This window comes from Nymphaea colorata, chromosome 1, assembly GCF_008831285.2.
Source record: "Nymphaea colorata isolate Beijing-Zhang1983 chromosome 1, ASM883128v2, whole genome shotgun sequence".
In the NCBI taxonomy this organism is placed as follows: domain Eukaryota; kingdom Viridiplantae; phylum Streptophyta; class Magnoliopsida; order Nymphaeales; family Nymphaeaceae; genus Nymphaea; species Nymphaea colorata.
Genome location: NC_045138.2, coordinates 19628209 through 19749041, shown reverse-complemented (window position 1 = coordinate 19749041; position 120833 = coordinate 19628209). Strand labels below are relative to the sequence as shown.

Genomic DNA, 120833 nt, shown 5'->3' with positions numbered 1-120833 from the left:
CTTCCTAGCAAAACAACTATTGCAGATTCACAGCTTGTATGTTGATGAAGAGAAACAATTCTGCCATAACCAGGCTTGCCATAACCAGGCGTAGGAGACGTTCTCTATACCGGCCTTGTTTATTCTTGTGTTGTGCATAGGGAACGACAAGGAGCACCATAGCTTCTGAATGAAGCGCGGATGATCTGATACTGGTATTCTATACAACAAGCTCATCTTCAAGATAACTGTACTCAAAGGTAAACTCTGTTTTGATTCTTTGGCACCTGCAATGGAGGAACAAACAAACGTTCAAGATCAAATTTTTAAGTTTGCAAGCAGCATGTCAATTCATCAACCAATGACAGAAGCTGCATAACAAGAGACTCAAAATAAAAATTTTGGCCGTAACATATCCAGTTCTTCAAATATGAGAAGCCAAACAAACTGTAGAGTGCCATTTCATAATGTTATTTGAAGATCTGTCCAAATAGTAAAAACAACACAACCTAAAATGTTCTTTATTAAGTAAAGTCAAACAAAATTTGCAATATTCCAATCTATGAAACCCCAGCTGGCTAGCTGCACAATGAGAATATCAGTGTCTACACATACCACACGTAACACATTAGAATGTGCATGCTATATCAATCCGATAACTTCCACCTAGTTGTGGAATCCGACCATTTAGTTCGGTTAACATTAACTATATTCATATGGCAACCTTCTCAGGTGACCTCTCCATCCATCTAAAGATCTTGGGCTAATCACACAACGCAGTTAGTCCAATTTATCCGATTTTCTGAATAAGTAGATGCAAAGAAAGATATGTTTCTTTGGGTAAGAAAATAACAGAAACAGAAAAAGGCTCAGGTGAAGAACGAGATGATCTTTGATTCTATTAGCCATAGGCATGTTTATATGACCAACCCCCACACTACAGTTTTAAAGCCATGTCCAAAGCTGGTTAGACACAATTAACACAGATTAACAGAAAGCAGTAGTATAGGCACAGGGTATGCATAGATGCGTCATACAGTCTTGTATTCTGATGACCATGGAGTTGTAAATACCAAGCATTGAGTAAGGTACTTTCTTCTGAATATCTTAACTTCAATAGGTGAAAAATGGAGTCAAAATGACAGAACAGAAGTAAATAGTGATGCTAAGAAAAATGAGAAAAAATGCAACACCAATGTAAAGAGAACTAGAAAACCCACCAGCCCTGCTGCTGCTGATTCCCATAGTCATCATTTGTTATGTGAAAATCAAAGTACACATAGGTTCCTTGCTCGTAGTCATCTGTAGTAACTTTTGGTTCTTCATGCCGCTGAAACCATGTATTGTACTTCTTATGATATCTCCAAGATTGCTTTTTCAGTTCCCTTGCGGCCAAGTATTGCTGGTACGTGTTCTGCAAAAGATTAAATCATTCTTCAGAATAACAGACATGAAGGATCTGAAAACCAAAGTACAAGGTCAAACTCCAATTGACCTGCTGGAAATAAAATGCAAAGAACAAGGTGTCAGTGCCAAAATTGTCAGCAGCCACCCTTTCCCAGAAGGCAGGGTTGTCAATGATAGGGGCCTGAACTTGAGGATAGCTAGCTGGAGTTACTGCAGGATGCCTCTGTCGATCATAGAAAGTTAAGTCAACCATATGATTGCATTAGTAACTCAGAGGTCCTGAAATACATGCATATCCCTGATGAAGAACAAAACATGAACACAAATGCCTTTATACCGGAACATAGTTTTTAGGACGTTCTGAATCTTTAGCCTGAGGAAGTTTGAAATAAGCAGAGTCCAACATCAGCAGATTATGTGAGTGATCATGCCCCGGTGTCGCACTTGATCCACCAAGGTTGTCACCAATAGCACCTAGGTCAGAGGCACTTCTTCTACCAATCACACCAAGGGCAGACGAAGATTGTGGGGATGGTAAAGGCTGCCCAGGGGAAAAATCACTATCTCTTTGTAGTTGGTTGGCTTCAGATAAGGAACCAGAACCACCAACCTGCAACAGAAAATAAATGCAGCCATCAAATGCTTATTCATATCTTGAAAGAACCAAAATACAAGCATCCACCAGCAAAGACTATACGTACTCACAGCTATGTACTTCTTAAAGAATATGCTTAGCTGAGTACAGGTTTCGGATATACCAACCTTGCTATGATATTAGTTTTGGCTTCAAACATTGCATGTACTCATAAGCAATATAATGGCCGTAGGAAGAGAAGTTTAAATAAATTGCAACAGAAATGGGGAGGCTAGATTGTGAACTAGCTTACCAAGTAGTCTATTATCATTGTGGAATACAGTTAATTTAGACTTTATGTTTGGACGTTATTATGAAATTCCAAACCACATCTTATGTGGTTCATCTTTTCAGAAAGATGTAACCAGAGGCAAATGCAAAATTTAAATGGATAGAACATTTAGAACTTAAACACAAAGAAATAATAACATCAAGAAAATTTTGCCTATAGAAGCAACTAACAAATAACAACTTGACCTCTAAAGCATGTCCGCTTTCCTATTCCTGAAATCCTGTGACTATGAATAGCCTTTCATACAACTATTCTTCCCACAAGCTTGGGCTATCTACATGGGTGCTGCAAAAAACTGCTTCACCCATTGTTAAAGAAAAACGAAAGACAGTCATACCCAAAATTAGAGGTGTGTTGACATTTACCTGCACTAATTTTAAATTGATCATACTTATTGTATCTATGTGCATGTAATGTGTGTATACACACAGACACACACACACATCTATATATATATATATATAGACACCCTTGTCGCACCAGTATCCATGTTTTTTCTGAAAATAGTGCACTGGAGAATTCCTCATTTCTGCACTAATCTCATAGCATTTAAAGTGAACGCAATTGACAGATAGATGCAGCACAAACAGCTTGACAACGGTAAATTTTCATTGAAAATCTTGAAACGTACAGGTGAATCATTAGGGTACGGAGATTTCAGATCCTCCTCGCCTGTGAGGCTTTTGTTTTGTACTGCATTGGTCACAGGCTCCATACTAGAATCATCAGTGAGCTTTTGCTGCTGCTGAATTTCGTCAACCTTACCAGATGTAGACTCTACAGAGAAGTAAGAAGCATACATTATTATCTAAGAACCTATCCAAGCCAGAAAAACATATTATATACAAAAGATTTGAAGGTCAGAACCAGCAGGCAAAAAGGGAAAATAGAAAGTTACAAGGACAACAACCATGCACAACTACCTGCATCTTTTGCGATGGGTGACAGCAAAACATGCTGAGGAGATGCCTGCTGAATAGTAGCTTGTGTCTGTTGTGATACAGGAGCCATAGCAGACAGACCCTGGCCTTGAAGACCAAGTCCAAGTCCAGGTTGAGATGAGAGAGAAGAGCTCTGTGCATTCAGCTGGAGTAAAATACAAAACCTTCCACTTAGCCAAAAAATATATATATGCATATAATCTGTAAATGTCAATTCTATTATATGGTAAACACTGCATATGAAAATCAAAAGATCTAAAGCTATTACTAAATGGTATATGCTGTAGCCTGTAGCTCTTGCAAATCACAGCAATGCCATAGCAAACAACTTACCAGAAAGAAAAAAAATGCATGAACAACAGATAAGAGGGCTGATCATTCAAAGACCAAACACGCAGACAACATCCAGTCTATAAGTATCCTTGAAGAACAAGCTATTTTCTGAATGGAGAAACAGAAGTAAAATACAAATATTTGTGGACATAACAAATAAATATCACATCAATAATAATATGGTGTACAACAACAATGAACATAGAAATAACGATGACACTTTTCTCTTTAGGGGTGCCTGTATTTGGTGGATGCAGAAGGAATGAGATGGTGGAAGGTTGATTGTGGAAAACAAAAATAAAATGATTTGCACTAAAATGTTAAATTGCTAACGGAATGAAAGATACTACAAGCAACATTTGTGCAAGATAAGTTCTAAGGGATTACCTGCTGCAGCAGAGAACTCTGCTGTTGCGTGGAAAACTGCTTAGGACTTACACCAGAAAGATGAGACACCCCCAGAAGGTTGTTATGCCCTTGTTGTACTTGTTGAAGACGCAATAAAAATTTCTCCCTCTGATCAGGTGCAATTTCTGTTCTTCCTCGAAACTGCTAGGAGATGGAGTTGATCTTAACAAGGGGATGGTTTAGGCTTTAAATGAAATAAAAGATTACTACTTGTTATGCTTTATGGAGCCAGAATCACTTAAGATAAATGTGCATGAAAGCATTATAAAATGAAAAGGAAACATAGGAGCAATTTTAAATTTAAATAGTTCACATAAGCAAAACACAGGATACAAAAAAAAAAAGGAAAAAGGAAATTAGAACAGCAAAGAACAAGCTGCTTCCAGTGTCAGGAGCCACTAGTTTGTTACTAGCAAACGTTGGATTCTATGGCTGAGTTTATACTTGCTCATGGCTAGTGCGATTACTGTGCTAATCTATTTAAACAATCAGTTTCATCAAAAGCAGAACAGGAATTATATTTAACATTTTTTGATAATGTTGTAAAGGTGTGTCCTAACGCGTATAGGTCAGACCAACCTATACGATGTATCATAAATGTAGCATAGCATATTGTAAAATTAATTTTTTAATTCAACAAATTAGAAAAAAAAGTGAAATAAACAGAAAAAACAGGAAAAATGAATTCCATATAAAGAAACAAATCTCACATAAAGAATGTTCATGACTCATCGTTCATAACCTACAATATACCAACAACAAATTCAGAAACGAGAAATGATGGATTCAAAATAACATAATAAGCACCAATCACAAGTTTAAAATGTTTTAGATTATATGACAAGTCCACACCATATAATTCATTATTGCCAAGTACCAAATATCATGATTATCATCAATCAATGATAATCATCATCATCTTCTTATTCATCCTCATTTTCTTTTTTAATTGTTTTAAATTTTAATTTTCAATGCCTTCAAATGGAATGTCTCACCAACATATGATTGATTTTTCTAGAAAACTAGTAAAACTCCCCCTTCCCACAGCTCTTAGAGATGTTAAGAAAATGGAAGGGCCGAGCTATTTCAAAAAGAAACACAAAAATGAGGTTTTTTTTGTTTTGCCCTCGTATCGCAACATAGGGGGGCGTATCGACTGTATCGTGTATCGTAGGTGTATCATATAGGTTTTTCGAACCTATATGATACGTATCGCACGATACGGGCCTGTATCGTGAGATATAGATAACACAAAATTTCTGGAATGCAAGGGAAAAAGTTTTATTTTGGAAAAAAATATTAAATTACAAAAATTGGTTTCCCTATCCAAGAAAGTGCCAACAGAAGTCTGGCCAATTAAATTTCAGGTTCAGACTCCATCTCGTTCAGAATACTTGACGATTTGCATTTAATGATAAAAGTAGAAAGTATTTATTATGCAATAATTAAGTTGAATGACCATATCATACAACACCTATCCCTGAACACTTGAAATACAGCCATACACCCAAGACCTCAACTTTGAAAGTGTCTAACATTTATCGATGATAGATAACTAGATATCAAACAAAAAAACCAAAAAAAAAGAGGAAAAAATAAAATCCTTGACAAAGTCTAGCTGCGACATGATCAAGTTTTGTGTGTGAACACGGTGAAGATCACTCAATTGCATGAAAAACCTGTTTAGTCAGAAGATGTTTCCATTTAGCGTCTATCAAGCAATGGAGACAACGAACACTAGTAGATGGCATTACCGTCTCATTTTGACTTTGAAATGAAGTTGCACTATGAGGCCTCCATTGCACCCCTGCAACTGCTGCAGGATTGAAAACCCTTCCACCAACTGTGCCACTTTCCGAACTGCTCAATTCTGTGGAAGCTGATCCATCACCAGTCTTAGATGTCTGTTGCAGAAGAACTCGAGTAGCTAGAGGAGAAACCATAGGTGGTGTTACACCACCTCCAATTCTTTCATCAGTAACCAAAAGGTTTCTCTTTGTTAAATCAGAAACTGCAGGAACCGCACCAAGTGTTCCACTACCAGGCATTACGCTGCCAGAAGTTAAGGGAACACTAACTGATGTTTGGCCAGTGGTGACGCCTGCAACTGGCCCTCTACTAACACCCCTACCTAGTCCTACATCTGTTAGCGATGGAGATGGCCTACGACCAGGGAAACTACCAACATCATCTTCTTTTGCAGGCGTAGAGAGACTTGCAGGTGAAGGAGGAGCTGTGGCAGTTGAGGCCTCCAGCACGCTTCGCATGGATCCAGCAGTAGAAAGTATCCCTGAAGTGGATGGACCACCCATCGGACGAGGAAGAATGTTACCTCCTCCATTTGCAGCTGTATTCACCCCAGAAGCCACATTAGAACTGGAAGCAGTTGCTGATGCTGAAGTTGCCATGGCACTACTTTTGTTAGAGGGTGGAGTCCTTGGTGCAGTATCAGAACTACTATCTTGAGAAGCCGTCTCCTCTGTTTGGTCCGGAACAACAATGCCTTGTTGATTGCTAGAAGCTACTGATGCCTAAAAGGAAGACAAAAGTAAACAACAACCATCATTCCCTCAAACAGATACTCTTAACACAAAAAGAATAGTAACTGGGAACTTTCATATTAGTATGCACCATAAAAATGCTGAACCCAATACTATGCATCTCCAAACTGATTCAATGTATTTTTTGGTGTAAGTGATGGAACATAGACCATTTCAAATAATTTCCAGATCAGTGCTTCCCACTGAATGCTTGACCATACATAAAAAAGAAGGGAAGAAAATGTATTGTTACATCATTAAGTATTGTGTGCACTATTGTTAGAGCAAATACTTACAACCAATTGAGTTCCTGAAGGTGCTGGAGTTTTTAATCCCAATGCACCAGTGGTGACAGAAGTAGAAACGACAGCCTGACAATAAAGACAACAAAAATAATATAGTAAAAGCCTGCCTATACGTCAAGCTGTTTCAAGAGTAATCAAGCATTACACTGAATAAAAGTTGAAGAAGAAGCTAAGACTGCTTCAATAGTATCTAACGTTTTAAGAGTGATAAAATGCCTTCTTTGAAAGTGAAAATAGATACTGAGGTTCACATGGAATTTTGTTTGGTTATGGCAGTTACGTAAGTAACATGGAATATTCAAAAAGGTGTTGACTCGAGAGTCGGTGTGGGTATGGATGCTGCAATTGACAATTTGTTTCCTTTTTAAATCATTAATAGAGTCGTAGCTTGTTAATTGTTCATTTTGTTGTTTATGGATGATCTTATATAATATGTGTGTGCGCATACATACATACATACATATATATATACACACACACACACACACACACACACACACACACACACATATATATATATATATACATCATTGTTGCACCAGCACCCACACCCCATACCTGTGTAACAAAGGCAGTCACATGGTTGATTGGTTAGAACTAATTGTTAATCAGCTTGACTCATCAAACCCTGTTGTTGATTCAGCATTCCACTTTTTCACTCTATGTTTATACATCAGTATTATTAGTAATACAGCTTTACTAAATGGTTATGACATGATTACACATGCACATTTAGTTGTGATGAATAAGTTGAAACTTTTGTCTGTTCTAAACTAGGCAGCGTGCTTCTTAAGCTTTTTAAGAGGTGCCAGCCACCCAATGTTTGAAAAGTTGCAGGGTTGCCTTGCAAACTCAGACATTTCTTCCGTAAGGTCAACACCATTCTACAATCATAAACTTTGAAAAAAACTGTCCTCTACTCATTGGACTCAGCTGAATCACGAAGACAGGCGATTCAGGTGAGTTTGGTTTTGTTGGGCAAAAGATCAGTACGGCTTATGTTGCGCTGCAGCTAACTTGAGACTTGAGAGAAATAAAGTGTGATGGGCAAGCCATATGGTGGCAGTTTGTAAAAACATGAAACAGGTATGGTTCTTTTAATGAAAACATTGTTTAAGAGGGAAGAAAAGCCTGATATGTTCTCCATTTTGTCCCTTTCCCGTTTGACGATAAGGTAACCCTAGTTCATGTTGCAGTTCCAATTAGTTCAAGGGCTTCCAGCATGAATAGTTCTTCGTGCAACCAGCAAAACTTCCAGTAATGTTCTGCATGTCATTTTAGCCTTATTTTAGTCCCTTACCATTTCCTTTTTATGTTGTTTTCTGGCAGCCGGCCCGTGGCTCCAGCATGTTTCTCACAGGAAACATCTCTCTCTCTCTCTCTCTCTCTGTGTGTGTGTGTGTTCACAACAAGTTTAAGTCATCTGAGAAAGGACCACCAATTTGCCTTTGCTTTTTGTTGGGGTCCCAAAAGTTTAGTGGTGCTATATCTTACAGATTTTTAATATTAAAATGACAGGTTACATACTTTTTTACTTCAAAATAATTGCCAATGAAACCAGGCCAAGTCACTGAATTGACTCATAGAGTTATGAATTGACAGTGAATAAGTCACATCACTAATCTGGATTTCAAATCACCGGTGCCACCACGTTAGCTAACATGACATGGCACACTTCGTAATACATACGAATGGCTCCATTATCCATAAAAACTTGGTCTACATAGTTTCATCAGGCCTTCTCAATGAGCCACATTTTGCGTGACTATTAAGGGTTAAATCAAGAGCAACGAATGTGCACAAAAACCATGATAGTAGTAATAAGAAGTGGATGCATTAGAGAAGCAATTATTTACCTGTTCATGTGAATGATAAATTGTACTTTTGAAAATTATCTCTGATGTAATAAAAAAGAGGTTCACAATCTCAAGGCCAGGATTCACTAGTTTGATCTTAAGCCGAACAGGATTAGAATGATAAAAGAAAAAGGACTTACCTACTATCAGGATCATGCAAAAATAACATGTACCACATACATATGAGAATAGGCTTTCTCGTCAATCAGTACTTTGTATTTAAAAGGAAAGAAACAACACCAACAAAGAGACCAATTGGGCTACAGGTGCAGAGAATTTTAAATGAACCTTTTGAATTAAAACATTTAAAAATTACCTTGGCAATACCAGGACTAATTGCAACTAGATCTTCAAGAGCCTCCACCTTTTCCAGTGGCAAAGAGATATATAGCTCATCCACATCATCAAATTCATCAAAGTCCTCCTTGATAGGGCAAAACAAACAAATAAGAACTTAAAATAACCACATAAACTAAGGACAACTATGTCATTCTTCTCTAACTGAAGTGCTTCCAGCTATCTCACCTAACATACCCTAGGGGCCAGTCTACTAGAAAAAGACAATCACCTGATTACGTTCAACATAGTCCTCAAGAAAGTCTTTGACATCATTGACTTGATCTGGACTCAGTTCATCATTATCCAGCAGCCGCAAAATCAACTCTAGCTTCATTATGTGAGCCTTATGGCGGGTAATGGAAGCCTCCAGATGGGCCTATATCAGTGCCAATCAGACAGTTTGTCAAGGGACTTGAACAAAAATATCATAAGATCTATTCTATAGATTGTGCGTGGCAACTAAAACTGAGAAATTCAAAATGCAAAAAACAATGTCCCATGACTCATCCATCCAACTATTCATAAACTATGGTAAGTGAAAAGTGTGGGGATTACTTAGTAGTCATAAGTGCTTGGCAGGCAAAGGTGGTGGTCATCCCAAAAGGCCTGGGCAACACCTAGGTGGGCCAAAAACAGTATAAGAAAGGAAAAGAAGCAAAGGTGAAGGAGAGGAAGAGAACAAGAGAAGAATGAGAATAAAAATAAGGGGAAGAAAAGAAAAATTAAGAGAAGAAATAAAATCATTTTTTGACTTGCATAACAAGGGGAAAATATTAAGAAAACTAACTACCAGAATGGCGTTCATGGCATCCAAGGGAGATGAAATCCCGAGAAAAAAAAAGATAAGACAATACAATAAGCATGGAGATTTGAAGACATAAACCACCATTCTCACATTTTAAAAAAAAAGCAAAATAAAAGAAAATAAAAAAAACATTAAAATCATGATAGAAAACCAAAAATGAAAATATCACGTTTTTTTTTGTTTTCTTGTTTTTTCAGAAAAAGTTGTTTAATATTATATTCAATTTTGTTCTAGGTTGACTATAATATTTCAATAAATATTTTGAATTAATTTCAATGTTTTTGTAAGAGATATAGTACGAAACTCAAATTTCCCCAGTTTTCCTGTTACCTTTTTAATTTCCAATAATTTCCCGAGAAAACCAAACTTTTGGATTAATAATTAAGAAAACTTTGTCAATAGAAGCCCGAGAACAATATCTGGGACAATGTAAGATGCATAACTAAGAATGATTGAACTTCAAAACGTTGAAAAAAATTGTGTGATGCAAAATTTATTTCCCAACGAAGTCATCTAATCAGCAATGTGGTTTTCCTCCGTACCAGTCTAGGTGGTCTTGACTTCCCTTTCTTCACAGAGAGTCCCTCAATATCAGCTTCAAAGTAATCAATCTGTGATTCCAATTCGCCCACCTGGTAACCAACCAAAGAGCAATGGATATCAAACCTGTCCATTGAAGTCCATAAACAACATAGAGGAGAACCAAAGGAAGAAAAAAGATGGTGACCTTCCAAAAGTTTAAAGCAATCACTAATAATCTAGTTACGAAGGCCTTTCTAGAAAAAAAAAAAAAAAAGAAGAGAAGATGACAGTCACAAACAAAAGGCAAAAATTAACCAGAAGACCAACGTCTGAAATTGTAGCAACTTCATGTTTGTTTACCCTTTTCACTATCTCAAGTAAGGATTGCAGAAATGTAGTCATGAAAAAAAATTATATACTGCAGGCGAATGACTAAAAGGAATCAAGTCCAACAACTGAAGCCTTCAGGAAAGGGAAGGACAGAGCTTTCCACATACCACATTATTCAACCAATCCCTTGTCTCAGCCTTAGCTTTTTCTTTTGGATCCTACAACAACAAAAAAATCATGAGACAAAGATATCCCTTACCCCACAATGTTTTTCTCAGAAATAGTGTCTCATAAAGTTCAAGGAAAAATGCAAGCTGCCACACTTACGGTTTTGGGCTGCTGACCTAATCCTTCCTTAGAGAAGGCCTTTGTCTTTGTCTCCTTTTCACAGACCTTAAACCTTTCCATCTCCCGCTCAATAAGCTTCCGTGCATCCAGCAGAGCCTGCTCATAAGACGCACTAACCTATGTCAACATATATCACAAAATATATTGTCAACTCCAGGACCAAGTAGCACAATTACACAAATCATATATTCACCAACATTTAAAATAATTCAAACTAGAAAGATAGATAGAAAACAGATCTATAATCATGAAAAGTAGCTTTTATATTCCACGGCAGATGTAAAACCCTACAGCAAACAGCTGTAATTTCAGCTAAGGTATCAGATAATATGACCAGGCATAAAATAATGAAAACACAAGCATGTATCCATATGCACATGCTAAAACTAAGCATAACGTCTTCAACTGTGGTCTATTTCTCCAACAAGTTGTGCTGAACTCAAGTCCATAACAAAAATTGATCAAAATGAGGCAACCCCAAGCTGGCATGCTTTCATAACAATGTATTGCTTAAAGTAACAAAAAATCCTTAAGTGTATTCAGCAGGACTAAACCAACTGTTCAAAGACACAAAGCCATTTTAACTTCAAACCTATCTTTTGGCAAGAGAAACACTTTAACAACTTGTTTCACAGTCCATATCTACAAATATTGTTTTTGGGTTTTACATGGCGAGGTTTTTCTTGAGCATAAAACGGCAAAGTTTTTTTTTTTCTTTGGGGAAAAATTCGGGAAAATTTCGGCAAATTTTAAAACAATTAAGCTTGTAGCAAGAAAGAGAAAGGTGCCTAAAATCTTAAAAAATGTGAAAATAAGAATCTGGTAATTAAATACTGTAAAAAGCTAAAAAGCTAAAAAAAAACATTTTTTTTGGGATTTTTTTTTGTTTATGGCTTTTTTTTAGAAAAAACATGTTTTTTCCCCTTTTTTCGGGTTGTCCTGTTTCTCATGTTTTTAACACAGTTTTTTTAAGAAAAAAACACACATTTTTTATGTCTATGTTTACACTAACTATGTGATACAACATATATGTAGAGGATATTGATCACTCCCTGAAGAACTATTATATTGAGATGAACCAGCACTTACATGATTGGACTCAGATTTGCCAAACTCATTGGCAGTTTGATATGCAAAGTGCAAACAACAAAATGAAAACAAACAGAATTGTTCCCACTAAGCATGATCAGAATTGATTTAACAAGTGTGGGACAAGGGGAAACAGACAAAACAAGTTGTTTTCCCGCATCGCTCAATGCTCAATCAATGTGCTGCACAAAGTCACAGCCAAAAGTGTCCAAAGCGCTAACTGCATTTGTGCTTCAAAATGTAGAATCCATGTTCTATCGGATCTGTGCATAAGGTAAAAGGAGAAACTTTCCCAGGACTTTGTTTTTTCATTGACGCTGCACCTATCCACCACAAGTTGCAACCAAAATGGTTTTATTGTTTTTTTTTCCACCACATCTGGTGCCCTTTATTCTTCTTTTTCTTTTCATGCTGAAAGTTCTGTCATTCTCCTCTTGCAATGATCCCATGTGAATCAATATTTCTATTTCTTTTTCTCTTGATCCATTCCATTTTTTGTTGCAGGTACCTTCCACCTCCTGCCAGCTTAGTAGTCAAAACTCAGAAGAGCTAGGTGGGCCATGGCATGGCCCTTCCAAAACGCCTAGGCAGGCCACAAACAGTATATAAGGAAAAAAGATGACAATGGGAAAGCGGGAGAATGAGAGAAAGAGAATAAAAACAAGAACAAAAAAGGAAAAAAAGTGGAAGACAAAGAATGTGAAAAGGTAAAAGTTGAAGAGGAAAAGAGGAGGAAAAACATTACTTGCTTGGGTGCCTAGCTGCCCGGGCCTAGAAAAAAAAGGTGGGTGCACTTAGGGCCTAGCTGCTCTTTTGACAATTAACCATGCCACTATTGCAAAAATTTCACTAACGAACTTCTTCTTTTGCCTGATCTTTTATTCTTGGCAGATTCTTGTTCATTTTCCTCCTTTTCCTTCAATTGTTCTTGCTCTTCTCATCCTCAAGACTTACTCTTTGCTTTTCCTTCTTTTATTGGTCTCGTAATTGCAGGTTCTTCTTCTTCATCTTCTTACTTTTACTTTTTTTTTTCTTTCTTTTTTTCGCCTAATATGTCTTTTTTTGGAGGTCCTTTGTCTTATACATTTTTCTTGTTCCTGGTCCTTGTTTTCCAGTTTTTTGTTTTGGCACCTATGATACATAACCTCAACCGTCATATACACTAGTAGAGATCTGAGTTATTTTGTGGATCATTTGTGTGGATCATCGTCACAAATATCATTCTCAAGTTTTTAACGGCAAGGTTTTTCTCGTGTATTTTTCAACAAAGTTCTTTTTCTCGCTAAAATCTTGAGAAAATCCTGCAAAATAAAAAAATCTAAAAATTTGGTAAAATAGAATAAATGAGAAACTAACACAAAGACATAAGGAAAACTAGATAAAAAGATAAAAATAATGTTTTGATGGTGATAAAAATGATTGATAAGTAACGTTAAGTTTAAACTTGAAGTCATGATGATATTGATATAAAAAACAAGAAAAACAAAAAAGGGGGAAAAAAGCAGTATCAAAACAGGATAAAATGCAATAAACATATTTTCACGCGATAAAAACAATTTTTTTTTCTTGGGTTTTTTAGTTTTGCTCGTTTCTCATCAACATTGCAATATTTTCAAAAGATTACAAATATTGTGACATGTGTGGTGGATATCATGTTTCCTTCATCTACTGAGTTTATTGAAAAGTTTCATGCCAAGCCACCTGGACGCGCGTCGACGTGACACGGGTGCACCTGCGCATGAGGGTCTGCTGTCGATTCGGCACCAATGTGGCAGGATTGCTTGAACACGCACCCGATCCAGGTCAAAGGTGAGTCAGGTGCAGTCAAATTGCACGGACGTCATATTCATCAACACATTTAATTTTTAACTTTTCTCTTTAAATTTCATTTCATAAGCACCAACGGACCAGCGACAGGGTTTCAACTAGGAAACCATGTTTGAACTTTGAACTGCTGCTGCTGCTCTGGGCTGTGCATCTATCACCCGACGATACCACTAGCAACAGCTCCAGCTCCTGCGACAGACTCTCGTTCAGTTGGTGCTCCTCCTACAACTGCTACTATGCTTTGGTGACTATGAGAGCCAGCCTCTTGTCCAGCTACAACTCCGGCAACAGCTTCCATCCAGCGACCGCTTCTCACAACATTTATTTCTCCAGAAAAATAAAATGGAATCAAGTTTTGGGTTTTTTTTATTTCTGGTTTATTCCCTAAAATTGAGGGCTTTATTGTAAATCGTGGATGCCTAAACTAATTTCTTAGTTACTCTTCTTCATAATCTGCAGTCGCTGTTGTACCTATGATCTCATCAATTTCTTCTCTGTTGAATCAGTGATGTACCCTTCATTTCACCGCCTTGTTTCTGCTCTATTCTCCATGCTTCTGTTTATCTTTTTACCGAGCCTATTGTTCCTCTTTTCACTATTTTTTTCTGTGATGCATGTAGTGCTCCTATAACCTCTATGGGTTTACATACTACCGAATGACTGAATGGGGCTGAAAGTTTAATAACTATGCAATTTCTGATGCTCCATCTTAGTTATATATTAGTTATTACTTATTAGTTATATATTAGTTATAACTTTTTTGTTTGTGCTTGTAGGAGTTTTAAATCTAACAATCCTTATGAGTCTAATGACTAATGATTAATCTTTGATTTCTACCAACTATTTTTGTTCATTGTAATTTAGTTTTGTATATATATACATACATATATATATATATATATATATATATCTGCACCTGCAACCGTGCCCCACACTCAGGTGACTTAGGTTTCATGAAACTTGTCTTTGACTGGTACTGACTAAAGCATTGCCTGCTTTCCCACTATAACAAGGACACAGGTTCCTATATAGTATACACAACTCTGCCAATGAAGGATCAAAATCCAAATGAAAGATTGATATGGTGTTTGATCTACCTGGGAGATTGCCAAGTTATGCATGACTGTGCACGGCTTTGAAGTTTAAACATTGAGAATTTTAATAGGATTTAATTTATTTTAATGTAAATCAAACACAGGACAAGTGAACGGGAAGAAAAACAAGGTCCGTCTGCTCTTAAAAAGAACATTCTGAATAGAATTTTCTAGCACATTCTGTTTGTGAATCAAACAGATCGTCAACAAATGAGTTTGAACAAGCTCCTCACTAGTCAAGCCAATTAGATGCATAGCTTATTAATATATTTATTCATTTGTTACAGTTAATAGTATCAAGCATCATTTTCTAAAGCATTGGAGCTTAAAAACCAATATTTATTAGAAGTAACCTAAGCCTTTTTTGTTTCTTTCTTTTTTTTTCTCAGTTTGTAGATGGGCTCACGAGGTCAAACATAAATTCATATGCTAGGTAAACAAAAAAAGGGCTCGCAACTTATTCCATAAAAGTCCAAATCATGTCAGAACAACCCTACTAGCAGTTTAGGAAATGGAACACATCCCTTAACCCCACAGGCCACAACTAACTTTTTCCCCCTATAGCAGTCCATGCACCGTAGTTCATTAGGTACTTCCACATCCTCCATATTCATCTAAACTAGTTTAGCTTATCCACATAGACTATGCCTGTGGCCTTCATACTCATCTAACACTTCAGCTTATGCCATTCTCCTTGTTCATCTTTTCCAACCTGCAATATCTTCTGAATTACAAAATAATGAATCTGAATTTCAAACTTGTTCATCTTTTCCAACCTCCTTGGACTGCCTTTTTTTTCGGCAGATTTTGTTCCTCGAAAATCCAATACATGCTTACATCCTTCACTCTCTATTCATTCAACACGTCTAAACTACATCATCATTATAATGCATTACCCACTTGTAAACGTTTTATTCCAAAACCATTTTCCACAACCTTCAGCAGAACGCAAAAAGACTATTCACCAAGGAAACTTGTAGTGCTCAACAACCAAATAGCAAGCCATACGAACAATGATCTGCATAAATATCAAAAAAAAAAAAACAACCTAACAGAAATGCGTGAAACTACTAACGAAGAAGCCAGCAAAAGAAAGAAATGAAAACCTTTTTGTCCTTGATTTCACTAGATTGTATCCACGTCTTGATCTGATCCCTGTACCTCTGAAGCTTCTTGATCTCCTTCTTCAGATCAGCCTCGAATTTCTCCTTCTGGTTCGCATTATCGGTGTCGTACACCTGCGAACCAAACGGACGTCGAGCTCACAGCATGGGCATCGCAAAGCCCGATAACAAAGAGAAAAAGGCAAAAAAAAAAAAAAGAAAACGAGGAAGATAGTGCGGATGGAACTTCTTAGCTCGAAGGAGGCAGAGATCCGACCTTGTTCCATATGCTATCGAAGACCTCGACGCCTTCCTGAACCTTTTTCAGGACTCTGTCGATCTCTCCCTGAAGCTTTCTGCTGGCTCCCATGGGGGCTTACCCAGAAGGGGTCAAGCATCCACGCACTTGGAGAACGAAGAAGAAATCGAGGTTCTAAAGTTCCGATTCCGATTTCAGAGGATTCAACGGGGGTTTTCTAGGGTTTCGAGGAGAACACGGCAGTTTCTCGCAGAGAAAGCAACAGAGGGATGGCATGTTGGGACGATGGAGGAGGAGAGGAAATGAAAGGAGCGATGAATAATGATAAGCAAGGGGCTCCGAGACCACCGAATTGCACGAATAGGTGAAGGGGAGATCCTGATGACCGTTCATCCGAATTGAGATAGAAACGGGTCGGATCCGAGGCGGATCTACTAGTCCCAATATCCAAATATCCGATTTTTTGTTATATTGTGAATTTTTAGGGGATATTTTCACGACATATGAAATTTGGTGGCTTTTTAAAAACATGTGATATCAAAATCCTGGGATTTAGCAATGTTACCAATGAAAAATTATTAAAATACTAAAAATAACAATGTTTTTCTCTAGTGTTATGGACATTATTTGCACTGCTTGCAATTTACCTATGTTATTTACAGTAGTGTTTTGTAAGACCTGTTTTAAAAATAAATATAGCTGTGATAATTAACGATATTTTAGCTTACCATATAATATGAATTTATCTTGTTGCATTAGCATAGAAATGGAAAATTAAATCACTTCCAATTTTAAAATAATGGTGTTGCTTTATTTGATAGCTTCAGATTTAACATCATTAAAAATTGAGAATCATGGATTTAAGATCAGATCCTCTCCCCTCCAATCATAAATTTGTTCTTTTCTCAATGCAAATAAGTAAATCAGAATCTTAAGTGTGGATCTTAGTTTGATGAACCATAAATTTTAACAAAGCATGTCATGTCATTTCTACATCATATCGGTAGATTTCAAATCTAGAATAATCAAATACTCTCTTAGTGTGTAGATTTTGGAATACTTCTTCTTGTGATATGATACATCAAGTTATATAAATTTTATATGCTATATTGGCCAATATAATGATGCCACATGTATACATACTGTTCGTTTGAATTATGCTTTGAACGTTTTTTATCTTTAATATTTCACAAAAATAATAATATTTTACAAATTGATTCAACTAAATCATTAAATGCGTTAAAATCCATAGCTTAGTTGAATCGATACAAATTTTTATACAGTTGATGAACTTTTGTCTTTAAAATTAATAGACATGAAGGGACACCAAACCAAGCCTGAATTATTTGATTCATCATAATCACGGACGATTGAGAGAAAAACAAAAAAAAAAAATTGTGGTCTAGTTTTCACTATTTTCTTCATATTTTTCTTTAGATCGGATCGGATGGTCCTCATAAGTGACTTGGGCAACTCTAACTATATATATATATATATATATATATATATCGTAAGTGAATCAAATAAATACAAAAACTATATGGAATGATTGAACACTCGATCAATCAAATTTCGTTTATGGTTTACATTTTACAAGATATCATCATGTAAAAATTATTTCAGTTAATTTTTTCGAAAAAAGCAACTTTACATGTGCCAAAAAAATTGATTGGTTGACCCATAATCTATCTACATGGTCCTTATATCTATTTAACTAAAATGTTTTACAATAACTCATAAAATAATTGGATGATATGGACGAAATGCAATGAATCCGGAGGACCTTCAGCATCCATTAAGTCTCAAATGAAGCTTCTCAAAGGTGAGGTTTCTTGAAAGAGAGGGATGGCAGAAATGAAGGCAGAGGTGCATGGCATGTAGTCCAAGCTTATTGGGAGTGTCTTTATTGAAAAAAAATAATAATAAAAAAGCTTAACTAAATATTATGAATATGATAGCTTAACCTGAGATGAATGGTGATCTTCGACAACATCCTTAAGATTGTGTTTGTTTTACTGCGGATCTGAGATCAGCAGTGGATTTAAGGTTGGACCCATCCCTCATCTGACCTTAAATCTATGGTTTTTAATATGTAGCGTGAATCTGAAATCCATCCCAAAACACACTTTTTTATGTTATTTGCTCTCGAAGATAGCAATCAAATAATAATTTCATTTCAAAATAAGAGCTTTCGGAGTCCTTTCAATGGTGTTCAAGAATCACACTAATTAGAGAGAGGAGGATGTGATAGATGGAAATTCATAGCCAAGATAGTATGGTTGGATTGAGGTTCTATTCCTTGGAGAAAGGATTATTTCAAGATGAGTCACCACTGATAAGGATTTGGCATTATTTTGAGGGAACATGCTTGCAGGATTGAACTAATAAGCGGCTGCGAATCAAGGATTGATGGTGTTATTGAAGATTCAATATAGTATAGTTGCTTCTTTAAAGCTCGGAAGTCTTCAAGATTATTGTTCAATGTCTTGGATGCTTCTACCTTGGCATTCGTAATTTCACCAACAGCGCATCAAGATACGACTATGCCCGCATATGTGTGAATCGTTAAAGCAGGCTTGGTACCAGATGGGGGGAAGGGTGGAGGCTTCTTAAAATACTCCTACTCGCCTAACGTTAGAGCTTAGTTATATGCCTCAACTAACAATTAATTCCGAGAATGCTAAATCTCTTATTTAAGAAGAGGAAGGTGGAAACTATGTGTGATATTGTTCTTGCTATGGGTCCAGAACTCACTTCTGAACATAATGCAAATAAATTTTGTTCGATAAAACAAAGAAGAATTTTTTCAAGAAAGATGAATGAAAATCAATCTGCATCGCAAAGAAGTTCGATCATCAAGGTGGTTCGATTTTTTCTGATATTTCTGGTAATAAGATGATGGTGGGCCCTTGTACAGTGTAATTAGAATTATGATAATCAACAAATGGAAGACAACGCTTTATCATCACACTAATTAATCTTTCAATTATCTTTCTGATTCAAGAAGGCGCTTCCGCAAGCGACTTAATATTTTCCTTAAAGCATCTTTTAAGGGAGCATTTCACAATTTGCGAGCCTTTGAAGGGACATGTTTCTTACAACTTTATGTGAAGGAGAATGGGATTGAACTTATAAGCTTTATAAACTGCATTAGGGTAGAAAGAGGTCAAGCATTCAACTTGTTCTAAGTAAAACTTTCATCTCCGAGGAGGTTGGGGCAATAGATACGGTGGGGGCTGGTAGGCAGTCAGTTTTTGTTTTAAACCTCTGGAATGTCAACTCTCTTTTATGTAAAAGAGGAGCTGTTGTCGTGGCAACTTATCGAGACACCAAAAGCATATTTCATACCTTAAGAAGACAAAAGGTTGGATGAGGGTTTCAGTTTTCAACCCGACGATAGGTCTTCCCGCTCGCAGCCCAAATAAGGTCTTCAACTTAAATTAAGATCAAATCACCATCCGAGTCTGTCGTGCATCACATATTTGGTCCAACCAAATTGTCAGTGATGGAGAAGTGTATTGGCAACATAGAAGAAGGGCCTAGCAGTTGAGAAACGTAAGAAAAGTTAAATTAATGGCAAACTGACCTATATATATTGCTTCACAGCCTTCTTTTAGTATTGTCCTTTTTCCTTTCTCATGGTTAGTAAGTCGGATCAATATAGCCCAATTAAGTCCCAAATCCAGAGCTGAGATATGTACGTTAGGCCCTTTTGACAAATAATCTCATCCTCCCTTCCTTCCGCCATTACAAATCCAAGAACTACAACCAAAGGGTGCACAAACAAAGATGGAGATAATTTTCTTATGTGTCTTTAATCTTCGAGAAAGTTGCGGTAACCAGAGAGTTTGGTCTTTGATTCATATGAGACCCTCCATAGTCTTCTAAAGAGAACAAGGACCTTGGACCACCTTCCTCAAAATCAAAAGATGAGGTTTGTGTTCAAAACCTGAAGCTACTATACCTGTTAAGAAGTGTTCATCAGGGGAGGTCGTGTAAAGTTCTGCTGCTGCTTCTATGAGAATTTGGGACTGAATTTTCTCCTTTGACTATTAAGAGAAACATATTGCCACGATAAAACAAAAATTTTTTATAAAGTGTTGGGAGAGGCGCCATCACCCCATTCAGTTTAGGGATCAACATGCAAGCAATATGTTGACAGAAGAAAAGGGAGTGCAAGAATTTTACACGGTTCAACAGAACTCTTCCTCATCTATGGTCACACTGAATCACGTTTCTTTTCCTAGACAACAGCTTCAAAAGGAAACAGACGGTTTCCCCCTTACATTTCAAACCCCCAAGTCAACCTGTATAAAAAGAACTAGGCACCTTCAAACCTTCAGGAAAACTACCGCCCATTTCAGCCTTTCAACCTGAAAACTGTCCAAAGAACCTTGCATTGTATTAAAAAGAATAAGAGTTGCTGTCTAGCTATGTGTCTTCAAAAACAAATGTATGGAAACTGCCACCAATATCAATCATGCTACAACCAGGTTCTTTCTTTAGTCCTTTCAATCTCAACAAGTCCTGGACCATCTCAACCCGATTCCAATCTTTCAAACCAGCATACCAATTAGATAAAAGAACATAACATCCAGCATCGCTCAGGTCCAATTCAAAAAACTTTCTAGCAATTTCTGCACCAATGGCGATTTCACCGTAAATTTTACATGCACCCAGAAGAGCACCTAAAACACCCACATCCTGCTCTAAAGATAAGCTTTTTACCAGCTGATATGCAGCATGCAAATGTCCTGCTCTGGCAAGAAGATCAATTAAGCAAGCAAAGTGCTGCATATCAGGAACCAAAGTTGTTTCGTCAGTCATATGTTCAAAAATTTGAAAGCCGTGCTTTACCAACCCTGCATGACTGCAGGCAGACAAGATAGATAGAAAGGTTGAGTTGTTGGGTTGGAAACCTAAGCTGTTCATTTTCCAAAATAAGCCAACTGCTTCATCTCCACAACCATTAGTTCCACAGCCGGTAATCATGGCATTCCAGCAAATAACGTCTTTTATGTTCATCTGGTTGAAGAAACTTCTTGCACTACTCAAGTTCCCACATTTTGCATACATATCTATCAGGGCAGTTCCCACAGGAGTATCCGTTTCTAAACCAATTTTTGTCATCAAGCCGTGAAGACATTTCCCTTGAGACAGAGCACCCAGTCTGCTGCACAAGGAAAGATACTCCATCAGAGAAACTGAATCAAAAGGAAGACCAGCCGCCATCATTTCATCGAAGAGCTCTACAGCTTTATGTCCATTTCCAAGATTAGCAAAAATTGACAGAATTGTTGACCAGGAAACAGCATCTTTACATGGTGATAAATCAAAAACTTGAGATGCATCCTCTACGTTCCCACACTTCCCATACATATCCATCAACAGAGTAGCCACATGAGAACTCTTCTCGAATCCATATTTAATAACATGAGCATGAATAAGAGTTCCTTGAATGAGGCACCCCATCTCTGCACAAATACGCAACAAAATTGACATGGTAAAATGATCAATACTCATACCAGTATGTTTCATTTTCTTAAATAATTTCATCGCTCCATGAAGATCACCAACTTGAACATAGCCATTGATCATTGCATTCCACGAGACGACATTCCTCTCAGACATACTATCGAACACTTTAAGTGCATCAACTAAGCTACCACCTTTCATATACATATCCAAAATAGCAGTATCTACATAGACATTGGCCCTGTAACCACGGACAATCATGTAAGAATGAACCGATCTCCCAGCCTTAGGTAAGCCCAAATCACAACAAGCGGGCAGAACACTCGCAATGGTAACCAAATTCGGCAGCACACCTGCGCTCACCATCTCACGAAAAGCATTTACTGAATTAAATGGGCATCCATGTTTCCAATAGCCATTCACCATTATGGTCCAAGACACCACATTTTTGTATGTCATCCTTCGGAAAATTTCCTCTGCGGTTGTTGAATCATCGCACGAGAAGCATGCATTGAGCAACCTGTTCGACAGGAAGACGTTCTGTTGAAGGCCAGAGGTGATAACATTGGCATGAATCTGGTGAAGGGATTTGAGTTCTTTGACATCATGGAGGATAGAAGCCAATGAGGGCGAATTCGGGCTCCGGAATGAATAGAAGAGACGGGGTTTCGGCTCCCATAGATCGAAAACATGGTGCATGCAAATTTTCTTCTTTATTTGGAAACAACGGAGGAAATCGAGCCGAGACTTCGAGCGAAGAGGTGGCATTGATGGCCATACGTGCTTCGGATTTTTGAATTTGGCGGTCTCCAGCCGCGGAAGCAAGTACAGGACGCCTGCAAACTCCTGGGCTTAACACAAGTACAGAAAAAGCCACCAAAATTTTATATATTCATAAATGTGAAAGGGAGCTTGGGTTGTCATATATTACCTGTTTACTTGCTAAATGTGTCATTAAGGATATTCAATTTCACATTTAACTTTCGGTTTGTAATCAATATTAGTGATTGTGTGCACTAAAATGGATTGCAAACCGAAAGACAAATGTGTATTTTAATATTATTAATGACACATTTAGCAAGTAACGAGTCGAGTTACTCGAGCTCGACTCGTGAATGAGTTCGAGCTGAGTCATTTGCTTAACGAGTTGAGCTCAAGTTCATGAGTCGGCTCGTTCAAATAACAGAGTTGAGTTCGAGTTCAACACATAACTGCTGAATCGAGTTTGAGCCTTAATCAAGTTTGTCGAGCCTTAATCAAATCGACATATTCAAATGAGTTTACGAGTTTGTCGAGCCTTAATCGAGTCGAGTTCGAGCTCAACACGTAAGGATGAATATCAATTATATTTAAACGATTTTGTCGAGCCTTAATCGAGTCGAGCTCCAGCTCAACACATAACGATGGATATCAATTTTATTCAAACGAGTTTATCGAGCCTTAATCGAGTTGAGCTCGAGCTCAACACATAACTGACGAGTCGAGCTCGAGTTACTTCTGTCGAGCTATTATCGAGCTCAAAGTTTTATTAGTCAAACCGAGCTTGAGCTGACTGAACTCGGGTTCGACTCACCTTGTGTTCACCCCTACACACAATAATATAGAATGAAACTAATACTAGTGCACACAATAATCTAAAATCGAATTAATGACCAAATTTTGATCCGCTGCGCAACACCCCTTAGACCAGTAAAAAGGACCATAGAAATAATGAAATTGACAAAAATTGAGGATTAAAATCATGTAGGGTAGATTTCATAGTTTCTTTTACGATTAAACTTTTCTGTTTCTTCCTTCATGTGAACAGTCGCTTGTGAGGTATTTTCTTCAGCAAGCGTAAATTCTCAAATCGTTGGGTCGTTACTTTTTAAATCCCTAAAAGTTAGGTGCCATTTTGTAAGTTGTTCCTGAAATAATTTTGAAATCACCATTGTTCACTGCCGAGGTGATGTTAATCTGTACTCGCTTTGATTCATTTCCAATCCATCATTTACCAAATGTCTTCGATTTTATTTTTTTGTTTCCTTACCAGTTCTTCCGGGAGAGCAGAAGCTTGTACATTTTGAATTAGTCTCCATGTGTTAGGAGGTTGATTATAAGTCTTTTCGATCGGCTGTATATTCTTTGTTGCTCAAACAAGTCGCAAATTAGAAAATTTCAGATAGTATTATCTAAGTAATCAATAAAGAAAAACTGAGTATCTAGTGCGTTTGAAACACAAAGAGTGGCTGAAATGATATTTAAAAGTCAGGAGGCTGGAAATTGGGCTGAGTAGACAGTGACTCAAATTGATTCCGCCACTACACACATTGTCTGGACTCAATCCTACAAGTTAATGAGCTTGATGGTTAGTGCTCTTCCAAGCTCAGCCGGTTTATTAGTCAGATGGGCTACCAACGAGCAGCTGGAGTCCGGAAAGTACATATGTATGTATAGTTACTCCAGTTCGGCATTCTTTTTTTCTCGTAATATGCTGCCCATTTGTTTACTTTTTTATTTATTAAGGGGGCGTTTGATGTCATGTAGAATTGGAATGAAAATTCAGGTTTCAATTTTTCATTTGTGTTTGATAAGTATAGAACTTTCATTCCAGAATAAAAAAAAATGACTTGTTTGATGAAAAGGAAATGAAAATGCTATAATTTATCAATTAAAGCTTTCAAGCCTTGCGCCTCTTCAAAGAAAGATTGAAAAAAATTTCCAGAATTTTGGAATCAGTCCCATACGGTGGAATGATAATGTAGTTCCCATTTTTAAAGAATGTGAATAACCGAGTGAATCAAACACCCCTAAGTATATTTATCCGTTGTCTTGTCCTGCTTGTAATCTTAGTCAATTCATGAGGTAAATGAGACCAGTAACTTGAAGCTCGCATTTTGGTAACGTGATCTTCATGATTGCTAGATCAAACTAGCAAGCTTGCTAGCACAAGCTTTCAGTTTAAATTAACCCAGTAGTTAATGAGCCACATCAGAACAAATTAAGTTTGCCCTTCAAAGGATCTAAGCATGAGCTCCAGAAACTGAGCCTCAACATGCCTTGTTAGTTGTTACTTGTTAGGCTTGCTCATGTCATTTGACAGTCCTGTTCGCATTAAGGAGCTTTTACTCCAAAAATCTTACATTGTTGAGAAAGCACCAGAATACTTGAAGTTGAAGCTATAACAAGTTCCGGGTGAGGACCCTTTCATCCGACCACCTGGCTGAAAGCAGAAGCCCTACCCTTCCTTTCATACCCTCAACTTACCATGCCTGCTTTCAATGTATTAAGAGTGATGACCCCATTACATTTCAACTTCATATCAGTGCGCTCCCTTTTGCAGCACAAGGAGTTTGAAAACCCCAAATCAAAAACTGACAACCTACCAACTCCAAATATATATATATATATATATATATATATATATAACATGCCCTATTTTGTTCCTAGTACGTACAACCATCTGAAATTTAAATTCGTAACATTTGAGGGAACATGGAAGATTGATATTACGGCAGAATATTTTATGTGATTCTCATTGTTTCCATTATTGAGTCAGAAGGATCAATCATCACTCATCAGCATATCACAGTTTCTAATTTTGTTCTTCTATCTACAGGGCCACCAGTTTATAGTTTCCACCTAATGGCGTTCCATGCACTACATTAGAAACTGCAACAGCACGATGCTACAAAGTGTTCCATGCAGATTTGCTTCTCAACTCCGAGGAGAATGATGGTGAAATAAACAACCAGCAGAGATAATTGTCGGTCAGATGGATAATTATCACTTGATATCTCTGTAAAATGGAACCATATCATAAGGAAATCAATGGAGTTTTTGAACACCACTCTGTTTCATACTTGCCCCAACCAAAATTCGACTCTGGTAGACTGACTGAATCATCCTCCTTCTTCACTGGCCTGAAATGAGGCAATCTTTTTGGCTTGCATGATTTAGTAAAAGGTGTCAAAATTTCATATACAATTACCATTGGTAAAAGGAACATCTACTAAGGAAATCTACCACAACATAGGTATGCGCTGCCAGTACAGATGAACAACATTTTAGGCATGCAGTACCGTCAAGGGCATAATTTGCAGGAAGCTGCAAGTTTTTGCCCCTCTTCCAATCAAACGTGGCCTCGCCCTCCACACTGTGAACACATGATATTTCCAGTACCTCCACAACCTATTTTAGGCAGGCAAAATGTCACCTTAGAAAGTAGATTACATAATATCAAAGACTAGCTTCAGATTTTCAAACTCTAATCGGAATAGTGTCCTTTCATGTTAAATATCACGAATCAAGAAAAGTTACAATATTTCTACAGGGAATCATGGATCAAATGAAAGCGCTCACTATATTCTACAAGGAGTCACAGGCTGTTAAGGTAAGGAAGGTAATATTTGAAAAAATAAATAAAAAACCATAAATGTACTTATCTGTCTTCACATTGGGAAAAGAATTAGGAAAAGTAAACTCTGAAGCCATGTTAGGAAATTGCATTGAATCCTAAGAACCAAAATGTTTACAGCAAAAAATTAAAAAAAATAAAAATGAATCCTAGTCGTTCACATCTGTCGTTGTAATGGAATGCTTTCAAGAATTAGCAAAGCTTATTTCTCTATAAGAAAAAGGAAATATTGTCAACCTTGCTACTATCTGCATAAGGTTCTATTGGACAACATCCATTCCCTACGTACTAGAAAATGTAAGAAACGATTAGAAAAATCATCTCACTCAAAACTGCAGGTTCAGAAAGACAAGTGCGCTTTAGAAACAAAAATATCTAGCTGCCTGATGAGAGAACCTCTGATTTAAGAAAAGCTAGTGATACTAGAGCCACGTAAGGGACAAACAGATGAAAGAAACAGAAATTTAAAGGCATAAAGATTCCACAGGACCGTTCATCGACATTAGGTGGATGAAGACTTACCCAAACACCGGACTTTCACAAGGATCCCCTGGCTTTCCAAAACAGAATCGATGTATAGGCCTGAACCAGAGCATGTCCTACAGAGGATGGCGCCTTTTGCTTCGCATGCAAAGCAACGAGGATTGTTACCAATTTCTCTTTCAGCCAAAGCTACGCCGACAGGTTCTCCGATAACTTCTTCAGGAATAGGCTTGTCATAACAAAATGAACGATCCAAAGTGCATCTGGCTAAACTTGGAAAATCCTGCAGCAAATGCAGCCAATATGGAGTTCTGTTTAAGGATTTTATAACGAATCACATCAACAACACACACAGAGGCAGAGAGAGAGAGAGAGAGAGAGAGTTTCATAATTGATTCACATCAAGATTACAGATGAGTTGCCTACAAAATGCAACACTTCGAAGAAAACCGCCGCCACTTTAATCTAATTGCAAATGCACCAAACGTATAAAGAAAAGCTTGATAAGAGTATACGAGTTACAAGGCAAAGATTGTTGAGTGTCTACGTATTACAAGTCAACCGACTCACTCAGCGATTTTTCTACAATATAAGGAAAATGGGACGCCGGAAAAAAAAAAAGACGAAGTTCTTTAGCAGCCCAAAAGGAGCTTCGATTTTCTGAAATTCCTTACATATGATCACTTTTCTTATAATTTCCAAATACAGAATTCAGGTGACACTCCAATCCATCATCCTGAGAGATCATCTTCTCTTCTCAAGTTCTCCCTTCTAACTTTGCTTAAACGAAAAAAAAGCAGTACTGCTGCCATTTACTCGCTATTTAGTCAAGCCCATTCCACGAAATAATTAATTTGAGCCCATGTAACGTTTTTCACAAGCAACCCACTTTAAGTTTATGTGATTCACACTAAAATATCGATGCATCAAGAGCACTAGATCTCATTCCTCATCCAAATTTTCTCCCAGCCAATTGCAGATAAAAAAAGGATTTAATCAATAAAACAAAAGCTTAAATCCCCCATAAAATGATACTCGGATACAGTAAATATAAAAATTTCAGAAGCCTACAGTAATCATCGGGCACATTGCAACATAGACTCCAATCCATGGGTTTCTAGTCGCTAAAAATTCAGAAAGATAATACTAATAATAAAAGGAAGATAAAAGTTAACGGAAAACCCCGTTAACGCATTACCGACCTGATTCAAAGGAATAGATCCGTTCCGGTAGGAAATCCTCATTCCTCTCCAGAATTGCCTCACATTGGCGCTACGGATGCGAGACTTCGGCTGAGTCCGACAAATCGCCCCCGAAAACGGTGACGGCATTGAAGATCCAGGACGGGGTGAACGGATTCCGGCACACATCTCCATAATTAGGGGAAACTCTTCGAGGCAGAAGTTGGCGCCCTAACCACAAACATTTGTCCTCTTTAATTGGGGAAGCTTGGCTTCTCTTCCTTCCTCCGCCACCCCGTGGGGCGATGAGAACGAGGACCGTCGAAATGGTTCGGGTAAGATTTGATTTGGAACCGTATCTGATCCGTGAGGGCTCGAAGCTTTGTTATCACCGACCCGCTTTCACTTTTTGGACTTCATGTCACATACGTTGGAAAAAAGGCCGTCTGATGACGATATAAAAACACTATTTCAACTCAAAGTGGGGAGGAAAAAGTTTTGAAAGAGATTCCATTGATTGATGACCTAAACAATGGGAGGAAGCGTTCTTACTTTAACAAAGGTCATTTTGAAGTACAATAATAATCCATTAAGCTAAAACAAGATTTAAGTTACTGGTTTCATTCTATAGTGCAAATGGTGGCACATATGACACTCAAGTTTAACAGTGTACCATATAAACACCGAGGTCTCGAAACCACTTTGAGCCCTAAAAGCAGGGGGAAAAGAGAGTGACTTTCACCTCTCGCGCATTGCTTTCTATCAAATTGACACATAACATTTAAGATTCCTTTATCCATGAAAACCAACCTGTCTCTTGTCAGAAGTTTATGCTATGATTCATGTATGATACTTTAAGATCCATATTAATATCCATGAATGTAGAAAAGCAAATGATAGTGTGATCCTCCAAAATGGTCGAAGCCTCTCCTCCCTTATGCTAGATCTTGGGGTTCATGTTGCTTTGGGACCTGGGTGAACTTGGAGTTACTCCCTTTAACTTGAGAGTAACGTCTATTACTGTTTTTGGTTCAGAAGAGTAGCAACCATGGAAATCAAATTCAAGACTCGATTTTTACTAGTCCACCAGGCCAACCAAGTATGCTACGCCAATTGGGACAATGATACTGAGAGGATGAAAAAAAAAAAAATTGTGGTCGGGGTCATGGATAGAAAATGCGTTGAGGTGATTCATGGTGTAGGTTAGCATGCAACCCTAACCCAGCTAGGGCTCAACCCTTTGTGCGATATAGGTTAGCGCACAGTTAGGCATCATATCCCGACTTGCGGTTCAACCCTTTGTGATATCTAGGTTAGCAAGCACTTAGGCACCACCGTAACCCGGCTTCCAGTTCAACCCTTTGTGGAATCTGGGTTAGCGCATAGTTAGGCGACCCAGGGTACAGGTTGTTTTCATTTTAACATGAAGGAAAGTTGGTTAGGACTCATCTGTATGAGAAAGATTGGGAAACATTGGATGGGCATTTGATTTTGCTTAATCTGCCCTACTCTAAGATCCCAAAGAACTCGAGATATGTTGCTCTAAGATTAGCATATTCTCCTCTAATCTTAAATCAAAAGGTTTTTCACTAGAAAATGTCAAATGAAGATTTCAAGTGTAGGTTTTCTTCACCATGTGGTTGAACAAGGCCAAGAGTTCAGTACTGGAGGTGCATCTCTTATACTGGTTAGTATATGGAATTCCTATTGTACCATTGGGATGGGATGAGCCTGAGATGTTGTAATAAGTTATTTATTGCATATCAATACGCTGGTTGGGAGTGGGCCTGACGCAGCAAATTATTAAAAGAGAAGGAAGAAAAAAACCGTGAGTCTGTAAAGGTCGGTACGTTATAAAATACAAATGCAACCAAGTGAGTGGATGAGATGTAAGGTAGAGAAGAAAGTCAAAAAAATGGAAAAAAAAAATGCACCAGCCGGGAATCGAACCCGGGTCTGTACCGTGGCAGGGTACTATTCTACCACTAGACCACTGGTGCTTTGTTGTTTGGGGGCTTTTATTTTCTTATTTGTGACAAGTTCCATAGAGTTGATTGAGATACCAGCACCAAAACTATGAGTTTCTGAAAGTTTTTCGCACCAAAGAACTAAGAAGCCTTAGGAAATGACGAAATAAACAATCACGACTTTCTTTATTATGAAATTCATCACTAAAAGTAATAAAACAAAAGATCATAATCATTTATTTTGTTAATGGACATATTTCTTAGATGAGTTAAGACAAACTAGCGAGCACCTGAAAATAAATGTATAGGTAAAATGTTATAGAATTTGAAATTAACGGCTTGAATTTGTGGCAGCTAATAATACTCATCTTCCGTGTCCGAAGGACCTGTTTTGTGCTCATTTTTGTAATATTCACATAAACCCTAAAAATATAAGGTTAACCCGTCTCTCATACATGGATGTGAAAAAATTACCAAAAACAGCTAACAAGTGGGCGTGCCACAAAATTCGTTCAGCCTATGGAATATGGACTTTAACCCCTTGATGTAATTCTCAAAAAATTGTTTCAAGGAGGTTGTTTATTGTGGCTTTTCACCTGCGACAGTGAGAAACTTAACCACTATAATAAAACAGCCTGCAGAGTGTGCGCTCCGCATCAGAAAGTGATTGCGCCCTTTCACTGATGCAAATGAAAGGACATAAAATGCAAGTGTTGATTCTGCACGTAACTGCGGTCAAGGGTTCCTAAATTTGACAAACTTACCTCATTATCTTATAAACTACAAGTATCCAGTTTGTGAGATCGACAAACTTACCTTATTCTCTTACAAGCGAATAAAACCATCATGACATGGTTTTATTCACAAAATAAAAGAATAGAGGCTTCTAACTGAAATTATTTCAGCCCACACTTGGGGAGCCTTTGACAGCCTTGAGTTTTGATTCTAAAATTGAAATTGTAGAAACAAAATTCCGCCTCAAACTCAAACTGGAATGACAATTTCAATTCCAGTTTCCCTTTGCTTTTTCATAGTGTTGAACTTTAATTTCAGAATTAAAAATGGCGTGTTTGATAAAACACGAATTGAAATTCAAATTCTAGAATTGTTGAATTAAAACCATCATGACATGTATCTAAAAAATGAAAACTTTTAAAAGTTTCTAAATCATAAGTCCACCCCTTATGATAGGATCATAATTCTGAAGAATGAACCTATAATTTCAGAATCAAAATTTTTTGTTTGATTAATTTTAGAATTTCGCAATTTCAGGCTCATCAACCACCAGCTTGGAGATGTCGAGCAAACAGGAAAAAGAGTGCAGAATCTTCGTTGCAATAATAGCTGCGCTGCAACCGCTCCCTTGTCCTACCTGCCTTGGCTGCCCTAAGATGGCAATTTGTTGGTCTGAGGCAGCTCCTGATGTGCCGGACTAATGGCTTCCCTCTCCTCACTAACCACCACCACCGGTCCACCACTACCACTTCCTCCGCTCATCCCCTCTCCACCACCACCACCACCACCAATCATCACAAGAGCACCGCTTCGCCGCCCATCTCAATTAAATAGAAACAAGAACACATCAAAGTACTGCACCTTCCCACCTCTTTTATTTTACACAAGTCAGCAAGGCGCAAACCAAAAACAGCCTACTTCCGAAACCACAACCAAACAATAGAGCATCCTTATGATAAGCGTGCAAGCAGATGAATGATCCAGGAGCCAGGAGTCATGACCAGATCAGCGGTGCTTATGCAGGCATGGTCTTTACCCATTCTTCTTCCTTGTGAGGATGTCAGACATTGTCCCTGCTGCATGGCAATATATAATCTTGGATTTTGGTGTGCCTGAAGTTGTAAAGATTGGTGTAATTCATGAAACACTAAAACTAGAGTTCCATGAGTTTCTCTCAATCTATAAGCAGTTTCTTGTGATACTCATAGTATATCCCCGCAGCCAAATAAACTTAGTTCTTCCATAGTACGAACAATTGCAGCTGGTCAAATTTCTTAATTCTATTCTAATAGATACTACTCATCTGAACTATGAACAATAGTTGACAGGTATGACATTATAGTTGACAGGTATATGAATATCACTCTCAACCTAAGTTTTAATGCAACTCTCAACTTAAGTTTTAATTTTTAATGCAAAACCTGGAGGAAATGAGAAGAGGGTTCAGCCTCTTTGGAGTATCTCTCTTAATTTCTTTTCTTTCTTCGTACCAAAGTATTTTTTTACTAATAAAAAACTGGAAGTCCGACTGCCTAACACTTTATGCTTTCCATCTTTATGCATTTATTATGTATGTTCAGCAACTGTTTGTTGAAAATTCTCAAACTCTCACCAAGGTGAAAAACTAACAAATGCATATACGGCCCAAAACGTGCCTAGTTAGTCAACTGGTAATGAACCATGACCCGCCCGACTGGCTTATCCTGGAGTCCGACGGTTGACAACAACGGTGGAACTGTGGAAACACCATGAATTTCCTCATTCAACTTTCTTTTCCCTTAAGATTCATCGCTCCAAACCTTCGTCTTCTCCTTCCGTGGTCTTCGAGAACCTTCTTGGTTTGCTTCGCTTTGCCGACTAACCTCATCTCCTCACAAGTTCCCTGGGAAATCACGTACATAAATAAACGCATCTTAGATTGCAGAGGATGTTGGATTGCGTGATGTTCGTGCTTCGCGATGCAAGCGAGGGAGTCCTACTTGGCATTCCGCCGGATAGATGGAAAGCATAGAAGAGAACACTCCATTCTGTGACAGGTGTACCGATCAGCGGGCTTAAACATCCTTGTATGAATTAAAGAACTCTGTCGACCTCCAAACTTCCCACTGATACCTGGAAGAAAAATAGAGTTCAAGCCTTAAAGGCTTCTTAAAGATTAACGTTTTATACCGAACTTGCATGAAACTCATTTCTTGAGTTTTGGCAAAATGTTATGCATAACTACGTAGAAAGTTTCAATGGCTTCCGGTGATAACCTCTAATGTTGGAATTTGTTTGACAAGGCACTTGATCTTGTAAAAATTTGCTAAACCTTCTTCCAAATCATGAACTTTAAACTTTGGCCTGCCGCCATATGGAGCGACAATATAAAGTGACTCAAACACATAGAGAAACAAGCTCAATGTGTTTATCCTCTGATCCTCTGAAAAACATGCCAACAGAGAAATGAAAATATCGATCACTTTCTTTGTAAAAGTACAAAGCAACTAAGGATACAGATGCTGTGGCAAGAGAATGGGTCACAATGAACAACTTAACCTAGCGCAGAAAGAGGCCCCGACAAAACACAGTGGTCTTACCTGTAGAACCTAATTAATTGGAATGTACAAAAAAGGATACCATCTTGGGTGATTAAATGGCATGGGGAATTTACAGATCAGCTTCCATATGATACAAATAAAAAGCTTTGGCCTTTATTGCTTTCTTCGACGATCAGCAGATTTGATGTGTGCCTTATCAGGTTGATCGCCATCAGATCCTTCACTTCCATAGGTCCTCAAGCGTTCACCTTGAGTATAACCTTGTTCCAGAGAAACACCTGAAAAAAAATATCAAGTTGAGGCTTAGAAGCCAGATAGATACATGAGAAATTGACCAGTTAATTCATACATCATCTGTTAAAATAAGGTCAAATAGGCACGGTTCTGGAAGCTTTCTTTCTCTTTCTTCTCTTCATGATCACCGGCACTCAAGTTTTTGTCCTATTAAATTTTTATCATTTGCATTAAAGGGATGAACTGTTGCCGTTCATTGTCAGCAGTATTTGGGCCATGAGGGATACATCAGTTCAAAACTGCAAGACTAAATAGGTTTGGCCTGTGTGTACATACGAAAGGAAAGAGAAGTTAAGCAGAAATTTGGAAAAAAAAAAAAACAGGCTCTGAGTTGGTTTATTCAAGTTGTACCATGCCTATGTAATCTGGATAGTTAACTTGATATGAGCCGCTGTTAAGTTGGAAGAGCCTTGTATTTACATATGACCTTGTAAACATTTCAAAATTTAGTGATCAGAAATGACAATGAGACATTATCTACAAAACCATGTTGGTATACCAAAAATGTCCCCAAAATTGATGGTCACCAAAACCAACCATGTAAATCACTTCTATATGGCTGGACTGGACAAAAGTAACTTATAATTTTGATCGCTGAAATGTACTATAAAGGATAAGGGATGGATGGTTAATGCCTTACCAAAATCTGACATACTGCCAAGCTTTTCAATAGCATCAAGGAGGGATTGCTCGTGTTCCTGCAATATTCATGAGACTTCTTAACTGGAAATTTTTATCAATTTCACAAAACAAGTTTGTTTTTAGAGAGAAGAATAACAACATAATGAGAGGAGGGTGATCAATGCTTTACTTTGAGAATCGATTTGGCTTTCTCTACCAGAACAGGATCAGGACTTGCTACTCCACATACCCTTTCAACCTGTCCAAGACAATATAGAACACTTAAGAGATAAATTAGACCAAGAGCAGAGGCATAAACTGTCTCCATATGATCAGGAGGACAGATCTAACTTCTGTGCCTGGTCTGAAAAAGATTAGATAACTCATGAACAAAGTGGAGGGGCATTAACTACAACCATTCAATTCAGCTACAAGGACAAGTTGGAAAGAAATGCCAAAAGACAAAAGGAAAGTACAACATTTCTTCTTTGGCATTATGCTGGATCAGTCAAATTGAAGGAAGAGATCCATAGAGAGATAAGTGCACTAGGAAGGGAGGTGACAAACATGAGATGAACAAATAAATACAGTGTCTCCTGTATTCATTGGGAAATAAACAACTAAAGCACACAAGGAGACAAGACAAAAACATGATTAAATTTCAACGAGCAATGTTTGCTGCCATCCCCCCCAAAAAAAAGACAGCAGAGTTGCTACATCATGTGTAGACATGTGCATCATGTCATACCTAAACATACATAATAAATATTGGCCTATACACTGGCTGATCAAGTCAAATCAGCCTCAACTCCTTTTAATAAATAGCAACAAATATTAAAATTTTTAAGTAAAAAAATATAAAATAACCAATCAGGCAATCAGCTGATAAGGTCCTGCTTGCCATTTTCTTCAGAAAAATGAAACAGCTCCGGTGATACTAAGAATATTAAGAAACAGTTTATGTGATTCCTGCAATCCTTTTTATGAAGTTACTACATTCACAAAGTTTCACCCACATCTTGAGGTTAACATGGGAATCCAGTTTAGATTCCATTTTAAAGAAGAGAGGATAATTGATACACATCAGACAACATCATAAGAAAATGACGAAAGTGAAACACTGTAACATAAAATAGGTTTAGCACTTAAAGACATACAAAAATTGCATGATAGCAGGAGTTTCTGAGTTACCAGGATGAGAGATGACTTTTTTAAATATTTGGTGTTTCAATTTGCCATACACGTGAACAATGGAACAGTGAAGCTATGTCAGACTATAATGTTTATAGCAACAAGTATGCACTCATCTACATGCTTAGCATGAAAAGGGCAATTTTACGTATTTGTTGGCCTTACTTTTGCTAGGGACATAGGGTCTTTCAAAAGCAATGCTAGAAATCATACTCTTAGCATATAATGAGGTTGGAGCAATCTAATCATACCAGGAACGATTATGTAACTCACAACCTTATAAAAATCTGTATATAATAATATATACATATCTATAAATACATATAGTTCACAATAAACAAAAACTAATAATTAACAATTAACAAGCTATGATTTTAAAAATGGTTTGACCCAAAAAAGAAAAAGGTGAATTGCCCTTTGCCTCACCCACACCCAAGTTGATCCATGTTACTTAGCTTTTAGCAACTCAGCATCCACTGAAGTTGCTTATCATACAAATATCATGACAAATTTAATTGAAGGACCACAGGTTACAACCAAAACAGAGGCGTTTACATCAAATAATGAAGTTGGAACACATTACTTCATGCATTCACTATACAGATGAGCAGGTTGTTATCATTCATATGCCTTTACAAGTCTGTGTTCTCATGCTCGACAGTCGACAATGGAGATACTTGTTCTACAGTTTTAATAAATTTTCTATGCAGTTGACAGTTGACTTGCAATAGTTTTACATCAGAAACTCACACAATTAAATTTTAATATATACCTCACCTCATTAAGAATTATGCGTGTGTCACGAATTTCAATCTTGTCCGTGCCTTTCTTGACACCACCACCTGGTAAAGGGGCATAATTCTTGCCAAAATGTACTTTAAGAGCTCCCCTTCCTTTGCCTGGCACAGGTTTCACAGCCCCTTCAGTCTTTCCTTGATTTACAGGTTTTTCTTCAATCCATTTGTTGTCTCTCTTATGCACCTACCCATATCAGGGAAGCATCAGACAAGAAATCCATTCCTTTGGCATATAAAAGTCTGAAGACAGGCTACAGGCTAGAAAACCAAGCAAAGTCAAGTTAATAACAAGTGTGCACATGAAAACTTGCAAGAAAAGTATACAACCTACGGGCTACAGATACACCAACAAATTCAATCTAATAACCTCCATTCTTAAGACAGAAGTGGAAAAGGAATCACATATAGAATACAAAAAACAGAATCAGAATAGCAAAACACTGTAAAGAACAAAAGGAGTCGCAAACTATGTTTGCATAAAAAGACAATTTTCAAGTTTAACCTCAAGCAGGCAGATACGCTTTACATTGAAAACTTACAGAAGGAATTGCTGCAGGTGAAGCTTGTGTATGGGCCAGCATATAATTTGACGACGAAACCACAAGATGGCCTGAAGGGAGTGCTGATGTGGATTGCACCCAAGGCAAACAGTTTGGAGATGCTGCCGTGGTGAGATGTGCTGTTTTCAGTTTCTTGCGGGATAGACTTGTTGAACTAGAAACCATACCAGCAGTAACTGGTAAAAGTTCCTGAGGCCTGGCACCTCCTGTCCTCCACTCCCTATTTTGAATGATTTCAGAAACAAAAGAAGCTTTAAATAGAAAACAAGAGGAGAAAAGAGAAGAACACAGACCTTATAAGTCTGAGCAAATCATCTGAATCAACTATAGCTAAGCTTTCTCTGTGCTCAACATCTGAAACCCTAAGCTCCTTCCTTAACTCAGACATGAGTTTTTCTTTGGACTGAAAAGAACTCAGCGGGTCATTTTCATTGAAGAACCTGGTCTACAAGCAAATTGAGAAAAAGAACAGCAATATAGTTCTGCAAATTGAACAACTTCAGAGATGCAAATAAGGGCATAAGCTAAGACACATACCCAAGAAAGATCATCTGATTGAGCAATAAAAGCTTTCAGGACGGCATTATATGCCCCTCTCTCCAAGCCATGTATCTCTTCTTCCATATCAGGCTAGGCACGTCCCTGGGCTACCAATTCTCTAGATGCTCTCACACTTCCAGTACAGCATACAGGTCCTCCAGTAAACACGACGATATGCAGAGGGAAATCATCATATAATCCTGTTCAAAAATGCAAACCTTTCAGTGTTCGCTAGAAATCCTCCATTCCCCTCCCCATCTTTTCATGAAATAAATCATATATAGCAGCATAATCAAATAAGTTACATAAATGATGAAAGAAAAACCAAAAACTTAAGTTCCTAAGTACAGATTACTAAAAGAAGAATCCAACAAGAGAACCACATTTCATACACTGACCTAGGCAGGTTTGCTTATGAGTTTGAAGTTGGAGGTCAAGGCTAAACTTTGCTTGATGTTTCCATTATTTTGTCTCTGTGTCCCCAAAGTTTTCATTTAAATAAGGAAGTTGCCAATCAAACTACTTGTTGGCCCTCCATTTCATATAAATTTGGGATGAAGACATCACATGAACAGAATGTCCACAGGTAGCTCTAGCAAGATACTATTTAACCAGGTCTTAAAGATATGAAAAAGAAGAAATTTTATCATGTCCAACAAATTCCAATGAACACCTTATGGTTAGGGAACTTTGATCCTGAAACACAGGGGATGTTTGATTACCTCTAATTTTTGAACCATGTATCTGATGCAGCACACTTTCACTAAGCCAAGTTCCACATGAAGTTCCATGGTTCATCAAACTAAGGATCCTAGGTCTGACCAAAGATTCACATTTGAGATCCTCATTTTACTCTTTGACACTGGCAAAAGGTCTGATCTAAGATCAGAGGAGGGAGAATCTGATCCACACGAAGTTCCACGGTTCATCAAACTAAGAATCCTAGGTCCGACCAAAGATCCACATTTGAGATCCTCATTTTACTCTTTAACACTGGCCAAAAGGTCTGATCTAAGAACAGAGGAGGGAGAATCTGATGTTAACTCCATTAATCTCAGATCCTAAGGATCAGAGTAGATCAGAGGTAATCAAATGCCCATTAGTCCAGATTGTGAAGGCCAGGGTCTCATATCATAGCTTTGTCTATTCTATTCTTTAAGGGCCTCAATGCAATCAAATGCACCTTCCTTTATTAGCTTATTTTAAACATGGTATAACCAAGAATATAAATCTGTTATCACCAAAAGAAGTCAGTAACGAACAAGCAACATGCACATTCAAAGTTAAGAACCAAAGAACACGAGAGGTTTCTCCTCAAGAAGTCAGTAATGAACAAGCAACATGCATATTCAAAGTTAAGAACCAAAGAACACGATCGACTTTTGATCAACAAATGCAGCAATGTGCAGATTCTGAATACCAACTTAGTGAAAATAACCAATAAATGAATACAAATTCAAAACAGGTACCAAGATAGATCTAGTTTATTCCAAACATTAAGTTTTCCTGCACCTGAAAGTCAAGCGTATTACCCTCAGTCCCCTACGTAAGCCTCAATTGTAGCGACAAATGGGACTATGTATCGAGATTGATCATTAGACACCCTGAAAATCAACTAGCATGATCAAAATCATAGTTTTTCTGCATCATAATCCATATAAGAAAATTTACAACACCATAAGAAGTGTTCATTTTCTTTTAGCATAATTTGGACTCCAAAGTCCAATTTTAAGCTCAAAAACCGAACATAAATTCTGCTCCCTGATTTGGAATACTAGATAAAACTCTGATAACATCTTCTCCGTGAAATTACACCCTATCATAACCCAGAACCAAATCCCAAGATCGAAGACCATACAGAAACACCTTAATTCCTCTAAAAACCGTAACCAACCAATTCCCATTCTTCTCAAACTCCTATACAGACCATAAGCAACGAATTTGCAGTTCTTCTCAAATTCTAGAATATACTATTAGACATTACCAGCATAATCATCCCCAATGCTTCCAATAAACAACTAACCATAATTTCAGTTTCAAAACGTACAGTACATGTAGAACTACCAACCCCTTCAATCACGAGCAGACCAAGCAACTCCCTCGAATCCTAAATGCAGAATATTGAAATACAAGATCCTACGAGGAAAGATCAATGTTTCACTCGGGCCCCCGTACCGAACTCCACTTCAAACCCTCAAACGAGTACTACTTCAGCTACCACCCACTCCCCCGTCAAAACTTTCACACGAAAGCATAGAAAAAACCTGGAACGGACATTCAGAGACTGAACTAAAACCTAATCAACACAGGTTACACAGCGGCGGAAACCCTAATCTTGAAGCATGATATGCTAAACCCTATTCGGGACAGAAACAAAAATCTGAAACAGTTGTGTTGAAGAGAAAACCTTCTTAAGAGAATCGTAGATGAAAAAACCTCAACATTTTCAATCGTTGCACAAAATAATACACAAAGAAAAAAGAATCTAAAAATACTCGTGCAGTTAAAGCCCTACCTAAACCCTCAAGAAAATTCCAATGTCAAGGGACGAGAAACAAATAAATAAAACAAAACAACATAAAGCAATGAGGCAGAAACATAATCGATAACTAACAAAGTAACAATAAAGAGAGGGACAGAGACGCCACTACCAAGCTCTTCATATTCCATCAACCAGGTGAAGTTGGGGGATCATCGGCGACGGGACGGCCTAAAAACGGACGGATCTGCCGGAAGAAGGACGAAGAGCGCCGCGGGAGTTCCTCGGCGGCCGCTTGACGGAAGCGCCGGCGGAAGTGGAAAAATTGACGGGAAAAACCAGGTGCTCCGGGCAAGCAGGTCGTTTTACCAAAACTACCCTCGACGAGAAAACCCCCTTCCAGAAAAAAAGAAAAATTAAAGTTCTCCGACTCCTGTGAGGTTCCACGGACATGACATTCATTGGAGTAGCATTTCTAGAAAATGTTCAAATTTGAGGACTTTTCTGTAATTTACAAGGCGGTAAAACCATCTGGCGGGAAAGGGGAACCATCTCCTGGTCATTGCTTTCGTTCACTTCGTTGCGTGTCTTTCAAGCAACTGTTGGACTGAAACACCCTTCTCCATTTATAAAATCTCAAATTCCTCCCTTCATTTTCCGGAAGTTTTGTGCAATATCTGAAACTCTCGACTCCGACAACGCGCCGAAAGAGCCAAAGATCCTTTCGCAGCTGGGCATCGGGAACACTCGAAACCTGGGTTCGAGTTCGACCTGGGTTCGACTCGATTAAATTATAAAAATATATATATATTTTTTAAAAATAATATATAAATATTAAAAATTATAATAAAATATCATAATTATATATATATAATATTAACAAATGTTATCGATCCACTCAAGCTTATCGGGCCCACCCAAACCGGCTCGATAACATTTTGGACCGATCCAATACCCTTTTTTTCGAGCTCGCCCGAGCCTAAGTCGCGCCAGGCGCCGAGTACCACCGGCGGTCCAAACCCCGGTGCGTAGCCTTAAGTGGGGCCACACCAGTTTGTTCTTCTTCTTGTCATCAGGGGCATTGAAATTAAGAGAGAAAGAGAGTGGTCCGCAAAGAATATATTGTATCTTTATAAACATGCTTTCCGGTGACGAAAGGTTATATCGATACATTCTTCAGCTTCTAACTCCCCTCCACCACTTTACAAATTGATGTTTCAAGAGCATATGTATATGTTTTCTAATTTAGATAATTACATATACAAAATTTGTAATTATATCATGTGTTTGAGGCAAGATTATGATCTTCTTATCATACTTTATATTATGTAAAACCCAATAAAATGATAATGTGAACTTTAAATTGTTTCATAAGGCTACTCCAAATACGTTGGTTGGGTGGGTATGTTCATTAAACACTCCATGAGACACTCCATCGATATCTTTATTGTCGAACCACCTTTAACAACTTTTATAAAGAAACTCCATAATTGATCACCATGTTCCTCTTGAGAGAGAATGCATTAATTGGATTAGTGGGCAATGACTGGGCTAGGATTTTTTTCAAAGCTGAGTAAGGCGAGGGCCTTTTGTCGGCTTCTTGGCTATGTCCCTGATTAGGGGACATTCGATATCTTTTGATTTCAGATGTAACCTCACATATATGGGGAGATTCAGGGTGTAACAACCCGACCCACTCCATGGCTCAGGCTTCTCGTCTAGCGAATCCCAACTCGTTTTTTAGCAGTTTCGACTCTAACCCTAAAAAGGCTAGTAACCATAACAATCATCTCATTAATGACTCTTCTTTATAAGCCATTGAAGATATCTCACAATCTTCAATATGAGACTAAACCTTTGAGACATTGCAATCTACCCCCCTTAAGGCACATGCGTTAGCATATGTGGGACCTCAGGTCTGAGTGTTGAACCGGCTTTAATACCACTGTAACAACTTGACGCACTCCTTGGCTCAAGCCCTTGGTTTAGTGGATCCCAACCCGCTCCCTAGTTCCATCAAACGCTTAGATTGATATAAAATATGTCGAATTGAATCTAAGAAAAACCTGAAATTCTCTTAGGTGGATAAAGAAAGGTGGGACTTCTCTAGGTATGTAAGATCTGCATCCGTAGTAGTAGCAGGATAACGGCTGGGATGGGGGATGGTAAAAGGTCAGTGTTCATTTCTATCTCTCATGGTGTCAATATGTAAATAGTGTTTTCTCTTGGAGCCTCACTCGAAAAAAGTGATAGCAAGATAAAGCTTGCCATGTTAATGTTTTTTCTCTCTCTAAAATCAGATCGAAGATTAGAATCATTTCTAGCAAAAGGAAGGGCTATGAAGCCCATTCTCCAAGTACACTACTAGAGAGAGAGAGAGAGTGGAAAGTAAAAGTAGACACCCTCAATTGCCAAGGCCAATAGTTTGAGAAACAAAGAAGGGGCAGATGAGGAATGCTTTCCTATTAAGAGAAACCTATAAGAGAGAGAAAGAGAGAGAGAGAGAGAGACTCATTTGGTCATTGAAGAACACTAATAAAAGCCATTGAATGATCTCTACTAAACTAAGACATAGTTAGAGAAAGACAAAGTTGAGTGGAGAGAGAAGGGAGAGAAAGAGCGCCCACAACAGTTTCTTAGCTCAAACTCAAACCTCCAAGAAAAGCACCACCAATAGGAATCAAAGAGGAGAGAAGCACGGTCTTGTGTGCCCCATGCTCAGTGGCGAAACCAACATATGGACTGGTGTGGGCAGTTGCCCACACTGCCACACCAGTCCCTCAATGTTTCCTTGTTTTCATGGTAACATCTTCAAACATTTACTCTATTGTATATATGAATGTCCCTTTAGATATGAAAATTTGTAAATATCTATAAAATTTTGTTGACTCTCCCACTACCCTCACCTGCCCAGTTATTCTACGCTCTTTCAGGCAATAGAAAACTAAAGATAAATCTGACCTAGAGAGAGAGAGCTGACAATTATAACAGCGTGGACATATATATAAAACACAAAATTTCACAGTTGAGATTCAACTCTATCAAACGTGACCCAACAAAAACGAACTATTCTGAAATTAATGCTTAGAACAAGAATCCGATCGATCAATTGGAAATTCCTTGTCATGCACGAGATTGCTTCTTTGCAACTCTACTTAATGGTTTCACATCTTAACAGTTTTGACCTACAGATGCAGCTCGGATAGGGCGCGGCATCCAAGCTGAATGGTGCACCGCTGCTATCGCTGACACCGACGCAGCTCAAGACCTCGAAGGTAGGGGGAATGGGGGGGCCTTCGGGCCTTGCTTGGGCGGTGGGGGTTAACACCTCTCGCTCACCTAAACAGTTTTGACCTACAGATGGTTTCCATCTACTTTATTCCTAAAAGGGTTCAATCTTTCCTGAGTTTCTTCTAACTCAATGTGATCAAATATGTCAACAAAAATTGACATCTAACGATTCAAACTTATTGGGTCACGACACGTACCATATTGAATATATATTGGGATTGATTCAATGTCGTATCCTACGCAAGCAAAAAACTTTCAAGCCCACAATTGGTTGACACCTTGGTGTTGACGTATGTTTTGCAAGCGACATTCTAAATTTCAACGTTTTACACTGTGTTTGGATGAGCCCTGTGAAAATGAAAGCCGAGATTTTTAACGAGTTTCAAAAATTTTGTTTGTTTGTTTTGGGCGACAGACTTAACATCTGTTTTTTTTTTTATCAACAATATGAAGGGTCAGGTTTTTTATTTTTTATTTTGTTTAAATGAAGTTTTGTTAAAGCTTGTTTTTTATTAGATAAAAAATAGGCATAATCTTAAAGTACAAAAAATATAAGGATAAGCCGACTTATCGTGACCAAATGTTTCAAATCCCATTAAATACATAGTTAATGCATCATTAAATTATCACGAGCCTTGTGGCTTGGCGTAGATAAAGCTGCAGAAAGCTACATGTCGTGAATTCAAACACTATAGTTAAAGCATGTATGTATATTCCAACACTTTTGTCCAGTACGTTTTATTTATTTGTCCACATTTTTTGCCACTTGTATATCCGATAGACGCTCGACCATTGCTGCGAAGGCATGAATTTTCGGGATAAATTTTCCCGGAAGATCACGGTTTTCCATGGCACTCAAACACAGCTCAGAAGTGGTCGATGAGTAACCTTCAAAGTGTCTAAACTTGAAGCCTTTTGAATATGGACAATTCACGAGCAACTGCACACTCACGTCAAATCTGGGTTGGATCCAGATAATAAATGTAATAAAGTATTGTTGGGCGAACATGAAGAGTATTTCATTCATTCCTTCATCATCCAACACAAGAAATTAAGTTGCTTTCAATGTCTTGGGGTGATGTCCTCCTCCTTTCCACCCAAATATTTTAATTTGTATATTGGTATTCTCTTTTTTGCAGCACAAGAGGGAGATAGAAATGGAAACTGACCGCTTATAACCCCTGCCCTGTGCACCAACCTTCTCGAAGATAATTGCAACGAAACATTGGGATCTCAATTGTATTGAGCTTTAGCTTCGATCAAATCAATTTACGAGAGACTAGTACAACTGCCATGACCTATATATGTAAAATTTTCCTCTCTCCAATTTTTGATAAATTAATAATGTTACAAGTAAAATTTAAAATATTTAGTTTAACCTATATTATTTGTCTTGATTAAAGAATTTAGTTTATTAAAAAATGAGGTTGAATAATATATATATATATATATATATATATATATAATTCAATTTGCAAAAGAAAATGTGGCACCAACTCTTTCTTGCCTCCATGACACATATTATTTGGATCTATGAGTAGGAGTTTGTTGATAATAAATATATTCTAAAAATGAAACAGATTCACGAAACGCTGCTTTTCAAATTATATATATATATAGCATTCGACTTACCATAGTAAAGGGCCTTTAAATTTGACGCCTTGTAGTTGGACTCGTGACTATTAAAAAGGCTTTCGTGTTTGGAAGTTCGAAAAAGCACATTTACAATTCTTTTAGCTTGAAAGTGAGCGTTCTCTGCATAGTTTTGTGTGAAAAGAGAACTTTATTGAACAATGCAAATGTTCACATGGACCGTACATTTTCTTGAAATAAACGCCTAAAAAGAAATTCATAGTTTCAAACTGTGAATCTTAGAGGTGAAGGATACAAAAGAGAAGTAGTATGAACCCAAAAAAAATAAATTTAAAATATTATGAATTGTTTTAAAAACTAAAATGTAAAAATATCTTCCTTTGGCTTCTTAGAATTATTTAATTTTGTCAACAAAAAAAGAAAAAAAAAAGAAAAGATATATATATCTCAGTCATGGGAGAATATCCTCTTGTAATGGCAGACAGGTCCATTACTCCGTCCACACCTTTATGAGAGAACAGCCTGTCCGTGATATGTCAGCTACTACCCGTTGCAACATTCATGGCCATAACCACCGGTTCCTTGAGTTGTGGTGGGGCATATTAAACCCTGTTTGGTGGACAACTTATCCAAGAACATTATGTCGTTTTCACAATTCAAAAAGTTCATTGATAAAGTATTTATATAAGAAAAATCTGTGGACTATTGTGGACAATTGCCCACAACAGCTACAACTATCTCTGCCTCCCACTAGTCCATCCACTATACAACAATTGGATATATAAACCTTATATTTTTTGTTTTAGTAAATATGTTATGCTTTTTGAAAGTTGAAAAATAATGTGTTCTTCTTAACAAACACAAGACAATAATAAAACAATTATTTACGACACAAAACAAGTAAAAGATCTGTCCGGTTCCTTTCATAATGGCAGAACGGCTCGTGGAGCATTCTGGCGGTGGGACCCATCGGGGTTCTTCCACCATGGACAGGGACCCGCTTTGTCTGCTTTCATTCATCTCAAATGGACGAATAATGCGGTTGGAGTTCCATTCGGGTTTGGATTTGGATTGGATATCTGACTCATTGTCATGAAAAAGGACGAAAACAAAATTATTATATTTCCGTGTGGCACTCAATAATTTTGAAATTTGAATTAAGGCTGAAGCCACATGGGCACGATGTCTGTTTGCCTATATTTATATATTCAATTCGGGACCTGCACGGAGTGATGGAGTTTTGGTGCGTCTCTCGTTGGAGCCTTGATTTTGCAAAAAGCATTTTGGATCTCTTTTTTTCCATTCATTTGAGGAAACATTCAATGGCCACTTTTCTTAAGTTGGGTCACAGGTGGGAGATCCCCAGTTTATATCACTATGCTACATGTTAAAAACCATGAATTTAAAGTCATTTTAACATAAATTTAAAGTCATTTTAACATGAATTAAGTTGGGTCACAAGTGGGAGATCCCCAGCTACATGTTAAAAACCATGAATTTAAAGTCATTTTAACATGAATTGCTACATGTTAAAAACCATGAATTTAAAGTCATTTTAACATGAATTTAAAGTCAGATAAAAGGAGTCCACTTAAACCCATAGATTTAAGATCCTAAGAACCTCAACTCGTCGTGAGATCCATGGATATTTACGATTATATGGTTCGTGGTGGGCAGGAGTGAAACCAAAAATTTTTCATGAAAAAGTCGAATTAAAGTTTTTAAATTTTAACTGACAGCAAAAATATTATTTTTCAAAAATTTTATACAAAACAAGTGATTTTTTTTTAAATTTACATTTAAATAAAACAAAAATTGAGGTGGAGCCACGTCCCATAAGAACCCCCTTCTTCCGCCCCCGGTGGTGACAAGAGGGGATTCTAAATTCTAATCTTAAATCTATGGATTTAAGATCTTGTATCACCTCGATCTCAAATCCGCTTTAAATCAAACACAACCTTAGGGTATTCTTTTCATTATTTATTAAATCAAACACAACCTTAGGGTATTCTTTTCATTATTTATTAAATCAAACACAACCTTAGGGTATTCTTTTCATTATTTATAAAACAAAGATTTCTCCCGTGTTTGACTGAGGGTAAAAGTGAGCTGGGTTTTCTCGCCTCATGCCGTCATCTTGGGGACATTCACACGTTATCTCCACCCGAACCAATTGATCGAAGGCCACGAGGGCTTAAGGTAGATTAGATTTAGTTAACCTTCTTTTCAAGATTCTTTGTCGTATATACTATTAAATTAAATATTCAAACTGGAGAAAGGGAAATACGTTTGATAAAAAAAAATATCGCTCAAGACAGTCACATTTGTGTGGATATTATTTTCTTTCTCAACCACTAAGCTTGGTTAGATAGACCACCATTAGATTATGCCAAAAAACGGCTACCTTCTTCAACGCCAAACTTGTTTTAAAACCTGGAAGGTCTCGAGACAAACCTCTTATTCGATTACACACTTATATATATATATATATATATATATATATATATATATATATATATATATAAAGAGAGAGAGAGGGGGGGGCAGAGAGAGAGAAATTATAAAAATGTGAACTAAGTACACATTAATTATGAGACAACCAATTAAGTTGATTAATGATTCATAAGATGGTACATATGAAATCATTTGATCAAAATGAAAGTCCTAAGGGCCACACACTTGCTGAAACAAATAATTTTGTACACAATACCTTATAAAGTAGCAACCAAATTAAATTGACCATTTATAGAGAATATATAGTTTTTATACTTAACTTAGTTGACATGTCGTATGGGTCATATATATAATGGAATTTACATGGTTGAAGAAACCATTTTTTGGAAATGGAATCATCCATGCACATTGAATTGGCCCAATTTGGATACATATGATGTTTTTTTTTTTTCAATTAGGAATGTCAGCATATTCGATTTGGTTCATATATTTAATTGAACCAGTCTAAACAAATCAAGTATATAAAGAAAAAATTAATATCGAATAAGAAATCAGATCAGCATAAGTGCTCTTAAAAAATTGAACGTCTCAAGTTTTTATGCTACAGGAATCTAACCATATAAAGTAATCTATATAATTTGATTTTCACAAGAATCAAAGATGAGTTATAGGCAACATAACCTACACTTAAAAAAAAAAAATTATAAATGAAATAAAAAAAAAATCACTTATTTTATATAAAATTTTTGAAACCGCTTAAGTAACCTTTTTCCTATAATGACTTTACGCTGGAAGAATTTAAAAATTAAAGAAAATAATTTCTTCAGATATTCTATGGACGTCCAGATTCTTTTCACTAAAAAAATATTAAAAAAACCGAGAATGCAAACGCCAGCATTGGTAAAGGGCGGCCCAGTTGCTTCCAAATCATTTTGTCATATTCAACTTCACGGTTCACACGCGTTTCCCTTTTCGTTTAAATTAAACAAAATAGTTGGCTTTCTAACTTGAACTGATGATCTGGAAGCACAAAAAATAATAACACTTATAGTTAAAAAAAATATAAATGATATGAAAGTATGATCTTTTTGACACTTAAGGGATCTAATATATTTATAATTTGAAATCCATGAACTCAAAATCTCCCTCTCTCTGAGACTTTTTATCAATGTAAAAGAGTAAAATGAAAGCTTCAAATGTGAATCTTGGATTTCTGTGTAGATCTTTTACCACAGCTTTTAAATATAAAATTAGGCTAAGTAGCTATTGGGATCTAATACATCAAGGCAAGGTTCTAGCAAGATTTGGATCTTGGTATTATGAATCAGATCTGGACGGAATCCACCAAACGCCCGAGTTTGAGAACCTGCCACGAAATCTGTGTAACCAACCGCCCCCATGTTCTAGCAACGTGAGCTGCTGGATTTGAACAGTGACTTCCACGTCGAAGTTCTGACCATTTGCAGGGAATCCCAAATAAAAGCAAAGGGACAGAGAGAGAGAGATCATCGGGAGTGGGAGAAAATCGGCGCGCCTTTTTGTACCGCACTCTTTCTAGTTGCCACCGGATAATCTCTCTGGTTCTGGGTAGTTCTCAGAAAGAGGTTTTCCGGCGACGTGCCCGGTTTGCCGGCTTTGACGAGAGGGAGCTTAATCTGGGAACTCTTAACATTGGTGGAAGAAGACGCGTGTTTACCGCTAGACAGCTTTTGGGAGGTAGATTTGGCATGACCCACCTGGTGCTTTCGTTGAAAGAAAGGGAGAGTCTTTTCTTCAGTTTTTGGTCGGCTGCAGTCTGTATATATGTATAAGAAATTAGTTTTCTGGAACCTTTCCTCTACGTAACCAGATTCTGCCGACCATACGCCTCGTTCTTCGGCGGCACAGAGAGAGAGAGTGAGATTAAACCGAGTTCCCCATATTGCCTTCTCCAATTCTTAGGAAATTCTTTCCGGCATTGAGTAGTCTTTAGAAGTTTGTTTCCTGACTACCCGTCTGTTTTTCCGGCGATACTCCGATCCGGAAAATGTTGACACGGCTGGTATGCCTATGCTGGGCGGTTTCGTTCGCTATGTGCGTGAACGGCTTGGGAGTCAACTGGGGGACTCAGGCAATCCATCCCCTGCCTCCGACGATTGTATCGCAGCTACTGCAGGACAACGGGATTAAGAAGGTGAAGCTCTTCGACGCCGACCAGGCGACGATGAGTGCGCTGTCGGGGACGGGGATGGAGGTTATGGTTGGCATTCCCAACAATATGCTGGCCACCATCGCCGGCGATTACAGTGCAGCGAAGCAATGGGTGAAGCAGAACGTCACGCGCTATAACTTCAATGGTGGGGTTACCATCAAGTGAGTTGCTACTACTTCTTCCTCGTTACTCTCCTTTTGTAGAACTGCTTGATTTGGGGTGCCTCCTTCTGGAGTTAGTGTTGGCTTAGTACCAACTCGAACTGGTCTACTGCTCAGGCCTTTTATCATTTATGGGTCTGGTAGAGGACTACTGGACCTTAAGTTCCGTCCCATAACGGACTTCGTAAGTCTTCTTCTCTTACGATTACAGGAAGAAAAAAGAAAAGACCGACTTTCCTGTTCTTACTATTATGTAATCTCCTTCCTAGTGACTTTAACTTTTCCTTTTAGGCCAATACCTTTTTGGGGTTTTCTTCTTCTTGGGATTGGTGAAGTTTTTGCTCATCTCTTTTACATTTACACTGGTCTTCATCCTTTACGGGAATATCCTTTTTACGCTGTGTCTGGCTGTTAATTTTTTGTTTACAAATTATACAGTTACGGTTACGGGATTGTTTTAAGATATGGAGTTGCAGTTTCTAAATTTCGTTCAAAATATTATTCCTTTATATTTGTTCACATTTTGTGTGTATGATATTTGTTCCCTGCGTTCTGAGATGTTTTTCTTGTCTGTCATGATATCCGGCTCTTTAGCTGCACGATTTACTGGCCGAGTTCTTCCTCTACTTGAATCTAATGCTGCTGGTCGTGGGCATCACCCTAAAGAGCAAAATCGGTCTTTAGACTCTTTACAATATTTTGTTTGGTGCGTCATCTAAGGTCAACGAATAACAGGTTTCATGCACATATGCTCTAGCACAGAGTTGTAGTCTGCAGCGTGCTGGAGACCTTATATTCGTTGAATTTGCTGTGGCGGCGCATGAATATTTATGCATGAGATTGTCAATTTCCCAATTTAGAAATTGATCAGTTTGCTTTATTCAGTACAAAACTTTGCCTTTATTTGCGGCCAAAAATATTCATTGTTTTTGTTTGTAATGGGGATCAGGTGTACTTGTTTAATTTTCAATCAATTCATGGCAGAAAGCATTAACAATGAAGGGCGTCTAGGCTGCTGAATCATTCTGAACCTAGCAGTGGCTAAGTAAATGAACAAGGCCAAGAAGTAAAACATGAAAAACTGTTATGTTCTTGTTTACATGACAGATTAGCAGTACATTCATAGCTTGTTTACATACTGGAAAACTGTGCTGTTCTGTTCTAGCTGATGCCTTAGTTTGATACACAAAAGAAAACACATAATTGTTGTTTACATACTGGACAATGCTTGCATTTCTTATAGACTATTTCATTTATAGACCTTAATTTAGACTATTTCATTTGAATCATTTCAATTTTCAAACAACAATCATATAAAGTCAGAACATATAATATACATTACAAGTTTACAATAGATTGTACATATAACATTTAATATACATATAACACACAAAACACCCTCACAAATGGGAAAATAAATCTATATTCAGGTTGCAAAAGTGAGGTCTGCACGTATTTCTCTGATTACTAGACATGCACTAAACAACAGAAATTGGAGGTCTTTTTACCATAAACATAGGTTTTAACATGGGTAAGAAGGCTGGCGTAGCTTCCACGAAATATGTTTTAGAACACATAAGATATATACAGAAATTCATTGGTTTTATAGAATATGTACTTCACGTATGGCTGGAACTTCCTTTTGACGAGTTGATATAGAATATGTAATTAACGTACAGCAAACTGTACTTAAAAAACAAAAATTATGTAATATAACTGCATATAATATAAGTAGATATGTTATAACAGTGTATAATAAAATTACAGAACTTAATTTGAAGGGAAGGTGACTTATCACCTTCCCATGGACTAGGCGTCACGCCTAGTCCAGCCTAGATGGACACCTGTTGCCTAAGTGATGGACTTAGGCAATCGGTGTGGGTGATGGACTTAGGCGACGGGTGTGGAACCACACCGAGGTGACGCCGAGGCATGAACTAGTCCATGCTTTAACAACTAAGCTGAAAACAGAATGGCTACTTGATTTGATGTGTGTTTCTTTGATAATTTCCTCAATAAGTAATCCTATGACGTCCTCATAAGAATTCCCTGTTAGAAAAATATTTTTCTTGCCAATATAACATTTCATCTGTAACAAAATGGGGATCATCTTGGCAGGTATGTGGCAGTGGGAAATGAACCTTTTCTTTCTTCTTACAATCACTCATTTGACAATGTTACTTTTCCTGCTCTTCAAAACATCCAAAATGCTCTGAATGATGCTGGTCTAGGAGACAAGATTAAAGCAACTGTGCCTCAAAATGCTGATGTGTATGGCACTACTGCTGGTCCATCTGGAGGAAAATTTCGTTCAGACATTAGCTCTGTTATGGTAATATTCAATAAGTCAATTGTTTAATATTTGTGCAGTCGTTTCCTGTTCCTGCTCAAATTAGTGTAACAATTCTTTTCCTTCGTTTGCTGTGCTGCTTCTTCCTGTTGTGATAAAATATGAATCTTGACAGAAAAGCATCGTTCAGCTTCTAAGCAGCAGTGGTGCGCCTTTCACGGTCAACATCTACCCCTTTATTAGTTTGTACCAAGATGCAAACTTTCCTACTGGCTATGCATTTTTTGATGGCACTGATACAGTCACAGATTCTAATGGGATTGTATATAAAAATGTGTTTGATGCCAACTTTGATACATTAATCGCGGCTCTGAAGGATGTTGGTTTCCCCAACTTGCCAATAATTGTTGGGGAAGTTGGCTGGCCTACTGATGGAGACAAAAATGCCAATATGGTGAATGCTAAAAGGTTCTATGATGGCCTGCTGAAGAAGTTGGCAAGCAATGAAGGGACTCCCCAACGACCTGGATACCTTGAGGTCTATCTGTTTGGTCTAATCGATGAGGATGCTAAGAGCATATCACCTGGAAACTTTGAGCGTCACTGGGGAATTTTTGCTTATGATGGAAGACCAAAGTTTCAAATGGACCTCGCTGGACAGGATCCGACCAAGTCGCTGGTTCCAGCAAAGAATGTGAAGTATCTCCCTAAGCAGTGGTGTGTGATCAGGCCAGATGCTACCAACTTGACCGCACTGGGAGAAAATGTTGGATATGCCTGTACTTTCTCAGATTGCACAGCTCTTGGTTATGGGTCATCCTGTGGTGATATGGATACTCAAGGGAATGCTTCATTTGCATTCAACATGTATTATCAAGTACAATATCAAAAGGAAACTGCATGTGACTTCCAAGGTCTTGCAATGGTGACAACGCAGAATGCTTCGCGAAATAACTGCAACTTCACAATTCAAATAGATGTCTCCCAAGCATGGACGACCATGCAATCTCAATCCATGGCCACCGCAACAGTACTTGTGACATTGTTTCTGCAGTTTGTTCTTTATTTTCTATTTTAACTTGATAGTTATTGTTATTCTCAATTTTTTTTTTAGTCATCACATTCATACTCCTTCGTTTTGTTGTGGGGCTTACTTCACGTTAGATTCTTGCGGTGAACTGGTTGATTGTCTCTGTTCTGTGATCGCTGACGTCTACAGTTCACTTTTGTACTCTGTACATGTATTCTTCTGTTGAGAATGCAGTATTTCCTTTTCTCTTTTCTTCAAAAATTTTCCTCACCCTGGATTTTCTTGGGTAGTTCTCTTCATTTTAAGCATATGCTAACCGACAATTTCCTTACCAACTGTTTGGTCAAGTGAGAGTAATTCAAATCTGGTGGCTTGGCTTTCATGATGTTTTTCAGCTCAGCAAACATGATCATTGATCAGGCTGGTGGCTCCATTCTTCCAAAAGGAAAAACTTAAAAAGTTATTTTGCTTCTTTGCCGGACAACTGTGCGACAAAGAAACTGGCGAATGAGCAGCTCGAGTTATTTTTAACATGCAAGAATATCTTTTATTAAGCTATCATTATGAACATTGGAAACAACATTGAATTTTTTGAAAGATGATTTCCTCATGTCAGTGGGTTGTGAATCTTGCTTGGATCAGAAAATTCATTTCCATCCTGATCCTTTTCTAATTAGCGGAGGGCGGGGTTTGGCAGACCCCTCCCCGTTAAAATTGAAGAGCAGTCCAGCTTGACAGAAAAACAAATACAGCGGAGCATTTACAACTGTAAAAAAAAATGCAAGTTGCTGATTTACATGTTGGTGTGATGAATCGTCTGGGAACGTACTGAACTTTTGCATCTGACATAAACAACTATACAGGATCCTCTCTCCGTCATTTGACTTGCTTGGTACCAACTTCATGAGAGACCTGTTTCCATCTCCATTCACCGTCTTCTAAGTTACGCCAACACCTCAGTGGCGGTCTTATTGAAGAAAGAATTTATCGACGCCCAAAGGCAACCTCGTCAACTTCTCCACCATATCCCACCTGATTCATATTGTTGTCCTCTTTCAATGTTTACCACCTCCCACATATGTAGCTTCTGCCAGCCCAAGTTTCTCTTATTCTGGGTTGATGCTGCCTCTCTTTCCATATTGCGTGTCCTCATCGTCCACATATCCGACGCCGAAACCTGCTGTAACATTCAAGTTCATGCATGCTGCGCTTCCCCATGAACAATTGAATGACAAAGGAGATAGAACGTTATGTCCCACTTGCATCTTTCTCATGATAAGGATGATCAAGTTGCTGGATGTAGTACCGGAAATCCCCTCGGCCAGTTCCGACTCAGATGAAGACACGTTAGCTTTTGGGTTGCTGAGAAGGAACCAGGTCTTTTATTGCTCTAACCAAGATGAATTCATGATGATTCCTTGCGGCTGCATTGGAAAAAGATAAAAAGAGGCATCACTTATTATTTCACATCGAAGCATGTCAACTAAGAGAAGATCTTTTTGTACTTTAAATATTTGGTCGAATTTCAATGATCAGAGATATTCTCTTTCTTTACTCTTTCTGTGTAGTTCAACTCTGCAAGGGTGAACGAATTGTCCTCCCCCGCAAAAACACTCACAAAAAAAAAAAAAAAAAGAAAAGGTTGCTTTTCGATCAAAATCGATTAGGAAAGCCAACTTTTTTTGCGTTAACAGACTTTTTTTTTTTTTTGTTGAAGAGCAATTATTTCGAGTGAGCAAGGCTTCCCGAAAAGGCCCGAAGCCCCTCCATTCCCCCTGCCTTCCGGGTTCTTAGCGAGGAGCAATTATTTGCTTTGCTTAAGGATAAAGGCAATTTTATCTTTCAAGAAAAATAATGTTTTTTAGTTGTCCAATTAAAGAGCCTTTTCATGTTTTAACAAGTACTTGAACCTATGGTACTTAAAAGGTACTTAAAAGATAAGGATGGGCATGCCGCATGTAGTCTTATACCAACTTGGGATTGAGCTTGGCCTGATAAAGTTTTTCGGTTAAATCGGGTTAACCTAATATATTATTTTTAATATTACTTTATTTGTATATATATATATATATATATAATTATATATGTTGTTATATTTAATTATATTTATATAAAAATAATTTTTTTTATTCTAATTCGGCCAGACCCAGATCCCAGATCCAGGTTACAAGTAGTTGGGCTGGGCCGAAGCCCGAGTCATGATCTGTGGTCTGACTTGACCCCAACTCCTTATCAAATCACGCTGGCCCGGTTGGATGCCCAACTTTATTTGCATTGAATAAAAACAACAGTTAAACTTGGGCAGCAGATCTACCAAAATAATTACCCATCGAAGTCGGCTGAAGTGATTGGAATCTGTCTGGATAACTTATTCCCAGACATATTCATCCATTTATGAGCCAGTTGTAGAGCAAAGTGGATAAGATATTCGAAGCATTAAAATCCACAGTTCAGGGCCGTTTTCCATCTCATTTCATCACCGGTAGTTTGGTCTTCTGCAAAAAAGGCTACCTTTTCCTTTTTTCCCGTTTTGTCCTTACATTTAAAAAAAAAAAAAATTCTTAGTAAGTGAAGTACCACGGATGAGCTGATTGAGAAAATAGGGTCCAAATCCAAATCCAAATATGATTTCATAGAATTGATTGTATATATTGAATTTGGTAGGGGCTGGATCCAGCCAGAATCCACATGCAGAAGAGCAATGGACTGCGTATGGTCCAACATTGCATCCTACGTACTAATTTGAAATATGATGTCGTACATATTTTAGATGATCCAAAAACCCGAATTTACATCTAAAATGGTAAGCTTGCCAACATACTGTTGAATGAGCAAGTAACTTAGCTTTGAATAACATGAATCAAACGCCGCCAATGGCTGACAAATGCTGTGGATTATAGTTCGCAGAAGTGAAGCCAGAAAATTCTGGATAAAAGGCATTAGTTATAAAATTTTAAATTTTTAAGTGGCACAAATATTTAAATAAAAAACTTACCCTAAAGTATCAATATGAAAATAAGTAATTTTTTGTAGGTCTGTGCTGGCAATTGCCCACACAGTGCCCGCATCTGCCTCCGCCTCTGGTGGCTCATATCCCATAATCTGTGTTACCCACTTGCATGGTATAGTGAGGCCTTTGCATGGTGGACGCAATTAATCTTTTCCAGATTACAGTAGACTGCATCACGAAGGGTGTTTATTTGCAGCCCATAAGATTGACGGAGATGAATTCAATAAAAGGTTGGCCAGTTTGATGCTTGAGTTGGCTAACCCTCTTGCAGTTGCAGAGGATTTCTTTCAACTCGATGAGAATTGAGAGGTGCTCATGACAAAACTAGTGGCAGCTCAAATGCATCATCGTGTGCAGATTACAATGGATTTGTTAATGGATGCAACTTAAGGACATCATAAGTGATCCTAATTGTAGTGTCACTTAGTCCAACAACAGAGGAATGAAAATGCCTTTTGCTACATTGGTTAGGCACTCAATTATACAAAATGCCTTTTCATGTTTGTTTGTGTATAGAAGTTTCCTCGATTCCCATCCTGATGTACAACAGGCTGAAAAGTAACGATCAGAAGACTTAAAGTTCCACATGTTTAGATGAAACTTTATTCTTGGTATTAAAATTTCAGAACTGTAAAAAAGTCCCGGCACATTTCTTTCATGTTTGCTTCATAAACTTTAATTCGAATTAAACTTTTACTTTTACAGCAGAATACCACTCATTCAAACATGAACTCAGAGTCTTAGGAGCTAGCATGATAACCTATGTTCTTGGAATTTGGCCAAGCTATCAAATTTCCTATCTTGGGACTTCCTCCCTTTTGCATAAATTGAAGCTCCATGTTCAGAACTGTGAAGAACCAACGAGAAAAAGTTCGAAGCAGCACTTGACTAGCTAGAAAACTCAGTTGCTTTCTTTCTTAATTTGGTGAGATTTATCATGTTAAGCATGTTACGTATGAACCAACTGGAAGGCTGCTGAACGATCACATTCAAATTACCACAACTATGATATAAGGAGCCTCTTGCAGTTTCTTATGGAGAGTCATTGAGAATCATCAGAAATGTCATCTGCAGTTAAACCAAAACGCTGAAGAACAAAGCACAGTTTGGTAAAAAAAAATAAAAACTCTCATAATAGGCTGTTAGGAAAAGGTGTATTAAGGCAATCAACTTTTGTTTTAGGTGGATCTCTCTCTGTCATATTCATACACATATTTAAAACTATCAGTGTATACCTTAAGAATTTATTGAGATGTAAAAGTAGAGCGCCCACAGAAGATGTATGTCACAGAATTCCATTATAAAGATTCCAAAAAGGAGAAACTCGAGTCATACTGCATCATTTCTTACTACGGAAAATCACATTTTTCACCAATGTTTTATGCTTAGAACACATGTAGCTGTAATCATTCTTTAAGAAGAAAGGGTAAGCAATCTGAGATCTATAAAGTAGCAGTATCCCTCTGTATGTGTAAATACATACGGGTCATTGATGTGGCTACAAATACAATGGTCAAAAGGGTAACAAGTAGTGGCGGAGTATGTTGTAGCTGTTGAGGTAATTATATATACAAGCCCATAAAATTTACTTCATTTACCTATAGAAACTTCATCAGTTTTTAGTTAAGTGCTCTGCGACCTTAATAATTTCTGAGTCCGCCACTAGAAACTTGAACTGCTCATTCGTAACTGACATGAAGCAAATCTTGTGAAAGTGCATTAGTGTCGGTTTATTTTCTCTATTTTATTTTACTTTTTTTTTTTACAAAATTTAACTATTGTTTTTTCAAAATTTAAGTGGAGTCATGGCCCCCTTGGCTAGCTCCACCTTGGATGGAGCCTCACCACCCATCTGCCTAAAGAATATTTGCCTTTCTTTACAGCTAATTATCTGATATGTATATATCATTGACTTGTTAAATTTTTGGATATCAAAGCCCATTTCAAAAATAATCGGAGAAGCCACCAGACTACAACTTTCTCGATGTCTTTTTGTTGCACTTGTTATCCATATTTGCATCTATATCGACAAATGAAGCTGGTTTTCAAATTAGAACACTATAATTTTCTAGGATACAATTCGTTGCACAAACAATAGTTACCGTTTGATTGTTGTCACAAAAAGGATTTTGATCCCTCGAAATGTTACAATGATGCAATATAGAAAGAAATTGTAAGTTAATAAAAAAAATAAAACTTGAAAGATCAACGATTACCAAGTCGGCCATAAATCTTGTACTTACATGAAACTTGTTGTTGTCAAAGGTAAATTACAAAGCTTGATGTGACGAAAAAGATGGCAGACTCGGGTCTCATTTGTTTTATCATCTGTTCATGCAAGCCTCTCCTTTGTGTGTGACAGAGAGATCAAGGAGAGGGTTTGATTCCGTTGAATTTCATCGAGCATTCTTATTTGCTGTCACGTTCTAAATCAATAAAACCATATTTCTAAAGCGACAGATAGATAAGCTGGCGACGAGAGCGAGATTCCATTCGCCGACTTTCTGAGTCAATACGTAGATTGTTTCCTGATATTGGTCGTTTGTTGTGAGGAAGTTTTCTTCGGCGACAAACGAGAGGAGTGCTCGTAGAAGGCATGCAGCATTCTTACCAATTAAACTAGCAGCCTGTCTGTCGACGGCAGTTTGCCGACCAGCTACCACATGGTTTTCCGGCGACGCTTCTTACCTCCCTTCCCCAAGAGACAAATGGCAATCCTTCGGTTTCCCGCTGTCTATTTCTGGTTAGTTACTTCGACGATGGCGTTCGTGTCCGTCAACGGATTGGGCGTCAATTGGGGAACTCAGGCAACCCATCCCCTCCCTCCGACGACCGTAGCGCAGCTGCTGCAGGACAACGGGATCACGAAGGTGAAGCTCTTCGACTCCGACCATGGAACGTTGAGTGCGATCTCCGGGACGGGCATCGAGGTAATGGTGGCGATCCCCAACGGAATGCTCGCCACCGTCGCCGGAGACTATGACACAGCCAAGCAGTGGGTGGAGCAGCACGTCAAACGCTACCTCTTCAATGGCGGAGTTAACATCAAGTGAGTTGCTCTCTCTCACTTTCTTATGGCATGACTATCGTCACCCTTTTAAAAAGGAGTCTTCCTTTTTATGGTACTTCAGCAAACCCCAGTATAACAAGAGAAAAGGAAAAAGAAAAGACCGTCAAACACAAGCTTGAAGCTTCTAACATGCTGTGGCTCTTCGGGGTTCTTGTGGCAGATACGTGGCAGTGGGCAATGAACCCTTTCTCACAGCTTACAACCACACTTTCGATAATGTTACTTTCCCGGCCCTTAAAAACATCCAAAACTCTCTGATCGAAGCCGGTCTCGGAGGCACGATCAAGGCCACCGTGCCTTTCAATGCTGCTGTCTATGGATCTCAATTCCCATCGGACGGAAAATTTCGCCCAGACATCCACAGTGTCATGGTAATCTTCGCAAACTGGAAAAGCTTTCCTAGTTCATCCTTCTGATTCAAAGGCCTTCTAAGAACTTGAGAAAAATGTTCTCATGCTGGGCCATCTATATGTTTGCCCCAAGTTACTGTAAGCATTTTCAGCTGCCTTGCTTTTTCATTTTCGATCGACTAACTTGGTTTGGAAGTTGGATTGCTGAAGTACCTCTCCTTAATTTTGATTCCAGTCAATGCTCTGATCCAACGAAAATCTTGGAAGTAGTGGGCAAGGATAATCTCATCAGATCGTGTGAAATGTTTTCCACATTAATCTCTATGATTTGATGAGATTATCCTTGCCTTCTTTATAAGACAGACTACAAAGATATGCGTTGGATATTGTTCTTTGTAACGTGTTATTCTCTCCATGCCATGCTGATTCTTCAAGTTCTGATACAAACTGAACTGCAACAGGTAGAAATCGCTCAGTTTCTTAACAGCAGCGGTGCACCATTCACCATTAACATCTACCCCTTCATTAGTTTGTACCAAGATCCATACTTCCCTGCTGACTTTGCATTTTTTGATGGCAATGGTAGCACACTCTTTGATCGCGCGGCCGGGATTAATTACACTAATGTGTTTGATGCCAATTTTGATACTTTGGTTTCGGCTCTCAAGGACGCCGGCGTTCCGGATCTGCCCATAATCGTCGGAGAAATCGGCTGGCCTACTGATGGACACAAGAGTGCCAACGTAGCCAATGCCAAAAGGTTTTATGATGGTCTGCTTATGAAGTTGGCCGGTGGCGTAGGCACTCCTCTACGGCCGGGACAGATTGAGGCCTACCTGTTCAGCCTGCTCGACGAGGACGCAAAGAGCACGGAACCAGGAAACTTTGAGCGGCACTGGGGAATTTTCGCTTATGATGGCCGGCCGAAATTCGCAATGGATCTTTCCGGCAAGGACCCGGCCAAGCAGTTAGTGCCGGCCAAGAATGTGGAGTACCTGCCTCAGAAATGGTGTGTGCTTAATCCAAATGCTAACAACCCCTTTGCTCTGGGCAAGAATGTCGAATATGCTTGTACGAATGCTGATTGCACTCCCCTTGGTTATGGCTCTTCATGTGGTAACCTGGATGTTCAAGGGAACGCTTCATATGCCTTCAACATCTATTATCAAACTCAGTCTCAGAAGGAAGGTGCCTGTAATTTTGAAGGTCTCGCACTGGTGGTAACGCAGAATGCTTCGCGGGACGGTTGTGTGTTTCCGATCCAGATGGATATCTCGAAAATGACAGCCTCCCGGTCATGGATGACGACGCCATCCATGTCCATGGCCGCTGCAATGGTGCTTTTCATGACAATGTTTCTCCAGTTTTGTTTCTGAGGCCTAATATAATTAGTAGTACTGTTCTTTTCATTTTTCCAATTTTACAGCTTCTGTTTCTCTGATTGGGCGTGCATTTTTGTAGTTCCTATCAGGAGGACACAATGAAAGGTTTGAGTTACCACTTGTTTGTGACTGCAGTTCAGACAGGCAAAACACAATTCAATTGAAACTGAAAGGGTTTCGCTTTATTCCTCTTTATTCAAACAACCAAAACACAATTCAATTGAAACTGAAGACACGACTTCGACTCTAAAGCTGCTGGAACATAAAGCTTTCCTTGTGATCAGCCAGTGACCTTGAGGTTTTAAAATCCCACGACATCAAGAACATCTTCACAGCTCTACTTAAGAAATCCAAATTATTTCCATTGGGACATGGCATTACCGCAAAAAACAAATAACTACATCAAGAACATCTTTAAAGTTTAAAGTATGATTTAAGAACATCTAATATAGCATTATTATACTTGCCACAAAATCGAGTAACCAAGACGCACTAGTCCATAACCAGGGCCACGCGATCCGTCAAAGGACATCATCGACAGGACCCATTTAAATAGACAAGACACAAGAGCAGAAGACAAAACCCAAAAGAGTAAGCATTAGCTTAAAGAGTTTTCAACCAATGGATGCACCCAGTCTACAGGCAAAATTACGGGCACGCCGCCATTCCCATCTTAACAAATCTTGTTAAAAAAAAAAAAAGAAAAAATAACTAAAAGGGCTAACAAAAACCCACTGGGTCTGTGAATAGCAAATTGAACTCCACCAGAGGCAGGCAAAAGTGCGTTACGCCACATCAGTCCGCTCGGATTTTATACCTCGATCTGCTCCCTCAACCGACGGATGGTGCTCCTCACTGTCACAGCACTTGCAGTGCTTTTGAGCAAAAACAACGCAGATAAGTCCATTAGCACCAGCAGTAAACCAGATAAGTACCAGTAAACAAAACCCACTGTCCATCATGCTATAAGCAGGCCAAGTACTTGAATACAATTCGAATTACAATTCTAAAAGATAATTGTACGGCCTGAACTCATAGTTAGTAGTCAATATGTTTAACTAAACTAGGGTACATAAAATAAAACTAGAGTGAATTACATTTTCATCAATTGTTTATCAGTAACAAAAGATACACTTACTTCAGGGTATAAGCACCCCCAGCTTTCACCTTGCCACAGTCCTTGCAGCCCCAGATACCCACTGCTTTCCTCTTCACTGCAAACTACATAAGTTCATTTATGTTTATATGCAACACGATAGCACTATAAAATTCTTCACTGATGAAAAGTGAAGGATAGTAAACTGTAAAAGAAAACCATTGACCAAAAATATGACGAGGAAAAATCACATCCAGTTTCATATTACCTTGCCGCAGAAATCACAGAAGTACTTCGCATGCTGACTGACTTCCATTTTCTTAATCTGCTTACGCAGACTGGCACCATATCTTGTGCCTGAAATAGTGACAAGAATTTAAGCTAAATCAGCTTTCATATTGACATCTCATGACAACCCACACGTGTTCCCAATTGACTACTTGAACAGTTGAACCCACAATTGACGATATCGTATCAAGCATTGTTGCACTCCAAGTTGGAGGACAGAGTAAGCTTCCAGTTGAATACTGGGGAGAATAGAAAAAGAAAACGAGGAGAGAAGAAAAGAGATACACAAATTTGTCATTAATCAGGCAGACTCAAAAAACAGTTTCTTACCGTATTTTCCAACAATCCCGACCTTCTTGGTTCGCTTTGTCTGCAAAAGGACAGTGACAAGTCAACCAATAGAAAACAATTATCGATGTTATAATGATAAGACGAGGATAATGCTTATGTTTAGTACAAGTCCAGAGATAAGTCATGAAGACATCCACAAAATATGACTAACTCAAGGCCTGGAGTCAGGATCATCATAGACAAACCTAGATGAAAAACAAGTTGTCAAAATCTTACTTTTTAAGTGCTATATAGTATATTCCAAGTAACAAACACCATTCATAAACAGGCTTAAACTACAGTATCGAAACCATCCACTCATTACCTGAAGGAAAAACTGGGAAGATAATGCAGTTGATCACCAAAAAATAGGCTAGATATAATTTTTTTTGTATATGACTCTATGGTACTACTACCGCAAACGATTGTATGATCTTCCTGCTGATAATCGCAGCGCCATGCCAGAAAGAAGTGAGGCATCAAAACCTCAGCTTTGCAAGATTAAACTAAAACTGCAAATCAAATTACGAAACCACCCAAAACACTGTGACGCGAGTTTCAGCAACTGCTAATGAAATCCCTGCAAATAAAAATCCTCTAAGGAAGCACAATAGAACTCGTATGCTGTGTAAGAAGTCATTGGTGAGTAAACCAATATTAGAACATGGGATTTTCATGTCATAAGAAGACACGCCCAAGTCCAAACCATCTTCACACATCAAAAGCTTCAACCAGGAGGTGGTACCGAAACGGAGCAAAGAACCTTTTATTATTCAGAGCCAATAAGAAGAATAATGAGACCCCTACAAATTGGGAACCACAATGGCTATATACTAGCCAAAAAAACCTCAAACTGAGTCTAAAATCCTAAATGGTGAACGACAACAAGCAACACATATAATCCAAAAGAAGAGAAACATAAGAAAAAAAAATCTCGAGAATTTTCACTGCGTCGAGACAAGAACCCAAAGCCTAGAGGAATCCCCATAGATCAACATATAAGAAGCATCCAATCAGAACAACCTCCTAACGGAGAAACGAGAATTTCAGCTACCTCGGAAGAAGGAAGAAGAACTCACCATTTTTTCGTGGGGTAGGACTCGTCTCCCTCCGTTCCTCTCCCCTTCACCCCGCGAACGACCAAGAATGCAGAACCCGTTCACCCGCTCTCTTGTTGTAGGTCGGGAAACCCTAAACTCGCTAAATGGACGGTGTAGATCTAAGGATATCGAGAAGGGAAACCATGGACCGTGAGAGTGGACTTGGACCCGCACGTTAACGGATCATTTACTTCGGTCCAGTATCAAAATAAGGCGACGCTCTAGATCTAGGGCCGGGAAACAAGGAGCAAGGACCGTGAGGGAGGATTTGGATCCGAATTATCTCGGGTCATTTAATGTGGGAGTATGTCAACCTAATACGCGGTTGGTTTAGGGGGGAAAAAATAAAAAATAAAGAGAGGATATTTCGAGAGTTTGGGATTGTTTTAAGATCTGATACATTCATTAACTAAGTTTAGTGCCTCACATTCACTATTAAGAACAATTTCTACAAGAATCAAACTGACAATCAAACTTTTACATGCCCACCAACCGACTTACTATGCTTGACCCATTAGGGCAATAAGGGAGTCGAATGATCTCCTTATCATATAACACCAATCTGAATCTTACATAGGAATATGAATAGATCGGAGATCTCATTACTTATATGAGTCTGAAATGGTTTATTCATTGGTAAAGAAAAATTGGATCGAGTTATTACTCTTATTCAGGCCCTGTATGCAATTTGGGAATCAAATGATTCAAATCTGGGTTAGATATTGTTACCCAACTCCAACTATAATTCACTTATCCACCCTTATTATTTTGCCTCTTCAAGGTCTTTTATATATATATATATATATACACTCAAATACTCTCATTATTCAAGTGGAGCCATTTTACAATTAGAATGCATATACTTGGGCCACATATCAATTTAGCACCCGTTTTTATATTAAAAACAAAACCAAATCTAAGATGATAAGAAGATTTCCTCAAAATAACGCAGGGCCACGCCTTAAATGCACGACAACAATGAAAAAGACAAAGAAATTTAAGATAATAAAACCTAACCCCTATTACCTTTTCATTTGTCACATTTGCGTTAGAGCTATGAGGAGGCCAGAGCCTGTGTGGGCAATTGCCCACACCATGCTTACACTGGATACGCCCTTGTTTGGAAGTTTTATAACTTGGGGAAGCGAAAAAATCTCTTAAAATTGAATCCACTACCAAATCCAATCAATTTGCCGCAATTTTGGTTCCAATTATCATTTACTTCACACACATTGATCTTAACACCCTTCGTTTGTCCTCTCACTAAAACTAAACTTCCAATATAATATCATCTGGTCATTATTATGAAGATGTTAAGAGTAGTACAAGGAAAAAATAGTCATAATTATTATCTTTTCTTTGTACCCTTGCTGACTCTTGTCACACCTTTTGCTTTAATTAGTCTCATTTGGATGGTACATCAGCCACTGTCATATTCTCAAATACGTCCGATATTCATCACGATCTTGTAAAATTTACAGCACCTAAATTCTCTTGTGAAAGGGTTGACGAGGCCCTGGAATTATTAGTTGACTTAAACTGCTCGTCATTTTTAAATTTCCAGGACAATCTAGTTCTTCGCCAGTACCATAAGTAACTCAGGCTTTCAAGGTAGTTTCACATCAAATTCTATCTGGTTTCCCGTCAAGTTTAGTACCGGAAAGATGACACGTCAATGGCTTCCACTGCTGCTAGCTCTGTCAGTGCTTGTTGGTATTTATGTGGACGCATTGGGAGTGAACTGGGGAAGAACGGCTTCTCATCCCCTACCTCCGGAGACCGTGGTTCAATTATTGAAGGACAATGGCATCACTGAGGTGAAATTGTTTGACGCCGTCGAGGCAGTGATGAGGGCATTGGCCGGAACAGGGATCCAGGTCATCGTCTCGGTTCCTAACAACATTCTTGCAACGGTTGCCGGCGACTATAATCAAGCAAAGAAGTGGGTGGATGATAATCTTGTTGGTTATACTTTCAAGGGCGGCATTGAGATAAAGTGAGTCATGTCCATCCCTTTTGCTTGTGCTTGCAGATCATTGATACTTTTGCTTATGGTTCATAATTTTTTTCATAAGCAAAGATTTCCTGACAAAGTAAAAGTCCCAATTAGCATGAAGTCTTTCTGAACATGATTTCCTAGAAAGTAAGATTCTTTTGCTATTTATATACTTTCATAAAAAGTTGGTATTGTTTATTTCTTAAGTGTCAGTTCAGATGCAAATTCAAGGAGGTGCGTCAAGTTCAGTATCCTCTTCTAGTTTCTCTGTTTATTATGTGGCTTTGTGTAAAGATGCTGTAATTTTCTTGCAGCCAACCGTTTAAAACTTCTTGACTGCATATATGATTCTTCCTCTGAACTTTCTTTGGGTTCATAATTTCGATCTCCCTGTGGCAGATATGTAGCAGTAGGGAACGAGCCTTTCAATCAAGCATACGATGGTTCATTCCTAGACGTCACCTTCCTTGCCCTCAAAAACATTCAAACTGCATTAATGAAGCTCACGTTGGAGACAAGATCAAGGCCACCATTCCATTCAGTTCAGATGTATGCGATGCCACTTTTCCATCTGAAGGAAGATTTCGAGAAGACATTTATGACCACATGGTAATGCTAAGATCCAGAGATCATGGTTCGCTATGATATTGCTTCCTGTATTCTTGATTCTTCAATTTTAAGACTCACCAGCAGGGAAGTTACAGGATCAATAGGTTTTTTCTCTTCAGAGCTATCAAGGCAAAACCGCACACACTATTTCATCAGGTATCTGTAATGGCTCCATGCTGTAGTTGTTAGACTGATTGAGAATTCCTCTTTTTCCAGGTGAAAATTGTTCAGTTTCTCAGTCAGAATGGTGCACCCTTTACTGTAAACATCTATATCTATATGCTGTCCAATTACCCCGTCGACTTCGCCTTCTTTGACAGTGTCGATTCTGTTATCGACAACAATGACTACACCGGATTTGATATGAAGATGGATACACTGGTTTCGGCTTTGAAGGCAGTAGGCTTTCAGAATTTGCCAATTGTAGTGGGAGGGGTGGGTTGGCCTACTGATAGGGATATGTATGACAGCCCTGCTTATGCACAGAGGTTTTACAGAGGCCTTCTCAAGAAGTTGGCAGAGAACCAAGGGACTCCACTAAGACCAGGCCACATTGAGGCCTATTTGTTCAGTCTGATTGATGAAGATGCCAAGAGTATAGCGGCCGGAAACTTCGAGCGGCACTGGGGAATCTTTTCATACGACGGGAAACCAAAGTTTCCGGTGGATTTATCAGGTAAGGGGCAAAGAAGATCACTGGTTGCTGCAAAGAATGTGAAGTACCTTCCCAGGAAATGGTGTGTCCTAAGCCCACATGCTAAGAATCTGAGTCTGCTATCTGATAACATGAACTATGCGTGTGTTCTAATCTCAATGCTGGAGACAAAGCTTCTTATGCCTTCAATATGTAATATCAGACTCAGAACCAGAGAGCTGTCAGCTGTGATTTTCAAGGCCTTTCGATGGTAACAACGAATCTTGTTTCTCATGGAACCTGCAAGTTTCCAGTTCAGATCATGGCCTCTGCAAAATAAATGCTTACCATGTATTAAGCATCTATCGGTTGTACAGTTTCATCTCTGGTACTTTATTAGTTCTTTCCCCGGACAACTAGTTCCAAGGGTTTATGCTTGCTTAGGGTATGTATGTACTTTGATCTAAAATCACAATAAATTATGTCTTATATTGTGTTTGTTATCAATAATATGCCTATTGACTGATAGAACATGAACTTGATGTGGGTGTATGTGTGTGAGAGAGCACGCGTGGCGCGTGCATTGCGCATTTTCACAAAGAAAGAAATATTCTTCCATATAGAGCCTGACTGGAAGAAATGTTCTTATATAAAAAGCTTCATTGTTTTGTTCGAGAGGAAAACATTTGTCAAAAAAAAAAAAGGAATCACATCAGAGCAAGTAAAATATGACATTGCTATCTAAATAAACATAAGACAAAACCGTATCCAATAATAGGTTTCACAGAAAATTGGTATTTTCACATTTATATTATTCAATAAAAATCATTACTTTTTCCACCAAAGATTTTTCTTTTTGCTGGGTGATCGAATGAAGCAAAAGAACTACATAATTGGTCTACCAAGTTTGAAGTGAAAAAAAATTGAGCATGCTGTTTCAATATTCCTAAATTACCTCTGCACTGGGGCCGTTTCCTGCAAATATCTGAACACCTTAGATTTTAAGAGAGAGATAAAGAGAGAGAGAGATAAGGCAGAACCAGTTCACCCACAGCCATCTGCAGCGGGAACACATGGCCGTTGCGAGCACCCATGCCATCAACATCCTCCTCAACTCCCTCTCTCCATTTCCAAAAGCCACCCCAAAATTCGCCTCCCCACCTCCTCCATCTATTCATATTCTGAGCCACCATGCTCTCAGGAGGCCTAATATGGCGGCGGCAGCAGCCGCGTCCTCTCTCTCTCAGCCCTTCTTTCCCCCTCTCAACGTGGAGTACTACGACAGGGAGTTCAGCGGCCATGGCGTGAACTTCCAGGGGATCGGCGACAGTGTGGTGGTCAGGTTAGGGCTCGAGGACGGCAGCACGGCGAACCTCATGCTGCCGAGCGGGCTGATCACGTCCTACAAGCCTCATATGTGGCACGGCGGGTGCGAGGAGGTGCTCCACACGGTGGTGTCGCAGGGGAAGGAAGCGGAGGAGGAAGAGGAAGGCGAGGTTGTGGTGCAGGGAGGGGTTTCTCTGGGTCTGAAGAGTGTGAGTGATGACGGCGATGAGTGGTCGCCTGGTGGGTGGTTCCTCCATGATGTTCAGGGCAATGCTCATAGTTCTATCCAGGTAACTGAATGGTGCTTCTTCTTGTATCTCGTTGCTTCTCTCTGCCAAAGTGTGAGGGTTTTCTTGCAGTTTTTCTTTGAGAGTGCAAGATGGGATTTCACAATATCCTGATTGACCACACCATGTATGATTGTTTCTGGGAACGACTGCTAGGTGTTTGCTTTTGACAGAGAGAGATTGTCTACAAGATTAATTGCTCGGTCTTTGCACAAAGTGGTCAAGGTTTTTTTCTCTCTTGGATTGGCTACTTATGCATATGTGTGCGTGCGTGAGAGAGAGAGAGAGAGAGAGAGAGAGAGGGAGAGAGAGAGGCTGCAGCAGAACATGGTAACTTTCTTCAATTTCTTTCCTCTTTGAATGCTGAGACAGAGCGTTACAGTAGTAGTGGTGGGGGAGCCACATTAGGGCCTGAGTGGGCACTTGTGGCGGCCATTTCAAAGAAAGAAAACTATCTAGTTTCTCTCTCTCTCTCTCGCTCTATACATATGTGTGTGTGTGTGTGTGTTGGGGTGTTGGGGGGCGGCGGGGACGAATCTAGATCCCAATGACTACCAATCTTAACCAGCCTGCTTATGCCTAATGTGCCTATTTCTCTTCTTTCCTCCCCTATTAAATTATAGAGAGATTAAGGTAAAGTTTTTTAGCAGTCGAGGTAATTGTTGCTTCTGTTCATAAAAGAATTCAACATTGAAATGTCTTGTTCTTTCCCTGACTGTTGAACTGGCTGATCGTTGTTAATCTTGGGGAGCAGGTAGAATTGAGATGCAGCAGCACGGACAAATTAGTAAATGTCAGATACCTAATCACTTTAGAGAAGGATATCTTGGGCTCAGAAATCATCGTCGCTAACTCTGGGCCTTCGCCCATTCAGTTGCTGAGTTCTTTCATGAGCCATCTTACTGTTAGCACTCCCGATGCAGTCTATGCTGTTGGGCTCGAGAGAGCAAATTACTTTAATAAACCTCCACTGAGATCAGAGTTCAGCATCATTCCTCCTGATTTTAGAAAGAAAAGCAGAGGTGCTTCAAATCCCCTGAGGGGCCTATTTTTTGGTTGGAATAGAAGGAATGAAGCCGATGGTAATGATGAACCAGTGACAAAAGATGATGATGATAGTGAAAAGGAAGAGGAAGAAGTTGACAATTATCTGCAATTAACAGAAAAAATGAGCCGAACTTATACGTATGCTCCAAGGAGGTTCACAATCATTGACAGGGTAATCGCTTCTTTCTCAGAGATGATTTATATGTTTAGCAATAACGAATGGAAGATGCAATCACTAATTTTCCAGAAAAAAAAATATTTTGACATGTTTTTTGTGATTATTTAACTAAGAGTGTTTTGCAATTGCCTTGGTTTATACTTTATATACACAATGTTTTGTTGGTGAAAGAACTGTTTAAAGTTATAAAAGAATCAAAAGATATCACAAAGGAAGATTTGTCATGAGCATCTGTTTGTTTAAAGTTCAAACGCGCAGGACCAAGGACTTGGTATGTGGCCATAGCACAAACTTTCTAGTAACATAGATTTCTTTCCATCATTTAGTCGAATGAAGTGTTTTTTTAATACCCGAATCTGGATTTACAATATATTCACTGTTAAACGTATACTTAGACACTAAAAGTTATAAACAATGAGAACATTGTCCAATTGGTTTCTTTTATTCAACTCGAAGAGCCCTTGCTTGGTCCCACCTCTATCACCGAGGTCATTGCTTCCTGATTATCTGCAGGTAGAAACTTACGCAGCTTTCACTTTTTCTATTATTTTTTTCTGGATTTATAACAAATGCATAAAAGCGATTTAGGCATAATTCAATATATATATATATATGACACTAACTGTTATTATTATTTATTATCGCTTCTATTAAAGTTTATTAGCTTGTTTATGTGGGGAACAGGGAAGAAGGAATTCGGTAGTGGTTGGAAGAATTGGGTTTGAAGAGTTTCATGTTTACAGCCCTGGATCTCAGCATGAGTGGTATGGAAAATATGCTTTTGTTTGCGCCGGCCCATCTAATACTCTAAAGCCAGTCACTTTAGCTCCTCAAGATGTTTGGAGAGGAGCACAGGTTCTACATAATCCAAGCTCATGAAAAAGTTGAATGTTATAAACTTTCCTTGTAATTTCTTCAACAAAGGGAAAAAGAAAGAGAAGGGAGTGATGAAAAAATAACTTGCAATTTATTATTCACTTCTTGCATGAAAAAACAGGAGAAATGGATGCACATGGCAACCATAATTGATTGTCACTGATCAAAATTGTACATACTAATATACTTGACTGCCAAAAGCTTTAAACACCTCAAGATCTCTTGTGGTCTTTGAGACTACAGACAGGATTGGTAGTTCGTTCTTATGTTTATATCTGCTTTAATATTTTTAGTTCCTGGTTACAACCCATAAATTTCAAATTCTACTTTCAGGTGGGAATTAACTTTACAACCCATTAATCAGAGAAAATTAACTGATGCAGAGAAGGTATATGTATGTATCTCCCAAACTTGCAGCAGGCATTTCTTCAATGACAGCAGTAACTTTCTGTTAGCCGAAACAGAATGACACTGGTTATAGAATCTTGATCCAGTGAAATCTATCAGAGAAAAGTTTTCAACGTGCCAGTGAATGATATTCAGATAATAATTCTCTAGAACCATGACATGCCAAATCGTCAAACGCATGAAATGCTAAATGTAGAAGTTGTCGAGTCAAGTGAATCACAGATGACATAGATACCAGAATGTCTTCATATTGAATGCTATTACTTGTTCTGTAGCAAAATAAGTCGGGCAAAACAAAGAGAAGCGTTCCCAAGCATAAATGAAGTAAAGATGTTTGTTTTGGAAAAAAAAAGAAACATAAAAAAAAACACGAAAAAGGAGTTTTTTCACTTTTTTCAATTTAGGCATTTTTTCATGTTTTTTAATGTCAGACTATTTGTTTCCATCTTCTAATTTCTATTTGTTATTTATATAGTTATTTTCATTTTCATTTGTTAGTTATCTAGTTATTTTCTTATGTTGTCTTATTAGTTTCTCATCTGTTTTATTTTTCCTTAATTTTTCAGATTTAATAAATTTTGTAAATTTTACTGTATTTTCCTATTTTTTAACCTTTTTTTTCAAGCTTGCCCTATTATACTTGAAAAAGGCATCACCATTTAAAATCCGAAAATGATATTTACTTTAAATGCTTTCTGCTACTATATGTTCCATAAAACCATAGAAATGAGAACCCTTTGCAGGATGAGGTGAGCAATCCTTAGATTAAATGAATATGTTGAACAAGATGGTTCGAACAAAATGGATGTCAGCCGAGTCTAAATTCTAATCAAATCTGAAGTTTTCGACTGTGAGTCTACAATCGGAACAAAATGACATATCTGTGGCAAAATATGGGTGGGGAACGAGCTATTGAATTAAAAATATAGACAAAGTGGCTTGCACCACTGAATATTACCATGTCACTTTAGAATGGATCTATGTGTCGCCGGTTGAGTCCCCATCCAACGTGGGCTGGCATAGAACTGTGCTTGATTTGTTCTTAACAACAGGGCATTTGGTCTAGTGGTATGATTCTCGCTTTGGGTGCGAGAGGTCCCGAGTTCGATTCTCGGAATGCCCCTTTTTGGGTCTTGCAAGACCAAGGGAAAAAAAAAAAAAAAAACCGCCGTCCTTACTTTTAACTTTTTCTCTTTTAATTTCCTGAAAACCTCAAATCATTGTGGCCACCTCTTCCTTGCTAGATCCAAAACGTTTGCTTTAGATTTGCAGTTAAGATTCGGGGAGATCAGCTGCGTTTGATGCGATCTGCATTTAGAGATCAGTGTACAATTAAATTTAGGGAAATTAAATCTCAACTTAAACAAGGCTGATCAATGAATAAAGAGTCGTAGATAATTTTATTAAAATCACTTTATAATATGCCATCATTTTTTTTTTATTGAGCTTGAATGAATATTGTGACATGAGAACGAATAGGTCTGCAGTTACGTTGTCCAATTGCTGAAACTATGGAAATAAATTTTTTTTTTCATTTTTAATATTGATCTGTTGCCGAGATGATACTTGGCGATTTATTTTTATTTTTTCTATAAAAGAAGCAAGCTTTTTCATTCCTTAATTGTTTTAGGTTTACTTTCGTATCTTGAAAAGAAAAAAAAAGTAAGGAATAAGCCGATACAGGCCAGTGTATATTGAACCTTGGCCGATATCCTGAGAATTTTGAGATTGCATGAATCTTATCTGCCTTTCTATGGTTAAAGTGAAAAGATTGGTGTTTGTAACCCCGATCCGATTTTATTTGTCTGCTCTAATATGATCCAAATCCAAAGTTTAAATGCCCTTACTTCTTGCAGTTACGAAGATCTGACCCGCTTGTGAATCTTGTCATATTGAAGGTACTTCAACACTGGGTCTACATCAAGATTAATATAACTATATGAAACCCAAGGCAATCTTTAATCCAGATATTGTCTGGAGCATATTCAGAACTGGATCTTGTCTTCCATCGGGTCAAATCCATCTTAGTCGATAGATCTGATCCGGATACAGATACGGGTCAGATATTGAGACCAGTTCGGGTCTATTGCTGGGCGAATCCCGCCAACGTTCGCTTCCACTTTAGTCTTTGTGCAAGAAACCAAGGGCATTTTGATCATTAGACCCACTTCTAGGGTTTCATTTGAAAGGGACTGAACTTTTCCCCTTCTATAAATACAACGCGGGAGAGGGCGAGGGAGAAGGTGGGGGGAGGGAAAGAGAGACATCTCCCGGAGTCTAGGGTTTCGGTTTCATCCTTTTGATGGTTCGGCCACAAATTAATGAAATCTTCTCGGTGAGATTAGTGGTTACGGGTGAGATTAGTGTTGTTTTCTTTATTTTCGTTTTTTTTTTTCTGTCCTGGATTGATTTTGGTTCAGAATCTCAGATCTCTCTTTCTTGTTCTTCTTCTTTGTGGTATCTCGAAGAAAGTTAAGGTTTTGATTTTCCGAGTTTATCGGATGACGCCTAATATTGCAATTCCTCGCATCTGGATCCAATGGGTCGAGGACTCTATCGTTAGGCAAGATTAGGGGTTTCTTTCCGATCTACCTTTAGCTCCGAAAATTCTTCTATTTCATGTTTAGGGTTTTTGGTGACAAGGTAGGTACATTTCGCTTTTTTTTTCCCTTTATTCTTTGATTTATCTCGACTTTTTCCCCCATTTCTGTTTCTTCTGGATATTCACTTGCTATTGATGGCGATGGTGTGAGTGATGATATAAATCAGACGGATTCCCACTGATTCCACATGATGTCTACCAGCTACTTCTGACACACCATCATCCTTATCATCATCTTCATGCGTTGATTTTTATTTTATTTTATTTTTCGTCTATTCTTTTGTGGCTTCTGGTTTAGGCTTGTGTCTTATTTGTTGTTCTCATCGCCTTTCGTCATGATCATCCAGTTATCTAGATAAAACGGAATGGTTGGTTGGTTGGTACTCTCCGTTTATTTGTTTAAGTCATATGCATATGAAGCAATCAACATCTTCAATGGACAAAAGGAAATCAGTTTCATATATTTTAAGTTTTCATATGATCGAACCTTTTATACTATCTAATATGAACCAAATATTTTTTGAATAAAAAAGTTATCAAATTTCAAGATATTGCACTATGAGAATTGAGAGGACTGAACTTGGTTGAGGGCAGGAGCGATCTTTACGTAACTCTACTTGGTTTTAGTTTCTGTGAATCAAGCTTAGGTTCGTTAAGGATGACCTGACCTGTTCTAAATTGATTCTGATGGGGCTTATGTAATTTAGGTTGAGATCAAATAACGCATCAGGCCAACTTGGGCCGAGTCCTGGACCTTTTATGCTGTTTGGTCTTTTATGCTGTTTGGTCTTCGAAATTTATTGATGGTATTGAAATTTTGATTTCAGAATTAAAATTTTAAAAACAAAATTGTACTTTCTGGAGTTAGAATTAAGATCTTAATTCTAATCATTTATATTTTCGTCTTCCGCCAAAATGTGTCTCCGCAGAGGTTTATATTTTTTCGTTATATGTTAAAATTGGATTTGCTTCGTGTTATTAAAATTAAAAATGTAGTGGATGTTATCGATTCAGCGAACAGCCAAATCGGTTATGAACTGGCAAAAACAATCATTGTACGCATTCTTTTAAACCTCAGGTCCTCAAGAATATAATTAAGAAAATGTTTGACATGATCTGGTTGGTGAAATTGTCCCACCTATGTGATTCACATCAACAGATTTTGACAGCATTGGTTTGCAATTAATATTACACTGAATATGAATATGATCATGTCGCTGTGGCTATATATAACGACGCAAGGTACAGGACGAATTCATTTGACTCCGTCAGCAGCTCAAATGCATAAGCCAATATTGGCATATTTTAAATTGTTTAGAAGAAATAAATAAAGTTGATGAAATGTCCAAAATTAAGGAATCTATTGCAAAAAAATTTGTGCGCCTGTGTTTTAGCAAACGGATACCTATAAATTCGTAATATATATATATATATATATTGCCTTCTTAGAGTAATATAAAAATATACTTAATTTTGAAAAATTAGGTTTTCCTCCAATGAATCTCTACCAGCAACAAAGGAAAAAAGGACCTTCATATAATTATTTTTAAATTTTAATAAAAACAACTAATTTAAATTTATCTAATATATATAGTTCAGTATGTTAATATAATCTAATGAGCATATATCTGTTTTCCAACGCATTAATTTAAGGTTAATTGATGCTAATTATTATTATGAACTTGTGTTTTTAATTACGCCAATTTTTGCAGTGTGGCTCAAAGATTTCTGCTTCTATTTTTCTATCAATGTCATCTGAATTCATCTTAACCGAATGAAACATTGCTGAGAGATAGGCTGCTGTCCTCTATTGGCAAAATAATGAATATGTATCGTTGAAAGATATCAAACCGAAAAGCATGGAGACGTGAACACAACCGCCTTTTAACAACGGAAGCGATTAAGAACTAGGTACGATATTTAGCCAACCACATACCCACTAGCAGACTGGCAGTCTCCCTTCTAGCTGCAGCTCATCACCATCTCTCCAACTCTTGCTGGTCGCATTGCTTTATTCTTGCTCTGGATGCAGCCACTCCGGCCGGCAGATGGTTGCCGCCTCTGCGGCCACTTTCCTCTGCCACTTCCACCAAAATTCTCGGTCTCGCCTTCCATCTTGAGTTATTTGAAGTCAAAGCAGAGTTATTGGCAGCAGCAATGCAGCAGAGCAAAGTATTGGCAATGTTTTTGTTGCTGTGACACTCCATGATGGTCGGCATCTTCCTTCTAAATGAACTTGCCAGTGGCGCCGCGGCGACGCTGGCTCCCCAATCTCTCATCCCCGAAGAATTCGCCCTCTTGCTGCTCCTCCTTGGAATCCAAGTGCCTGGGCTGCCTCACTCGTCCCCGTCTTTCTAGGCCATCGGCTTAGGGAGACGACCGTCAGGACTTGCCTCTTCGTCTCCACCATTTCTCTTGCCTCTGTGTTCCTGGCATTAACGACTACTTCCAGAGATCAGAGCAGCGGCAATCTCGCGCCCAGCTCCTTCAACCACTCCTGCGATCCAACTTGCTGTTCAGGGTCATCAGACGGCTGCCTATATCTGTAGGTTGGGGTTCCTTTGATTGACATTAATCTACGAATGGATTCTGCTTGTATGAATTCAGGCGTTGTCCTTGTGTAACTCCATCCCTTCTCTGGTCATCTCCGGCATGCCTTCCCGTCTTTGTATGTGTTAAATTGCCCCGTCCATTTCGTCCTGTGTTTTACTTGACTTCATAGTTATGACGACTTGTTGTATCTATTCTTGTTCTATGATTCACTTTATGCATCGAATTCGTCCGCTTACTGTCTTCAACGCAGACAAGGCCGAAGCTTTGTTGATGCATTTTCGGCCGCCTGCAGTTTTTCTGCTGGCGGTTCTACGCAAGCCGGAAAAACAGGGGAAGGGATCGGAACAGAGATTCACAGGCGGGACCCACAAGCAAGATTCGAAAATTCTAGAATGGAAGTCCTCTTTCTTCAAAATCTATTTGCTTACTTTTAGCAAACTGATATCCTTAAACAAAAAACTTTTATTATTTTACCTTCTTAGAGTAATATAAAAATATACTTAATTTTGTTATAGTTTTTCTTAAACCTCCTGTCCTGCTTGGCCCAAGCTCGAAACCCAAGCTCGAGTTTGATTTGATCCTACTCAGTTAAAATAAAAAAAATGTTTTTTAAATATAAAGTAAAAAAAATTTAAATATAAAATATGTTTTTAATAACAAAATATACATCTTTAGTGCCCTTCCAGCCAAAATTTCCTGCTCTGCCTGGGCGAGAAACGCTCAAAGCAAAGAAACATTAAAAGAAAAAGTTGCTTTATTTGAAAGACTAGCCATAAGAACCCGTTGAGCTTACAAAGCTCTTACGTGCAGCAAACTCTGCAAAATCCTCCGTAGTCCAAATCCTGCTCTAGCTCTGGTTGTTTCTTGTTTAAATTGGAAAGTGGTTTGTGGTTCTATTCACAAAATTTTGGTCGTTACTCAGTCTTAATTCCCATTAAAAAAAAAAAAAAAAATCAAAGTTTACATTGTGGGTGTGATTTCAGGTGTTTGTACATTCTGACATGAAACGTAAAAAAAATTTACTTTCCTGATGTTGTAAAAGGCTAAAAAGTGGTGGAAATAGGAATGTCAAAATATTAGATTTGGATCGAACTGATCCGAAAAATCAAATGTAGACAACAAACTAATATCTGATTAAAAGATCGGATCGAATTTGGATTTAAGAAATGACATTCTATTGAATGTAGATTCGAATATGCATAAATATACAATCGGATTTAGATACAGATTAAGATTGGATTTATTTTTATACGAATATCTTACATCTAATACTCTTACATTTTGAAAATCGGCAAAATTCGATTCAAAATTCGAATTCATATTTGGATATGAGTATAAAAATTGGATTCAGATCGAATTTGGATTTGAATTTAGATATGACTTTTCTATATTCATATTTCAAATCTAAACATGTGAATATCCAAAAAAGCGAATATAATTAAGGGTATATCCGATTCGTGATCCTTCGGAGGAAAAAGGGTCGGCCTTATTTTCCCTCCAAAATTTGTTCTTCTTGTTTTACCTAATAAGTGAAGAAAGGAAAGGAAAAAAAAAAACACAAATTAAGAAAGTTTTCGCTTCAAAGTTCAAAGGCCTCCATAGTGGAGTGCTACGTACCTCTTCAGGGGCATAGCTAAGAATTTTTTATGAAGGGTCAAATTATAATTTCAAAATTTTGAAAGGGGTCGAAATATCATTTATCAAAATTTTTATATGAAATAAATGATTATATATATATATATATATATATATATATATATATATATATATATATATATATATATTTTGAGAGGGGACCATGGCCCTACTGGCCCCCTTCCCCTCTGATCATATCATGATCCATTTTTAGATAATGCTGGGTCTTAGGCATACAGTGAGCAAATAATTGGAGGCCAAAGGATAAGTTGTGTGGACAATTGCCCACACAGACCTACTCAAAATATTTATTTATATATTGATAAGATCGAAAACTTAATATCCAAGTGCCCGCAGGTTCAAACTCCTAGCTCAGCGACAGGAGGTGCCAATGTGGTTTTAGTGGTAGCGTAGTTAAAAGATGTTGGGTGCTGCTTTTTCAGATGATCGCAACAAGGCTTTGAGAAGGAAGGAATTTCAAAATTCAGACTTATATTTTCGAGGATGGCAGGTCACGAACGTTAATGAGATCTTCAAGATGGGGCAGGTTGCTAGAGAGAGTGAGTTTTTGGAAGGATATATATATATATATATATATATATATATATATATATATATATATATATATATATATATATATAATAAAATTTGAGGACAAGAAATCCAAGAGAGAGAGATCCATATGAGATCTTTACGGATTTGGTTCCATTTAGATCTTTTATAGAATGGTGTTGAAAACTATGGATATGAAATCCACTGTATGTTTAAATATCGGATCTCTTCCACTGCAGATCTCAGATCAGTCTCGAATCTATCAAGCCTAGCTTTGAAGGGCACCTCTTCATTAAAACGAAAGAACAGAAGTTATTTTACAACGAAATGATAGCAAGCGATCTAGTTAACAATGGTAGCAGGTAGGGTTAAGATTTCATTTAGACCAAAATTTGAGAAAATTGTATCCTGATTTTGGAGTGAACTGAAACATGGGAGACAATATATCCGCATAAAAAGTCCACCGCAAAGTTCATTGGTTAAGAACAGGAGGAAATTTTACCCCAAGGGCCGTTCGGTAGTAGGAATGCGGTCTTCTTTGGAATGCAGTGTTTCTTGAATACATTTGAAAAAACAGATATATTTAGAGGGCATTTGGTGAGAGAAATATTGCATTATTTGGTATACAATATTCCACAAATTTGCCAAAATTTTAGAACATATTCGCGGAACACTGCATTCAGTGTCCTCTTATGAAACACCATGGTTGCGTTTGATTTTCCATAGATCTCAGATCCAAGTCCACCCCAACCTGGAATTCAAATCCATGCTATAGTGTCAAAAGTGCATATTTGAGCAAGGGTGAACACCAGCTGAGTCGAGTCAGCTCGAACTCGGCTCGACTAATGAAACCTCGAGCTTGAGCTCAATAATAGCTCGACAAAAGCAGCTTGAGCTCAACTCAGCAGTTATATGTTGAGCTCAATTAAGGCTCGACAAACTCATTTGAAAATATGGACTATTACTTTCACATAAATCGAGCTTGACTCGATCAGGGTTTGACAAATTTGAAGGAGCTTTTGTAAAATCTTACATAATTAATTAACGTCAATATTCCAGATGTTTAATTACAAAAACGAGCATGATATTTAAAAATCGCCACACATCATTTTCAAGCCAAGTCGTGCTTTAACAGTTCGAGTTTAGAACTTCAATGAACTCAAACTCGACTGGGTTATTTAAATGAGTCGATTTGTGAACTCGAGCTCGACTCATTAAGCAAATGTTCACGAGCCGAGCTTTAACGAGTCAAGCTCGACTCGTTGTTCACCCCTAGATTTGAGATTTGACTGGGGGGAGAGGTGGGTCAGATCTCAAAACCTTGGATCTCCGATCACCGCAGATATGAAATTTAAGATAAGCACACAGGACCTATGATCAAAAGATCGTGTTTTCTGTTATTAAACGTCCTCAAAGACTCCTTATCTCAGCCCTCAATAATGGGTGGAAAAGGTCACAATATCAAACACAATACAGGCTGCGGGATAAGGATACCAGGGAACATTAATTTAAGAAGGGTCTGATTTCAAAAAAAAAAAAAAAAAGCTACATATGAAATGTAGCTTGGCAGCATACACTAGGGGTATGGCACAAAGCAACATTAATTCTTTTCTGTTAACTGGATCTTCCTGTTCCTAAAGAAACTCTGGAAACCTCACATGGCGGCCATGCTTTCTGCAGAGATGAAGCACCTTCGGTTTCACAGAGTTCGGGCTGAGTGGCACATCGATTACTGCATGGGGAACTGCATCGCCATCGTCTTTCCGCCGAGGTCGATCATTGCATGACCCGAATATCTTGCCCCCATATTCTCTGTCAGGATTGATTCTCATGAAAAAGAAACAAGAAGAAGAGAGCTATCGACAAGTAGGCGAGCTTCTCACTTTTCAGATCAGAAACAACAAAATATGCTCAAGTATCAAAAACGTTTTCACTGTACTGCATGCCTACTTCGTTTAATACTCAAACTACTAATCTTGTAAATGGCAGATCAAATATCCCATCGGAGTTAATATCCTAGAGTTATATGTCCAACCTAGCCAAAGTGATTTTATTATTGTCAAATCAAAGTGGGTTTTGTAAAACTTAAATTAGTGCTTATATATATATATATTGCCGTTGTGAAACCTAGGTATACGGCAGTGGCGGAGCGAGAAAATTTTAGTTGAAGAGCACTGAGTTAGGCCTGGGCATCGGGCCGGGCCGGGCTGGCCCGGCCCGTTTATATCGGGCCCGATATCACTTTATTTTGAATCCAGCCGGCCCGCTGCCCGGCCCGATTATTAACGGGTCGGGCCGGGCCGGGTACCGGGCCTACACAACCTCGCCCGCTACCCGGCCCGGCTCGTTTTTCTGATCGTCACAGGAGGAGAGGGCGTTGGCGTTGCTGCGTTGGCGTCGGAAGCGTCGATGCCGATGGAGGAGAGGTCGACGCAGGTGACGAATGGCCGGCCTAAAGGAGGTCATCACCTTGTACCAGCACCAAGCCCCATGCCCCACCCCGTGCATCAACACTAAGTGATGCCTCTGCCGCCGGCCGACGTCCCCCTCCTCCTGGTGCTTCTGATCATCACCCACATCCACCATATATGATAAACACCACCTTTCCCAAATTCGATAGGTTCCCTGTTCCTTGACAGACAGACGAGAGAGTGGTTGGGGTGCTCCAAATGATAGGACAGATGGTGCCTTGGTGAAAAACAGATTGAGCGAGAGAGAGACAGAGAGGATGACGATGGTGCCTCTGTACTCCCCTCTGTCCTTCCCATGATGGTGTCTTGCAGATGCCTTTTATCTTAGAAATCCAACATTTTTCTCTCACGCAGGTGGATCGCACAGGCTGCGCAGCGCATGTCCCTCTTTTTCAAACGAAAAGGGAAAAACCAGGTTATGCTGTTCCAACCTAACGGGCCCTGCCGGGCCTTGATGATAACTCGGACCCGGCCCGTTTTGATGACGGGCCGGGCCGGGCCCAATGCGCTTTTGCCCGACAATGGCAATGCAAGGCCCGGACCCGGGCCCGTTCCGGGCCGGGTATCGGGTACCCGCCGGCGACCCGGCCCGGTGCCCAGGCCTACACTGAGTACATATAGCGCTATATGGCACTGGCATGGGTCTAGTCGGTCTGGTGTGGGCACCCCCGTATATAGGCCTGAACCCAACAAATGATAAATAAAAATTTTATAGGGGATTAAACAGGCTTGGGTGGGCAGTTGCCCACCCGAGCTCTATGATAGCTCTCCTACTGGTATATGGGGAGACAGAGTGGAAGAGGACAGTTGAGTTCCATTTGGTATAAGATGGGACAGGCTTTCATACCCTCTTCTTATGGTTAATGAACCTACATTGGTAACAGAAGCAACTTTGTTCAGAGTAAAATTGAATTTTTTTTTTTTTGGTGTAAGGCCCAATTTTTTGCTATAATTTGACAGTCACTAAGGTTTCTCTAGTATTTTTCTGGCATTTGTATAAGGTGCGGAACTTAGGTGTTATGCTCTTTCACCTGTTGTTGTGAATGAACTCGATCATGATGCATGACAAAGCGTCGCAGGTGAACAAACAACATTCTGATATAAAAAAAATGTAGTCCAAATTCAATGTAAAAACTCAAATCGAACTGTAATCAAATTATAAATTTGGCACTGAATATGATTACACGGAAAAACTCGATATGGTTTCCATTTTGGATGCTTGAATACAGATCTCGGTCTGATTCTATTAAGTAAAATCCGATCAATCGAATATGACGATGTTTATTCTTTAACTGCATATGCTCATGACATTCCTACTGATAAATGCCAAGAAGTGACCCCAAGTTAGATCACGTCGTCTATGTTTTACAAATTTAAGTTGATCAGAAATATTTTCGCTTTTACACAAAAGATATTGGAACTACTATCAATTTTTTTATGTTAACCTATGCATTTTAGTAGAAGGATAACGGCAAAGCTCTGGTATTGAACCCTTGTTTATAAGGCTCTATATTTAATTAAGGATGTAAATGGAATAGGCATACCAAATTAGTGAATTGCTAGTCTGATTTTAATCCGTTAAATTGGATCTGGTAACCAAATTCACATTCAAAATACTAATGGAGATTCAACATGCAGTTTCATAATATCCAAATCCAACACTCAATTCAAACGCATATCAATGCTCCTGATCATAGTTGGATCAGGGGCTGAATAGAAGGCCCGAGTTGATAACACGAATAAGAATTGCCTTTTTTGCACTACCAGTCCGATCAGTTATGTTATTATGTTATGCTACTGTGAGCGCGCGCTCTTATTAGCATCCGAAGAAAAAGAAAACTCAAGGCCCATTTTGGAATTACAGTTAGAAGGTCGTCCCTTAAAAGATACATTCAACTTGTTCCAAGGAAGAATAGAAAATGATATGGATCATGGAGGATCCAAAGCAACAACAAACAAAGAAAGCAGAGTCGTGAAAGCAACAAGGGAAGATGACGGAATGAATGACGACGTTGAATCTGACTAACGGAGCCATCGATGCATCATTTGCCAGCTGCAGTTTCCTTAGCTTTGGCACATCTCAACTATCAATACAAGGACCAGAATACAATTCAGAAAAAGAAAAGAATAATTATTTTATTGAAAACATTTCACCTGACAAATGTCACCCATTTCGCTGCATAGTTGGTACAATTAAATAAGTAATATAGCAGACTATATGCACTTCTATATATATATATATATATAATATTTATATTTTTTCAAACAGCTTTGAGTTCTCATAATGAGTGAACGACACAAAACGTAAAAATAATATGGTAAGTAATTTGGCTGTTTCAACTATATATTTAATGATATCAAGTGAATATTAGATCATTTAATGCATAGAAATGTGTGAATATTATATTTAATGATCATTTGAAACTTTTAATGTTCTATATTTTAATATTTCGAAAACTCTTGGTGTTGTGCCAAGAGTTATGCATCAAGAGTTTCACAAACTCTCTTTTTTTTTTTTTTACTCAAACCATGAAAACATCTTGGATTTATAACCTATTTAAAATTTACCATGTTCATACATTTATATTTTGGGGAATTAATTAATTAATGTTTTAACTATGTTTTTTGCCTACAATTTCAAAAAGAAATAATATTTTGTTGATCAATATTGCCTCCTATCACTAAATCACAATCTTAAAATTTCAACCAACACCTTTTTTCAGATTAGCGAAAATTTGCTTTAGGCTTTCATGTGGTAGTTTTCTACAAGAAAATATAGTCTTGGTGAAAAAAATGTAAATAGTTGTTTCTTAAATAATATACAAAAAGGAGGCCCGTTGATCAAATTTTGCCCAAATTGTCACTATAAGTTTCTTTTGCATAAAAATAAATATCACCTCTTTCATGGCCTTTTTTGTATCTTCTTAAAAGTTGCACCATTACACAAGTTTGATTTGTCAAGTAAGCCAAACTTGGTATACTGTCAAACCTCTCTCTCTCTCTCTCTCTCTCTCTCATGATGTATTAAGAAATGCTAGTAAATATAAAGTTTAAAAGGTGGAAAAGCACTTCTGTCTGTCTACATCTTGCCATGTTTGCACTCAAGGCGTCATCCTTACTCCCACTTTGCTGGCAAAACAAGCATGGTAACTTGCTATCAATAGTTAAAGTAATAATCAAATTATTTTATATGACACTTGGTCCCCAAATTTGCATCGCCGTGGAGTCCAACAAACACCAAAGTTGTTGTCTCATAAGTCATACAACATCTACAAAGTTTATATATATATATATATATAATGTTGAAGAACTCATACACATACAATCATGAACTTTTTTCAAAATTTTCGATGCAGAACTGTTGTACATGAAGTATCTTTAGAAAAACAATACATGTTTTATGTTGAGTTTAGTTTTTCAATGCAAAAGGATAAACTAATGATTTTAAATGGATCTTAAGTTTGATTCTTAGTTTGAAAAACCATAAATTCTATGGCGGATCTTTTGTTACATTAGCAAAATCATATCATATGGCATCCACATTAAATTTATGGATCTTGAAGTTTAAGTTAATCAAATGCTCCTAAACCTCTCTCGCTGGTGGAGGGAAAAAGGATAAATAAGGTTGCGTTTGCTTGCCGTGGACGTGAGATCACCGCGGATCTCAGGTCTGCAGTTTTGAGGTCCACCCTTCTCCGGTCCGACCTCAAACCAATGGTTTTTACAAACCAATGGTTTTTACAATGTAGCGTAGATTTGAATCCATGTCCAGAGGTTGATACTGAGATCCACAGCTTGTCAGCTATCATTTGATTTTAGATCACCTCGGATCTCAGATCCATGAAAAATCAAACGCAACCTAATAAAATGAGATAAAAGAAGAAACACCAACTTCAAAATTCGAATAGCTGGAAATATAAAGATATTGATGAGGTTGAAAGGGCGCTACCGTGGTGCAAATTGAACACGATCCCCGGTGACACTCCGATGCACCGAAAGCAGACCCTATATCTTGAAGAAACCCCGCTCACAAAAATGAAATTCAAAGGGCAAACTAAAATTTAAAGGTTCCAAAGGCCTTTTCCTCTTTCTTATTTTGGCAACACAAACACGAAGTGGGTCCGCCGTGGGACGGCTAGAATAGACAAAAGAGAAGGTATGAAAGGCACGTAAAGATGAAGAAGACCGTGGGCACTCAATGTCACACTCCAATATCATGCTTTAGTGCACCGAAAACCAGGAATTTAGTGTTCTTCTACGAAGCATCCAAACATGGCATGCTGCTCGACGTGGACTTGTCTGAATGCGACGCTTTTGCAAGCGTCGCCTTCTCGTGAAGTGTGACCACCAAAACTTCCATTTAATTTTTTATCACTCTCACCATCAGCCCTCCCTTTGTCTTCTTTCCCCACATTACCACACTTATCCTTATATTTATATATATATATATACATATATATATATTATAAATGATATTAAGTTTTTGTGCAATTTAAGCTATTTTGCTTTGTGACCTCTTTAAAACAATAAAAAAAGTATAAAATAACTTTTTCAAAACTCTGATATGAGGATAAGCATTATTGACTATGACTTTACTGGGACCTAACTAAATGATTAAAATGTTAGAAGGCTTTGAATATCTTCTTTTTTCTCAATTAATTTTTAAGGCTTATATATATATATATATATATATATATATATATATATATATATATATATAATGGTGACTGGAGCGCTCCATGACCAAAATATCTTGGCCTTCCATGGAAAGAAATTACTGAGAATGGAGAGCTCCCAAAATCCAAACAAGTTTAGTTTTTCTCCTTCCGCAAAGTGCATGCGCAGCTGAAGGTTAAAAAAATGCAGGATCCTTATTTGCCACTTTTTTTTTTCTTTCTTCTAATAACTATAAGATTCCATTCGTTCCCAAGGGGTTGGCGCAACAGAGGGGGTCAGGCTCGGTGGGTGGCCAGTTTTCGTTTCTAATTCTTATGGTATCAACCTTTTGTGCTGTAAAAAAGAAGCCACTAACCTGTAAGTTGAAGCATGGCGAGGGCAACACCTGAGACACCCAAAGCAAACCCTACACCCTACAGGGATAAAGGGTTGCTACCTATAACTAGTAAGATTCCATTCTTCTTCTTCTCATGAGGTGTGGTCCTCTTGTGAAAATGGTCTTTTCAAAGTGAAAAGCCCACAAAATAATTTTATTAAACATTAAAGAAAGGGACACATAAGATATCTGCATCATTCTAAATAATTGAAACTGCGCCCTGAGGCAGAACTACAATTGAACTCTGCCATCTACATAATATATATTAATAAAGGAAAAGAAAGGAATGTTGCCCTTTTAACATTCCACCCTCTTTAATGAAGCTTGTCTTCAACATTCTGGACTTGCTGGAAGTCGACGCATCAACTGTAGTGCCATATAAACAGTTAAATATGTAAATAATGACTGATAGAGGATGAAAGAGTGCTGCCAAAGAACTTTTCTCAAGAGAACCGTAACTGATTTTGGCAGGGAATAGAAGTAAAGCAGGAAAAGAAGATGAATGATAGTGCTGATTTGAACGAAGCAACAAAACGATTTTGAAGTTTTAATTCATTTCAAACATAGGAGAATTCTTCAGGAACTGGCATGCTATGTTACGTAAAATATTCAAAGGAATTCATTCTTGTAAGCAAGTGAATGTAAATCAAAATATGGTCTTATGGTGGGAAATAAACTTGCTTGAGATTTCTGGTTCATATGAATGAAAATTCCTACTTTTATTTCATGGACTCTGCTTTTAGTTATGTTAAAAGGATCAACAATTTCTCTTCTATCTTTAGGTGAATAAGAGAGTAACAACCCACCACAATTGAAACTTGGTTGCGATACACTCTTCAACTTGAATGTTGCAATTATACCTTTTACGGTCCAGTAAAATAACGCCAACAACAATCAAACAAGCCATGTGGATTTTGTATGTTTACCTGCCCGGCGAGTTATGCTACACCCATTGAGGGCAACAGTTCTCTTATTTCTTATCCTAATCCTTTCAAGTAAGAATTTTCAAAAGCATTTCCCACTATAAGATTTGTGTTCTTTGTGAAGGTGTATTCATATAAGTGCTAGTACCTTTTGTTGCTTAAACCATATTAAAGTTGTATAAATGATAATCTCAATTTTTTGTTTACCATTCCCTCACATTTTAAAGATACTTGGCACTTCATTTATCGATGCATTTCTTGATCATACCAGCGGGTTGAGCTTCCCTTGCTAAAATCTATAATGGCAGCAAATTAAATTTTTAAATATTAAGGTCTTGATAAAACCTGAACAACCTCGCTGGTGCTACAGTCTCCCACCGGGAAAAGCCGACTCTTCCCGGTGCATTGAACTGGTGACTGAAATTTGATGCTTCTACAAATACTGAAGATTTCACCTTCCCTAAAATTTTTCACCCGCCGTATAAAGCGCCCCTCGAGTCATTTGATTAAATTATTTAAACCGATTATGAAAACCAAAAAGGGGCCTTGCGATCAAATAAATTCGGAAGAGAAAATGGTTTCATTCTTTTCCATGTACAATATGACCCTATTATCTAATATAGTGTTCTAAACAACGTCGCGCGGAATTGTTTAACAAACACTACACGGTTTTTACAATTCAAAAGCTATTCAATGACACCAAAAAAAAAAAAAAATTAAAAAGGAAAAAAATTAAAAAAAGGAAAAGGAGCCATCCGTCAATTACAGCAATCCTCAAGGGTACAAAGACGAAGAGGAAAACAAGGCGGGGATAAATCCGACTTTTTCGTCATAGGAGGCCGCCGTTAACCCTAATCACCTGGCCGTTGACCCACTGGCCCGAGTCTCCGGCGAGGAATCCGACGACAGCCGCGACGTCCTCCGGAGTCCCGAGACGTCCCATCGGCGTGTCGGACACGACTCGATCGACAGATTCCGGCGACTTCCCTTTGAGGAACATCTCGGTGGTGAGCGGCCCGGGCGCGACGCAGTTGGCCGTGATCCCCGACCCCTTGAGCTCCTTCGCTAGGATCTTCGTCATCGCCTCCACGGCGGCCTTGGACGAGACGTAGGCGCCGTACCCGGGGCGCAGGGCGCCCACGAGCGACGACGATACGTTGACGATCCGGCCGCCCCCGCCCCGCCTCAGCCGGTTCGCGGCCTCCCGGCAGCACAAGAAAGTTCCCTTGGCGTTAGTCTCGAAGACGCGCTCCCACTCCTCCTCCGACATGGCGGAGATCGGGGGGTACGCCGAGTCGAGGATCCTGGCCGAGTTCACGAGCACGTGCGGCGGGCTGCCTCCGGCGAACTCCTCCGCCCCGTCGAACAGGGCCTTGACGTCAGCGGCGTCGGAGACGTTAGCCCTAATGGAGATGGCGCGGGGCTGGGGAAGGTCCGGTGACGGCGAGGAGCAGTTTATGGTAGAAACGACGTCGGCCGCCTCGGCAGCAGAAGAGGCATAGACGACGACGATGCGGGCGCCGAGGCTGGCGAGGTGGAGCGCGATCCCCCGGCCGATGCCGCTGGAGGCGCCGGTGACGATCACCACCCTGTCCTGGAGCGTCAGGTACGGTATCGGAACGTCGCCGGCGGTGGCTTCGCTGGCAGTAATGGTGGTCGGGGCGGCGGTGGCAAGATTCGGCATGGCGGTTGGAGGGAAAGCGCTCAGTGTATGGGCTCCTCTGCAAAGCAGAGCTCACAGGGACGGAGGGGTCCCATTTTATAAGCGGTGGGTCGTGGGCCCCACCGCAGGCTTAGGATAAGAAAACTGCGGTCCTTTTATGGGTCCGAATCCGAATTCACTCCTTCTCCTATTGCGAAATTCCAATTTAGATGCCACCCTTTATCGATAATCCCAAAAACAGGCCTCATATTTTATATGCCAAATATGAGCCTGAATTTTACCGAAAATTGTCGAATGGTAGCCTGGTTGGCTTTTTTTTACCATTGACCTTTTAACTAAAGAGGTAACTAATTAGTCATAATAAATAAAATTGATTTTTTTTCTCTTTATTTTTTTTTTTTATAAAATGTAAATACTATCTTTTAGCTTGAAAGGATGCATGGAGCTCGAGAGAATCACGCAACTGTGGCCAATGTTTGAAATTACCGATAAAATGTGATGCCGGAAATGAAAATATTCTTTTCCTTCTCTTATTCCCTGTGGGATCGGATTCTGTGAAATAACCCGTGGATTCCGGTCGGGTCCCACAGGAAAACAAAAAATCTGGGGGAATTTCTCTCTCTTGTTTTTCTTACCGGGTCAGCATCGATGTGAACATCTATCCAAAGTCGACCCGTATTGCATCAGGAAGGGCGTCAACCTAACTTTAGACGCCAGATGGATTTGGACTTGGGAAAAAGAACGCCGTGGAGCTGACGTGGAGCCAAAATCGACATGGAGAAATTGGACCCGTACCCGGTTCATTTACTTGCCCTCAGACCCGATCCACGGCAGTCTCCGAACCCGTCCACAGTTTGGGACTCAGTCCACGGGTTCGAACACACGCGGCAATTAATGGAGTCTTCAGCATACGGACGAAAAGTTTCGGCTTTTACTGTTCATATGACTCTTCAGCTTTTTCAAAAACAAAGCCTCCAATTACATGCCGCCAAGTCCGCAACCCGCGTCCTTTTTTTCATTTTCTAAAAGTAAATAAAAACTTCCCCCAAACCATTATTGGTGCCTTTAGTTTTGGGTGATTTTTCCATTTCAGCGTGCAGCCCCACCTGAATCTCCATTTAAGGACATCGTAAATGCAATAATGCCTAGATAAGTCTTCATTTTCTTTATTTCTTATGAAGAAGCTATCGCGAGTATGGCGCGTTGTTGATTTGTAGTTTAGTTCATAAATGCTGGTATAAAAGGTAATGATTTGACGCGTTATTAAGAGATGCTGACGCTTTCCTCGCCTGTTTTTTTTTTGGCATTTTCATATGCTTCCAGTTCTCCTAAGCCTAGCTACCGATTTTTAGCATCCCAGTTGATATTCTTTGGGAAATTTTTAATTCATTCATTGAAATGTCATTTCTTTTCTAGAAAGTTTAGTTTCTTTCTTATTAAATAGCTATTTATTGTGGTTTTTAATATTTTTTTAGAAACTGTTAGGAAGCGAGTCAAATCGAATTAATGGAGCAAAATTGCAACTTGGTTAAGAGACTTTAATTATAAATGCGATTTCCCATGGTTCATTTGTCAAAATGGACATAAATTTTATGACTTAAAGAGATGGCGAAATAAATAAACATCAAAGTTATGAAATGTTGTGCTGAGTTCCATGTAGGGAACGAGAAATTAAATTTTACCTTTTAAAGTTTTCGTATACTCAAACTCTCAAATCAAACACGACAGAAATTCCACTCCTACAAAAATTATGTCTCCTCTCATATTTCCTCCATCATAAGTCATTTTGTACACCGTAAATTATTTTTCATGCTATTAAATCGTTTCTATTAGAACAAAGAATTGAAAATCAATGGCACCTTTTTAGAGTGGATGCAAGAAATCGGGTCGGGTTCGGCCTGACTCAACTTGGATAAATTAAACAATATATCTATCAATATAAAACATATAAATATAATTAATCTGAATAAATATATATAATTGTATATAAATTGATAAAAAATAAGTATTAAAAGTATGTTATTGAGCTAAACTGAGTGATGGAGTACGTGGTCCAATGCGCAGTCTTAATAACTCACCCGCTTTGTGTGAACGGTGGGGAAGAACCCTAAGCTGGCGACGAGAAAGCGGGGTCCACAGGCTCGGAGCCTCTTTTTGGAAGTTTATGCGCCAGTGCAACTTTTCATGAGCGCATCATTGAACCCACCCCTTAACTCCATGCTTTTTTTTAATTAGTTAAATGAGATTAATTAAACTTTAATTCTTGTGGGATCAATTTTTTTTCTCTGAGATTAAGCTTAATTGAGCCACCTCAATATTATAAAAAATTCCCTAATCACTGATTAAAAAGGAAAAAACACCGGCAACCCTACCCTAAGGGACGCATGGTGAGCCATGGGCCTTGCACATGACCCCATGTGGGCGAGGGGGACACGTGTCCTAAGGCTGGGGGCGGGTCTAGGGCTGCATTGGCATCTGCAAATGGTTGAATTAATGCTTTCACAGCTTTCTACCCAATCCAAAGGAACATGGATTTGAATTTTTTTTATGCCTGATAAAGCAAAATTTCATGCAGGTTAAAAATTATTGAAGGCAGATTGTAGATCCCTTTTATTTTTTTTTCCAGTTCTTTTCTTTGTGTTTTTTGTACAAATTATTTTTAGTCCCTTTTTATTAAAGGAAGGGAGTCGAACTATAAATTGTCGCTAAAACCATCATAAACTATTGTTAATATCAATATACTAATTGCTTTTATTATAAATAAAATTTTAAAATTTTAATCATCCGACAACATACAGTGTCAGGCTCACGGAAACTTCAGATATTGAAGTGGAAACTGCATTTTTTGACATAATCGATGGGATTGTCTCTTTTAACCCTAACTTGCCTATTAAAAAGAAAGGGAAAAGAGTCCAGCACGTGAGCTCAACTGTAATATATTTGGAATATCCAGATTAGGAAATCAGATGCACGTGCCCTCTTGGCCGCCTAAACGCATTCAAAAGAGGTGGGAAATCGGGAACACGAATGTGTTCGTTTAGCGGCAAATCCAAAGCCTTAATAAAAAAGATTATCCTGATATGTTTAGAAGAAGTAAACTGAAAATAAGCAGACTCGAACCTCTGACATCAGCCATTGGGTAAACCACCGCCTTGGGTGAACAGCCCAAGCCTTGGGACTTTCTTTTTCCTTTCATTTTTTTTTTGAAAATCTCACTTAAGAGTTTCGATGGTATTAAAAGAACTCATAACCATGCTTAGGGTTTCAATATTATTAAAAGCGCAACTAAGTGTTTCTTTTATCTAAATTCCTTTTCTCCCCTCAATTTCTTCAACTTTTTTTCACTCACTCTGGTAGTTAATGATTTGACGGAACTTCCTCCATCACCTCTGCATCTAATCAAAGTGAAAATCAACTAAATCTCTTTTTTTGTTTGTCATTCTCTCTCGTGAAATCCTTTATCATGTTTTAATTTGCTTGGCTTCAAGTGCACACACTCATTTTGTCTGGATGACATCCTGAAATTAGGTTCTAAAAACAAAATCCAGTTTCGCTTTCAAAATCAAGTTTTTGGAGTGTTTGAGTATCATCAAAATTAGATTTAGAAACTTGTAAACCCAGTTTTGACAAAACCTAGTTTCGTAAAAAAAAAGTTATTGAAAACAAGGTTTTGAGTGTGTCACGCAAACCCAAAAAAAAGTTTTGAAAGTTCGTTAAAAAACTTGTTTTTCATAAAACAAGTTTTAGTTAGACGAGGGTGTCATCCAAGCGCCTCCTAGGAGCTTACACTTTTTTTTATTAACCTTCAAAGGGAGTTTCGGGGTAAACTTTGAGAATTACCAAACGTAAAATCTGCTTCTTTAATTATTTTAAAAAGATTCATGTGTTCTATAATTTTCATTTTTGTATGATATATCTTGAAATTTTAGAATTAAAATTCTCGTTTTTTAATAAATTGAAATCATTAAATTTTGTTTCTAAAGTCAGGAAATTGAAACACAAAATTTTGATTTCATTTCGGTTTGAAGAGAAATTATGGTTTTAGAATTTTTATTCTTGAATCAAAATTTCAAACTATCAACTGCCCCCTTATTGAAAAAAAAAAAAAATCTCCCACACAAAGCGAATGTTGCAAATAAAGACTCCTGGTGTCGCATCAATCATCGTCACGTAGTTCTTCCGAACGATAAGTTAGAAAAAGGAAGACAAAAGCTTCTGCATTTATGTAGTGATTAAGTGTACCTAAAATTAATCAGAAGCTGAAATGCTAAGCACATACGTCACAACTGTTATTATCACAGAAAACGAAGCCTATCAAGATACTCATACACATCAGGTAGAAGCCTTTTATATTAAAATATATTTGCAATCTAAAAACGAGCTGCGTTTATCTACAATAAGAAAGAGAAAGTAGGACTTTCTTGCCATTGGTTATTTGAGCCAAAAATTTTTCATGAGGGGCCTCTAATTAAAGTTTTTAAAATTTGAATAAGATCGAAATATATTTTTTCAAAATTTTTATATAAAACAATTGAAATTTTTTAAAATTTAGATGTAAATTAAAAAAAGGAAAATATTAGGTGAGGCCAGGGCCCATGCAAGCCCTACCTTGGCTTCGCCCTTGATGATGATGTGCATGTTTTCGCATTTGAAGTAGTGGCGGAGCTAAAAGTTTTGGTACTAAGGACACTAATTAAAGACCCTAACATTTTAAAGCGCTACATTGTATGTAACCAAGTTAATTTGTTATAGCACCAATATGCAAATGATGACTTTTTGTGAGGCTGGTGTGGACAACTGCCCACACTTGCCTATGTGTTGCTCCGCCATTGATTTGAAGGAAAAGAAGGTGATATTTTTCCCTTTCTGAATCGTTGAAGATATGAATGTCCGCAATTCCAAGGTGGAGGTTTCCCAAGAGTTTCACTAACTGCTAATATAGTTCCTGGACTTAGGGACACAGAGAGAGACAAAAACTAGACCGATTAAAATTAATTATTAAAGTATTTTTTGGAAATACAATCTTATAAATATGATTTTAAGAGTAATTTAGTGAGAAACAGATATTAGGTTAGTCATTTTTTGACTTTAATAACGTTTCTTAATGTTGAAAAAATGAACGGCTCTTGTTACATGAAAATTTTGATAGTAGGGAAATCATTTTTTTTTTACAAAAAATAACTTGAAATGAATCAATATTTATATTAAATTAGACAAACATATTAGGAGGTTCACATTTTATTTAAAATATCTTTTAACACAAATTTAAGAGGTCTGGTTTTTATCCCTCTCTCTTCTCTTCCCCCCCTCCTCTCTCTCTCTCTCTATATATATATATATATAATATCCATTATGATAGATCAGATGGTCCTTATGAGTCTCCTAGCAAGGTAACTCCAGCTATCCAGAGTCATTCAATAGTTATCCAAAATAATTAATGCCTCTTCTCATCATTTCAATAACATTTATCACTTTTGGCACAAAATTGTTTCAAAAAAACGCCACCCATATTGATCTTCACAATGGAAGACTCGATAGGGACATCTCCATTTTTTCAGAGACGAAAGCATGCTAGAAAATACCTGCAAAAGCCTTCTTCATGATAAGAATCAAAATTTTAGAAGCACTTTCTAACTTTGTAGCATTTGAAGCAGCTCCCCGAGATGTGACCTCGCCAAGATAAGCAGAAAGCTTTCGGCAGCGGACACCAAATGAGTCCAAGAGCAAGAATATCATGAACACATCAAGCTCGGCAAGTGGGGGAGTGGGCAGGGTCCCCCTGCAGCTTGTCTTCAACACCATTCAATGTTGCCATGGCACTGCAAACATGTCCTTGTCAAGATTCTTTCGCTTTAGTTGTAGAGAGCAGATTCACTTTTCATTTTCTTGGAAACAAAAAGATTCCAATTGGCAACCAAAAGATGAAAGGGTTGCATCAGGAGCCATTGTCAATGAGGAAACAACCAGGGAAGGAGTGGAGCAAGGGTAATTCTTGATATAGAACCCCATTTAGAGCTAACCGCAACGCAACAAGGGACTAAGAGTTTGCAGTAACTGTAAAGGGCTCTTATGCTGTTCAAAACAGTCTACCATCTCTTTCCTTCCATGGAAACCATGAAAAGCATGAGCAACCAGCATTTAGAGGTGAAGGCCCATTTTTTGCTAAATATGAAAGCTTTTGGATCCCATTAACACTCAAGTGTCTTGCAAAAGTACAGGAAAAATAAAGTAGGTCCAATCTTCACGATAGAAGATAAGAGTGCCACCGAACAAGATGAAAACAAATCAGCTGCTCATTCTTCAATATTTTTTGCATAAAGATCATTTGCTATTTAGATGCACGATGCGTGGTCCTTTCTTGAGTATGACCCACATTCAGCAAACCAACCACTTAAAGACGTGAAAAGGCAGAAGGTCAGTGTCTGACAAGTAACTTGATGGAGGCATGTTTAGCTGAGGAGAAAAGAGTCAGGGAAAGGGAGAGTACTGAAAAAGATGCAACAATTGTATCCGTTTGAAATGGAGATCCAGAAAATGTATAGGTCCCTAGATGAAGGCCAGCACTTCTTAAAGACAGAACAAAACATTGAGCAGTGTCTCCTTCAATCTGTTGGATGCTCAAGTGTGCAGTTCATCTGTTAGACCACAACTCGTGAACACAATCAGGAGTTGGACTAGATCACGTGCATCCATCCAAAATATTGCAAAGACATAATTTTTGTCGGATTTTGTATTCATGTTCAGTGTGCCACAGATTTAGAACCCCATAAGATACAGGATAATCATTCACTTGCACCTGAACTTATTTATACATTTCATTATTATTACATGGAGATAGACTTATACTTTGCTATTACTATTGCATGCGGATACCACAACGAGGATCCATAATCTGGCTATGCTGGCCTTTTACTTGCCGTAGCCACAGTTGCATTTTGTTTTCTCGAAGTATGAAACTTTGTGAGAAGCATCCCCTTGGCCATGAAGAACCTCTCGCTTCATGTTGCAGTAAACTACCTATACAGGGACTTGAAACTTGGGAGTAGCATTCAAATCCTTAAATACAACTGTCGGTTGGGGAAACATGAGCTCTAGTAATTGACAGTTGCCTTGATTGCATCAAGGATCTGCCAAAAATAGGAGACAGAAAACTTCAGGTTTATACTGAAAATTTGCTTGCAACGTAAATGAGGACGGTTGCCTGATTAAAAGTTAAAAAGAGTTTCCTTTACACACCTTGTTTTTTGTTGGCATATAGAACGGTTCAAAAACCAAAGGAAAGGGTGTATCAAGGCCACATACTCTGGTTACTGGGGCTTCCAACTGCAAAACAAATGAAAGCATTAAAATGACTGCATTCTGAAGCTCTGATGTATGACAAATATTGCAGAAAATCGAATGCAGGGATGGGTGATGGTTGAATAACTAGCAGCAAACACGAGCAAAAATACAATGAACTCGACAATGAACTCGAACCACAGTCACCATAAAGCTTCCAGAGTCTCAAAAGCTTGCTTCCTAGAGTAGAAGTGATTAGCTTCTAAATCTATGTAGATTCAACACTTACAGAAAATAGGAAACTTGTTTCTTCCATTATGAAAGCCAATCTGCCAGCATTCAGGTGTTCTCTGAAGACTTACGTGTGTTTGTGCATCACACACACACACACACACAAAGAGAGAGAGATAGAGCATAATATGTGCAATTCTATAGAAGTATGAAGGATAGAAAGAGTAAGAAATAAGACATTGCTTTTACCCTTAAGAAGCAACGTTCAACAATTGAAGCACAAACCTCGGCACCAAACCCTCCAGTCAAGGGTGCTTCATGACTGACCTGGCATGTAGAGGCACCTTCAAAGGATCAAAGAAAGTATAGCACTAAGGGGAAAAAAGGTTTCTAACGAAAAAAAGAAAGCCTCACGAGCAGCCTTCCGGTCTTCCTCACAGATGCTTCTACTGTCTCCTTGTCCCAAGGAATCAAGGTTCTCAAATCTATCAGCTCACAAGAAACTCCATCCTACGAAAACATCAACTTTTTAGTTTCCATAGACCTATGCAACAACTGGTGAAACCACATCCAAGTATGGTAATGTATTTAGAAATGAATTTAGAGGACATGCTTTTCGCAGTCCAATAGTTAGTTCTCCCATTATGCCTGTACTATTTCTGCTTAAGACCATTGCATCTGTGAATTGCAGTTTGATAATTTTTACCAAGAAAATGTTCCTGAGTAATAAATATATGCTCAAAAGTCAAACAGAAACAGCACAGATTAGGTTTAGATCCCCAAATAACAGAATAATAGGGCTTTAGGTCAAACATATGTTTCTATAAGAGAGGAAGAAAAGGAGAAACTTGATGACATCTCTAGCAACTAACTTTTTCAGCATCAAGGCATGCTTGTTCCATAACTGATATTTGTGCTCCCCATCCAACAAGTGTAATGTCATCTCCTTCACGGATTACCTGCACATATCAAAGAACATTCAGTTTTGCATTTCTAAGAACACCAGGGTAAATTAACTTTCTTACCTCTGCTTGTGATAGGGGGAGCATGTAGTCTTCATGGGGTACTTCTTCTACTGCCAGTCTGTAAAGCCACTAATGGCAGGTAAAGGAATGTTAAAGAGAAAGTGGCTGGTGAAACATATTTTACGTGCTAGAAAAAAAAAAGAAAGAAAGAAAAGCACACAAATGTCAACATATCCCAGGCGCGCATCAGAAATCATAAAACAACCTAGACGTTTAGAGCCTGTAGACTTGTGCCATTGACATTAGTATTAGAAACTTTCTAGTGGTGCAAGGCTTTATCTCATAAACATGGGCATAGGTATAGGACAAAGGGAAGACATAAAGGACTCAACACAGAAAAGCTCAGAATGAATGTACAGAAGGTTGTAGGCTTGTAACTATTATATAAGCAGATAAAAAGCCATATAATTATAGAGCAACACGGCCCATTCTTGAAGTTATAGACTGTCAATCATGCCCGAAAGGCCTAACATATGGGAAAGATAAATAATTATTAGCATTTAGTGATCAACAAAATATTATCAAGAACAGACTTTTTTTTTTACCATGTCTGTCGGCCATGGAGAAAGAGTTGACAGGAGCACAAAATGAAAAAGTTAGTTGGTTTAAGTCCAAAGTCTGATTTTGGATACTCATTTTGACATAGTATGACATGACTGTGGAAGCTGAATAGCACATCCCATAACTCTGCGGTACTATTTTCTAGGAAATGTAGTAAATTAATTGATCAAATCGGGAAAGCCCCCAAAACACAGGGGAAGAAAAGGAGAATAGTTCATGGAAAAATGTGAAGAAAATCTTCATAATACTTTTCTCAACAATAGGTACTCTAGTACATCAAGAAGTACATGTAACTGCATTTTATAATATGTATATATAAGTGTGTGCATGTGTGTGTGTGTGTGTGTCTGATTTGGCTGTAGCATCAGTCCAGCCATTTGGCTGGGTGCCTTTGAATTTTCATAAAACTGACCCTATGGGTGTGCTCAATTTATCAAATCTATAATATTTAGAAAAGAAAAAAACTGAAATCTGCTGGTAGATCACACTTTATAAGAGTTGAAAAAACAACTACATTAAAGTTGCCAGATCATAAAACCTGATTTACATATCAGCTTTTCACATTTTTTTTCCTTTCTGAAACATATAGTTTTGGACACTCTGACTACATATATGTGGTTGGATTTCCAAAAAGAAGGGTAAAGCAGCCAGACAGCCACCAAACAACCCAAAACTAGGTAATCAAATCTAATTTCTATATTTTCAGACATTCTGGCCACACCTATGCAGTTGGATTTCCAGAACTCTCTCTCTCTCTCTCTCTCTCTCTATATATATATATATATATATATATATATATAAGAGTCTACTTGATTCATACCAATAATTTGTACCTCCCTTTTTCTTTTTTACTTTTGATGCCTAATTTTGGGTTTCTATTATTTTTTTATTTGTTAATATCTAGGAGACTAAGTTGGACAGATTGGTCTGACTAGTCTCCACTAATTCGTTTAGGGGCTTGATGACTTGTGTTCGACTTCTTATTTGATTGATTACTTAGCTTCCATAGACACTATGATACTCAGAAAATTGTTGGTTTTCCGAAGTCCATTAACTCTTTCAGCAATGAAAACATATGCAAATTTTTAACTTTGAGGATTATTGAGGCTCAAATTCCAGAGTTCAAAGTGAAGGCATGTGTTGAGTCTGTTGATAGATGCCCCATACATCAAATTAGAAGCAGCAGAAGTAACTAGCAAATATTAATCAGCATATGCATATTTGCGGGAGTATGTGTCCATGATGTTGACATTTGCTCACCAAAAGATTAATACCTTGGGCTCAAAGAAGACAATAGGATTAGGATCACGTATGCATGCGAGTAGCAGTCCTTTGGCCTGCTCTGGACCCCGGGGTAGGACCACCTGTACATTATGGTAAAGAAAAAGGTGATGCGTTGAGGCTCAAAAGCTATGATACAAGGAGTATGGGCAACCTGTTCAAAGACATAGAAGATAGGAATTTTGAAGTTAAGAACATCTTTGTGTATGTGTGTTTGTAATTTGTGCATATATATATATTTGAGGGAGATGGGGAGAGAGATTAGGAAATGAATGGAGAAGTCAAGATAACCTTGAGACCTGGAACATGGCAAAAGAATGCCTCGGGAGACTGTGAATGATAATGGCCACCATGCCCAACAGCACCATAAGGACATCGTATGGTCAAACCTGAGAGAATAATATGAAATATTTCAATATTGTAAATGTGCAGCAAATTGAATTAAGAACATCACCAAGTGAAGAAGCCCTACCACCACAATTGAATTGGTTTCCACTCCGATATCTGAACTTGGCTGCTTCATTAACTATCTAAATCATACATAAAAGTTATGCAGTCATCTCAAATACGATATAAGTTTACGATATAAGCTATTAGGCTGGACATAACTGCAAAAGTTTCAGTTGGATAATTTGTGGTGTAATCACCAAGTTTGTTCTTAGCAAGGTTTTTCTTGAATTGTAATGAAGGATACCTCAAATAAAGTAAGGAAGATCTTGGAAGTCCTAAAATTTGAAAAGATAGAAATAAATAATAGAAAATAAACAAAGTAATAGGCATTTAAAATTATTTTGAAAGGTATGAAACAATAATAGTATTTCTAGGTATAAAGGGAAAAAGGAAACACATACTGAAATATGTAGAAAAGGAAATTTTTTCAAAAAAGCATAAAATATATCATGATGTTATCATGGTGACATATCTTTTTATGATATTCTGAGAAAGATGTGATAACTTGCCAATACTATCAGTTGGCTCTTAAATGTGAAAAATACAGTAGCTCTTTTCGGCACATAATATGCTTATTGTTGGATGCTCAGACACAAGATCATGTTCCGTACTTATAGCTACTTGTGGAAATTAACGCCATCCAGGAAAAGTACATGCACTTGAGTAAGCCCTTTGGGCTTCTATAGTGAGACTAGAAACAAATCTTATATCACTTCCCTTAGACCTGGTGCAGTGGATGAACAATCTTATTATTTTAGATTGTTCATACCAGAGCGCACACTGGATAGAGCTTAAAACTGAGAAGAAAATTTTAATGAAAAAAAAAACATGCCTGATCGAAAGCAGGATAAATGTAGTCTGCAAACTGAATTTCAGCAATAGCACGATTTCCCTGATCAAAATGAAAACTTTCAGTTCCTAACTTTACCTGCAGAATGTAAGCAGCAGAGCTCCTACAATTGAAGGATAAAAAAGAATAGGCATAATGGAAATAACCGAAGTACATGAATTCAAAGACATCCTTACCATTGCTGCTAGTCCAATTCCAAATCCCACAATTCCCTGCATGTTTATATATATACTCCTATTAGTTGCAGAGAAAAGGAAAATAGGCCAACATGTGAACCATTCAGACATTATAAATTTATAATCCCATTTTCAGGGGAAAAGAATGGCTCATTAGAAGGACTTTCTTTCATGTTGCTAGTGATAGTGAATGTGCTCACAGCGTCACACAAAATTATTGCAAATTTGACCTAATGTAACAGAGTTACCAAAAGATTACTGGACATGTAAAAGTGTCCATCTTAATTGAAGGATACTGGGTTTCAAGCACAGTAACAGGAAAGCCAGATAAGTGATAACCTGTTCTGAGTCTTCTGACTATCAAAAGCTAAAAGGATCTTTTGCAAGTTTCTGAGATATCTATCATATGGTACTAGCGAGTCACTGCTACGAACATGTTGATGCTCTCAACAACGACATAATTGCTCAACGAAGTGTCAAAATGCTGCAGAAAATGAAATACCTGCTCACAAAGGGGTGTATTGAAGACCCTCTCTTTTCCAAATGTATCTACTAATCCTGATGTGCAACGGAAGACACCACCAAAGCTTACATCTTCTCCAAAAACATATGCACTGTATAGAACATAAGATTCTTCAGAAACAGATCAAGGAGGAATATAGGAGCAGAGATGACTAACATCCATCAAATCACTATTCAGACATTCATCTATAGACAAGTTCCAGTAAGTACAGGATGGTCTGAAGGACACAGACATGAGCTGGATAGTAGCAGTAGTGGTGTCTGCAATATGAGATAAATGGACCAAGCAATCCACTTAATTACAGGTCGACTACACCCAAGAAAAATATTGGAATTTTAAAAGTAATGCCGCACAGCAGCATAAATTCTATTAATTAAGTGGATCCATATCCTTATTTCGCTTCTACTAATTCCATTAATTTTGTTGAAATAGCATTAGACTATAGAGAATCAAGTGACAATGGAAGCCACAACTGCCCTGAAAGTGGATTGCAAAAGAGAAAACCATGCCATGAGCTATTCACTGTTCACTCTTAATGAACTCAACTGAAGTTTTGATAATATCAGTTGAACAGGCAGGATGCGTAGTGTTGTCATACAAAATGCAGTTTTGGATTGTGATACAAAGAGAGGATCATTCCTGTCACTTTCAGAGCAGGTGTTCATACTGATCTCCGATGACAAGGTGATGTAGGGAAACAACAATTTGCATAAATGACCAAAATGCTATACCAATGACTAAGCAAGTCTCCCAATGAAAAAAGCTGAGTAATTTTAGATGGACTTCATGAATTAGCATGCACCCTTGAATTCACGAATCCTTGTCATTCAATCTAATAAGTCAAAACATATGAAAGAGAGTGGAAAGACGTGTGATATTTCTTAAAGGGATGAAACCTTAGTAATGTCCACCTAAGAACAGATACAGAGTAGGCGTAAGTAATGGTTGCACTTCTGGTGAAGTAGACAGCTGGAGCTGTCGTGCACCTATGTGAGTTTTTCCCGAAAAACCTTATAACAAAAAATAAGTTCACTGAATCCTTGAGGGTACATATAAAATCCTAGGCATGCAGTTGTACATAATCTTGTATGCAGAACAAGTTACAGATTCATATAAACTTATTGGTCGTCATAACTACTAAAGTGGTATCTCCTATGGTGCTAAATAATTAAAGAATGAAAATAACACGAGGCTGACATTCGCATCCAAGAAGGCACAAAGGTCATGCATCTGATTCTTCACATCCTACAATTAACGACTTCGTAAAAGTTCAGCAGAAAAATAAGATAATCTGAACGTTGGTTTAAAAAACAATATCTCTGGCTCTGTGGATCCGCACATATTCCTACTTAGGAAAGATTAGTTATCAATTGCCCTATGGGTCCACATATATTTATAAATGTTGCATATACAAAATACAAAAAACCCATGGTCGCTTTACAAAAAACATGAACAGATTGAACCCTCCTAGTCCGTTTAAGTTCTTGTCGAACCAAGCACATAAACCAAAAAGGAAGAATCATCTGGAAGTTGCACAAGAAAAAGAAAAAAACTAAAATGCAGAAGGAACACAAATTCCAATCTTCTAACGAGCACGCTGACATAAAAAGGAAAAGGAGAAAAACAAAACCGGAACATCCCAGAAAACGGTTAACTGTCTTCCCATGTAAAGCTCGGTAGGAAACACCGCAAAATGCAGACGTCCCACAAATCACAAATCACAAAAGCACAAGCATGGTGAATTAGCAAACGCACATTTGTTCGAAAAAGAAGATGGTATTAGATAGAAACCAAAAAGAATCAGGGATGGCAGGAGAGAAAGCGCACCGAGGATCGGTATCGAGTGCTATGTGAAGAGCATTATTGATGGCAGAGAAGAGGTTCATGGGCTTCTTCTCTGACGGAGATAGGTCGCTTCCGGAGGCAGAGGTAGTGAGGAGTCTCAGGAAGTTCAGTCTTCTTCCTGCTCTGCGTAGAGCCATCGCCATTGAAGGCTAACTCAGAATGATCGCAGAGGGCTCTTCGTCGAAGAATGGACGAAGGGGAAAAAAAGCGGTAGATGAAGGAAATGCGCAAGAGTTGGAAAGATTTATCCTCTGCGTGGCACTGGCGTGTGTCCTTAATCAAAAGCCAAAATTTCCACGCAACTAACGAAACTTTGGCTATAATTTTTAAAAATCACCAAAAAGAGCCTAAAGTTTGATCATTTCACAAATAGTGTTGCGTAACAATTCAAAAGTAATATTTAAGAGTAGGCGATTTGGGTGTTATGTCTTTTCAACCACATGATAATATATTGTAAAACGGTCATACCAAATAATTTGCTTTATAAAATTTATGAGTAACTTTTCAAGAAGTATTTTTTCTTTACTCCTGTCTAATTAACTATAGTTAACAATGTAAAAAAAATGTTTTTAAAAAACACTTTTGGTAATAAGTATGCAGAAGACACATTTGTTTAGGAAACTTTGAGAACATATTCATGAAACACTACATTAACAATACTTAGCACACAACTTTTTATTCATTTAACCTTAAAAAACCTACATGCAAATGGTAATCAAAATCACTTTTGACAAAAAATTAAAGAAAAATGCTCATATGCTCCTAGATTAGATTATTAATAAAGTAGATGCGGTGTTAAGTTGAAAGTACATTGTCTCCACTCCATATCCTTATGAATATTCATAAAAGATTCATAAAGGGGAGAGGGTGGGGTGTGGCTTTAGGATGTTCCTTCTAGTCATGCAAAATGTAACACAAAAAAAAGGAACTCGTGGTCCAGTAATTTTTGTCGTCTCCATTGTTGGAGGGGTTTTTTGAGATTTTTAATTTCATTAACTTTAGTTATTAAACGTAAAAATTAAAATGTTGGGAGTGTATTTGTAAAACGAGCAAAGGTTTGACTACTTCGTAGTAGTTTTTTACGTAACGTCTCAAATTCTTCCAAATTTGAGCACGTGATGCTTGGCTTAAAGTATCACTCTCGAAACGCCTTTCTTTTTTTTTTTTGTCTTCTTTAGTATAAACAGAATTATTTGAATAAGACAGATCAAGAAACTATTTCGAAAAAATATTTGATTAACAAACGTGATTAGGAAGTGATGGAATTCAGATTCATATATAATATATATACATGAGAATGATAACTCTCATTAGTCAGAATTAATCAGTTGTCTATCCGAAGTCGTCGATCTAAAGTGGATGAATTGTTGAGATAAAAACAAAAAAAAGTATAAATTAATATAGATAATAAAAATAGTAATATTTTTTTGTTATGTTTCTCTTAACTATCCATAAGAAAAAACAAAATGTCCAAGAAAAGATAAAAAATTACCTCAGTAAGTTTGAATATATATTATTAAATACTCGAATATCAGAATTTCAGGTGGAACAAAAGTTCCACCTTCTATATACCACACACTGTTTGATGACTTGGAACAATTTGTTTCAAGCATTTTAGTTCTATAATCTTTTTGTGCAGGGAACTAAAATTCACCTATTTACAATACCTGTTGAGACTGTATGTACATGCTTTAATGAGTGAAATATAATAGACAAAAAATTTGATTGAACGTTAATAAGGCACAGTTAAATAAAGAAAATGATAAGAGACATCCCGTTCATACAAATGTCCAATGTGTTGAGGACATATAACCACTAATTATTTTTTTTAAAACAAATTTGAACAGGGCCAACCGCTAGTGTTTCAAAAGTTTTATAGGGGCTGAATTAAAACCTCTTGAAAATTTAATAGGTAAAATTTAAATTTACAAAAGTTGAGCCATTTTACCAAACAATCAAGCACAACAATCCAAATTTTGTGAAAATCAAGTTTTTTACTAGATTTTAAAAATTTGGTTTATGTGTTTGGGTGACACCCAAATTTTGTGAATAACCTCTTGGGTGTGGATCAGGTTTTTCACTTCTTTTAGAGACCAGGTTTTGTTAAAATTAGTTTTTTCTCAAGCCCAATTTTGATGTCACCAAGTACTCTGAAAGTGCAGTCTTGGAATCAAAACCAGTAAAAATTAGGTTTTACTTCAAAAACACTGTTCTGGAGTGTCACAAAAAAGAACCCTTAGTATTTTATTTAACTGATCAGTGATACTTGCATGATTATGTAATTTTTTTTTGTCTCATTAAGGGTAAGCTTGATTGGTTAGATTTTTTAAAGTAAATATTGTCTTTATCACATAACCTGCCAAATACATGGTGAAGAAATTCAAGCTGTATTTTTATGCCAAGCAATGTATGTCCATTGAATTGAGGAGAAGAAAAAGAAAGAAGAAGAGAGGTCCTACTTTGTTCACTAGTTTTGGGGGTAGAAGTACACCACAGTGAAATAACATGCCTTATTTGTTAATTAGGTTCTTTTTATGTCAAAATTGTTAATAAGTTTAGGAGAGTTGTGAGATTGAATTTTACAGGGGTTCCTTTATTCATTCCAGAGAAACAGGATATCAATATGTAACTTCTTTCAACTCCGTTTGGATTCATTCAGGCTTGCAGAGAACGCATCCGAGGCATTGTTTCCTTCTGGTAGAAACGAGTTAGGTTTTTGTTTCTTAGCCTTCGCCAAGGAGGGGAATTCTGATTCTTACTGGGGTACCGATCAATGTGAGGCAGAGGAGGTGATGAAGCCGATGGTGTTGGTGAAAAGAAGAAAGGAAAAGGCCTGCTGGAGGATCCTTTCTATGGGACGGGCTCAGATTTCATGGTTGGAAATCTAAAGGCATGAAGAGTCCATGGTAAGCATAGCAAAAAGCTCTCTACAGAACGGCAAAATGGCAGAGGTTCTTCTATATCAAGGGTTTCACAAATGGAGGTTAGGTGCAGCATGGTCACTGGTACGTGATGATGGCAAGAGGTGAAAGCATGAGCCAGACAAAGATCAGTCCGAATTCTGCAAGGAACAGAGCAGGTGAATTTGAGTCCGTGAACATGCGGAGGTGGTAATCTTCCTTAGGAGAAAGGGCGCTTGCTTGGGCCGGCGATGAAGCTGGAGATGCCACTGGATACTGTGAAACGAGAACTGAGATTAGCATTTCGGTTTGCAGCCCGGCCCTGCTGTGCAGAAGAAGGAGCGGAGAGGGCAAAAAGATGGAAGGGGGCCGGTCCCGTTCGCCATGGCTGTCCTGAGGACGGATGCAGGTAAAGAAGGAAAGGTTCGATTTGCTAAAGCTATTCGGACAGCATTCGGGCCCCACTTCCATCCACATGTATTATCTATGTGTCGAGCGTTGCTCATGTTCGGTCCCCATTACGCCTGGTCGTCTTTCTTCAGAATGGGTGGTTCAGAAGAAGCCGGAAGTGATAGATGATGAGGTGCTCTTTTTGCTGCCTCCCAATCGAAGATCACACCGATCTTCAATCGCCAGGTCGAAATCATGTTCTCTCTCTCTCTCTCTCTCTCTCTCTCTGGGGAGTGTTATTGAGAGAATGACTGTGGATCCTTGAGTTTGGGGGCAATGGGGGAGGTCTCAATCGCACGAATCACCTCTCGCGGACACTCTTTCCTCGATTATGGTAGCAGTATGCTCGCTCTTTTTCTCTTTCTCTCCATTTATCTTTTCTATTTTCTTACAATTAAAAGCGCCTTAGTTGAGGCAAGAAGCAGACAGGGATGACGGTGAGGAATTGTGTTGTGGTTTCAAATTCAGGCTCCAAGAAATGCAAGGCAGAGTCGATGTTGGGCATGAGTAGGAGCATTAGCACGAGGTATCGTGGTGGTCGGCATGTGAGAATGCAATTGCAGGACAAGCCTTCCTCTTTCTCTTCCAAGCTTTCTACCGATCTTCCGCTCTACGAATCCCCGCAAGTTTGCCTCCTGCCCTCTCTCTCTCTCTCTCGCTCGCTCGACCGTTCTCTCTCCCTCACGACCGCCATATTCTCATGTAGGCGCCTTTCGATGACTACGTACGTGATCGGCAGCGGGTCTTTGAGGCAATGTTTCCTGACAAAAGGCGAAGCCAGAGGCTTAGTGATGTTAGTGCTCCATATCCCCATTACATTGAGTGCGGACGAGGTCACCTTGTGTTTTAGCGTATCAGTACACTGACAAGCCTGATAAGGGAATGCCTGTGATGTTGTATGAAACACAGGAGACTTGATCTCAATTCCATGCGACCTGATCTCAGTTCAAATTAGGAGGAGGTGTTGGTGGATTGAGACCATGTACATGATGCTTCATAAAAATGCATAGACTCGCGGATATGCCCCTTGCAGGCTTGCCATTGTATAGTGATGGTGTACAATTACTAGAAAATGATGGTTCTTATGGTGTTTCACGTTACTAAGCTACAACACCAGGTGACTTGGCCTTCAATATTTTTTGTTTGCATTATTCTACCGTGTAGACCTTGTATCATGGGCTTTTCATAGTGTTGGTACGCTAACGCTAACCTAAGTTCAGTTCCATCATGAGGCTGGCCTTTAAATTGATTGCTGGTTGAGCTCTTGATTTAAGTATATTTTTCATTAAGCGAAAACTCTGGATGGTTACGTCTTTCCGTTTTGTCTTTCTCTTAATCGTGTGCATTAAGGTGAGGTCAGAATTGCTTGGTGAAGAAAGGTTAAGCGATGAGAAGGGCTAAGTTTTAACTGTGAAAAAATGGAGTTCATGGATAATTATTGTTGGCCCTTAAGCATATAATAGCAATTTTCAAGTTATTTGGTTATCGGTTCTTTATTAATTGCACCCCGAGGATTCTCATGTTATTCTACGACTTGGTAAATTTGTTCGGAAATAGACATGATGATAAGGCATGTGATATACCTGGTGCAGTGTCGGCACAGGGTCCCATCAGTCTTGTTTTGCAGCCCTTGCCCTTTGGTTTTGAAATTTGAAGTTTCCTTTTGGGTTCTGATATTTTAGTTATATATGGTTTGTAAGCCTTTGGCTGATAGAAATAGATGCTTTGAAATCAAGTAGCGGTCTTTGGTACCCATGTCAAGGTCACGTTTGTAGATGCATCATGCAATGAGATTCTGACCTGACAAAGACATCTTTTAGGCCAAGTTATCCAGTTGAAAGCCAGGGTTCTCGAATACTCAAAGTTGCTTTGATCCTCCATCTTGCTCTCAAGTCTCAAATTATAAAGCATAACAACCTTTGAACACCCCACAAGTAATGAACCATTTAAAGAGGGGGTGAGAGGGTTGGGGAAGTAATTCAGTAAGTCCTATCATACCAATGGTGACAATCACCATGTTTTGACATGTAGATGTATTTGGCAGTTGAATTTCCAGAAGGAGAAAAGGAAGAACCCTACAACCAATTGATTTTTGGCTAAAAGATTATGGTAGAGGTATAAGGTGTGGAATTGGAAAAAAAAAGGGGCCTGTAAAGAGTCTCTACTGACTACCTTGTCAACATACGCAGGCAAGCATATTTTTGTACATAGGCTCATATGAAACCTGGTATGTTGCATAACCTGATAATACTCTTTTGAGACTATCATTAATTATATTGCTTATCTGTGGAAAATCATTGGAGCACAAGACGCAACCAGTCATCTCTTTATTATTCTAACCAAATAGGATAAGACATACCAAGATTGTAATTTATAAAGTTGTCCATGGGACATTATTTTTTGATACTTTGACGATTCCTGCTATTTGCAGGTTGGCACGGTCATTCTTGTTAAGTCTGTCATAAATCCTATTTACTTAAAATTTAACATTGACAGATCCTGAATTTTTTGATTCGTTGCATCCAATGTGCTACAACTATCTTTAATTGATGGGTTTTCTTATTGAACAAGATGCTATGGTTGAGTTCATAATAATCTTACTGGATGCAATTTTTGCTTTACTGGATTATATTATGGTATTGATGTGTTGATTATATTAGAGTATTATTGATGTGTTCAGTAGTTTCAGGGGCAGAGTGCTCATCTAACATTTGACTGTTGTTACTAGCTTAGTGCACGACTGCACATAACATTGTTGATTTCAAATACTTAGTTTGCATGACCTTCTTTATGTCTTGTAATTTGTGAACATAATCTTGAGCAAATCTGTGGAAGATGCATATCTTTCATCTGTACATTTCTTAGATGATGAACCTTGGTGTGCCTATTGATGCTCCCTACTGGGGGTGGTATCAAGTCCGGAACTGTATTTCAATCGCAGGTTGTCTAATGAGAATTATTAAACCCAAATAACGAGATTGTGGTGTGCCTGCATGTTACCCAATGAAGAATATCTCCGTATGCAGTTTACTTTTTGCTTGAGGTGGATCATTTTGTACTATTGAAATTCACAGTGGTTCTAATTCAGTAAATTATCTAAGCTGCTTTAGCCACTATAGTTCTGTTTTTTTTTTGTCTCAAGGTCCTAAGGTAAAAAGCAGACAGTTATTCTCTCCTCTCTTTATACCTCTTGATGGTTAGGATTCAGTGTCGATGTCAAGATAAACTCTGTACACTTTTCATTTTGCAGGAGGAATGGAGAATCCAGATGCTTCCCATCGATTTCTTTTTCCTCTCTGTCAACCCCATTGTTGACATGAGATTGACATGTAAATCACAGGGGAAGGGATATCCACCAGGGGTGCCCAAGTCCATTTCCACAGTTCTTGCCCTAGAAGCGGTAAGATTGGTCAAGAAGAAAAAAAAAGAATAGTAGTAGAATTAGTATTTTCTTCTCCTTCTGCCTGTCTAAGTCACCATCTCTTGCATTTGTTTATCTGGTTACTTGTCTCTATGTGGCTAAATGAAGACAAGATGGGAATTGCGAGGTCTGGACTACGTATTGAAGCCTTCTGATTTCACACTGGGGATTCGAGGTGCTCTATATTCCGAAAAGTTGGGGGTCCGCTCCCGCTTGAAGGGGCAGCTAGAGTTGAGCGTTAGCTTTGTTCTCCCACCTGTTCTTGAATTGGTGCCAAGGGACGTGCTCAAAAGTGTTGCAGAATCGGTTGGTTCTCTTCATTTGCTAATATAGGCATAACTTAAATGGTGTTTGGTTGATCGATTAATTTGTTCACCCACATTGATTTTGTTCGGATTATGTATTTGTTTTTGGTTGGACAGGTACTAAATAGACTGTTGGTGAACATGAAGCAGCAGGTGAATCGCAGTTTGGTTTCAGACTTCAGGGAGTACACGAAGGAGAAGATTGCCTTGGCAAGGCAGAAGAAGGAAGAGGAACAACAGGCAGCCAGACCTCTTCCCCTTTCTGCTACTGCTGCTACTATGAACCACGGTGGAGCTCAGGCCTGAGAGAAGATCACCTGTGTTCTTCCATTTGTAACAAACTAAAAACCACATAATTCATTTACCAGTGGATGGATTGTATTTGTTCTCCCATGGTGGTCCTATGAAGAAGGCTAAGTACGGAGGTCTCTTTCGTTTCTTGGAACTGTACATATGCATTAAGATTAGAAATATATTTCAGATGGATGTCATCCAAATGCATTGAAAATAAGATCCAATCTGATTCGGCACCAACAAAAAGATCAACATCCCAAAGCCGTATCCTGACCATTTATGTTCTTATTTAAAATTGAAAAGGAAGAGGGGAGAGGAGGAGATGAACATTTGGAAGACAGGTGAATATTTAAGCACTTGTAAAGGAATGCTGGCAAGAAAGCTTTGTTCAAGCGCTGGTAACTGGTGACTTTGAGGCTTTAATAGGGTGATCTAAACGGTTAGAATGTAATTTTGAAGTTTTCCTTTTGCTATATAAAATTGGCCAAATTCCATTTACATTCTAGCAAGTCACCTAGCCATCTAATTAGGTTGGTCCATCTGAAATAGATTGTTGGTTCAAAAAAAGAGAAGAACAAGGAGAAAAGGGTGAACTAATATTAGATAACTAAAATACCAATCTCACAATTTTTTTTTCTTTATTTTTCTCCTAACTGTTCATCATGCTGGATGACGTTAAAAAACCATAATTCAATTTCCCTGAGTATATATATATGTATATATATAATTCAATGGTAGAGAGATACCCTGAAAAGGCATAAAGAGACAATATGGTGAATTTTTCAGTTCATAATCCAGTTTACCGGGTTGAGGAGGGTAATCCAAACTCATTACAAGCCTTAGTTTTTTTCGCAAACCTGTCCTACGGAAGAATTAGAGGCTTTGAAATGAAAGCAAGGTGTTCGCATGAACTCACTTTTACCCCCAGTGAGGGCTGTATAAAGAATCAGTCCATATCTTCCTTGTCATATTTCGGGGTATTAGTGGATCCGATTCCATTGGGATGTATCTTTTACGATACCCAATTTATTCGGATGTTCACTTATCCAAATCAAATTGTAAATTTAAATTACAAATCCAATCCCAATCTAGCTCTGATTCATAATTGAATTCGAAGCTAAATCTCACTGCTCAATACATAACCTAATTCGAACCACATTACTATGTGCTAAAAACCAACTTTCAAAATATACAGATATCAGACATAGCATATTTATTTGAAACCAAATCTAAATTCAAGTAAGAATCATATCCAAATAGATACTGATATAAAACTGAATGCAATGGGATGTCATTTCTTAAATCCAAATCCAATTCAATTTCTTAATCAGATTTATTTTTTTTTCCATATCAGACTTCTTGAAAGCATTTTGTTTGGATAGCTTATCCTAACCCGATTCACAGTCATATTTGCGTAAATTGCTTTATCTCTTGGTTTCATATTCTAAAATAAAGCTGACTACTTTAAACTGAATATGAAAACAATGATAAAATATCAAAATTCCTATTGGCGAGAGCCGATACCAACCAAACGAAAGTTCGGTGTCGTGTTTTCGTAGGTAGGAAACTCTACTGCCGTGCGAGAATGAGATATAGAAGTCTTGTGAAATGATTGATGAAGTCAAAAAAATAGACTTTTTGCTCCGTTGGATGACGTTCACATAAAGTTGGATCTTACACTTTCAGCATCAAAATTAGTTTAAAAGGGCTCGTTTGGACGCTATAACTATGTTTTTTTAATTCCAAATCATAATGACTATGTTGGCCAAACTAGAAGCATGATGTAACTAGAAAAAGAAACCGTTATTTTGGGACCCATTTTTTGGGTTATAATCTTATTTTTCTTAATAAGGCTCGGTTTGAGTTACCTTTTACGATGTTAGTTCTCAACTTTGCCTTTCCAAAAATTTGCTTAAGATAAATTTTTTTAAAAAGAAAATTACAATATTGATCGTACTACCAAAAGTTGAGTGTGTTTTTGTAAGATTTCTTATATATCCTTTTTATGAGTGCACACTCAAGTAGCAAAAAAAAAACAGTTAAATTTGTATGTCTTTTAATTAACCACCTGTTTTGTCTGTAATTTAAGCAGTTAATCTAAAGAAATTGAAACTTCAACGCTCCCTTGATGTACCACCCAAAGTTGAACGCTTTACTCAAGATTTTCTCTAAGTTTCGCATGCTCCAAAGAAGAGAAATAATTCACCCGAAAATTAACGAAAGGAAGGGAGAACTTTCTTAAGCATGTGCGGAGGACAAAAATTTGGCACCTACGGAAGTAAAAGCAAAAATCGGCACGCAAATCTTTTCTGGAATTTTGACCATAGGACTGGTTATAGTTGGGATATTCCAAGAGCATAAGCCCAGCTTGTGGCAGAGAGCCTTTTGCTTTTTCCCCACACGCTTCAAGTGTCAGTTCAGACGACAGAAAGATCTCCCGATGGCCACCTTCCTTCTTCCTATTAAATTTCGCGAAGATGGTGGAATCCTTTGCTTAGGGACCATAGGATGAAGTGCCCGTCGGTTTCCTCTGCTACCAGCGGCGTCAGACCCACATCATCCCCGCAATTCTCTGTTCAGGGATGCATCAGATTTCTTAGTCACGGAGATAAGCCGCCATTTGCACTAGATTTCAAGGACCCATCTCAGTATAGGGGCTGTTCCTCAAGATTTGGAGAGTACCCACGTAACGTCCTTGGAAGAAAGAGCACGGGTTGTAAGGTATGTTCACAGGCAACCAAGTCTGGCAAGGTCTCCGGGGAAGGGCATCTGCTGAGGGACAGGGTCAGTGGCATTGATGCCATCGATGGTCCTGATCATGATGATGGTGATCCCGTAGGTGGTCTTGATCATGATGATGGTGATCACATAGGTGGTTATGGTGGGTTTGATGAATTGGCCTGTTTCAGGGGGTTGGTGCTGGATGTTTCATACAGGTGAATTATTCTTCCGTTTAATTGAGTGTTCCTCTTGATAGAATTTCTGTTTGGTCACGATGGTTTTCTGCTTTTGCTACTTGTGACTGCTTTTGCCTGTGGCACTTGCTTTTCTGATTAGTCCTATGATGATACTGATCTTTAGATTTTGGGTAGTTAGAAGTTTTTCCTCTGCTCAGAGCTATTTTATGTGCTTTAGTTGGTTCTTGTCGTCCCCTTTTTTTGTTTTTTTTATAGCTTCAGGATTTCTCCTTGCGGGTGTTATTTACTTAGATTTATGTGTTCTTGCTTTGATCACAATGGCAAGAAGCACCATTTTGGTCATAACCTGATTTTCTAGGTCGTCTTCTAATTGCTTGCATGCATGGGTAGGCTTGTACCTCAGAAGCTTGTACGTAGTCAATCACCTAAAATCGTATCACGGGTCACAGTTTGGAAGGAGAAATATATTGGTTAATTATAAACGGGGGCACTTCATAAGAACACTTGCCTCTTAAATCATAAATAATGAAAGAGTTGCCAACCATGTGATGTTATAAACTCAGGAGCTTTTCTCATATTATCTTCCTCCTATTATTTAATGTAGATAGTTCATCTTTACTGTTGGCTAATCTGCATGCATGGCTGGGTATAGCTAGGATTAAAATGAAGAGAGAGTCTAGAAGTCCCAGTTCCAGCTAGTTTCTAATTCTTGCAGGAATTTATTCCGTAGTAACTTGGGCATCTGATTTAGAAACTGAACAGTTCTACTTGTCTTGCTCATTGGGTTCAGGAGGTTCTTTATATCTCGCAGTGAGCAGTATAAGAAATCCTAGAGTCTCTCTTGTTAAGTTATTGGCAGTTACAAGAAATATTCGGTGGAGTTGGCTATAAGCTAAAAGATCTACGTCGTAATTTTTTCTTCCTTGGGAAAAAAATTATAGGCAAGGCTAGGTTGAGTTGGATGTCCAGTAAAGTCATTGCTCCAACATGGCTCGCATTTTATCTAGGTAAGCAGGTCTATGAAAGCAATAATGTGGTCATTATGTATGCATATAGTTGGATGTTTAGGTTCTTAGGTAAGCCATGGAACACAGTCACTGACAGCAGTTCATTACAGGACCATCCTATAAGAATTATGATTACTTCTAGGCACTTTCTGGACTTTTAATCACAAAAATTAGGTTATTTGTCACTAGTGCATGATTAACTCACTGGATGACTGACTCAGTTTGTGTGTGGAATTTACAAAAAAGTTGCATTTTTGGATAAATATAATGAAAAGCTGAGTAACTCAAATGTACTTTATCTTTTCGTGATTTATAAACTCAATCCTTTAAATAGCTATTTATATTCCTCGAGAACAACTTTCATCGTCAAATTTCTCATGTTGCCACATTTGTTGATAATAGATATTCATGTGAAAAATTGAAATCAGCCGGCCATCTCTATGGCGTGGATAGTTTTTATTAATTTTGTTTTTTTTATTTTGAAATTTTGCAATGCTAAAAACCATTGCAGATGGTGCATTCCAAATTTCCATGGCTAAAAACCATGGCTAATCAACTGCCATCGTAGAATGAATCATTTACAATGGTTTTTAGCATCAAAAAATATATAAAAAGCCATCCAGGCATGGAGGGTGGCCGACTGATTTCAATTCCTCTATTCATGTTGGTTGTAGTTTATAGTAGAACCGTGGGAATTTGTCTTTCAGGTGCAATCTTGTGCTTATGCCATTTATGAGTGTCTGTAAGAAGGAAATATGATTATAAGAAAGTGTATTCCTAAATAGGAAGAAATGGGGAAACGAGACTCAAAAAGCAACTGGACCTAGATCTCAACGATAGTGACTCTTCCCTACTCGCCTATTTCTTGGCTCATGGTAGAAAGCAGTCCACATAGAAATTGGATTTTTCTAAAAAAAAAGGCTTAGAAAAAATTAAAATGCATAAAATAAATTCAAACTCTGATGCATGATATGAGTAAAAGCAGCTTTATCAAGTTTTTCTGTTTTTTATGCTTTACTGAAGAAATTATGCGCTCCAATCCTTGGTTCTTATGCTCCAAACACGGTTTGATATCCTGTTTTCCTATAATATTTATAAAATTTACATGCTCGAAACTACCTTCTGTTAGTTCATCCACCCATACTTCTTGTTTTTAAATGCTTAGAGGTGATTTTCTCTGAACATTGTCACAAAGACACATTAAAGTTACTAATTTCTGTTGCATATTTTTTTTTAAAATTCTTCTCATTATTAGGCCCATTAATGTTGTATGCTGGAGACGTGCCATTTGTTTGGAATTCATGGAAAAGGTTAGACAACCTGACCCTTATATTCTAGTTTCTCTTTCAAATTTGTATTATAAAATAAAGAAGAATGTTTATATTTAGAGCATATCATGTTTGCATCTTTCATGTTTTCGTGCTTTATTTTCTTTCTTTTGTCCTATTAGTTTCTTTTTCTCATTCTACATTAATAAAATGTTAGATCTTAATTATGTTTTAAGCAGGCTGATGTGTTGGAGTACTATGATCAAACAATCTCTTCTCCAAGTGGTTCCTTTTACATACCCGCTGTTCTAAGAGTAAGTAATTATCCATTTAGTGTTCATATCTGTGATAAAGTTTTGACCAACTTCTTTATGTGCTTTAAACTTGACTTATCATCGGCCTCTGCTTGCCTTGTTAGGTTCCAAATTTACTTCAGGTTGTCAAGAGGAGAAGGGTCCAAAAACACCTTAGCCGGAAAAATATTTTCTTTCGTGATGGTTTCACTTGTCAGTAAGTATTATAAGAATTGGTTATGTAGTCAGAAAGGAAAATATTTTCTTTTGTGATGGTTTCATTTAATTGGAAAAAATATTTTTTCCTGATATTTGTCTAGATTGTTGAATTCCGACCTACATTGAAGAAGCTCTAGTAATTTGTTTTTATATCTCACTCACAATTTCGATGCCATTTACACTGGTAAAACGATTGTAGAAGCCTGATTTTTAGTGTCAAAACTAGTTTTGGAAAACCAGGATTTAACCATCGGTATAGGATTATCCAAACAGGCTACTGTTGGTTTATAAGGTGCACATGAACGTGGTGGTTGTTTCCATATTAACTGTTGCAGTCTTAGCAGAGTTGCGTCATTTGAAAAATTGTTTAGTGATTTTGCTGTTACAAGTTGTGCATTCCTTACAAACTAAGAGCAATCCATAAGAATGTAAAACATCCTGCTGATGTTCCATTCCCTGGTCTAGTTAGTAAGGTTATTTGGTATTCCCATGATCTTGGAAGGCAGAATTTTGTTTTGGCTTAACAAAAGTCTGTCGGGATATTGATGTTATTTACGTCTGCAAGCATTCAAGTACTCTTGTCTGAATGTGATGAATTTTACATGAACATTCAAGTCTTCCAAGTACCATAATAATTTATATCTGCAGGTATTGTTCTTCCCGTGACAATTTGACAATTGATCATGTTTTGCCAATATCACGTGGTGGGCAGTGGACATGGGAAAACTTGGTGAGAAAATTTATTTTTATTCCCCTAAGCTAGTTGTTTTTTGAACTGACAAGGTTGAACTGTCTAGCCTGTACATTCCCGGCTTCTGCCTTCAGAACTCTATTAAACAAGCCACCCAGTTTCTAGCGATGAGATTTCTCTATACTTGCATAGGATTTATTGGCCCCTAAATTGTGAAAGCTATTGAATTACCATCGGACTTTATTTGCTTAAAGCATCAATTGTCCAGTGGACTGCGGTTGCATGCAGAAAACAGTTATTAAAATGTACGAATGGGTGCCAATTTGTTTGTCCTTGGAACTACAAGGGGGTTGAGCATGCAAAGCAGTTCGTTTTTGGGGCAAGAGGTTTTAATATGCATGTGGATCTCTATGTTCAGAGGATTCTACACTACCAAGTCTGAAGACTCTGAACTGCAATTAGCAGGTCTGACTCCAGGTGTCAATCTCTATATCAAGTTCTCTGTGGGGCTTCCTGATTGCAGGTTACAGCTTGTGCGAAGTGCAACTCTAGGAAAGGGAAGAAAACTGTAGAAGAGGCCGGCATGAAACTGAACAGAATTCCTAAGGTTGGTAATGCAAATCTTCTACTGTGATGTGCAAATCTGGTGAAATTTTAGTATTAGGCTCCCAACAAAGTGTACTTTTATGTCAGTAATCTATCTGAATCAAGAGTTTATACTTGGATTGATTAACTCACGGTTAGTCTGAGCTAGTTGCACTTTATGTCTTGGGAGCTATTACTGAATTAGAAAGCTGTTACTGAATTAGGTTGATGAGACAAAAACAGTAATATACAGCCTCAGCTTAGCTAGGCTCATTGCAGTTGCTGACATGGTTATCAAATTCCCAATTAGTCAGCTGACTAGTCGTCTGAATTAGTCATCGTCAGACCTGTGCTTCAAACCAGTGGTTAGTTGGTGAGACTAGTCAATTAGTGAGGCTAGTCATTGATTTGCTGACTACTGTCTGACTTGCTAAATAGATATTATATGTTTCTATATTTACTTTCATATAAATATATGTATAAATGTGTACATTCAATTATAGTCAATAAACTTGAATGGAGTTGGTCCCACTAGTTCCAATTAGTCTTTTTAGGGTCTTGAGCAACTCGTATCTGACTTGGGGGCCTTCAAACATGTTTACTCCTAACTGGGAAGCCCTCCTGCCTATGTGGTACATAGTGGGACATTGTTTGAAGAAATGGTAAAGAAGAACATGATTTTGATTGCTATCATATGTCTCCACAACATTATGATATTACTGGCTTAACGAAGAGTTGTATTTTGTACTGCACCATCACGTTTGTATTTGTTTTGGCATATTCTAGTGTCCTGCTTTGTTTTTTTCATTATTTTGTTTTTAATTGTTTCTGTTGAAAAGGCTAAATGCAAAATGTTTGAAGTTTCTAATCCGAAACTTATTGGTTGTTGACATTATTTTGCTGTCCTGAGCATTTCTTACTATGGTTGCAGGCACCCAAGAACTTCGATATTCATTCTATACCTCTGACAGCTTCTGCCCTGAAGGTGCTGAAAATGCGAAAAGGATTTCCAGATGAGTGGCGCCAGTATCTGGCTCAGCCATCTGCAGAACCATGAAATGAACATGGCAAACGAATGCTAAGGTGAAATGGCAATCGAATGCTAAGGTGAAATGTTGCAGGCGTGAAAGCATCCTGTACATCTCCAAATTGTTGGCCATTAATATGATGATCAAATTAAGCGTGGGGGACTTTGGCCTTCTACCTTACGCATGGCTATTCACGTTATCCTGTGTATATACATAAACTTGTCATCTCCATTGTACATTCTGTAATTTGTGCATATGATTACTGCAATTAATAATCTCTATTATTGGAACTGTGGGTGCATGTTCATGTGCGCGTAGGGTTGAGCTATATCATATAGGAAAAGGTGTCATCTTCAAAATTAGAATTTTTCTGTAAGCACGATTATTTCCACATTAATCGAAAATATTGTGACAAAGGGTGACTACAACACCAGAATTGAATCGAAATGAGGAACCTGGATCGCCCAAAGTAGGTTGTGGTTCATGTGATTGGATCCTTATTGTTTGCCTCACTACGTGAAATACAATAACATTCTGAAAGGCAATTGGTGTCAATATGATCCACGCTCTGCTCAGTTTCTTTATGCATATCCGACACACAGGATTGCACATTACCAAGCCGCGATGGCATTGTATCGCTCTTCGCGGTTGTGGATTTGGTGAAGGAAAGCTTAATCAATTTAAACATTTGGTCACTTCTCTTCTCGATTGGTTTTGTGTTACAGTAAATCCTGGTTTACGTATTCCCAATCTCTTGGACGCCACTTTAGATTTGTGTTGGTGAAGGGGGCGTCTGATGAGCTTGGTAAAACTGCAGAGGCCTGTTTCTCAAGAAAAAACAGTCCGCCCCCATTAATATTTTTGGCCTTCCCTGCAACATGAAAAAAGTTACAGAAAGTTTTTCAGATCATGGTTGCAGGTAACATCTTTCCTCTGTGTCTCTGCATCTATCATGAACCAAACGAACTTCATCGAAAATTTATTGAATTGCAGACAACAGAAAGATGCTGACTAGCTTATAATTTGCTGCACAACCAAGAGAGCTAAAAATTACAGAAGCACCGGTTCCTTCCACAACTCTATTTGGATCACTAGATTTTCCACAAGAAACCCAAAAAGAAGAAAAGATGAAGATTTAGACATAAATACGGAATCAGACAAGATTCCACAACCGCAGAAACCAACCAGAAGAAAAAGGAAGAACAAAGATCAAACACAGAGAAACAGATTCAACACCCACGAAGAAGCTAAAATGCATGATAAGATGACACTGAGCCTAGACATCTTAACTGAGTCTGAGATGCGCTAGGTTCCACGTTGGTTAGAAGATTGAAGCAGTTTCTCTTGATCATCATCTTCGCTTTGCAGTTCTGACTCTGTTTCAAAGTACTGGTACTCTGATTCTCCATCAGAATCCTTAGTTTCCAACATGTCGAGGAATTCACCGGGCTCCTCTGTCTCCACACCGATCAGCCCTTCTTCAAGATGACGGATTCGGTTGTTCGGACCTTCAATCTCAGATTCGGATTTCTCTTGAAGCTTCCTGATCTGATCTCTTTATGGGGCAATGGCCTGTAGCCGATTGACCTGTTCCTACTTCTAGACTCTGAGTTGGTCGGACACGACGTCTACTTGCCTCTTGATGTTCAGGTTAGAGGCATTTACGAGGTCCGTCTTGATCTTGCCATTGTCTATGTTCAGTGTGATCAATACTGCGTCCACAAATGCCAACAAAAGTAAGGCCTGCGTGATCAAGAAATTAAAATGGTAAATAAACAAATGGCCAAGATCTGGGCTCTTTATATTCTTATTTGTTTCGAGCAGTTCAGGATGGTTTTTTAAGTGATGTGATCACCCTTTTCCGCATCAAGAGCGAATTCTTCATACAATTAGACTTCTTGAGTTTATTTGTTTATATATATGTAGATAGTGTGTGTATGTGTGTTCTTTGCATGCATGGTCGACAGGCATTTGTATGCATCCGATCGACCATTTTTAACTTATGATCTTATCGGTTTAGTAAAAATTACTGGAGTGGTGGCTGCATAGAGGCCCCTCATCACAACCATGAGTGTGTGTGAGTGAATCATGTGCAGATGTCATTAACTGCGTGGGAACTTGACATTCAGCTGTAGGTTAACCATTAGGCTTGGGGTTGACTATCAATTGCTCACTCAGAGAACTCTCTTTGGTTCTTTTTTTTTTTTTCTGCATTCTTCCAATTTGCTTCTTACTGTTCCTAACATATGAAATACCTTGACATTTAGTTGTAATGCTTCTTTTTCAACAGAAATTTCGGATGGTGATCGTTGTTAACGTTGGGCATCCTTATGAAAAGAAGTTTATGAGCTGATGGCAAGGAAAGGAATGGGTGAATAGAGTTTCATGAGAATTTTTATACATAAACCATCAACTTGCTGCTCTATGTCGTCGAAAATAGTAAAGTCAGTGGAAATTGTATTGCATGTTGCATATGAACTAGAACCTACTCATGTGACTGTTTAATTTTCTGAAATGTTAAGGGTCAACATATTTTTTGGTTTAGATCAGCATGGTGATGATGATCGCCTTCTTTAATTGCACTTACAGCAGGCTCATCTCACATTCATTCATCTCTGATTGGTGTACTCGTGATGAATGTTGCTGGAAGCAATAAACAAACGTAGGTAAACGCAACCTAACCCCCTTTGTAATTCCACCGTATTTGCATCCATCATTTTCTCATATTAATGTCTTCACTCTTCCTTTTTGCTCCTAAATCACCGGTTTAGCCACCTGTTTGTTCTTCCTTCTTATCCCCTTGTTTCATGCATGTTGTTCGATCGTTGTTCATGTTTGTATATTGATGGCTTAGATCCGATTTTATCTTATGTTTTCATCTATATTTTTTTATTCAAAGTTTATAGTCGTAACGTATTAATCAAAAGCAGCGTTAAAAATGCTGAAATAAGTCTATGTGCATATATAACAGCGAGAAGTCTGCTAGAGTTATGCTAATCCGAGGTAAACAAACTATGGTTTCTGATTTCATCTACTTGTTCAAGCAAGTCAAGTCTCCACATTAATCGCTCAAATGAGATTGTGGTTCATGTAACTGGATCCTTCTTGTTCGCCT

The 120833-nt window shown here is 38.1% G+C and overlaps 12 protein-coding genes, 3 non-coding genes and 1 pseudogene across 24 annotated transcripts in view; 8 read left to right on the top strand and 8 right to left on the bottom strand.

Annotated features, from left to right (window-relative positions):
• Positions 1-16722, bottom strand: part of LOC116265982 (general negative regulator of transcription subunit 3) — a 16815-nt gene extending 93 nt beyond the window's left edge. The window contains exons 1-16 of one of the 4 annotated variants that reach the window (XM_031647008.2): positions 16430-16722; positions 16156-16287; positions 11019-11156; positions 10859-10909; positions 10382-10471; positions 9264-9410; positions 9012-9119; positions 6831-6905; positions 5749-6525; positions 3974-4135; positions 3233-3398; positions 2944-3089; positions 1724-1996; positions 1475-1609; positions 1200-1393; positions 1-266 (exon numbers count right to left, since the gene is read on the bottom strand). The exon at positions 1-266 is cut by the window's left edge and continues 93 nt beyond it. In XM_031647008.2, the coding sequence (XP_031502868.1) occupies positions 200-266; positions 1200-1393; positions 1475-1609; positions 1724-1996; positions 2944-3089; positions 3233-3398; positions 3974-4135; positions 5749-6525; positions 6831-6905; positions 9012-9119; positions 9264-9410; positions 10382-10471; positions 10859-10909; positions 11019-11156; positions 16156-16287; positions 16430-16522 (2754 nt within the window). In that variant the 5' untranslated portion in view covers positions 16523-16722 and the 3' untranslated portion in view covers positions 1-199. The remainder of the gene's footprint in view (positions 267-1199; positions 1394-1474; positions 1610-1723; positions 1997-2943; positions 3090-3232; positions 3399-3973; positions 4136-5748; positions 6526-6830; positions 6906-9011; positions 9120-9263; positions 9411-10381; positions 10472-10858; positions 10910-11018; positions 11157-16155; positions 16288-16429) is intronic. The other 3 variants (XM_031647017.2, XM_031647025.2, XM_031647034.2) reach the window with 3 other exon arrangements.
• A 3068-nt stretch (positions 16723-19790) lies between these two features.
• On the bottom strand, positions 19791-22725 carry LOC116264151 (pentatricopeptide repeat-containing protein At1g08070, chloroplastic-like). The gene is made up of 2 exons (XM_031644242.2): positions 19998-22725; positions 19791-19875 (listed from the first exon to the last, which is right to left on the bottom strand). The coding sequence occupies exon 1, from the start codon at positions 22652-22654 to the stop codon at positions 20843-20845; it is 1812 nt and encodes a 603-aa protein (XP_031500102.2). The 5' UTR covers positions 22655-22725; the 3' UTR covers positions 19791-19875; positions 19998-20842.
• Positions 22726-25661: 2936 nt separating this feature from the next.
• LOC116263830 (uncharacterized) lies at positions 25662-28231 on the bottom strand. The gene is made up of 3 exons (XM_031643623.2): positions 27968-28231; positions 26805-27048; positions 25662-26056 (listed from the first exon to the last, which is right to left on the bottom strand). Exons 1-3 carry the CDS (start codon positions 28139-28141, stop codon positions 25998-26000), a joined length of 477 nt encoding a protein of 158 aa, XP_031499483.1. The 5' UTR covers positions 28142-28231; the 3' UTR covers positions 25662-25997.
• Positions 28232-29875: 1644 nt separating this feature from the next.
• TRNAG-GCC (transfer RNA glycine (anticodon GCC)) lies at positions 29876-29946 on the bottom strand. The gene has a single exon. It is a non-coding gene; the product is annotated as a tRNA-Gly (tRNA).
• Positions 29947-33088: 3142 nt separating this feature from the next.
• LOC116245984 (protein EMSY-LIKE 3-like) lies at positions 33089-40112 on the bottom strand. Of its 4 annotated transcripts, none has more exons than XM_050075641.1 (9): positions 39843-40112; positions 38704-38795; positions 37189-37391; positions 36945-37096; positions 36631-36871; positions 36072-36275; positions 34294-34362; positions 34123-34180; positions 33089-33466 (listed from the first exon to the last, which is right to left on the bottom strand). In XM_050075641.1, the coding sequence occupies exons 3-9, from the start codon at positions 37273-37275 to the stop codon at positions 33342-33344; spliced, it is 936 nt and encodes a 311-aa protein (XP_049931598.1). In that variant the 5' UTR covers positions 37276-37391; positions 38704-38795; positions 39843-40112; the 3' UTR covers positions 33089-33341. The 4 variants fall into 4 exon arrangements, with proteins under 4 accessions (XP_049931598.1, XP_049931599.1, XP_031473501.1 ...); XM_050075642.1 differs by having other exon boundaries at positions 38724-38795; XM_031617641.2 differs by lacking the exon at positions 38704-38795 and having other exon boundaries at positions 39843-40111.
• Positions 40113-48420: 8308 nt separating this feature from the next.
• On the top strand, positions 48421-52941 carry LOC116264595 (glucan endo-1,3-beta-glucosidase 8-like). Its single transcript, XM_031644905.2, has 3 exons — positions 48421-49360; positions 51479-51692; positions 51826-52941. The coding sequence occupies exons 1-3, from the start codon at positions 49035-49037 to the stop codon at positions 52726-52728; spliced, it is 1443 nt and encodes a 480-aa protein (XP_031500765.1). The 5' UTR covers positions 48421-49034; the 3' UTR covers positions 52729-52941.
• Positions 52942-58398: 5457 nt separating this feature from the next.
• LOC116264096 (glucan endo-1,3-beta-glucosidase 8-like) lies at positions 58399-60486 on the top strand. Its single transcript, XM_031644112.1, has 3 exons — positions 58399-58739; positions 58921-59131; positions 59572-60486. The coding sequence occupies exons 1-3, from the start codon at positions 58399-58401 to the stop codon at positions 60484-60486; spliced, it is 1467 nt and encodes a 488-aa protein (XP_031499972.1).
• A 578-nt stretch (positions 60487-61064) lies between these two features.
• LOC116264036 (60S ribosomal protein L37a-1-like) lies at positions 61065-63821 on the bottom strand. Its single transcript, XM_050080213.1, has 6 exons — positions 63818-63821; positions 63286-63467; positions 62207-62246; positions 61857-61945; positions 61631-61713; positions 61065-61367 (listed from the first exon to the last, which is right to left on the bottom strand). Exons 1-6 carry the CDS (start codon positions 63819-63821, stop codon positions 61304-61306), a joined length of 462 nt encoding a protein of 153 aa, XP_049936170.1. The 3' UTR covers positions 61065-61303.
• A 1137-nt stretch (positions 63822-64958) lies between these two features.
• Positions 64959-66950, top strand: LOC116263968 (glucan endo-1,3-beta-glucosidase 8-like; annotated as a pseudogene).
• Positions 66951-67557: 607 nt separating this feature from the next.
• Positions 67558-70523, top strand: LOC116249538 (protein NDH-DEPENDENT CYCLIC ELECTRON FLOW 5). The gene is made up of 3 exons (XM_031622658.2): positions 67558-68161; positions 68913-69377; positions 70068-70523. Exons 1-3 carry the CDS (start codon positions 67619-67621, stop codon positions 70260-70262), a joined length of 1203 nt encoding a protein of 400 aa, XP_031478518.1. The 5' UTR covers positions 67558-67618; the 3' UTR covers positions 70263-70523.
• Positions 70524-71718: 1195 nt separating this feature from the next.
• Positions 71719-71790, top strand: TRNAP-UGG (transfer RNA proline (anticodon UGG)). The gene has a single exon. It is a non-coding gene; the product is annotated as a tRNA-Pro (tRNA).
• Positions 71791-73413: 1623 nt separating this feature from the next.
• Positions 73414-73486, top strand: LOC116246523 (small nucleolar RNA R12). The gene has a single exon (XR_004170708.1). It is a non-coding gene; the product is annotated as a small nucleolar RNA R12 (small nucleolar RNA).
• Positions 73487-87079: 13593 nt separating this feature from the next.
• Positions 87080-88174, bottom strand: LOC116264358 (NADPH-dependent aldehyde reductase-like protein, chloroplastic). Its single transcript, XM_031644503.2, has one exon. The coding sequence runs from the start codon at positions 88138-88140 to the stop codon at positions 87286-87288; it is 855 nt and encodes a 284-aa protein (XP_031500363.1). The 5' UTR covers positions 88141-88174; the 3' UTR covers positions 87080-87285.
• A 6432-nt stretch (positions 88175-94606) lies between these two features.
• LOC116245736 (2-oxoisovalerate dehydrogenase subunit beta 1, mitochondrial-like) lies at positions 94607-102587 on the bottom strand. Its single transcript, XM_031617251.2, has 13 exons — positions 102322-102587; positions 100474-100585; positions 99972-100007; positions 99778-99837; positions 98968-99025; positions 98787-98884; positions 98489-98578; positions 96654-96722; positions 96501-96587; positions 96043-96138; positions 95878-95955; positions 95356-95442; positions 94607-95246 (listed from the first exon to the last, which is right to left on the bottom strand). Exons 1-13 carry the CDS (start codon positions 102480-102482, stop codon positions 95211-95213), a joined length of 1068 nt encoding a protein of 355 aa, XP_031473111.1. The 5' UTR covers positions 102483-102587; the 3' UTR covers positions 94607-95210.
• Positions 102588-104970: 2383 nt separating this feature from the next.
• Positions 104971-109906, top strand: LOC116265157 (uncharacterized). 3 transcript variants are annotated; one of them, XM_031645695.2, is made up of 6 exons: positions 104971-106026; positions 106158-106315; positions 106396-106482; positions 108940-109089; positions 109219-109416; positions 109533-109906. In XM_031645695.2, exons 1-6 carry the CDS (start codon positions 105966-105968, stop codon positions 109719-109721), a joined length of 843 nt encoding a protein of 280 aa, XP_031501555.1. In that variant the 5' UTR covers positions 104971-105965; the 3' UTR covers positions 109722-109906. The 3 variants fall into 3 exon arrangements, with proteins under 3 accessions (XP_031501555.1, XP_031501547.1, XP_031501562.1); XM_031645687.2 differs by having other exon boundaries at positions 104973-106029; XM_031645702.2 differs by having other exon boundaries at positions 104978-106023.
• Positions 109907-112077: 2171 nt separating this feature from the next.
• Positions 112078-118008, top strand: LOC116266796 (uncharacterized). 2 transcript variants are annotated; one of them, XM_031648164.2, is made up of 7 exons: positions 112078-112645; positions 114890-114944; positions 115139-115216; positions 115321-115412; positions 116063-116144; positions 116629-116712; positions 117622-118008. In XM_031648164.2, exons 1-7 carry the CDS (start codon positions 112218-112220, stop codon positions 117745-117747), a joined length of 945 nt encoding a protein of 314 aa, XP_031504024.1. In that variant the 5' UTR covers positions 112078-112217; the 3' UTR covers positions 117748-118008. The 2 variants fall into 2 exon arrangements, with proteins under 2 accessions (XP_031504024.1, XP_031504035.1); XM_031648175.2 differs by having other exon boundaries at positions 112081-112645; positions 115142-115216.
• Positions 118009-120833: the final 2825 nt, after the last annotated feature.

What these genes read in the sequence shown, in the direction of transcription:
- LOC116264595 (XM_031644905.2), top strand. Translation starts at nt 49,035, where the DNA reads ATGTTGACACGGCTGGTATGCCTATGCTGGGCGGTTTCGTTCGCTATG. An exon ending in AATGGTGGGGTTACCATCAA is followed by an intron (nt 49,361 to 51,478) that starts GTGAGTTGCTAC and finishes TCATCTTGGCAG; the next exon opens with GTATGTGGCAGTGGGAAATG. An exon ending in CAGACATTAGCTCTGTTATG is followed by an intron (nt 51,693 to 51,825) that starts GTAATATTCAAT and finishes GAATCTTGACAG; the next exon opens with AAAAGCATCGTTCAGCTTCT.
- LOC116265157 (XM_031645687.2), top strand. Translation starts at nt 105,966, where the DNA reads ATGGGGGAGGTCTCAATCGCACGAATCACCTCTCGCGGACACTCTTTC. An exon ending in GAAGCCAGAGGCTTAGTGAT is followed by an intron (nt 106,483 to 108,939) that starts GTTAGTGCTCCA and finishes TTCATTTTGCAG; the next exon opens with GAGGAATGGAGAATCCAGAT. An exon ending in CAGTTCTTGCCCTAGAAGCG is followed by an intron (nt 109,090 to 109,218) that starts GTAAGATTGGTC and finishes GGCTAAATGAAG; the next exon opens with ACAAGATGGGAATTGCGAGG.
- LOC116266796 (XM_031648164.2), top strand. Translation starts at nt 112,218, where the DNA reads ATGAAGTGCCCGTCGGTTTCCTCTGCTACCAGCGGCGTCAGACCCACA. An exon ending in GTTTGGAATTCATGGAAAAG is followed by an intron (nt 114,945 to 115,138) that starts GTTAGACAACCT and finishes TTATGTTTTAAG; the next exon opens with CAGGCTGATGTGTTGGAGTA. An exon ending in ACATACCCGCTGTTCTAAGA is followed by an intron (nt 115,217 to 115,320) that starts GTAAGTAATTAT and finishes TTGCCTTGTTAG; the next exon opens with GTTCCAAATTTACTTCAGGT.
- LOC116264151 (XM_031644242.2), bottom strand. Translation starts at nt 22,654, where the DNA reads ATGCCACCTCTTCGCTCGAAGTCTCGGCTCGATTTCCTCCGTTGTTTC.
- LOC116249538 (XM_031622658.2), top strand. Translation starts at nt 67,619, where the DNA reads ATGGCCGTTGCGAGCACCCATGCCATCAACATCCTCCTCAACTCCCTC. An exon ending in ATGCTCATAGTTCTATCCAG is followed by an intron (nt 68,162 to 68,912) that starts GTAACTGAATGG and finishes CTTGGGGAGCAG; the next exon opens with GTAGAATTGAGATGCAGCAG. An exon ending in GGTTCACAATCATTGACAGG is followed by an intron (nt 69,378 to 70,067) that starts GTAATCGCTTCT and finishes TGTGGGGAACAG; the next exon opens with GGAAGAAGGAATTCGGTAGT.
- LOC116264036 (XM_050080213.1), bottom strand. An exon ending in TCTGTGATTTCTGCGGCAAG is followed by an intron (nt 61,714 to 61,856) that starts GTAATATGAAAC and finishes GAACTTATGTAG; the next exon opens with TTTGCAGTGAAGAGGAAAGC. An exon ending in GGGGGTGCTTATACCCTGAA is followed by an intron (nt 61,368 to 61,630) that starts GTAAGTGTATCT and finishes TTTGCTCAAAAG; the next exon opens with CACTGCAAGTGCTGTGACAG.
- LOC116245736 (XM_031617251.2), bottom strand. Translation starts at nt 102,482, where the DNA reads ATGGCGATGGCTCTACGCAGAGCAGGAAGAAGACTGAACTTCCTGAGA. An exon ending in AAACCAATTCAATTGTGGTG is followed by an intron (nt 98,885 to 98,967) that starts GTAGGGCTTCTT and finishes TTATTCTCTCAG; the next exon opens with GTTTGACCATACGATGTCCT. An exon ending in TTGAACGTTGCTTCTTAAGG is followed by an intron (nt 95,443 to 95,877) that starts GTAAAAGCAATG and finishes TTTGTTTTGCAG; the next exon opens with TTGGAAGCCCCAGTAACCAG.
- LOC116264096 (XM_031644112.1), top strand. Translation starts at nt 58,399, where the DNA reads ATGGCAATCCTTCGGTTTCCCGCTGTCTATTTCTGGTTAGTTACTTCG. An exon ending in AATGGCGGAGTTAACATCAA is followed by an intron (nt 58,740 to 58,920) that starts GTGAGTTGCTCT and finishes TTCTTGTGGCAG; the next exon opens with ATACGTGGCAGTGGGCAATG. An exon ending in CAGACATCCACAGTGTCATG is followed by an intron (nt 59,132 to 59,571) that starts GTAATCTTCGCA and finishes GAACTGCAACAG; the next exon opens with GTAGAAATCGCTCAGTTTCT.
- LOC116264358 (XM_031644503.2), bottom strand. Translation starts at nt 88,140, where the DNA reads ATGCCGAATCTTGCCACCGCCGCCCCGACCACCATTACTGCCAGCGAA.
- LOC116245984 (XM_050075641.1), bottom strand. Translation starts at nt 37,275, where the DNA reads ATGGAAGAAGAGATACATGGCTTGGAGAGAGGGGCATATAATGCCGTC. An exon ending in AATCAGATGATCTTTCTTGG is followed by an intron (nt 37,097 to 37,188) that starts GTATGTGTCTTA and finishes ATTTGCTTGTAG; the next exon opens with ACCAGGTTCTTCAATGAAAA. An exon ending in CACGCATAATTCTTAATGAG is followed by an intron (nt 34,363 to 36,071) that starts GTGAGGTATATA and finishes TGTCTTGGACAG; the next exon opens with GTTGAAAGGGTATGTGGAGT.
- LOC116263830 (XM_031643623.2), bottom strand. Translation starts at nt 28,141, where the DNA reads ATGGAGATGTGTGCCGGAATCCGTTCACCCCGTCCTGGATCTTCAATG. An exon ending in GATCTATTCCTTTGAATCAG is followed by an intron (nt 27,049 to 27,967) that starts GTCGGTAATGCG and finishes CATTTGCTGCAG; the next exon opens with GATTTTCCAAGTTTAGCCAG. An exon ending in TGTGAAAGTCCGGTGTTTGG is followed by an intron (nt 26,057 to 26,804) that starts GTAAGTCTTCAT and finishes TGCCTAAAATAG; the next exon opens with GTTGTGGAGGTACTGGAAAT.